Here is a 105,211-nt window from a genome sequence, read left to right as displayed (position 1 = left end):
TAGGAGAGGATTTTCTTTCACTTTAGAGAAGGAGAAGCGGGAGTTACCCTAGCCTGGCTCTACAGTTAGCTGTATACATGTTAATTCCTTGGCAAGGATGCTTTTGCCTATTATGTTAACCGAAGTCCTCAGCTTTTCAACCAGCAGTAACCTTTTCAAAGACAACTTCTATTCCAACCAGTAAGAAAAAGATAGGTGGGCAAAGATGACAAAGACAACCACTTCAAGGTCTTGGAATGCCAAGGGTGCCTTACGCAGGCTCCTGTTGAATCCAGCCACATTCAGCAACTGGAGCACTATGCTGCCCAATAGCGTAGCATATCTAGGACTAGTGATTTTATAAAAACCTGCAAGTCACACAGGCGCTTTGCAATTAAAGCTAAAAATATTGTGTATATAAACCTACATATCCCAATAGTTTAAGAAGGAAAGGCCACAAATGGGTTTGGTATGTAGCAGTGATTCAACTATGCTCTGAAAAGAAATCAGCTAAATGTTAGAGACACTAACTCAATATACACACATCTGCTTGATGTGCGGGAAGGGAATACATTAATTTCTAGGCATCATTGTGCCTCAGGGAGCTTTTAAAAGGACCAAACTAAAAGCAGTCTGCAATAAACGGGCATTACATTAAGTGGCAGAGCAGGAACTAAACGGAAGGAGAAGGTTAAAAATACTGAACAGAAAATGCTTCTCAGTCAGGCATTGAGGGATGACACCTTTCTGCCTGAGATGTCCTGAGGTGCGAGTTCTTAATTCTACTAGGTCCTTAGGATCATTTTGAGTTGCACAGTAGAGCTAGAAAGGTATATTTGGTCCCATGTCAACATCGGAAACATCATTTATTTAATCAGTACTCCTCTGTCGTGCCATAACATGGATTTTATGGTAAATCCTTCATAGATACCAAAATAAGACACTAAAGTATATAGAAACTTTAGCAATCTTAACAAGGGTGAGAATCAGACGAGGACAAGTCTATTACAAGAGGAAAACACAACTAATTCTCAAGAACAGAGGCCCGTGGGCTGCTGTTTTTCATGTTTTCTGATAACTTACAGACACTACGAATAAATCTCATTTACATTTTTTAAAAGCTAGGCTCCTGTTTCTGAACACATGAAAGGCAATGGTGGGTCACCTAGAAAAGTGGACCTTCCTTGTCCACCCTGGAACAAGGAAGGTATTAATACTGTGAATCCTGATCAATTTGTTTAAGGAAGGTGAATCAACAGGGTCTCCGCTGGCCACACCAGAGGCTGACTTCTGAGGGAATGATCTTCGGATCCAAGAAAATTAAAACTGTACTTGTACTTCCTTTGCTGTATCAGTGGCACTGCCTAAATAAATGCAGAAATAGAGATAACGCATCCAGGTTTCACGTCAGATCATACTGCTATAAGATCCAGTCCTAAACTGCCAAAATCACATTGTTCCTGGCTGGTTGCCATCCATCAGTAGAACTGCGAGGAGCAGTACCACTTCTGGAAAGCATCTGAAAATGGATCTCCTGTTTTCACAGCCAATAGCTGTGCAGCATCAGTCAGAGGTACCAAGCCAGGCAGTGGCTGCTGCTTCTGAGCTTTTGTACTCATCTACATCAGAACAAGCTAGGCACCAAATCGTATTCCCACAATGTTCCTGGGGGTGTTACCTCCTCTCCCTTATCAGCTTGCTCCATAACATGGGGGAAAACAAGTTCAGTGATTCCCAAATGGTTTACAAGGGAAATTTTGCAAGACGCCTGTGTGCTCTGCCTGTTCAATCACTAATGACCATTCATAAGACTGCTGCACAGGGTAAGGGGTGCTCGGCCACATCTGTCATCTGCATAGCAATTCCCATCTAAAATGAAGTGTTCCCTGGGTATCAGAAATCTGAGAAACATTTGTTGAGATCTTTTTTTTTCTATGGTGGTCAGCACACCAGGGCCCTATTCCTGGGTAATTCCTCAGGCACTATGCCAGTGCAAATAAATACACCATTCTGCCTGAGCAGGCTTCTAGTGGTGTTTGCATAGGTGCCAAGGGCTACTCAGAGTGCATGGATGTGGAAAATCAGGGCCTGAAGCTTAGAAACTAAATGTAACAAATGTCATTACATACACAAACACACCCACACTCTTTGGACAGTCTGCCTGTGAACTCTTTGACCACAGCCTTCAACAAGGAAAGCACCCTGAGATTTCATGCTGAGAATTGCATAGCTCTCACTTTGAGAATGCCACAGGAAAAATTTTAAGATCGACTTTTAAGAAAGGTTTGGGAGGTTTGTAGTTAGACTCTGCATGATTTGCTAGGAAGGCTGGACTCTGGTCAGTGGCCTTTGGCTTACATTTTTCCTGTCAGTTTTGCATCCCTTGGAAGAGCCTGCCTTTCTCTCTACTTTCTCCCTCCACGTTTCTGCTTAAAACGCAGCCACTACCATCAAAAGCTATATTCCACAATGATTAAAGTTAAGAAATTGAAAGATTAAAACATAAAAATTACTGAATTGGGTGGGACTCAGTGGGCACATGCAGTATTCAGGTAACTACTTTTACTGGCCTGCAGTAAGAGCAAACTTGTCAAAGGTTGCAAGGGATTTTAATGACATTTAATTAATTAATTTTAAATCTTTACTCAATGAAATAACATTTATTAGACTGACTAGCAATAGGGAGACGTTTGTCAGCACTGCTTAAGTTGGCAGACTCTCTGTTACTATACATAGCCAGAGAGGCAGAAAGTAAACATCTTATAGGATTAGCAGCTATGTTCATAGCTGAGATGAAATTTGGACATTTCATTAGTATAAGATTGATCCTGACATTTCATAAAGCCAAAATGCAAACAAAAAAATGTGTCTGATATAAATACAGTATGCAGCACTTACTCAGATAAAGTTCAAGAAGCGCAGCAGGTTTAGTGCCATGACAAAGGAAATACAGAAGGGTCATTTAAGGACCCAACTTCTGCTAAGCACTTAAGTGTATGCTTAATCTTGTGAGCATCAATCGGATACTTTGTACTTATTAAAAGCACACAATAATACTAATAATTAGAAAACGTGAAAAATTTCCATGGCTAGTTATTGTTAATGGTGGTAAGAATTACACCACCCTCACCAAGCAAAACAATATCACAACTGATTAAATTTTATGAAAGTTTTTATTTATTGTGCCATCCTCTTAGTTTAAGATATTCTGTAACAACCACAGCTTGACTGGTGAGACTTCAGAGACACATGACAATGTTACAATAGGAGATACTTCATTACCTTAGCTAGGCACTGCTATTTTTTTAAGCCTGCCGCACCACCACAGATTGAAAGCAAATATATGCCCCTCCACTATTCTCACATCATGATTATTCTACTTTTTCATGCTATTACATGCTTTCACCTGCTAAACGTAAATCAATTACGTTAACTTTTTTCAACAGTTTATTTTCTAGATAGTCTAATAAAAACTTTCTGTTGAAAATCTTCTTTTGCATGATGAAATGAGGTTTAAGTGAGGCTCATCTTTAAAGCTACACCTGCATGCTCACTGCTTTGTTCTAAACTGGGCATAGGTAAGAGCGAGCATGTTTCCCTAGTTTCTAGAAGTCTCCTTGAGTGTATTATCTCTTGAGGTTATACAACGGCTGCATGAGACTCAAGTTAGCAGTGCAACAGTACAACTGCAACAGGAACAATTCAAACCAATCATGCATTTCACATAGGAGACTGGGGATTTGTATTTTCTAGGAACTGCTAGCAAAATTGAGGCACTTTGAGAATGTTACTTAGCTTATGTTTCATTGCAAATTTGTTATTAGCAAGAATACCCAAGAAACACACACAAAAAATTTTTCCCTTCCTATAAACCCAGCTAATAGAATTTGTTTGCAGAAGTGAGAATTCATTGGATTAAACCTGTCATTAATGGCCTCTGCAGAGGAAGACTGCCCAGCCTTGCCATACCATCTAGTCCATTGCTTAACAATTTCTACTGTCAGAAGAGTTTTCCTCATGGCCTAACTTGAATACTTCGGCAGCTGAAGTCACTAGGTCTTGTGTTCACCTTGCTCAAGGTGAATTGATTCATTTCCACTTCTCTGCAGGGTAACTGTTTATATCTGTACATACATCCAGAGCTTATCATCATGCCTGTTTCACTCTTGCATCTCCCAGCCTGCCTTTCTTAAGCCAAAAAGCAAAACCTCTTTCATTTTTTCCTCACAGGTTGCCCCTTCTAGACTTCTGTTTATTTTCATTTAAGTTCTCTGGAGATAGCACTTCAGCTCCAGCCCTACCGCTGCTCAGTAGACTAGAGGGCTTTCTTTACATAGTTTGCCGTCAATGTTCCTGCTCATACACATCCAGCGTAAGCCTTGGCTTTTCTAAAACAACACGGCATTGCCCACTCATATACAGCTATTGCCAATCTGTAAGCCCCAGATCCTCTTCTAAAGATCTGCTCCTTAACCAGCTTCCCCCTTTCTCTCTTCCTACAACTGCTCATTCCTGCCTACTGTAGTATCTTAGCTTTATCCTTACTGAATTTAAAAGATCAGTTTACTGACAACATTTTGATCAGCTCAGATTATTGTTAAAAAGAGCTTTCTTCTAAAAAAAAAAAAAATTACTTCCCTTTTGTTAAGGACATTATCTTCCTAAAACTTCACTAAGCATCTGACAGCGCACTAGAAGCAAAGCACTACAAATTAGAGAGACATGATGAAAGCTTAGAGGCTATAATTGTTCAAAAAGAATAATTTCCTTTTCAAAGGTAAACATCAGCCTTGCAGACAAAGATAAGGCCAAGTGCACAATTAGATACGAAAGTCTGTGCTTCTGCTCATATCTCCTGATATCAAAGATTGCAGGAAAATTCAAAATGTTTTCTTAAAACGTAAAAAAGAAATGAACAGGAAAAAGTGTAGGAGACTAAGAGGAGTCATACCAGAACTGCCAGCAGCTTTTAGGAAAGCTGTTTTCCCCAATGCCGGAAGTCTTTGAAACGGGAGATAACCAGCCATGAACTACAGCAGCCATTCAAAGCAGAAATAATTTAAAATGTTTAGATTTTGTACTCTGGTCTTTTGAATGAAAGCATGCCAACCTCCATAATGTTATTTAATTAGAGGTCTTTGACAGCCTGTCTCTTGCAAGCAGAAAAGTATATTGTCAATATACACTGGGGAGAGAGAGAAACAGTAGCATTTTCACCTATGCAGTTTGAATGCAGGTTTGAACTATTATCAACCCAAAGCTACGCTAAACCTAAAACCACGTTTGAAATAAGGAGCGGGAGCCATTCTTTCTACCTTTGCTATTGCCAATTTTAAAGGCCAAAGTCTATGCTTTATATAGTGGAAACTTCTCTTTTACTAGAAAAGATACTCTGTGGACCAAAGAGAACCAGCCCGTCAGACAATGAGAAGTAATAGGAGACACCTGTGACAAAACTCTCCATTATTATTCATTTTATTACAATGGACTTCGCAGCTCTAACAGGAGAAACAGCCATTGAACTAAGTATGTGTAAGTTAGTTCACATGACTAACTAAGTATGTGAACTAAGTTTATGTGTAAAGCACATAAGAAGAGTTTCTACCTTTCCTGGATATTTAACAGCTTATAGATAGACAAGGCAAAAGGAAAGCAACTACCTTGCCAAAAGTTACAGAGGAGGGTACCGGCATGGCAGAGATAGAAATACAAGAGTTCTGACTCCTGATTAAGTGAATTACCCATGGGTGCTTGTGGTGTCCCAAACCTCGTAATCAAATTCGACATTCTTTGCTTTAACACTCCCACTGACTTTTTTCCCAGATGCAAGAAGGTGAACTCAGCATCAGATCATGAAAAGCACAGATGTAAACAGATTTGACCATTTACAGCAAGATGGTGCATTTAGACTCTTTTAGCATCTTTTTCCCTATCAAAATACTTGTACTTCTTACCTGCAGCTAGCTCTGACTTGCTTGCTGTCACTAGGCATTTTCAGTCATACCAAGCCTGATTCTTTCCACCATGATTTGGTGCATGCTGAGGTGCAAAAGAAGGAGATCTCAGGTCTCCATACAGTTACACAGGGGTACGTAAGCAAGCTCTGCCCTAGCAGACACTGGCCTGCCAGCACCAGTCAGCGTCTGACCTTCTGGTGGAGTCAGTCAGTCTCAATTTACTCTTCTTCCAGTCTAATGTGAACAATTTCACAGTAGACAAAAAAACCCTGCCCTCCACCTAATCTCTTATTATTTTCCCAAGTGGAGTCCATCTAGCTTACATCAAAGAATTGGTCTCGTTAAGCCATTGTTTTATAAGTCTGCTAGTATTTTTCCTGTCCATAATACAGAAGACACTGCTGATAGAAATATGTCAACAGGAAAACAAACAGGCAGCATTTGACATGCTATTAGTCCAAGTCTGGGTGGATAAATAAATCATAGATCAAATATTCATAAGGGGGGAAACACTGTTTATTTCCACTGGATTCATTACGCCCACAGCTCCCATACAGCACGATGACAAACACATCCCACAAAAAGGATGTCACAATGTACCCGAGAAAGGACTGTTGATGCGACGAGGACAATGTATTCTCTCCTTAGAAAGTGCTTCCGTCTCTTGGGAATATATCACACCGGTCATACAAAACGAAGCCAGCTAGAAGTGTCCAGCTATATCACTGTATAAGGCAGGGTAATTCATCAAGACTGAATCATTCCTAATCACTAGATGCTTCTCTGAAAGTAATTTGTGCTATAAGTGCAATAAATATTAAGTATTTCACCCCTTTCTTTAAAATATTGAAGCTCCCACACTATTCTTAGATGAAAAATATATTCTAATCTTATTCTGATCCTACATCAGGCCTACCCATTAGGGTATCCCACCATCTTCTAACTGAGAAAACATAAAATAACTTCATGACATTAAGTTGTGAGCCATCTACATGTATTTCAGCTCACAATGCTCTCCATAATAAATGATACTGATGTAGCAAAACTGAACCCAATTTATTTTGGTGACGTTTCCTAATTAAAAACATCAGTAAAGAAACCACCTTGGCAGTTGTTTCAGATGCAAGCTTAACTATAATCAAGGCCGGATGGTAAGGTTAGCTTCTCTCCTAAAAACAGTGCTATTGCAATCAGGTCACTCAAACTCTAAGGAATAAAACATATATAGATGTGGAGTCTTCAGGTACTAGAACTCTATAGCTTGTATCTTTAGTGGTGAAATGAGCCATCAAACAAGAATATACATTTTGAGTTAGAAGTTGCCACTAGACAGATGCCTGTGACCCTCTGGTGGCACCCACAGTGGGGAAAGATTAGAAAAAAAATCGAGAGCTTTTTTCTATTTCTTCAGAAGCAGTTACTTCAGAGGAAGCATCTCAGATAGGTAAAAATCTACCTTGATCTCTAGATAAATGCTGTGTGGAAGCACCCAGAGACAGAAGGTCACGTTGTTTAAAGCTCAAAGGTACCTCTGTGCCTAAAGTACCATTTTCCAAAAGCCACCTATAGTTTAGAGGACCAAGTATCATTAAAATACGTTTTCAGTCTGTTTCTTCAGAAAACACAGCCCAACCAAGTGCAGGGCACAAAGAGGGTGCAATAGAAGAGAAGAAAATCCCCGTAAACTCTGTTTTCATTGTGAAAATAAGCTGTCTGGAGGACCGAAGCACAGAACCGGTAAAAAAGCACAAGGCAGTCTTCCCCCACTGCTTTCTTAGAGCAAACAAAGACTGATGAGAAGCCAGGCAGCATTCACAGCACTGGTGGAAGGACAACTCTCATCTTGCTAAGGAGGCAACTGCAACTAGAGGCAGAGCAGCGCCATGACAGCCCTTTTGGCTTATAGGTATCTCCTCTTGCCAAACCACCAAGTAATTTTCAGTCAGCATTGCTATGGGAATAATGGAAGATGTCTGCCACCCAGTGCAACAAACCCTGTGTATTTTCTCTGCCGAAAGCCTCATTTATGCATGAGGAAGCTCATCTCATTTATATGGCACAGTAGCACATTGACTTAGTTATTGCAACTGCAAGTCGGTGGCAGCTCTCACAAGGCAGGTCTGTGTGTGTAGCCTTTTTTCCAAAAAAGGCAACTTCTATTCAGTTCTTTCATTATTCAGGGCTGGGTGAGGAAACATTGCCATGGTGCCATGTTTTGCTCTGGCCTCTTCTTACTTAGAAGCTTCTACTAGAACTAGACAATGTTCATCACCATACTCATTCCAACTCTGGTTTCTCATTAATTGATAAATGGTTCAAAAGCCAGTGCTGATTTTCTCTGAATCTCTCATCATCATGAGAGAGCATTTAATGAATAGTTTTAATTGAACACATTTGGCCCTGGGTTACAGCGCAGTCCTTCCACAGCTTTAGCCTTACTTACCACTCCTGCTATACGGTTGCAATCACATGGTGTGTCCCCGACTCCTTGACTGGATAAAAATATTTTTAAAAATTCCAAACCATCCCAAAAAAGGAGGGAATACAAACCACCAACCTAAACCGCAGCCTTCCAGGAAATATTAATGCTCTTCCAGGCAACATTAGTGCTAAAATCAAGGTAACTTTAGTTGCATAACTCTTTCAATGAATGTATGGCAACTAGCAATCTGAATTTCATTTGTTCCTACAGAATATAATAAACTGAACTAAGTTCTTTTAATGGCCGAAACACTTCCCAAATGGGTGCTTATTCCTCCCAGATTTAGTCAGCATTCAGTCTTAAGCCACAAAATCACTTAGATAGTATCGCTCCTCCTTTACCTTCACTCTCTCCATTTCTGTCTCTTCTCTGTACAGAACATTTAACACTGGAAGTAACACAGATACATTTGCATTTCAAATAATTACACTTACTAAAGGGAGGCAAAGAGACTGTATAGTCTCAATAAAAAGACCTGTATTCAAATCACATCTGTCCATCACAATAGTGTGTGAGAAACAAAACAAAAAAAATCAGTGAATCAAGAAATGCAGCAAAAGCTATGCCTAATGTTAAACAAATGAAAGTACCCTATTACCCCTTCCTTGGGCCATACTAGATAAGTTTCTGGAAGAAGCAGAGCAGCCAAGGCTTTCTCAGAAACAGATGAAATGAGATCTCCTCACTCCAGGAACAGGTCTACCTCATTTGTTTAAAAATCATTAAACAATCCTGAAACTCAACTGCATCCCTCTAGACACACGTTAAGGGTGGGGTTTTTTACATATTACAGGCAAATGCTCACCATTAGAAACAAATGTGTGCATTTTTCCTAAGAAAGTCCAAATAAAGTCATACTTCAAGTATGTTATCAAGGTCATTCCCTTGCTGCAATTCAGTGAAGGATGCATTCCCAACAGGAGACAACATAGTAGATTTTAACAAATTCAGCAAACTTCGAGAGAGATTCAAAGAATGGCTGCTTCATTCCTGCAAAAGGAACCAATTAAGGACCCAGTGCTAAAAGGCATTTTGAATGTATTGCTCTTGAATGAAACAATGTTTGAAAAAGGAAATGAATTTGTTTATGAGACACATTGTTGGCTTTGCTGAGTTTTACCACCACAGTTTTCCTCCAAGAGGAAATACATTATTAAACAAGAAGGAAGAAAGCCTCTATCAAACGTTAATGTCAGCAATGACATCGTAAGGCTCCTACCAGAGTTTTATTTGGCATTTTTAATTATAAACCCTCCAGAGCTGCCAAGTTCCAATTTACATCCAAATTCCTTCCAAAAGGTTGGGATTTTGACTTGAGCCTATTACATGTTCTTACCTGTTTTTTTTTAAACTTGGTTTCTTCAGGGCTTGGACTGGCCTTACATTAGACATTTTACAGAGCCTATCATAACAGGGCCCCAGATCCCACCGAAATACAAATAATAATTTATTCAGCACAGCAATCTGACCCTTCAATGTACATTTTTGGAAGCTGTGTTATCAGGTATATCTGCCAAGAAACAGGCCCCAGCAAACAGGTCCTACAACCTGTATACCAGAATCAGGTAATTACATTGTATGATAATGAACTAGCACAGTTAAGGAAGCATCAATACTGCCTTAGTGGTTCCTAAAAGTAAAAAAACTGAATTAGTGTGCCATCAGAGCAGTGTTATTATACCACAGAAACACAGCACGAAGCTTCCAGCACTTCTCTGTTCCTGGCTTCGTACTCATTCCAGTAAGACAACTGTGCCCTGCTGCTGCCTCTGCAGCTCTGACCCATTCTCTCCTTCTCCCCATAGGGGCTGCAGAGACTTACCTGACAGCGGGGACTGGAATCAAGTTTTGCTGAAATCAACTGAGAAGAGGGAAAAAAGAATGAGGGTAAGAGAAAACAGGGAAAAATATAAGATAAATAATATGGGAGTCAGTGGTCAATGATGAATTTATTGAGAAAGAATACTGAAGTGCTGTCGCTGCATTAAATGCTGCTTATGCCTCCTTACAGACACATAGATCAAGAGTTGCGGGGGCTGAAGCCCTTAGGAAAGGGAGATGTTGAAGGCAACTGCAGCAATTCTAGAACCAAAAGAAGCAGGAGAACTAGTAACTGACCTAGATGTAGTAAAATGTAAGTAGTTTTGCCTTCAGTAACCTTCTCCCTGGTGAAGTTATTGACCATACCGTGGAGCACCTCTCCTATGAGGAAAGGCTGAAAGACCTGGGGTTGTGCAGCCTGGAGAAGAGAAGGCTGCAGGGAGACCTTATTGCAGCCTTTCAATACTTAAAGGGGACCTACAAGAAAGACGGGGATAGTCTTTTTAGCAACGCCTGCTGCGACAGGACAAGGGGCAATGGTTTTAAACTAAAGGAGGGTAGATTTAGACTAAACAGAAGGAAAAAATTTTTCATTATGAGGGTGGTGAAACACTGGAACAGGTTGCCCAGAGAGGTAGTAGATGCCCCATCCTTGGAAACATTCAAGGCCAGGCTGGATGGAGCTCTGAGCAACCTGATCTAGTTGAAGATGTCCCTGCCCATTGCAGGGGGGTTGGACTAGATGACCTTTTAAAGGCCCCTTCCATCCCAAAGTATTCTATGATACCAACTTAATTTGGTTCTATCTTCTCTTTTCTCTTCTAGTCTTGTTAAGTCAGTGTATACTGACATAACTAAATACACAATATTTCTTCAAAGTAGAGTTTGCCTTCCAAATTTTACCTAGGGTCTCCTAGAGTAGAGCACAGCCCTCATAAAAAAAAAAAAAAAAGCAAGACGCTTCAGAGAAGTCCCACATTCAAACTCCTCTCATCATCTCAGTCCTCTCATCCTCAAACTCCCCCATAATTTATAGAGAAAGCTCCAGGGAGACCTTATAGCAGCCTTCTAGTACCTGAAGGGGACCTACAAGAAAGCTGGAGAGGGACTTTTACAAGGGCATGTAGTGATAGGACAAAGGCTTTAAACTGAAAGAGGGTAGATTTGGATTAGATATAAGGAAGTTGTTCTTCACTATGAGGGTGGTGAGGCACTGGAACAGGTTGCCCAGAGAAGCTGTAGATGCCCCATCCCTGGAAGTGTTCAAGGCCAGGTTGGATGGGGCTTTGAGCAGCCTGGTCTAGTGGAAGGTGTTGGAAGGGGTTGGAACCAGGTGATCTTTAAGGTCCCTTCCAACCCAAACCATCTTGTGATTCTATGATAATTTCTTCTGTACTTGCTAATTTATTGAAAGGGCTCCTGTGCTAACCAGAGTTCAGAGTCCAGAAAATATGCTAGCTTATTCCTTCTTGCAACCTAAATAAACAAATGAGCCCGTAGCTGCCAGCACATCCAAGTCCTCACCAAGGAGTGATACCTATCTCTCCCTGCCCCCCCCCCCCCCAGAAAAAATAAAAGAATAAAGGAGAAACCACATTTCCCAGCTTCCTCTGAAAGTTTTGAGTCTAACTCAACTCATCTGCATCAGATTGCCTTAGCTCAGAGCCCTCACTGGAAGGACTCTGAACTCCTGGCTGGAGTTGAACTCAAGGCAAACCACACTGATGTGTGGCCCAGCAGGAGTCTGAGCCCCTCATAAGAGGTACTGAATATATTTGACACTCCCTCCCCCAGAAAATCTGCAAACTGCTAATGAGATGCAGAAGCCAGGGATGAGACTGGCCCTTAGATTTCCTTCTGCAGTATGTATGGAAGCTCAGGCAGATCCTTGTCTGAACTTTGGAAATTTAAAAAAAACAACCAAACAAAACAACAGAGAACACTAGGATCACAAGAATGTATTAAGAAATAGCACTGCCTACATTAATAACATGCAGACTAATAATTAACAACAGCCTGCCATTAACAGCGAAATCTTTTTTGAGGAATTAGCAGTGAGCATGTAGAACAACTCATTGTCTCATGCTGCTCAGTAGCTCACACAGTGTATGCTAGTATAGCTTGATTTTCTGTAATAACGTGCTAGTTTGCTTTTGGTTTGACGTCCTTTCATACACGTTCAGCAAACTCTCCTTTGTGCAGGAACTTTCTGCATTGCACAGCTGCAGGACAGCACAACTGAGTGGAACATTATGTAATTAGGGCCTGACCCCATTTGCTTCCCCATCTCTACCTCCCTACCATGATAGATCTGCAGAATGTGGTGTGTCTTAGAAAGGTTCTGAGATGTCTCCCTGAATGCACAGAAAGAGGTTCAAGTGGTTTCCCTCTCGTGAAGACATTCAAAACCACACTGAAAAACCCTCCTACATTCATCTTTGTTTTTCTTCCAAAAAATAGTAAGGCATTTATTTTTATTATCCTTTCATTTTTGAGCCCTTATGGTTCACATTTTCAAGCTTATGAGCTAGAAATGTAACTTTTTATTCTTGAATGGAAGCTAGGTTTCTAATAGAATCACATGAATTCAGAAGGTGGGACTTTATAAAAATACCCTAAATATTGTGAGGTTTGGGCAAGCTGGCAGCCCTGGGCCCACCCACAAAGACGGAGGATCCCTGGGGAGCTGCAGTAGAGCGGCCCATCTGCACCAGGCCACACCACCCACCAGCCCTCCCCAGCTCTGTTCCAACTCGGTCTCGCTGCCAGGCCCTCCCTGGGGCTGGCATCCTCTCAGATTCTCTTTTGAAAGAGATTCCCTTCTGCGGGAGATCCTTTTCAGAGCACGCACTGCTGCTCCACCCTGTGCTCATTTTTCTGGGTTCCTCTCTATGGCCAGAACAGTGACTGTATTTCTATCATCCCAGTTCCTCCCCTTACACAGTGAAGGCAGGCCCAGGTCCCATCCCATTCCCACTGCACTGTCCTTAGTGTACGAATGGTGTCACTTAAAACAGGAGTGAATGGTGTCATTTGGGTTCCCATTCTGTACCCGAATCCTGAAAGAACAGTGGCCACAGTTCACCAGAGGCAAAAGCACAGATGAAGGGTAGGCGGGCGCATAGCACAATGTTCTGCCATGCTTGGAAATAAGCTATGTAGCAACTTACTTTGCCTTTCCAGTGCACAGTCATATTCTCTATGCCCAAATTTGAAAAATCCAAACTGCAGACACAGGGAAGGTAGGCAGAATACCCTTCTCCTGAGATTACATGGACTAATCAGTTAATAATGATCATCTGCGAAGAGGGGGTAAGAGACCACCAGTGGGACAGAGAACGGGGAGACTGTAAATGCAGCTGTTCACTAAGAAAGAAAAGGAGCATAGCTGTCGGCTCTTCTTAACAGGGTGTTCTCCTCATACCTCGTGAAGTGCAATGGGACTCCAGTCACCAACATGGAATCCCAGTGTTACCATACTTGCCACCATGGTCCCTCCTGGGAATGCTAAAAACTTTGTACTCTAATGTGTATCAGAAGAGCAATTATCCCAATATTAAGCTACCCAGGAGATGGATTTCAGGTAGAACAGAGACTGTATGGTTTGCAGATGTATCCTCAGTCTACAGAAAAGGTAAGAATTAACATTCAGAGGATCTGATTCTGCCCATGAACTACCAGATGACCTGTTCCATAGCATAATCTGAGCCACGGTTTATGTATCCCTTCTCCTCTCCCTCTAATCTGTTTCCACTGTAATCTTCTGTCCCTGTCTCTAACTGTGCATGAGCACAGGATGAAGTCCACTGTAGACTTGCTATTGCAACAGGGTTCTAGACTCTGCTATCAAGTCACAATATTCTCTCGGAAACAGCACAGAAATTGTTAATGACAGTACAGAGGTGAGTATATTCAACTTCCCCATCATACTTTCCCAACGAATGATAATTTTTGACCTTGACCACAAGGAATTATACACTGTCTCATCATAACTTGGACACCAAGAGAATGCAACATGCAGATCTTCAGAAAGCAAGAGAGTTTTTTTAATGTTAAGGATACATCTGAATACCCCATCTTTCCTTCAGAGTATAATGTCTCACAAAGAATCTCTCATGCTGATTAATCTTCTGGTATCACTAGTCTTTCAGTACATGAACAAAAAATGAAGTTTGGGCTGGGCAAAGTATCATAATATTTTTTAATTACATAATTTTATGTCTAGCCCTTTCTATGCTTATGCTTTACTGAGATACAAGCAAGGTACTTTGATTAAGAACAGTTTGAAAACTAAATAGTCCCAGCAAGGAGGGATGACTGCATGTTTACCTGCTGGTTACATCTCAGCTCATTTACTTGAAATGAACAAAGAAACAACCGATTCTTCAAATCTACATCTAACTTCAAAACCAGCATTTTCATTCCCCTTCCTTTTACGTCAAAGATTCTTGTCTGCTCAGGACAAGGAGCAATCAGGCAAAATTTGGTATTAGCTTTAGGAAACCTGCATGGAATTAGTAGGTCACAAAAGTTTCAATTCCTGGAAATGGCAGAGAGACAGAAGACATCTGGTGTGAGAGAGGGCTGGCTCTCAGAGGAATGTCAGAGGCACAGCCATGTTTCTAAGATCTAACATCAGCTCTTCCATTCGCTTGTGCCACAGCAAAATCTTAACTAAAACATTATCTTGACAACATTTCCTAAACTTTGATTGCTTGACTTTGCAGCCAGGACTGGATTTTAACATTGCCATTCATAGGTCTCAAATATATGCTTTAAATCGGTATATTTGCTGCATCATTAAGGAAGTTTGTGTCTTCCTTATTTTCAAAGCAGGTGTCTTTAATTTCTGGAGAAACCCACTGAGCTCTAGTCTTTTTAGAGGTCTACAGTATTTGACAGGTGTAAGAGAACAGGCACATAAGACCAGACCCAGCTTCCCTTAAACGACTTTTCTGAAGTTTCAGGTTCAGCAGGTCCAGAAATCCCAGCTGCTGTGCGTCCTGTTGCCTACACCCCAGAGCCTTCCCGTTAATCCCTGAAGCTGGAGTGAAGGAGAGCCAGCAGGTGGAGCTTTCGGGCAATCCAAAAAGACACTTTTTGCCTTTCCTTCCACAGCATTTACTTGAAAGTTGCTCTTACTGTATCCCCACAGCCAGCCACGCAAGGCTTCCTGCCAGAAAAGCAGAGCCGTTCAGAAACCAGAAGCCAAAGCACTGTAATTATTATCTCCCTAGACACTTAGTCCATAACCCTGATCTGCACAAATGCAACCCCATCCTGGCACCTGTTTTATCTGCTCTGCGGGACACATGGCAACAGACCTTGCTACAACATCCTCATCGGGGCAATACTGTCTCTGCCAATTTGTGTGCCTCCTTTTCTCCATTTCAATAGTCAGGCAAGGATATGTTCACTTTAATCTATGTACACCCAAAGTAGTAAGAGTCACGCAAGTATAAGTTCACTTTATACATGTACACTCAAAGCAATAATGCAAGTATTTTTTTCTCTGTCTTTTCATTCTTTACAAAACAAGGTTACTGCCTATGAAACCATTTGTGCTTATTCTGGGAATGCAGAAAAGGAATTAGAAGTTAAGTGAGTAACAACAGGGAAATCCTGTCTTGTACTACCCTTCAGTATTTCCATCTACATCAAATACATACACGAGTTTATCTGAAGTTGCTCTCACTGTGTACAGTTTGTCTCTGACTTCAAAGAACAGATATAGCTAGAAAAGTATTTTTTTCTTCACTCCATTCCATAGCCTCCCACTCCAGTACCGCTCCATTCGCTCGCGTTCAGGAACTGGGTGTCTCCAGGAGGAATTTACTGTACCCTACATTACTGGCCAACATTTTGGTTTTACGTACTTGTTTTCACACGCAAAGACACACTGCACTCCTAAAACATCAGCTGCTTTGTGTAATGCGGCTGTCACAGTGCAGCCTTCCCTTTCAATCCCTGAGCTGAAATGCAGCGATACATACAGGTACGTATGTGTGCGAGAGAGTGCGGACTGTGAAAACCTATGGTTTTCTGTGACGAATTATTTTAGATGCACAAATTAATATAGGGATAGCTAATTATAATTTTTTTTTCTCACGTAGGAAATGTGTCCCTTCTGCAGGGGTGTGCAGTTTGGTATCCCCTCCTCCGCTCTCCCGCAACACTCCCCAGAGCTCCTGCTGATTTGGAAACTCATAGCCAGCGTACTTACCGAGCTCAAGTGCCCACAGTCCCTACCACATTTAGGACCTAAAAGTTAACTTGTTTTACCTAGACTTGCTTTTTCCCAGGTCCACCTTCCTTCAATTCAGCTTCTTGCTTCTAACCTTTCAGCTTATCAGCATTGATTTATTTAATACAAAGTAGTGAGGTTACCTTAGATCAATTATACCTTTTTTTCTGTGCAATTTCCAATGCTTAATACATCTGCTACTGCTCAGCCGCAGGGACAACTTGTCCAGCTGGATCCTAAATTATTTCAATCCTTAATTCAATTGTATTTTTGCCACAGCCCAGCCAATGAGCATAATTCTTTTATGGCTAAGAAGCCTCTTTAGAAATAATCCAATAGCCCATATTAAAATACAGGTCATTGTGAAAACTGCCAAGTGCCTGACTTGTCATAACTTCAAAGACAGGCTCTGAGTCTCCTTCGGCATTGCTGATTCTTTTGGTGCTCGGAGGCTTAATTTTAAAACAATCAGCTCAACAAAAACAATTTACTTATAACTGTCCAAAGTTGTCAATGTTAGCTGGGAAGCTAATTTGCTACTTGGTGCTGCACTCAGATAAATGCTACAACTGAGGGCAACTGGAGGTTTCCAAGTACTAAATCGGTTCACAACTTTAAGTATTTACATGGACCTGTGGCTACAGAACTGCAAGGGCTTTGGATAGTAAAACCCATTCAAACCTATACATGAGGTGATCAGGTGAAAACAGCTGTAAGATGAATGTGTAAACTTACATAAGGCAAAACGTACACAAAAGTTCTTAAACTTTGAGAAGAAATTATTTTTGGCTCTTCAACTAATACCCGTGATGAGACTTGGATCCTTTTGAATGTTTATATTTTTACAGATTCACTTAGTTTTTAAAAGAAATAAAGAACCAGTTTTGTTCAGTGTTTTGGAGGAGACTATTTTCAGTTAGCTACTGTTTTTTTTTTCTCCTTCTGTCTCAAAGAGATGGAATCACAATATCAAAAGCTTAAGGAAATCAGTTGCCTTAGGACCACAGACGGACAGGTGGTCCTTTCTCTCCAGCTACCAGCAATGGAAAGCTAATTGCTTCTAGGTAGGTAAGGTGAATCTGACTTTTTTCTGTGCTTGTGCATGTTCAGCGTCTAGCACAACAGAACTCTGATTTGGATAGAACTGCAGTGTAAGCCTTGGGCAACAGTGGTGTGAGCTGCTGCTTGCACTCCTTCCCTTATTGAAAAGGCAACTGTATTGAGCATAATTCACTTGTTTCTGAGAACTCTTAGAAAAGCCAAAAATGACAAACAGAATTTAGATAAGTGAGGCTTTCATGTCAACGTCTCTTCTCCAGATCTCTGCATACCATTCTCACTGACAACAAAGGGAGTTCTGTTTCTATACCAAAGAAAATAATTTGGTCCCAAATGTTAATATTAGGCCTAGTAGAAAGCACCAACAGTGAATAATGTAAATGTTCTCACTGTTTCTTTGGGCGTTAGTGCAATCAGTGAAATCAGCTGGTTTGCATTTGGAAAAAGAATCAGTCCTATTGTGTCTTCTGGTATAGGTGCATGATGTCTCTTAAAATGAATGAGGCTACATGAAGATTGCCTTTGAATATGTTCAATAATCAGTGTGGTACATAATAAACTTAAGCTCAGGAGCCCACGTTAAGGTGCCTATTTCTAATTCAACAAGATATCAATGCTCATTCTCAGTCTTTTTTGCAGCCTGCACAATTGGACATATTTTACTTGCTGTACAAGCCAAGATATCGGTAAGAGACTGGCACCAAGAGAAAGGACAGGTCCTCCCAGCAAGCAAGGACAGATTGCTTCTGGGTTTTTGTTTAGTCTTTTCAACGGGAGGAAGATAATATCTAGCACCTTGCCATCAGCAGTGCGGTAAAAAAATGTAATCTTAGGATCATCTGAAATTCAACAGGGTCTCATATCATGATATATTTTGGGTCATCTCAGTCTAGACTTGGACATCGAGCAAGGTGTCTTGTTCGGGGTCTGCAGACAACAGAAATTACGAAGTATCTTACAAAAGCCTTGATTTAGGGACACGCATATAATCCTATGACCACATGGAGTTCCCAAGTTAAAACACTTTTCATTAATTCTACCCCTAGGCATATAAGCACAGGAGACTGCTACATGCAAAATGAGCTTCCCAAAGGAAACCAGATTAATGGTACCTTATTCTGATAACTGCCTTTTATAAAAGCAAGGAAAATGTGGTAGATATTAATCTATCATGACTTCAGAAAAGCAGCTGCTACAATGACACTTGTAATTGTTAGTCTGAGCAGAGGAGATGAAGATAAATAGAATTGTTAAGACAGGAAAGGAACTGACTAAAGAGGATGTAATACTATGTTGTGCTAAAGGATAATTACAGACTTGGGAGTCAGATTACCCATCCTGAAAGATCTGTTATTGGGAATGAGCTTATTAAATATTTGCATTAGTAATACACACCCAAAAGTTCGTGTTTGCTAATGAAATGTGGAGATGATAAAGTTGGCAGGCAATATTAAATCAGTGAAGAATGGGACTCACAAGAAAAAAAAGGAATCCTAGCATAACAGAAATGGGATGGAAGCGAACAGAATAAAATGTTAAACCTGGTCTTTAGAGATTAGAGAAAAAAGAATTTGTTCTGTAAATTACAGGATCATCATCTGGAAATGACAGAGCAGAATGACTCGGGTGTTTATAACCTGTCTGTGGACAAACATTTAGTACAGGTGTGAAAAAGACAAGTGAGATCCCCTTCTCATTCAAGTCTTGGTTGATAACCCTGGGAATTATTACTGTTTCACTAAATGTTGGTAAGACTTCAACTGACAGCTAGGCCATTGTTGTTCAGGAAAGGTTTATTCCAACTAGAAAAGAGAAAGATTACACGGACACACGACATGGTGAACCAAGAGGATGGACTACAGTGGACCTGAGTGTTCTGCTTCTCTTACTGTTCAAAGTAGGGACTAGGTCAGGGTATGCCCTTGCTCCCTTGTGGACCCTGTACCGCTATTCTCTTCTGCACAAGCCAAGATGAAGGGACAAGTATGGAGTGCACCTCATGCACAGTCAGACTGAAACTGGGAGGACTCCCAGTTTCACCCCACTTACATGCAGCTTTGCAAATTGCTCTCATACAACTATCTCTGGGATAGAATAAACCTGACGCTAAAGCAGCAGCCAGAGCTAGCGATTCAAAACAGGTAGCGAGGAAGAATATTGTTGAAGCTGAAACTTAACTAATTCTGGTATGAAATCTTCCAAAGTAGATTTATAATCTTTAAAAGATAGTAAGCGCTAGTAAGCTGGAAAGAGGCCAAAGTGAGGTGAAGAAGGTGTGCCTATAGAGAGGAAGCAGCATTCAAATCGTGAGGGATAAACCTCCTAGACTTCAACATCATCCTCTCCGCACACACACATATTTTATATGTGATAAAATGATAAAGATGCCACAGGATAGCTTGCTTGGGTGACACTGATAGGTCCCTTGAAGAAGGTCGCCTGATGCCAGGGGTAGCAGTTCCCAGGTGAAATGAGCTTGGGAGGTGTGTATTTGTGACAATCTCAAGCAACTTGGTAAGTAAGATACAAACGCTACTCCCATAAGAAACAGGGAGAGGCCTTGTCTCCCCCTAGAACTTGGCATTCTTGCATAAATGGAATATCAAAACATTGTGGAGTGCTTTTGTAATATTTGTTTTCAGTCTGAAGACAGTTTGTAGCATGACAGACACTGTCAAAATGCAGGGTTGGACCAACCCAAATGGGCCCTCCCAGTGAAAGAGATGCATTTCTTTGGGTCTAGGGAAGAGATACTATGACAACAGCCTGCTAACAATACAACACAAGGCTTTTAAATACTAAGTGAACACTGCGTTTGGAATAGCAATATGATTTTAGAGATACTGTGAAGCAAACCTGTCCAACCCACTTGTAATAGTCCAAGAAGCTGGAGCTGATATATCTACTGTCATCAAAAGGTGTCTGATACAGTCTACAGCGTGGTATCCTTTACCTGCTAACCTAAAAAGATGGGCACCCCTGCCACTGCCATGTTCCCATCACTGTGAAATTGTTTTAATATTGATTCAGTCAGAAGGCTGTTGTCTACTTTGTTCCCAGTTCCTACAGCAACTGGCTATTCCCCGAGTTTCTTTTATCACAGAATAACCAAACCTAACTTCATTCAGCTTATGCACTTCATTTGAAAAATGTTTGGTCTTTCAGTGCCGGTGAGCCCCAAGGCCAGAATGAGATCAGAATTTCTGTGGATGTACCAGGACGTGAAAATAAATAGTTGGTGTATATATCCCCTGCTCCTTTTTACTCTTTTTATTATATATTGGATTATAATAAGAAAGAGATGTCCTGGGTCTTCAAGTCCAAATCCCAGCTCTCGCAAGCAACTTCATCATACAGCCCTGCTCATAAAACAATATCCTAAAACCCAGGACTCTAGTTCCCACTGTATTTACTGCTTTGGATAGTTAGATTTCTTCTTCTCATTTTCCAACTAAATGTATCATTATTATTTTGTCCTTTGGTTTAAACGGTGGTGGTGGGTTTTTTCCTCGGTGACGTTTATCTCAATTTATTTATAAAGCAATCATATCCCCTCTCAGTCACTGTTTTGTTTGGCTCAACTGCCAAGCTCTTTCATCAAGTATATCAGACATAACATGAAGCAAGGCTCTTTCAGATGCACCAACTGTAAAGTGCAAGTTCCACCATATTTGAACACTGTTTGATAGAGCCCTTCTTAAAAGCTGGGTCACAGGAAGGAGAGTAGCCAGCTCCTGTAGTTCTGTAGCATCAGTGGCAGAGGGCTGTGCTGCCGAAGGTGGAGAATTCAAACACTTCTGCCAACAAGCACAATGAGCTTTCACACCAGCAGCAAACGGAGATCTGGAAGCACACACTAAATTGTTGGTCATTGGGTGTTTTTTTTTTTCTTCATGACACTAATGTGTGAGAGTGACAATCCCAGCTTACTGTTACAGCATACAGTATATTCTCCTATATGTTGCAAAGACAATGAGAGACAAGAATTTGAATAATTGATGACTAACCTAGCAACAACCTAGCTATTTTCTAAAGTAAACTATAGCCTATTTCCCAGTCAATGGAGGAGTATCACTAACAGCCTGCCATCTTGCCTTGCTACATTGAGGTTTCTAAATACAATATTCCCTTCTCTGACTTCAACTCTACCCGCTGTCAGGCTCCATTAGGCCTAACAAGATCCAGACAGATTCAAGATTAAGCAACTTTTTTATAAAATCCAATTGAGGACTTTCTTACCTTGAGGGTGCAGCCGATATTACATTAACCAGATTGCGCACACTTTCCATGCAAGAACTAAAGGCATATATATATATATGCACAGTGACTTAATTCTCTTAGGAAATACGCTGGGGCTTTCTAGAGTCCTCCCACCATAGACATCATGATCAAGCTCAGCTAATTGAGACCTTGTGGGGAAAAGGGTGTTCCTTAGCAAGGCCTTATTTTTCCAGAAGCAATATGTGAGTGCTGTTGTCTAGCGTAGGAAGTCTGTGCAGATTATTAAGGCAGTAATAGTCACGTGGAGAGAGGGGAACCAGGTTTAAAAAGCTCCTTACTGGCTAGGCTACAGCTTCAGCTCCCAGAGAGACCACAGTCCCACAGTGGTGGAACCAAGGAGGAATCCCCCTTCAGTCATCTTCTCCCTCCCCATAGGTACCAGGGAATGGGACAGAGACATCCCCAGTGCTACCTGGTGAGTCTGTCAGCAAGATGGCTTCAGGGCTCTGCAGCTGGGAGCGCAGGCTCTCCTTACGCCCGGAACAGAGCTTGTCCTTTATTTGCTATGGGAGAATGGGTGTGCAGGCTCACTGAAACGCAGGGGAGTGTGGGCATATGTGGGGGCACTGCATATAACACGGGTATGTATTTGATGCATGTGGTGGCAGCGACTGACGGATGGTATGAGGAGCAGGCAGCAGCGGAGCTGCGCATGACTGTAAAAATGTGGGTTGTACTGCATGGGCAAACAGCAAGTGTTTACAGGGTACTATGAAATGACTGTGCACAGGGGAAGTATTTGCAGCACGTATGGCATGAAGTGTCAAAACGAATAGAGAAAATGGTCTTATGTGGTGTATTCAGAGAAGACGAGAGCAGGAAATCACTGAGTAACCAAAAGAGAACATATGAACTGTGTGTTCTAAGCATACAATTGCTCTGAAACAGTATAGCCACTGCTCAAATTCTTCACCCAGATGAGGGCTTTAGGATCCAAATCACAGCTTGGATCTTGGACCTTGAACCAAGAGCTTTTTTGAAAGCAGAAAATCTGCAAATTGTCAATAGCTGTCTTACCAGCACCTTTGTAGTCTGTGGCCTAAAGAGAGGATGGTAAGACGCCAATATGTGAGCTTTAACTCTGAGCTGGGATTCTTTTTCACATTCCAAGTTTGCAGAAGAACCTGGTATTCCTTCCGAACTGCCTAGCAGCTCTTCACATCTTACAATTATAATACTGTATTATCAATCCTAGCAGAGCGAATAAGAACAGTAGGCTGTAACACCATCGAGAATCCTCTGCGATCTGACCTATTCTCACTGATGCCAGGCAGAAGGGAAGCTATTTAACACTGGGGAGGGGAAGCCAGTTTTCTGCCTTTTGTGCTCAAATTTTATTCCCTTAACAGACACTGAATGTAGAGTTACTGCTCACAGCTGTAACAGAAAGAGCCCCCGAAAACCCCTTTCTGCAGCTGCCTTTAGCCAACTTTTGGCACCAATCACTGTTGTTCTGCCAGCTAATTCTTTGCTCATTTTACACATAAAAGACTCAGGTCCCATTTGGAATAGTAGCAAATTAACGTTCATGTCCTGCAAATACCCCAACCTGACAACTGAATTCTACCAACCCCATACTTGCCAGGAAAGAAAAAGCCGGGCATCCATCAATCCTGGCATAGGAGTATTAGCAGTGTCCGGCTCCGCCATTCAACCTGCACCCCACCAGGTCCTGATGTCAAAAGCCAAATTCTACCGTTTAACTACAGCCACGCTAGCAGACAGGGGAGAGCTGCATCTGTACGGCAGTTCAGCCGGGAAGGAAGGGAAGCGGGCAATCCAAATTAGCTCTACCTGTTGCCTGCTAACCGCACTTTCAGCTTGCTTGACCGGGGACGCGCGTTTTGCCTGGCGGGAAGGAGCAGCGCCGAGCGCCCCGCAGCCTGCGGCAGGACAAGCCCCGGTTGCCCAGCTCTGAGGTGAAAGTGCCGCCGGCGGACAAGGCGCAGCGCTGGCGCTGGGGCCCGGCCGGCTCCGCTCTCCCTGGCTCCGCCGGCTGCCGGCGCGGGTCGGGAGGCTCCAGCTCGGTCTCCCCCGGCGGCCGGGGCAGGGGCGGCGTGCCCCAGGTGCGCCCGCGGCTCGGCAGGCGGCGGGCAGCGGCGCCGCGCCCGGCTGCCGGCCGCTCCCCCGCGGAGGAAGGGCGCGGGAAGCCCCGCTCCCCGGGGGCACCCCGGCGGGCGCGGGCGCCGCGGTCCCCCCTCTCCCGCCTCATTTGCATGGCTCTTATTACGGCCGTGCCTCGCTCCTGCCGCGCTGACACCGGCGGGCTGGAGCGCGGAGTCGCCTCCAGCGGGAAGTGCACTTCCGTTATCTGCGCTCCCACACCCCGCCTCGCCCGCTCCCCCTCCTCAGCTCGCTCTCTCTGGATGTTTAAGGCGAGGATGAACAAACAGATCCAGCCCGACCGCAAAGTGTCGGTGGTGGCCCCCTTGCCGGACCGCGCGGGGCCGCCGCCCCCGAGGAAGGACGTGGAGCTGATCCTGGTGAAGGAGCACAACGGGGTGCAGTACACCAGCAGCAGCCTCCTGCCCGCCGCCCCCGCGCCGCGCTACGGCGCCCAGGACAGGGAGACCTGGGGCAAGAAGATCGACTTCCTCCTCTCCGTCATCGGCTTCGCCGTGGACCTGGCCAACGTCTGGCGATTTCCCTACCTCTGCTACAAAAATGGAGGGGGTAAGAGCGCCGCTTGCGAGGTCTTTTTCCCCGGTCCCGCACCCCAAAGCCGCACCGCCGCAAGGGCGGCATCCCCTCCTTCTTCCCGGAGTTTCGGGGGGAAAGCCGAGAGCCGAGCCTTACCCCCCGCCGTGCCCGGGAGCGGTGCCGGATGGCGAAGGGAGGAGCGGCGGCACCGCCGCTCTGCCCCGGCGCTGCCCCGCTCCTCCCTTCGCCGCCCGGCCCCGCGCGTCCCGGCGAGCGGGGCACCCGCCGCGGCTCCGGGCCCCGGCAGCACACGGGGCGCCGCTCCCCGCCCGTCCTTCACGGTAAGGAGTGCTCGCACACCCCTCGGAGTTTAACTTAGTTTCGAGCACAGGCGAATGCGCCTTCTGCTGCCGCTTCAGCCTGCTTCACACTTTTTTCGTTCGCAAAAAATAGCATCAAGGAGAAAAAAATAAAACAAACCAAAAACACTCGAGCAGAAAAACGGCAGCTAGAAAAGTTAGCGCCGGACCGCTGAAGGGCTTCCTGGGGGCAGTTTTAACGTGGGATCAGGATTTCTGCCCTCCATTCCGCACTTCGGGGGTTCTCTCCCCTGCCCAAGTAGGTAGGAGACTTGTTACAAACAAAACCTCACCTCCTGCACAGTTTGGCTACGAGAGCAACAACAACAACAAAAAAAGACACACAACAATTACGGTTAGCTCAGATTGTCTGGCACATCTTCAGTAAGACCTTAACTCCATCATCCCCTTTCATCTCCCTGAAATACGCTGTGTTGTCAGTGACGACCACACCGTGATGGAGTAACACCATCTGCAAGCCGGGCAGGTGCCTGGGGTGCTTTCAAATCACACATAGGCAGAACAGACCCTGCCTAGCAGATGGAGGGCTGTTTGTGTGAAGGGCGAACGATACAGATAGAAGAACTGCTAGATAGAAAGCATGTTCTGTTAGTTATGTACATCTTGATAATGTGGTTGCCTGGTGATAAAGGCTGATGGTTCACACTTATAGCTTAAAATACTTGCTTCCTGTGAAAAGAGGACTGCAGGATGGGAAAATCCCCATCAATTAACATGGAATTACACCCATCCTTGGAACTTAATAGGATACTACAAAGGGTTAGTACTGAAACACGTGGTCGAGTTTGGTACCTCCAAAACTTCTGAGAGGAGTCAGAAAATCTCTCTGCTCGCCACCCAGACAGGCTGAAGAAAGGAGTTAGTACTGAAAAATAACCTCCATCCTTATTTCATTATGTCCAAAAATACTTGGAGCAAGTCATGCTACAGCAGCACAATGCGTCAGGAGCCCAGCAGGCTTCCACGGTGTCAGGTGGAGGTGTAGCAGCAGCATCACTCCTGCCACTCAGTACATATGCACCGTTGCCAGATCTCCAGGTCCTCTTGCAACTTTTAGGGAAAGAGAGATATTCTCCTGTCTCACATGGCACAAGGTGACACCCAGAGTGCTTCAACTCTTTTCTGTCCTACTGTGGGTCACTTAATTTCCTAACCTGCTTCCTTTATAATTTGCTGCTAGCTCAGGCACAGGAGCTAACAGTCTGCAACTCTCCTGCATTTTGTTTAGTGTCCATGTATTATCTTATATTGGTTCAGCTAGAGAAACCTGGGTCTTCATTAGCATCTTTTAATTCAAATACTTCCAAATTGCAGTGGAGAGACAGCTAACCTACTTCACAACTGCAAGAGGCACTGCTGTCCGTGAAAAGTTTGCACCAATTCTTCCATACCATCAAAGTGAAACAGACCTTTACACGCAAAGGCAGAGGGGCCCTATGCTATCAAAGTCTATAGAATGACCGAGAACTGCTTACTGATACAGATATTATAAACACTCGTTTATCCTGCTCTTCGACAGAGAACAAAGCGCAGTATAAAGCATCTCAATCAACACCTAGGATGTCACTCCCGAACACATACATAATATCACAACATCCTTTACTGGCACTTAAAAGACTTATTTTACCATAATATGAAAGATGGGGTAATCCTGATGGTCAAAAACCATCAACAATGGGCTTTTCCTAAGGAGGTGTTCTCATGGAGGACATCAGCTAGCTGAGCTGGACAAAGACACATCAGCTGTGCCTTAACAGGGGGACAAATGAATTTTTACAACTTGATTGTATTTGGCTTAATGAAGTTTAATCATATCCAGATATTGAGATTATTTTTCTTTTTCTATGCTGTTTGATAGAGTATGGCCATCAGCATATCAGTCATGACAGAATTTCCAGGATAGACTCTGCACTGAGAAATGGAGAATGGAAATAGAGCCAGGGACTGGTTAACAGCTCTCTTCCTTCTCTTTACAACAATTGTCTCTATGCTATCTTAAAAATTTTCCATCCATTGCCTCCCATGTTGGACATCTCTCTCTCTCTCTCAGTTTCATGTAGTAGAAACTCCTGTAAGAGATTCAGGCTCTAAAAGTAATAAGTTTCAAGCCAACTCGGTCCCTTTTGTCTGTCAAACTGCGTTTGGGAGCTTGTTTGCTCTATGGGTAAATTTTCCTAGAAGAGCAAAGAATAGGAGACAACGGGTAGAGCTATGGAATATTGTTGAATTTCTGAAATCACAGATATTCTTAAACATCTCTTTTTTACACACACACACACACAGACACACAGACACACACGTTACTGCAAGAGGGAACCTTTTTAGCACTAGAATAAGTTTTGCTACCTCAAAAGAATAATCCAGTGGGTTTCATATAATTGCTGCCTTATGTATCTCCATACAGAAGATGCAATAAGAATAAAGTACTAGTAGACATAGAGGAAATCTCATTTCATTATCTTAGCAGTTTTGCTGGACTGCTAAGCAAGCTAAAGAGAAAATCAGGTGGCGTTTCTATACTTGTATAGCATGCTCAGACTTGCTCTTTAAAAAAGTTTTACAAGATGGTCATAATAGGGTTATAGTTTGCCTTTTGATATTTTTAAGGAGCTACTAGGTAAAGGAAAAAAAAAACCAAAACAGATTAAATTTGAATTGGATGGCATGTATAAAGTAAACCAGCGGAAGGAAAAAGGTTTCCTTTCTTCTTCCTTGGTTTCTCTTTATTCTGAAAGCCTCAGCAATTTAACTAGAGCTGATAGTCAAATGTGGGTTACAAACTTGTGTATCTTCAACAGATTGATACAAAATAGGCAGTGAAAAGGAAGCACGTTGCAATGCCATAAGTAGTAAGGCACTAAGGTATTTTAACACTTGTTTTCAGCATAGCTTGTGCTATCTAGCAAAAAGAAATTCTGTTATCCTTCCAAAATCTACACCCACAAAGGTTCTACAAATGCTCTTAAATGTTGAACAACAGCGTCAAGGACATGGAAGTGGTAGAAAATGGCATCTCCCTTTACATCTGAAAAAAGTGGCGTGGGTCACGTGTGGACTGTTATGTTCCTAAGACTGGCTATGATTAATTTAAGATGCCAGCAGACACACTAAGGGCCTTTCCATGCTTGTAAAAATAGGTGGTTCTCAATAAAGCGTGAGAACTTACAAGAACTCAGAAGGAAAGTATAAATACACACTGTATTCCCTCATTCAAAGTTGAATTTTACAAGGACGTGGATGTGTATACAGCCCCACCTTCTTACTAGCCAAATCCTTGAGTTTCTTTCTTTGATAAACTCCAGGGAAATTTCCTGATTAAAAACTAGACATACAGGCTTTTGGGTTAGATCTTGAAATTCCACACATACAAAAATCCCGATAGTTTACTTCAGTGAGTCTTACTTACACAGGGCATACACCACCCAGTGGTAGTTATATAGACTTTTTTATGGTAGGTAATTTTGGAGACAGCACCGGTGGTGTTCACAAAAAACCTATTTGTATTTTAACAAGCTCTCAGTAAAAGCTAGAGAGTAAGAAGCATCCAGCAGCACTAAAATGCTGAATGAATAGCCAGAAACATCTGTGTTTTGGGAGTAGCCTGCTGAGAGACCCCAATGGGACTTCTGCACAAAGATAGATGGCAGAATGTAACCCTTCTGTGAACAACTGTGATTTTTGGAAACATTCTTCTGCTATAAAAAAAAAAATCCCCAATCTTTAGTAAGATCTAAAAAGCTAGAGTGTTTATTTTTTGTATCAGTTACCTACTTCCATAGGACTTGCCTGCCTTACAAGGGCAGAGACAGATCCAGTGGCTGTATTATAATACGAAATGAGCCACAGAAAGCTTTCAGGACAGTTTAGTATGAACAGACTGGATGAGATCTGGCCCTTACTGGCCTCTTGGAAGCAGGATATGCCCAGTACGTGCTCTAAACTACTTTATAAGATGACAGGGAGGCTCTGTACAGATGGTAAAATTCTGCAAGCGCGCTCCAGAAGGGGGAATTCTCAAACATCGCCTTGTCAGTTTGGCTGATCAATAAACACCACAACTCACATGTATTTGACTGCTCCTCACAGCGCAAAGGAAAAGCACTGTTTGCAGCAAATCAAATACTTTCTGTGCAGTCCATTTGTGAGAGTTTCAAGGAGCAGGGTATGTCACTGGAGAAATCATCAACTACGGTCATTTCCACTGGCTGTTCTCACAAGTGCTATATTCTCATTATAGCTCATTTCTGGCAAGAGCCTTTTTTTTTTTTTTTTTTTTTTTTTAAAAAAAGAGACTCCCTAGCTGTATGACTCTGTTGGTAAGTGATCAACATCAATGTACTCAAAACAAGGCTTTATAACACATCCAACCTTTTAAGTGCTTCCCAATTCTGTAAGAGGCTATGCTAAATTAAAGAATAAGAAGAGTATTAAAATTAGACTCTCATCAACTTAGGGAAAGATTTACCCTGATATTTGGATTACACCTAAAATTTTATTGGTGCCAAATGAAGTTGAGTAATGCCTAGTATGATTAACTGATGTGCTCACAGTGGGGGAGGATGATGCTCGGTCTTAGTTAACAAAGCTGTTGTAGTTTTTGTACAAGATACTTTTAGTATTATTGTTCATTTTTGTTTAATTTTCCTGCATAGCCATAGGCAAAATTAATATTTCCTATTGAAATTTGTGGAAAAAGATTTACCAACATAAAGTACTTTTTTTGTGAGCCAAAGTATTTGCAAGGTCAGTCACGTTCAGACTACTCATTAGGAAGCATGTAATTGTCGGATTAGTCACTGGAGACTTAGTGTATCATAAGAATCAGATTAAGCTTTTCATGAATTCACGAATAGCTGCAGACAAATATTTTAACAGTTCTCTAGCTATCATAATATACACTTTTAATCTCCTCTGAAGCATTATTTTTTTTTAAGTGTATTTAAGTATTTCTCGAATAAATTGTGTGCGTCCAAGAACAACTCGCCAGCAATCAATACACTTTAGAACAGAACCATCTTACAATTTATCCTAATGCTTCCTTTCCTATTAATACTTCCATAAACTTTAATCAGGACTGAGCAATCCACAGCACAGGTACCAAAGACAGCATACAACCAAATCCGAATATCCCCAAATAGGGCCAGCACAAAGGCAGGAGCCAAGAGCTGTCGCACATTGAGAATGACACCTGTGAAAGCATCACCTCCCACAGAGCTGTGAGACTGGCTAGCGCATCACTTCACTGAAAGCACGCTGTGGTGCTGACCAACAGCACCTTGCCTTTCTACTAGGCTCTGCCCCCTGCATTTTGCCAAGTCTCTGCCACCAAATTTAGTCACTATTTTGAGAAAGAATATAATCTGGCACTTTACTCTTCCAAGGTGGATGACCTTTGCCTTGTAATATCAGGGTTTACATTCCAGAATAGCATTGATGATGACAGTAATAAATCAACTTTTAAGTAATCTCACTGCAAAGCCTACACCAAGAGTTTGACTCATCAATCAATCAAAGCTTAGATGCAAATCTAGTGGTTCTGGTTTCCTAATAAGGGGTTTTCAATTCCCGTTAGCACATTGAACCAGTGACCTCAGATAGGTTAAACTGTTATATGCTCACCTCCACGCTGCGGCCATGAGCTTTGGGCTCCCAGGCATCGTGCGACACTGGGGACAATGTTCTGTTGTGTGGTGTGACAATACCTCCTACCCAGAGCTGGACTCAGTGGCCAGCTCACAATTGCTCTCTTCCCTTTCCCACATGACTTCATCACATCTCTTTCTTTCCCTGGATCAGCCACTAATCATCTGGTATATACAGAGCAAACGTTCACCTAGGCTCACCAGCACTGTAGCTCACAGGCCAGTTGCCAGCTGCTTCTCTGAAATGCCCTGTTCTCCTCTGCATGTCTTGCTGGCTCCGCAAAATAAATGTGTGCAGGGTTGTAAGGTACTATGTCATACACCTACTACATATGAAGCATTATGAATAGTTGATAAGGAAGAACTGAATCTTTCTCACCCAACTCTTTCATCAATTCTAAAATTCTAGTTGTTTCTGACTCTGGGGTGAGATACCATGAGATAGTGTATATGTGGTACCCTACATGGACTCTCAGCTAATACCTGGCTGAGTAGAAAAGTTACGTGTCCCTGAACAATTCTAGCAACCCTTGGATTGACAATTTTACAAAGGTTCTAGAGATACACAAGCATAGAAAGGTTCTAGACAAGATTCATAGTATTTAGCTTGACATTACACCTTAAGAGGACCATCCTGTGATTCATGCCAGGCAAGCATTCAGAACTGATCTAAAGGGTGCTTCAATCAATCACCAAAACTAGTTTTCCACCTTTGCTTCTCCACGTTACCAAGACAATAAAAAAGCTGGTGTGAACCAAATGAGCTGTTCTGACAAAAGCAAAGATACCTCTTTCTAAGCACGCTGATTGAACACATTTTGATTACCACTCAGAGGCACTTTATTCTAAAGTAAGAGGCAGAAAAGACATCAAGTAATAAATTTAGTTCTATTGTTTGGAAGGTTAAAATCTCTGTTTAAGGTCTTCCTCCCCCTGCCTTCATTCCTGTATGCCCTTCTCAATTCTGCCAAGAAACTGAAGCACCGAAATATCTCTAGAAAGCCATTCCAATAGTATATATATCCATTCTGGACAAGTAAATTCTGAAAGTCACATTAGGAAGCCTTCTACATTCATATTAACAGCTATTAAGACAGATACAGGAGTTTCTTATAGTTTTGGCTAGGTATCTCAGGTTTTGGACACTCATTCAAGCTGAAATAACAGGGACTTAAGCTTCAGCTATTTCTAGTCTGTTTTCTCACATCTTTTTAAGCTCTTTATTAAATTCACTGGGAGCAATGGAAAATAGAAAGGCCATATTAGGAGTGTAGCAGCCAACAGCCCTGCTTTACTGAAGAAACCAAAATATCTCTAAGGAGACTGAGACATGGTCTACGTGGTTTTGGGGCAGAATTTCCTTTTCATCTTCTGGCAAAATATCACAAACCTGTCTGTCAGTTCAGTGAATACATGAATACAGCTCCAGTGGTCTAAAGATGTTATTTCAAGACAGCTACCTTCCTCCCCATACTTACACCAACATGAAACAGAATGCTAATACAACTACTTACACATAAAATCAGAGGGAACATACAGCTTTAGTGAGCGTTTAGATATGCTGTGAGGGAAATGATGATTAAAATCAGTCCACAAATTACTGAACCTCTTGCTGTGAATTAAAACGGAAACAAACAGTTTAAAGAATTTTGAGCAGTTCTGAGGAGCAACATCAAATAGCTCATGCCTTCATTTCTGCTACGTCTAATGGGAAGCACATCAGCAACTCCCAGTTCTAAAGCCTTTGTTCCAGGTTAACCAATTCATTAAATAGTTAAGAACTGTAGTATGGCTCTCTAATATCAGTTTGCACTGTAAACTCCATAGCATTTACATATATTGTAATTATTAGATGATGTTGCACCTAACTGCTCTCAGCACTATTACAAAATAATAAAACATAACCAAATAAATTCTATACTTAGAGATATATTTATATTAAAATACTGTAAGTCAGGAGGCAAGAGACAAATTTAAATGGAGTGTCTTTGTAACACAGTTCTAGATCTTCCAGTACTACCTTGCTCTTAGTACTTCCCATTCTCTCTGTATATATCCTTCATACAGAATATACAAAACCATGATAATGGATTTGGGGGAGTCTTGCAACTGACTCTTGACTTCTTGGCTTGAAATGCGACAACAAGAAATTACTATTATTAAAGTTGAAATAAGTTGTATTCAGGACAACTCTACTGCCCCAATCCAGTTTCATTGAAGAGTATGTAAAGATTCCAGGAATGTCACACTGATTATAAACCTTCAGTTTCCCTTCCTCAGGGCATTTGGAGACAAAGGATTCATGTTAGTAGCCTATTACTCATGTCTTGACAACCTGTAATTCCCTCCTCCAACTACAACTCCTTAATATTCCCCTTTCCCTCTCCCTGCCTCTGAGTTAAGTCTTGAACCTTTCATGGCAAGATTTCATCCTAATTGTGTAGATCTTGCACACTGGTGCCAAGTCAGAACAGTTTCAAATGAAAGGCTTTACTGACAGTCAAAACTTGACCTCCTAAAGACAGATATCCGAGTCCTTCAGGAAATCAGCACCAAAAGTGTCTAATGCTGAATAATCTCTGGTCTCATGGAAATTCTGGAGAGATAACTGTGGTATAACTCAGCATCTTAACTTCTGTATAGAATCAACATACTTAATTTTAGCCATACAGATTTTGAAACCTTTAATCCATAAAGAAGGGGGAAGGAGGTGGGGGAATGGAAAGGAAACAGTTAAGTTCCTTGCCTTGTGACATATTATTCTTCACGAAGACCATAGGAAAGAACCTCTAAGCTACTTATCAAAGCTATCCTTTGTTTTATTTTCACTCTTCCTTCTCCTTTCCCCTATTCTCTATTTAAACAAGTTTTGCAATCTCTCTCCTGAAGCATGACAAAGGTGACAGCACAGTATACCACTTTGAGAACGAGGGTCTACCATGCAGAAACAGAAGCTGTCAGCAGGGAGGTCTGGCTCCATAAGCCACGTACTTCTTTACACTCACATTCATCCAAAGCACACTACCAACTTTCCAGTGCACGGAATTCCGTGATAACATATTACTAAACAAAACACGGACAGGATTGGGCAGGCAGTTGTCTTTTGCCAGTCCATAAATGTTTTTTACGACTAGAGTTCTGACTGCTGGTATGCAGTAAGACAAGCTGCCTTTATTATACAATAAGCCTTTTTATAGAAGATGGTAATTTTTCCAGTGCTCCTACTCTTTAAGACTTTATAAGCACAACCACTCACTTCCAAAAGCACAAGTGATTGCAGAAGCTGTGCTCTTAGTGCAGGTATTAACTGGTTGTTATTGTTTGGCTATTACTATTGTTTAAGAATATACGCTAATTTAAGTGTCCAAAATAGGATCCAACATTCCCAGACCAGTGGTGTTAGACTACACAAATATAGAGCCTTTCTTGGACTGCTTTGTTATAAACTACTCCCCTAGAACAACCCCAGCATCAGAAGAGCAGTACTGGTTTCATCCCACCCAGCTGAAGTACACAGGAGTTGTGATTTCAACAGCAGAAGAATATTACTCCTTTACAGTCTTTATTTCAGAGCTGGAAGAAAGTATTGCATGATTTCCAAGCACTGCAATTAGTGACAGCGTGAGTAAAAAGCCATGTCTTGCTACAGCACCCTTGTTAGTTTGAGAAACAGCTTTTGTGGCATTGATGTACGGGAAGGATTGTGGCTGGGTAATTGCATAGCATTCATCTTTACTGGTCTACAGAACTGTGGGAAGCAGCTGAATTTCTGGCCCACTGGCAGTGTGGAAGAATACACCCTATCTGATTGCCTCACTGACCGTATAAACAAGCTGTTACCATGGCCCTAGCGTATGTACTGAAAAAAGCAGCCAAGTATTGTGTATCTTATTTTTTGCTAGCTATTTATAATTTCTTCTGCACCTTCTGAACCATATGTACTGAATAGCACTCTTCACTGATTTAACTTTTATTTCTCTTTCTCTCTTGTGAAATCAAACACCTCTTGCAATGTCTATTCCGAAGCATGCCAAAAGTGACAACACATTACTTGCCCTTAAGATCTGTATCTCGAGGAAAAGTATGATACTGATTCCAGTCAAATTCCAGTTTAATAAAAAAAGGGGGAGAGAGACTGGACTTTTTCCGACACACCACTCTACAGAGTAGAATAACGGAAAACTTCTTTCAGACCACAAGGTGGAGCAGTAGATCCTTATAGATCTTACTAGATCCTAATCTGATAATTAATGTAACAGCAATCTACCGCATTTATAGAAAAAAAAAATTACTGGAGGACCTAACAGGGTGGCTCATGACTTTCAAATACAGAGCTGCGCAGTAATAGCAATGATTGTTCCCAAGCAGATCCTTCTTGGATTTCCTGATTCATTTAATTTATTAGGACACGATAGGAGTGGCAGCTTTTAGTGATGCCTAACTCACATCAAAGAGCTCACTTGTCAGCACGGCCACAGTGACAGCAAGGAGACAATCCATTGATAATAAGATGTTACCCGCTGAACCCACCATTTTTTTAAATGAGTGCAACATTAAAATGGCAATACAGTCTCTTCCCCCTAAAGAATGATACAGGAGGAAATAATTTCTCAAATACTAAGTTTAGGAGGTGGCTCTCTGCAGTCCTCTCAAAAAATTTACCTTTGGAAAACAAACAAGCTCCACAGTTGGTAGACTTTCACTACCATTCTACAATAAAGAGCCATGCCTTTTTTTTTTTTTTTCTTCAATGTTAATGTAACCCACCTTCCAGCAGGTCTTAGCGCCTTGCCTTCTTGGCAGAAGCATCATTATTTCACAACACCAGTAACAGAAAGCAAACAGTTTCAGTGAGCAAGAACAATTAAGTATATTGGACTATGATATTAGAAAGTTCAAGGCCAAGTATTATCAAAACATCAAGTTCACAGCTTAGAAGCTACTCAAAAGTATCTTTGCTACATGACTCTCTGTCAGCATGCAGGACTGTATCTGTCTACTGCTGTCCAATAAGGCTGATGCTAGAAGAAAGCTCAAAAGCTCGTGCCCCCAGCTGAGGGGTGATTATAGCTGTACATAGGCATCTTATAAATAAGATTTATCACAAAACTAAGGAATAGCTTGTGCTGTGCAATGCTTGTGTCTCCTCTCTAAAGAGAAATGCAGATGTGTCAATGAGATCATGAGGCAGGTGTTGGTGAGACGAGAGACACTCCAGGATTTTGTTTTGGGGAAGAGTTTGATCATTTGCTCCTTTCTGCAGTTTGTTTCTCAGTTATGTATGGCTCTACAGCCTTAGTTAAAATCAATAGATTTGTAAACCACAAGGGAGAAAGCCTGACCCAGCTGAAGTCAATGAGTGGTTTTTTTCCATTGACGTCACCAGAGCCAGGATTTCAACCCAAACAACAGACGTCTCTCTCTTAAGGACTCCTAAGTAGACAGAATTTCCAGACTAAGAATTATGTGAGAAGAAAAACAGAGTAAAGTAATAAAAAACTATTCAGACTAAACTGATATAGAAGACTTCCACTGACTAACTGATCTTCACTCAGTGCAATAGCTCAGTACTTTACCGAATAAGCAAAATGCCGGAACTTACAAAGATTATGGTCATTATTACACAAAATGAATTTACTCTGTGAGAGTTCGACTATGACCTCGGCATTCTCCTATGTAGGGCTCAAGGAATAAAAAAAGAGTGCTATTTTGAGAAGTGCTTTTTACTCTCACAGTTTCATAAAGACAAATGATTAGGCAAGAATCTCTTTCTAGCTCTCAAGGCTAAAGAGAAATGCTGGGAAAATACAAAGCAAGTAGAAGACTAAAAGCCAGCAGGCAAATAAAAGGATTGGACTAGAAGATCTTACATTTTAAGACATTTTAAATTATTCTGGGGCCTAACCCATGGTTTTTGAACTTTTGAAATTGGCGGTTGTAGGAATATAGCTGGCATCGGTTACTCTCTCTCCCTTGACTCTTCCCTAAAAGAAAGTGACAGAAAACAGCTACCAGGCTATTCCTGCATTGCAGATTAATCATTCGTTGACGCATACAGAGGCTGACAACAAAATCGGTGTCTCTATCCCTCAATTAAGACATTTGGAAATCTTCAAGATCACCTACATTTTTCCTTCTAACTACTGTTTTACAGTCATGAGGTATTATGTGTTTAAAAGCTATTTAGAAATTTAAAAAAAAAAAAAAAGCTGTGTGATAAGTTGAAAACGCCAAGCTCAGTCACACTGATTTATCATAAGGTCTGAGTAGTCAGTGAACAAAATTGCTCTACAATCTGCCCTAGCAAAAGTTTGCACTGTGATGAAACCAGAAGGATTTTGCTGCAAACTGTTAATAGGCCTCTGCTTCATCTTGGCAATGAGCTATGATGGGCCCTGAGGTCATTTTCACATTCTTCTATGGCATTTCAAGCTAGGAGGCCCTGTGCAGAATGGCAGTGATAAGGTATGTACTGGACAGCTTGGACTGAGGGGAAAATTTACTTCATTGCTTGAAGCCTATTAGGAAAATACTCCACTAAATAAGAACAAACATAAAGCTCAGGTTTCAAACTTAAGAAAAAACTTTTGTCTGATTAATTCCCACAGAAGAGGGAGAGCAGTCGGACAGAAAATGAAGGAAGGGTGTTGCTAGCCAGTTACAGCTAGATTGATGCAGCACTGTTGTGGTTTCCTCCTGGTCTAGCTGAGACTCAGTTTACCCTTTGGAGCAAGGGAACGTCAAGAGAGGTAGTTCTTATAGTCCTCCCGTTGCAGGGATACTACTGGAAAGTTTTGCTTTGTGCCCACATTGCCCAAATTCTCAGAGACCCCACCTGATGGCTCTGCATGGCATACAGAATATTACCAGCACTACCCTAGGCCAAATATGGATTTTTTTCCAAATGGCAAGGTTTTCAGTGAAGAATGCTGTGACAGTTTTTGTGAAATTCTTCTGCTCAGTGCTAATAGAAAGGTACAAAGTAAAAAAACCACAGCCATTTGGAAGCTACCCTCGCCCAGACCTTCCAAAATTTTAGCACAATCCAATAGCAACTATAATCTTTGATAAGAATACAGGGTTTTGCATTGTTATAGGCAATTATACAGTAATAGCCATCACTGTAATGGTAAATTTGCCAAAGCCATTGCTAACAGCATCACACATAGCCATTTTACAGGCTTAACAAGTTTACAAATAAATTAAATTGATGCAACATTTGTCTTGTGTAAGAAAATATTATTTATGGCTCGATAGCATACTACGCATTTCAAAATACGTGTGAAATCTGTACTTTGTAGTTTATATAGTACATCTAAGAAATATAGATGTACCAGAAAACTGTACATAAAGAATACTTCCCAGTAGTGCTAACAGAAAACATAGGTGGGTTTTAATAAAACATGGAGAATGGCTTTATAGCGTATGTAACTGTTTGCCTTCTACTTTAAAGCCCTGTATAAACATGCATTATATGTAGTTTCCAGTATAATTATTCTGCTTCCTTTAGTGGCATCAGAAAGAACATTCATCCTGAAGGCTTCATTTATAATGGCTGAGAGTAGTGGTTAGATTTACTAGAATTCTTATAGATAGGAACATATATAACTGTCTCATACTTCTGTGATAGAACATAACCCTTTATTGATAGGAAGAATTTAGAGGATTCTGTTGTACAAGAGTTTGTAAAGATTAAGATAGTACAGAAAGTATTACACTATTGCAAATAAATCTCTAATAAAGCCTAGAAGGAAAAGGAATGTTTTGCTTTGGTCATTGAGTCCAAAAATTGGAGTTACAACTTAAAATTGGATTAATCACTAAATGGTAAGGCAAGTTTTAAGTGTACCTCAGGGTGTTTATACTTGATTCTTTTCTAGCAGAATTTCAAGGCATTTACCTCCTATTGGTTTGTACATTAATCCTCTTGAAAGCTGCCTGGCACTTGTCTAGAGCTGATTTAAGATGTCTTAAGCACTTCGTTTTACCCTGGCACAGTTATGAACCTCATGCTGCCTAAAATGGGTACTGCGTCCTCTCCAGAGGGTGCTTAACTTTGGGGCTGTTTTTTATTTTGATAACCTGCAAAAGAAAAGCAGTCTTTAAGAGAAACACCCCCATCTCAGGTTGTGTTGTGAACCAGGAATTGCACTGTTACATGTACAAAACAAAGCACAATTGACCTGACTTGTCTCACTGTGTACACGAGCTACTACTGGGACTCTAATTAGCTCTGCCAGGGCAGTCGTATCACCTTGTATAGGGACCCAGTGTAGGGGGCATTAACTAGGAGGTGAGACTCCCCATGTGTACCCTGTACAATGTACACAGGACAGCGAGCAGCTTCCACAAGGGCAATCCTGAGAATGTTTGAAAGAGTAGAAAGACTAAAGCAAGAACTAATACTGCGTAAACGAGGGGCTGAAAGCCAGAGGATTCATCCCAGACTCTTTTCTAGTAAGGTGGAGGAACACCTCAGGGATATAAACTTGGCATTCCAGAAGCATCAAATGCGCAGCTCAGAAAGTGGGTACCATAACTTAATGGGGTACAAAAAGTGCCCGCATAACTCTTCAACCTGCCGATATATGGACCTGCTACACCAAGAAATACCTGTAAGGTGGGAATTTTAGGCAGAAAAGCAGGAATCACTATTACACTGTAATTCATTAGTTTAGTTCACTCAGTCTTTTCAGATTATAAAAAGAAGGCTGAAACACTCGATTGCAGCGTTTAAAAATCTTCACAGGAGGGAAATAGAAAGTATTGCAGGGTATTTTAATTTACTAGGGAAAGCACCGCCACAATCAAATGTCAGATATATTCAAATTAGAAATAATGATTTTTTTAATTATTATTTTTTATAACACCAAAGTTATTAACCTATGAAATAAACTACCAAAAAAAGCAAAGAATCTGCCTGGTATCTTCAAATCAGGACTGTATGTTTTCCTGTCTGAAACTCTGGTTTTATGTTAGACAGAAAGTTAGATCAAAGTATCTAACAATCCATTCTGGCATCACCATCAGATGGATCCGTGAATTTTGAAAACATTCATTTTAGTTTAGAGCTGAGACAAAACAAACACAAATGAACATACAAGTTCTCTGAGAAGGGAGAGAAAACTATGACCAACAGTCTGTATCTGAACCAAAGTGAAACTGTAGCTGCCAAAAATCTTCCTGGCACCAAGCAAGGACTTCCCTACACTTAACAGACAGCTAAAGCTGATGAAGAAGTATTTCCTTTCATGTACATGACTACATTCTGCACATCACAGAAAACAGTTTTTCAGTACACACATTTCAAGGAAAATTTATCACATGAGGTTATGTTATTATGGATTTTCTAGTGCTGGAATCCAGCAAAACCTGCTTATCTTGATCCACAAGCTCACAGCAAATAGCTTCTGATGTTTTCATTCAAAAATATTTTTAGCCATGGATGTTCTGCCACCAATAAATCGAGGTACATTTTGACAGACACTTGATTTTGTACATCTCAAGTACAGCCTCCACCTTACATGGGTGGTTTTGTTGATATGCAATTGCAGGTGAATATATCCTTGTGTCACCCCTAATAATTGCAAGGTTGGGGAAAAACACGAATAGAACACTCTTATTAATAACTAGTATTTATTCCTTTTAATGTAGTATCTCTCAAGCTTCCAGTCATGTCTATTGTGAAGCAGCAGCATTCTCCAGCTAGGCATCTGCACGCTGACCCAGCGGTCCAGTACTACGCACTTCCCCTGACCAGCACCTTCTGAAAAGCTTGTGAGCTAGAAAGTTCACCATTTTGTTCCCAACAGCGTTAGCTGTTCCAGAAAAGGATACTACCACTCCTACAAAACCTGTCCTATTCAACATTAGTAATATGGATTTCATAAATCACATAACAAAACTGTCTACAAGCTGGCTCCACATTCTAACTCACTTACTCTTTCATTTCTTGTTTACACCAGCCAGGTAGTTGAAAAAGGCACAAAAATCAACGAGATGGATTTGGGCAGGATTGTTAGCAGCTAGACCTTCACATTGTTACAAACTCCAGGTTATTTACTTACCAAATTACTGTCAAAACTCACCTTGATGCTAATTCATTTATTTAGAAGCAAAGGGGCCAGCTCCAATAGTACCTCTGCTGTAAGGAGGCATGATGTAAAAACAAAAGCTATCACTGCAACCTTGTAAAGCAGATTTTTGGACTCCCTATGGTCACACTCATGGCAGAAGATGGGAATGGCTTCATTTCCTAAGCTAGCAGCAATGAGAGTGTTGTGAAGGTCAGCAGCAGGAATCCCCCACAAAGCTCCAGAGCTCCCATTGCCACGCTGGCCATCTTGGACCAACCCAATTTATATCCTCTCAAACCCACCATGTCTCTTTATTTATCCTTTAATTTCCTATTGAACAACATAGGCCAGGGTTCTGTTCTGGTATGTTCCTGCAATTATCTTTAAGCTACACACTGTTGTAAATGTGATCATTTCATTAATTTATGTAAATAGGACCTTAGCCAATGACTTGGGTGTTATTTATGAATGAATCACGCTGCTCGGAGTGGCTGGGTATATTTAACTCTCATTAATTTGTTCAAAATAGCTACTAATGGGTTTGTTTAGCTCATTACCCTTGTAACAAAAAGCCAAAGAGATGACTGGGTTTGCATGGGAGGGCTTGGGTAGCCCTTTCTGTTACAACCCAGTGACCAGCTTATAAATACACTGCACTTCAAGTCACTTCAAGTGATTTCAAGGCAGTAGCAGGTTAACAGCTCAAGACAAAAAATGCAGGCTTCAGTTGGCATCAGCCCATGAACAGCATCAAACTATTTCTGGAAGCTATTTGTTTTCACTTTCTTTTGAGTGAAAGGAACGCTATTAAAATTGGAATTCTGGAAAAACTGAAGGCTCTGAGCCCAAATTGAGAGTAGAAATATAAATAGGTTCAAATCTAGCAACAGTTTGTTAGAGAGAATAGCTAAATATAAGGGCTTCAAAAGAAACATGTCACTCACCATGGTATAGTTCCACTGGTTTTATGATTCAGAAATACTTTCCACGAAAAAGGTTGCATACTTGCAGGATTTTATACGTGCAAAGTGCTGCTGAAGTTTTTATAGTATGTCATACAGAAAAATATTATTTTTGACTACTATAATCTATTGCTGGCTGGGCTCAACATCATCATACAGCTGCTGTTAAAATCATCATCATCCAGCAGGACTAGGGAAGTGATCGTCCCCCTGTGCTCGGCACTGGTGAGGCCGCACCTTGAGTACTGTGCTCAGTTTTTGGCCCCTCACTTCTAGAAGGACATTGAGGTGCTGGAGCATGTCCAGAGAAGGGCAACGAAGCTGGTGAAGGGTCTAGAGAACAGGTCATACGAGGAGCAGCCGAGGGAGCTGGGGTTGTTTAATCTGGCGAAGAGGAGGCTGAGGGGAGACCTTACCACTCTCTACAACTATCTGAAAGGAGGCTGTAGCGAGGCAGGGGTCAGTCTCTTCTCCCAAGTAACAGGAGACAGGACAAGAGGAAATGGCCTCGAGTTGAACCAGGGCAGGTTTAAGAAAACCAGGGCAGGAAATTAGGAAAAACTTCATCACTGAAAGGATAGTCAGGCACTGGAACAGGCTGCCCAGGGAAGTGGTTGAGTCCCCATCCCTGGAGGTATTTAAAAGACGGGTAGATGTGGTGCTTAGGGACATGGTTTAGTGGTGGACTTGGCAGCACTAGGTTAACGGTTGGACTTGATGATCTTAAAGGTCTTTTCCAACCTAAATGATTCTATGATTCCATCTTGGCTTCCACACTAAGGTTACATCATGCTCCTTTGTATCTCTGACTTCTCTTTGCTGTACCACACAAACCCCTATTGCTTTTAATCTCAGGTCAGTAAAGATCTACCCTTCCACCCCTTCTTCCCAGGAGTCAGCAGCAGCCTCAAGCTCTCCTCCTTCAGAGGTGCTCTCGGTGGCTGTGCAAGCGAGCCAGTAGCCAGTCTGCTGAAGAGCCAGAACTAACGTTCACGTACTAAGAAATGCCTGCCTTTCCCATTACCTAGTTCTTCTACCTATGGTGATCTTGTACAATCTATATTTCAAGATCTCTGCATCAGGGACTTCCTTTTTCATTCACAAGAGTCTGCACAGATTAGAGTTGCCACCCATTTTCCTCGTTGTCCAAGCAAACGTACTGCATTCTATCAACTGTTTGCTGATATTGTTTGAAGTAGTATTTATTCTGCATGAAAAAAACAAGCAGTGTTGATCAGATACAGAGATTAGCTTCTATTTCAATTCACCAATTTGTTTTTAGACTCTTTTCCTGCACAAATACTGGAAACACTCCTGTCTGAAAATATACTGCAATATTTGCTCAAAGTTTGTTGTTTTAGCAGACATCCCCGCCAGTTAACATTTTGACTAGAATAGCCATGGTAACAAATGCAGAAGGCTAACGAGCCCAAATAGTTCAAAGTTGTTTCAACTACCCTTGTCCTGGCCTGCTTCTTGTATGTGCATCAACAAATCCTTTTAGGATAACAGCAGTTGTTTTAAGTGATCTTTTTTCAGTCATTAGTAAATTAATGCTTCTTTCTTTCTGGTATTTAAAAGCGAGATGAGACCTTCTTGTAGGATTGAGAGGAGTATTTAGAGCTGTATTCCTCTTTGCTTCCCACCCCCTAGGATGTTGTGAATGCTGAAGAACAGAGGGAAGAGACACTCTTTGTGTGGATTCTGTTATATCATACCAAAATTAAGTTGTTTTGGCACTGAACACAGGAATGCAAAGCCTGTCTTGTATTTTGTCCCTCATTAATTAAATGTAATAGTTTTTTTTTTAAAAAACTTCTGTGTAAGTTTCCACTTGAAGGTTCACACAGATGGTTCTTGTAGAAGCTGAGGGTTTAACCTGATCTAGTTTTGCATAAGACACAAGGCTGTCTTAACTCCACGTATACACTGGTACCTTAAGGGATGTATGTTGATCTCATGAAATCTGTTAACAGAGGGATGTAGGAATTCACAACAGTCCAATGCCAACCTGTGGCTTTTGAGCCGCATGTGACTCAGTAGCAAGTCAAGTATGGCTCTTATGCCAAGGCTGTATTACAGATATTAATTACTTCAGATTTTTAGCTGTAAAGGGAAATTAGGAACCATTAGGGGTTGCTGAGACCAGTATTGCCTTGTGGGATGCAGCTGTGTGCTCAGCCCCATCCCGTCACACAGTGGGGAAGTAGAATCCCCTTGAGCGCTATCAGTACATTACTGCCAATGCAGCAATCCCACAGATTGCATTCCCTCAGCTTTCTGAGGTAGGTAGATCTTGGCAAGCTAGTCTGAAGCGTTAGCCAAACTGTGTGCTCCCTAAGAGTTCAGCTCTACAAATCTGACTGGCCCTTGGATTCATGCAATTAAAGCACAGCCATTTCTGTGGCCAGTGGCACAGGTGGCAGTGGCACGGCTGGTATCGTGCCACTCTTCCCAACACATTTTGGCTTCATAGACCAAGTAGGCACTAACAGCGAGGCTGCCCCTTCAGAGAAGTCTGGTACGATGCTCAAACTCATACCAGTGGGCCTAAAGCAAGAGGCCCTCCAGGATGCTGGTTTGCCTCCTCCCTGGCCCCCAGGATGTTAGAATCACACACGCACAGGACGGTATGAAGTCTCCTTCCAAACATCACCTCTTGTTCCTAAGATACTGTAGACAAACCAGTCCTATGATGGAGCCCCTATGCAATCACAGAGTGAGGCTGATAATATATTACACATAGGCTGTTTATAAGCATTTGCACATCGTGCTAGTTTGCAGCAAAGATGATGATATCATCATTCATCAAAACGACCATCATTTATTTTCCGCTGAAGTGCCCACGATCTCAGAAAGGGTTCAGTGAACACCACGAAGTTTGATTCTGGATATTGGCTAGGAAGAAAAGAGAAAATATCAGGATATTTACAAAATACCTGACTTTTTGGTATTTTCTTACCTAATCAGAAGCTGATGAACAAGAAGTTTCCAGAAGTCTCCAAGACATTAAGTCAACTTGATGTGACTAAGCACCCTTACTTTGATATTTATCTCAATTTCAAAATACTTCAATCATTTAGTTACCTGAAAAGTAACCCAGCTATGAAACCCTGCCGTACTGTGTAACTGCTCTTTGCTGAAAATTACACCACACCTTATTAATCCCTTGCGGGGGCAGGGCGGGGGAAGAAATAAAAGAAAGAAACCTCCTTTAACTAAAGCCTGGAATGACTCGCAGCCAAATAGATGACGCTTAAGCAAGCATGCCCAAGTACAGTACACTTCACAGTTCATCATGGTATTAGTCATACTTAGAAAATACGTATTTTAAACTAGCATTTCATATGCATGTCCAGTACACATATCCAGGATTAATTTTCTCAAACACAAATTTCCCTATTCAGTTTGTGGCATCACGTTTTCCGCAGTCTCTTGACATTAAAGTTAATCAAACCGCACTCTGTGCAAACTCCACACTTGCCAAATACAAGCTAGATTCATGAGTCAGCTCCACACACTAACACTGCCAAAGCAAGACAAGTATGGCACTTCAAAGGCTGTCACTTACAAGAAATCTGACAGTAAAACCACCTAAAATAATTTTTCTACATACTAGATCTAATGAAAGCAATATATAGTGTCCCAGATTTATTTAGCTGAGTATGTTTCAACATTGAACAGAGCTCAGAACCGCAGGGTATAAAGTATTTGTTGACTACAAATATTTTTTCCTCTACAGTATTCAAACATATGACAGTTCAACATGATAATCATAGAAAGCAGCTTATGAACAACACTACAATATTATTAAAACATGTATCACTGGTACTGTAGTAGCTTATGTGAATGCAGGTTGCATTCACACTACACTTCATATAAACATCATGAATAAGAAGACTCTTGCCACCGAAGTGATACAACCAATATATTTCAGCTTTTAGGATACCTTCTCAAAGCTTTAAGCTGCTATTTATTTCTGTTGATATACCTTGTCTCTCCGTTTCATTGTAAGATTTCAACTTCCAAATGCCTAAACTTATGACTTAAATACATTGTCCTTACCATTATGTTACAGCATGTTACTTTTAGGAGTAGATTTGTGATATGACTAACAGAACAGAGTTTGTTTTTCCATTCTTATTCTCCAGTATATACTCAAAATTCCCACTCTAAAGTCATGCTAGGCAGCTCACACTAGTAATATCTGCAAAAAGCAAACAGGAAAGGTAAAGGAGCAACCACTATTCAGACTTTTAAAAGCACGACTGTACTTTCTAAGTACTTTTTTAAGTACACAGTTCACTCTGCTTACTGGCATGTTTTAGATGGCTACAGTCATGCTTTTATAGTTTTATAGACTACACATACCTTCTGTAAGTTTACATATTTAGAAGCAGTGCAAAATTACTAAACCAGTACAGCAGATTCTAAAGGTTTGCAAAAGTTCCTACTACTTGCTATTGGAAGAAATAGACAGCTGCTGCTGTTTTTTCTGTCGCTGAACAATTTAACCATGATTTTCACAATCTAGTTTCTTTTTCATAGGCAACTCCTAAGGAGAGTAGTCAGTCATTCAGAATATGTAGTTACTCTGTCAGCTCCTTATTTATCAAAAAAATCTAATCATTCTTTACACAAATTTTACATTAATTGAACTGTTCTGGACCAAGTAAGCTATGCAATAAAATAAAAACTATACTTGACAGGTACCACAAAGCAGAGGACTGACAGAGCATCCAGTTATTAAACACAACACCAACTATAATTGTGTTATAATATCATATGTAGCCATGCATTGGGGGAGTCTTTGTTCTGTAAACTGCATCATATAAAATAGCAAAGAAATTTTCAGGTAGTTTCTACATTAGATGATCCTTTTGTATTTCCGTGGGCAATACTTTTTATGATAGTAGCACTGACACATCAGGATTTTTCCACAGGTGACAGTTTCTGTGGTATGACCTCACAGGAGAATCCTTAATCAAGTAAAGTTATGTATTCCAGGAAGGTGCCAGCAGCCCCAGCACTGTCCTGCTGCAATATAAAGACGCCGTACTTGAGCCCAGCAGTGAAACCAGAGCAGTCCTAGTACATATTCCACATTAATGGCGACGAGTATCACTAGGTTGGAGAAGGGGTGCATTCTTTAACACATTTCATAAGAATAAGGGAATTTATTATAGCAAAACCCAAAATATGCCATGGAAGCCCAAATTCTGTATGACTGACCAATAGTGATTCATTTTCAAGCCAGATGTTCCCGCAGCCACCTTACACAGTGTGATTTAAACCACACTTACAGGAACTTGCATGACATTTTTTTTCTGCTGTTGCTGGCCTCCACACTCCCTTTTGAATATACTACACTAAAAAAACAACATTTTTCATAGTCCCTTTCCCTTTCAGCTCTGCAAGTGTATTCAGCATAATTTCTTTTTCAGTTAGGGATTAATTTTCAGAGATATACTTTTTTCCCTTTGAATCCAAAAAGCAAAGGGGAAACATTAGCGGGAAATAGGAGCCATGCTCTACAGCTTTTTTCAGGGGTTCTGTCTCTGAGACCCTAAAAAAAATACAGGAAAGGGACAAGAGAACATGGGTTCTTCCTTCCTAATATTTTCTTTCTACTTCCCAAAGGCAGCGGCTTTGTCTTTAGCCAGCAAGCGACAAAGAAAGCAAAATGTAACCAAGACATAGACTACAATGTCTAATTATTCTCTTTCCAGGTGCTTTTCTCATTCCCTATATCCTCTTCCTAATCATTGCTGGAATGCCCCTGTTCTATATGGAATTAGCACTGGGACAGTATAACCGAGAAGGGGCTGCCACTGTATGGAAAATCTGTCCCGTTTTCAAAGGTAAGTGTCCCTCTGCTCACTTAAATAGCACCATGAGGGTGCCACACACTTGTGATCACAAACAAAGTAAAGGTCTCTCATCTTTCCGCAGACAGTGTGATATTTGCTGACCTTTCCGCAACCCTTGCAGTCAGAAGCCTTTTTGTTATCACAGGTGGAGCACAAAATGGGAAAAGCCACAGAAATCATCTTCAGGGTTATTGCTGAGGAGTGCAGCAGAGGGCAATGAGCACGGGCAGTTCAGCCCTGTCCTCGCTTTCCCTTGCATTATTGGGGAGTGGGAGGAACCGAGTATCTCTAGGTGGAGGGAGAGGCTGGCAATGCAAATACTTAGAAATACCAAATCCCATCCAGGTCAGTTCAGCCCCATCTCTCCCAGTGACTAACATAACCACTGACTCCATTCAGTTCATTGTGTGGAGCTTTCTCTGCAAAAGTCAGCATACCACAGTGGCCAGAACACTAAAATGGAGTTGTGAAGACTGTAGTTCAGCCGCTAGACTTGTAACATCACACGAGTTATCTGTGGCTCTGTACCTCAGTTTTCCTGCCTATGAAATGGGAGCAATGATTCTGATAGACTTTGTAAAGTGGTTTTCAAATCTAGCAATGAAAAGCACTTATTAAAACCTGAACATTATTATTACTATTGAGTGTTTTCCACTAGGGTTAACTCTCCAGCGTCACTGAATAAAAGGGTGTGAAGTGTTGTCTTGTGCACTGAGTCGCAATCATTCTGCAAGGAAGAAATAGCTGAGGTTAAGTGTTTGGATACTGATCAGGGTGTTTGGCATCGATCAGGGATAAAGGGATCTCCCTGAGTGAAAGAAGCCATATGCTTTCTGAACATGGAACAAGTATTTCTTAAGGAGCCTCAAGAATTTTCTTAAGCATTGCTTACCAGCAAAAATTGTAAGTTCCCTTATCTCTATACCAGATTATATCTAAAATCTTATGTAAAAGCCTTTTCAACACAGAGCTATCTGAAATGAAACCACTCAAGCTCAGCTGATCTTAGAAGCTTACAATTCAGATCATGTTCATCCTGTGACTGACGAAAGCTGAGGAGCTTAACAATAGCAATCCAAACTTGGCGGATCCGGTGCTTGGATATAGGTTACAGTGAGTAAATGTTAGTCATGTTTCTCAAAATACAGCTTTCCTCTTCACGGAGGCTAGTGCCGCAGAACAGGAAAACTGCAGGGTTTTTTCTTATCAGTCAAACCCAAAATCCACAGCAAAATTAGAGATACAATAAAAAATAAATAAGCGAGCTAATAAAATATGTGCCCCAAAATTTCAATTCATATAGATTTACCTAGCCCTTCTATAATCCCTTCACGGGAGACAAAATTCATCCCAGCACCTGGGAACCTGAAGACCCTTGCTCAATCAAAATTCCTGCTGGTATCAGTTAATACCATTGGATGGCAATGAGGATTTTCAAAACCTAACTGCAAATTTAGACCTTAAGGATCTCAAGGTGTTTGAGCCAAATACCACTGTGCTCAGAGGTACTCTATCTGTTGACTTCAGGATTGAAAAGATGATGAGAAAGGAAAACAGAACTTATTTCATGTATAGTCTTGTTGACATTCCAGCTGTGTTTGTAAGCTGACATTTTCAAGGTGGACTAAACATACATTACTGTTGATTTTTAAGTGTTCATATTACTAGGATATAGAATAGCATAAGTTATTTGATTCTCAAAAAGTAATAAGCATTGAGTTGTATTTGCACCTTAGCACTGGTATGAACTCAGTACTTTTAAAGTTTTGACCAAATCTTCTGACAACATGCAAACACATTTTACTGCTAATGCTTTTGAGTTGTTTCTGGGATAACTCAAATCTCTCACTCCAATGCAAAGTACACCGTCTACACAAATTTGTAACAGCTTCTCTAAATGAAAAGCCCTATAGTACTAATTTTAGCTATGAACATTATTGCTATGAACTCTAAGGACTCTACTGCTAATGAGATGCTGTCATAACGCATCCAATTAAAAATATACCCTGTAACCGTTGCAACACAGTCTGTTTTCATCTCTGCATTTTCCAGGGTCTATTTTAGAGTGTGGGTGGTGCAGCATTACTTTTAAGAAAAGCTAGACCTAGAAATCGGAGAGCAAATTCATTCCTGAACATTCGTATGCGTTCAGAGGAGTGACATTTAAGATACATTTGATACAGTATTTTTTAATCTTAAATATCTATCATTGTCCTCCTGAACTGGAAGAATTTCAGGAACAGTTTTTTTAAACTAATCCAGTTTCAGTGCAACATATATTATTCGTACTTAGTATTTTAACAGTCACATTAAGATTTAAGAATTATCCCCTTGGGTGATTCCCCACCCCACTCCATTCTATTGATCACAATGTATCACTAGAGTTTGAGTGTTAATGTAGTGGATTCATTTAAGCACCAAGGATTTGAAGATACAGTTTCATCTTTACTTTCGCAATCTTTTCCCCAATGTTAGGGATGAGCAAACTGGTCTATGTATTAAAAGCCTCCTGAAGAGCGAAGAGTAACTTTGGTATATGCAGCAGTCTTTGAACTGCCCACTCCTTCGGGGTCAGCATCTGTTCCTTATGCAAATTTTAAACCAAGTATTAATACTCAAAGTGTGTGCTACTTCCTTGCTTTCTCAAGAAATATGAAAGCCTAATAATCTCGAACTGCTAGGCCTCCAATGCAGTATCTCCAAAACACTAAACTGAAGTAGAGGTAAAGGTTTACACTTAGGAGCTGTGACGGTACAGTGATGACAGCCATAAAACAGCTGTAGCTGTACCTGTTATATATACAACTATGTATGTTATACATACAACTTTGGGGTAGGATTCAGAGAACAATGCTGTGCACAGAGTAAAGGAAGAATGATAGAAGCCAAGGTAAAGCAAGCTTCCTGAACAATTCTGGCAACAAACTTTCATTCTGCTCTGACATTAGTACCAAAGCTTCCTCCCAAACCATTGGATAACGTCCATTTTCATGAGGAGAACATGCACTCTCTGGGTCTCTCTCGCTAAAGGCAACCTCCAAGCACACTTCACAGCACGCAAAAATACAAAACAAATGTTCAAAGTCAAAAGAGAATGCTTACAGTGGGGATTCTGTAATCCTGGGGAGATAATGAAATAGTTTGAAGGTCCACACACAGTTTAGCCCCAAGCTTGATATTCACCGAGATTTACTGGCATGCCCAAGAACCGCTTGAGCCACTCACTGGAACAGCACAGACTGTTTCATGCATGTTTTGGACCTACTTACAAGCTGACAGAAGCCAATCTGGAGAGTAACAATGGGAAATAAACAGGAGAGGGATCAGTGTCTGTTCCAAACTAGCTCAGGGTGGGAATGTGAGGCATAGGGAAACTTCACTTAAGTCTTGAGCTTTACTTTTCCAAGAAAAGTTGCCAAGGACTCTGACATTATGAAGATGAAGCGAGTTTCACTCCTAACATGGGCTTGCAATCTTCTGCATTGGAAGCAAATCAGCAACAGAGTTGTACAATAGCAAATTTTGACATTGCACTGCTTAATTTCTTTTTCTGGCAAACATCTGGATTTGCTAAAAGCCAGTTATTTTCCAAAATCATTAATGTAATTTTTAGTTTTAAGGTCAGTGACACTGTGTCCACATGTGTGTATGTAAATGTCAAAAATTCCTTTTATTGGTCTGAAGATCTAAAATGAATTTGCAACCATGTATGGCTGACTTTAACTACAGTGTTTGCATATACTGTTGCACATAAAATGCAATGTATAATCTAGTTTTCCTTTGTCTTTAGGTGTAGGCTATGCGGTGATACTCATAGCTCTTTACGTGGGTTTCTACTACAACGTTATCATAGCTTGGTCTCTATATTATCTATTTTCATCATTCACATTTGAGCTTCCCTGGACAAACTGCGACAACAGTTGGAACAGCCCAAACTGTACAGATCCCAAACTCTTCAATGCATCAGTGCTTGGGAATGGTACCAAATACTCCAAGTACAAGCTCACTCCTGCAGCTGAATTTTATGAGTAAGTGTGGACTTGACTTTGCTATTTATACAAAATCCTATGTCTAAGAGTGTTTCCTCCGGAAGGTAAAATAGCTAGCATCCAGCCTCTAAAATAAGCATAAGACTAAGGTTAAGATGCAGTTGCAATGTTGATCTGTATTCCTGTGTGATTAAGACTCTTGCCTCTGCAAGCTTTGTTTTTTCCAGTACAAATGCAATACTTGCCACTGAGCAATATGGAATTGGACAAGACACAAATCCTCCCTCATGTTCCATTTTTATCTGCACCAACTTTGCCAGGGCAAGGAAACACAGGAATATTCCGACAAAGACAACTGCATGCCAAACTGAGCTGATTTTAAGGCTTTAAAATAATCATTTGTTCAACAGACTTGGCCTGTTTCTCCACTTGCAAAATATCTCAGAGCACACCTCTGTTTGCTCAGCTGCTTCAATAGTTCAATGAAGTGAGATGAAGTACTGAGCAGGGAGGAGAGCACCACCGTTGCAGAAAGACGGGCTTTTTCTAATTCCGAAGCAAAAAAGTATTCTGCGAAATGGGCCAAAACAGGCAAAGGCACACTCAAATCCAACACTTGGAATCAAAACGAAAAAGTTATATAAATTAACAACTGAACTATAAAACAAAGATATCAATCTGTGTATAAACAATTGCATGATGGACATCCAGGGGAAAATGGGATTTGCTTAGGATAAAGAAAGAAGGGTGGGCATCAGGCTAATTAAATCAGCTGTTGAATTAATCTGAATAATCAATTAATATTTCTGTGTGGGGAATGGAAGGATATCAGGGCACACACCTGCTGAGCAGCGAGTCCTACCCTGTAGAAACAAAGGGACACCACTGTTACTGTAAATAACCGTGTGTGTGTTACACCATGCCTGGTTACAGTAGGGGCCTTGAGGTCTGTGTTTATAGCTCCGAAACATTTGTGGCTGCTGTTTCTCCTCTGAGGACAGCACAGTGAAAGATCAGTAGTGATACACAAACTGTTGGCAGGGGTTTGGGTAAACTAAACTCAGTGCTTTGAAAACAATAAGGGGGGTTGAGTTCAAAGGAACTCACTACAATGGCAAATAATGGCAGCTAGGAAATCTACTGCCCTTACAAAGACAATATGTGATGTGTTCATAACTCAAATGTAAAGAGAGATCATTTATAGCTAAAGGCTATATACACATATAGTCAGTTAAAAGAACCTTTGAAGTGAACTGTAAGAAATTATACATTCAGCATCTTCAGACGAAGAACTGCATTATTACAGAACTTTCACGTGAACAGCATTTAAAAAAAAAGGTTTTCTTTATAAATTTCTTGTGCTTAAGCCTTTGTAAAGCAAAATACCATCCCTATATCTTTGCTTTGCTCCTTTATGACTTAAAGCAGTTCCTCACATTTTCTGTTATCACACCATGCCTGGGGTATGATTTTGAATTTGTAGCAGGTGAGCTAGTGGTAGAATCTGTTCACAATGTTTTGATTCAGTTCCACTGATCTGGGGAGCAGCTCACTTTGTGATTCTGTCTGTACACTGAAACTTGAAATATTAGGGTTCTTTCCTTACCATGAAATAGATTCAAGGTTCAGTTTTCAGAAGGTAAGAATAAAAAGGGAATTTGACATTTCGTTATGCTTTGATCCCTGAATTTTGGGGCAGTAATTAAGTCCCTAGGTCTTGTACATATTAGCAACTTGATTATATTGCAAAAATGAGAAGAATAACCACTCAAGTAACACAATCTATAACATCTGCTTCCCCAGCTGTAAAAACAGGGAATCACAAGGGGCACTATGTTCACTTATGCAGTATTTGGATTAGCTCACCAAGTCCAGCTGTAAAGCTCAGGTGCGGACCCAAACGTGCGCAAAATTGTAGTGTATTCAGATCCAACCTAATAAAGACAGCCCAATTCAGAAAGCAGTGTTTCTTCTCTTATATCAAATAACCTAACTCATTCCCATGGTCTTTTTACAACAGGGAGAGCTGAATCTTCTGATTGTAAAGTTTCATATTATATGGAACAGGGTCAGGAAATAGAAGCGATGATGTAATGTTAAACTTGCATCAGTATAATGAGTTTACAAAATGACGCACCATTTTTGGATACAGTATATTGTTAAGCAATAGTTCAAGTAAGGGTCTTGACTGGCTACATTCTCTCTGAAAACCCCTTCAAGTAAAGGCTGAATATTCCTTTAAGAATATTGGGTGTCCTTATATCATATTGCACTACCGCTTGAACAACTGCTGAACTTGACCCAAGTGTTTGTGTAGGCATCACACCCGATTCTTCCTGGTAGATAGCCATTAGTCACTTTTAATCAACAAATCTTTGCCAGAGGAGAACTACAGTTCCTGACAGAATAGTTTGTGTCAGGTCAGTCTATTCCTCACAGCTAGAAATCCTAAATTATCAACTGGATAGCTAATTGATCCTTCCTCAGTAATACTGTGGATGAGTAAGAGTTTTTAAGTAACAGCATCATCAACAGTTTCCAAATTCTATGATCATGTTTACTTTCTTAAGGTTTGTGCTGCTATCCAGTGTTGCCAGATATTAGCAATAACAGAAACAATTACTTTTTGGGCAATAGATTTAATATAGCAGATTTCAGATTTTGAATTTTGATCAATTATATAGAGAAACAAGGAAATAGAGCAGCTACTTCTATACCAGACGGAAATCAAACTATGCCACTCAAACTTCAGTGCGATATCTATGGAAGCCCAGCCTCCGCACTAACACAAGGTACGATAATTAGCATTATTAAAACAGAGATTGCAAACAGCAATAGCACTGGTGCCCACTGCAAAAATATCATAGAAAGGGAGTGATGTTGTCAGTGGAGGTTAAAATAAGTTCCACTGTTCTCCTCAGTACTACCAAGGCATAGGAGAAACCATCCAAGTTGGAGTATTCGGGGCCATGTTTTCAACCACAGTAACCAGCATAACAAGAACTTGGTGCTCTCTGTTACTGGGATGCACTGCAGCTTATGGAAAACTTAAGAATGCTGAATGCCCAAGCACTTAAGTCTTCAGCCTCGAGACTACGTGGGAAGTGGTACAGCTTGAACTTGATTCTCTAGGTTGTGTATTTACATCAAGAACATACACAAACTTTTGCCTTCTGGTGAATTGGAAGCAGGGAGACCAAAAACACCAGACGTCTATTTTGCAGTTGGAGAATGACTGAAAAGAGGTACTTCCAAAATAGGCCACAAGCAGAAAGCTGGTGTGGTTACCCTCAAGAGCTGCCAGAGCCAACTGTCTCTATCTCCACCAGCACAGGAATGAACTGTAGGAAGAGTTGGGAGTACCGTGATGTGGCAGCTCACCGAATACTTCAAGAAAGGCACCTCTAAGTTCAACAGAAATATGCTGATTCTCACAACTTATATTGAGTGAGAGAAGGGAAAACTTGCTAAGAATCTAGGCCAAATCTTTCAGCTGTCCAGTGTTTGGCAGGGAGGGAAAGCAGGGAGAAATCTCTAAGCCTCAGACTTGGAAGAAATCACTTCAAATTGCAATTTCCAAGCCAAGGCAGTGACAGGCGGACTTTGACAAACATATTTGGCTTTTGTTTTCAAGCCTTAAGAGTTGGGCAATAATTCAGGCTGAAGTGGTTCTACACTTAGGCTTTCTAAAGTGTTTCATTTTACTAAGCCCAGTTTCAGTCATTCAGGCTTAATTCAGGCCAAGGTGCCACTGACGTCAACTGGACGGTTGCTTACAACAGGAATACAGCGTGGAATGGGACCTCTACAATACCTCATTATAGATGGTTAAAATCAATTATAAACTATTTGTACACCGAAAACTTAGCAAAGCAAGCACTCCAAAATCTGATAACAACTGGTGCCCTACTGCTAGTAATAGTCAGTCATAAGAGAAATCCAGTTAGGAATAAAATGTGAATTCCACATTTCTTTGGAGACACATATAACTTTAATTACTTCCCTCTTCAGTGGTTTGGAATTAAACAAAAAAAAAAGGCAAAGGACCTTCTATCCTTTCAACATATATTAAAATAATTCATTATAGACATTTTTTTGGGAGAACACAAGTGCATCACTGCAAAAACAAGTTCCCCTATCTACTCCATATCACTCCTATTTAAATACTTCATCTGAAAACGGGCATACTTTATATTTGTTCTCTCCATTCTTGTGTCTGGGAAAAGTTTGTTACCATCTTGCTTTCATTTAGGCTGATAATTAAAAAATACCAGTTTGGAGGAACAAAAGCAGTAGTCTTCTCACGAGGTACTGCGCCTGTAAAAAATCATGATCTGTTGTAGGAACAAATCCTGGCAATTTTTTAAACAAAATAGTGAAATTGTCAACAAATGTATTGAGCTACGGCTATTTTCCTCTGATAGGAATTTTTTTCAGGACTGTAATCCATTCTTTCTGTGTAAGAAATAAAACACATTTTCGCAGGGAAATTTTCATGCCAGCTTCAGTAAAGGAAATTCACAGAATTCACAAGTCTGCCCAGATGTGAGTAATTACAGCTACCTAGGAACAAGGAATAAAGACAACGTTCAGTCACGGCAGTCTATGTCTATTGTATTTATGAACATAAATTTATGAGGACTGGGTGAACCAAGAATATCCTGAAAAAACCCTCACCCTGTACAGCAAAGGTAACTTTTATAGACCAATAGGTTTGTGCTTTGGGTACGAGTCTTCACAGGAAATATCACAGGCCAAAGGGTCCGCATAGTTCAGTGGCACGTCAAATGGAGTGATCAACACTATGTGCTCCAAAGGAAGATGGAGGAACCTATCCCCATAAAACAAGTGTTAAGCGACCTCTCCCAAAAGAGAGAAAACATCATTTCAAAAGTAAGCATAAGGAATTGTCCTGGTTTCAGCTGCTTTTAAATGCTTATAAAAACTGAATCAGACGACAAGAACTAATGAGAGTGGATAGCCCTATATTCTGCTAATCACATCTGGTAAGAAAAGACTCTGAGCTCATGCTAAACATGATCAGCAGTTCTCAATGATATACCACTTTCCTGGACAACAACCTCCACTGAATACATCTGAAGCTTCTTTAAGAGGTTTCTCCACAGAACATTCATACCTTATAAACTAATTTGAGAGTTTGTAAGCAACGAGAAATTAAGAACCTCTCTAGACATCTAGACTTACTCATCTTTTGCATCTTAATTGAAAGGAAAGTTGTCAGATGTTTCCGACAGGTTTCAAGTTGAGTAGCAGTCATCTGTTTACCTTCATAGAGATCACGCAATCAAAGACTAACAATAATTCTAGACAGCTTCTGTACCTTCACCCCTAGAAAATCCCCTGAATGTAACAGAACTCCTCCTCTGATTTCAGTGGGCTTAGAATCAGGCACATTATTTAATACTTTACGTGGGAAATTTACAGCCACATTGCTGAAATAGCAATAGGCAAGCTGCTTTACTAATCAATTCAATATTAACTGCACAGGAATATTTAGGGAGTGTTTGGGTGCATTGTTTATACCTCCATAGCCTGAGCCTCACATATTTGCATCCCTAGACATTGTACATTTACTTTTTGACTGCGTTGACTTTTTTGGACTCAGTAACTAAGTAACTCAATCTTTCTCCTTTTGACTCGGTGCACAGAAATTTCTGGTACAAATATTTATGTGCATAAAATAAAAACAGCTATTCCACAAATATTTACATGCACAGCTTTGAAATTTACTTTTCACATATGTTCACATCTTCACATTTGTTGACCATTTACTTACACAAAGAGAAAAGAAATTAAATGCAAGTACAGTGGAAGTCAATCCATATAAGTGTGTACAAATGTTCTTAGGTTTTGGACAGCTTTATGGAAATGATTCCTAAATCACAACACGCCCTTGTGTAGCAAGTCCAGAAGACTGGAAGAATGACCACTTTGCCAACTTAAATTTGCCAGGGGGCTTTATGAGATATTGCAAATGTCAAGAGCTGCACGTTATGCTGCACGCAATTGGCTTGCTTTGTGCTAACTCCTAGGCGGAATTCTAACTGCTTATGTTTACATACAGAATCCTAGGTAGTTTGGTAGTGGTACTAGGCTCTGGGCAATAATTACAGCAGCTGAGGTGAGTGCTGCAGCATGTCCCCCATATTACCTTGGATTTGAAATCCTGGCAAGCAGAAGCAGAGCCTTTCTCTGCGGAACATCTCCACCTGCACATATTGCTCAAGGCAAAGCCAATAAAGGTGTTGCACACAACGAAACACCCATTTATTTATATTCACCTGATTCACATCAGATGTTCTCTATGACACAGTACTGACACAGTATCACCACTAGTGTTTTATGTGTTGCTTCCCACAGGGGAAGTGTTTGCTCATCTGAAACTATCACATCTAGGCATTAATCCATGAAAAGGTTACAAACTTAACCTCACTGTGTAAAGGACCAAGCATTACAACAAATGTCAAACCATGAAGTGAGCATTCATTTGTTTAAACGTGTCAGCGGTCCTCAGTTTGTGGCACATGGGCCTATTCCTGTGGTTGACTTTTTTCTGGCAACTGTGTGTCTTTCCACATAGCTCTTTTGAACTCAGTAAAGCTTCATGAAAGCTCAACAGCTTCTTTGGAGGGTCTGGGGCTCTTCCTTCATGACCCTCCTGTCTAGGGCAGTGCATGGCCCAGTGAGAATGCTGACTGAAGCACCATTTAACTTGCTGACTAAGGGCTAGGGCAGCTAGGAGCACATGGGCTCTAAGTGTTTTGCTACCTATCCTCAAACAATAAACTTCTCAGGAGTTCAGTATTCATTAGATCTACAGAGGGGTGCAATTCAAGTGTTTCCATTCTATCTGCAAATCTCAATACAATGGGTTTAAAAGCAGATTTTGAAAATCTCTTTTTTCAGAGTGCTTTGCAGACTTGAATGTGCTGAAGTGTGGCACAAATAGCAAGGGAGGTCAGAATTTTTAAGTTAATGGGAGAATTAAGCTGGGTAAGGACTTAAGTGAGTTCAGATAAAAATTCTCAGTGAATGAAGAGTTTAGTCCTAGTGGCCACATCTAATTTCAAGAATATTGTGATTCAAAAAAAGAAATACCATTTCATTTAGTACAAATAATAAATATGCCAACCAGAGCGCCACTGGTAAATTGTCTTTCTGTAAGAGATTCAAAATGTAGCTTTAAGTCCATTACATGGCTCCATTCTCCAACACAAGAGGGAGCTGAAATATCTAGAGAAGCAGAAGAACCCAGACAACAAAGGTGTTGGCAAAAGACAATGCAATATCCAACAGAGCTGGAGTGACTACGTCCAGCTGAACCCAAGCTGGCTGCTGCAGAGCCCCTGGCATGCCTCTGAAGCCTGCCCAGCGCTCCAGGGTAGGGGAGAGGTACGTAGTGCGCATGTAGCACTGCACGTCAGATGTCTCGGCACCACTCTCCTATGTTCTTGGCTGTGGGAGAGCACTCTCCTAGAGCCAGGCTATCCTGCATTGCAGTGATGCCATACCCAGAGCTCTTTACAAAGCACCGAGAGGCACCCAAGCATCAGACAGCAGCTGTATGTATGGCAGAGCTGGGTCTGAACCAGGCTAACCCTGTCACACTTTGCTGACTTCATGTGGAGCCACTCTGCTATCTCTGCACTGCAGCCCTAGCCCCAGAATTACAGTGAGGAGACACTGGTGTTCAATCTGCATGGAGCCAACACAGGTCTGCAGGGTTTGCACCACAAGCTCTGCCCCACACAGCTGTGGATATACACCCAGTAGATGCAAAGTGCTGTGGAAACAGTACAGTGGAATTTAAGCAGTGCTGTACCTGAAGTAAAAATACCTGGAGCCTGGCAAACTCAGTGTAAAAAGAACTCCATCCACAGCTGCTTAAAGCAGATAACCTAACCTTCCATGGATAAAAGAACCAACTGTATTTTATACTCTGAAGGAAACTGGCAGCAATGACAACTGAACTATGGTTGCCCAAATATATAACACAAGAGATGCACGTAGGAGAGCCTTCTAATTGAGTACAATTACCATGCTTCAAATTGCCTTCTAAATTGAGTATGCAATTTAATTTCTATAGATTGCACACTGTACACACTGACAGTCCTTTTAGCATCTTCAATCTACAATTTGCATTAAGTTTTAAATCATAAAAAACTAGTCTAACTACCAGAATAGGGAACAGAGCTCAGGAGACCAGGACTATATCTATTTATATCTTAGCCAATTTGCTGATACTTACTCTATGCAAGCCATTTGGATTTGATCCCGTAAAAGTGACTACTAACTTTCAGAAGTACTTGGAAGTTCTTAAAAGTACTTAAGTTTTTATAAGTACTTAATATGTTAACTAACAAATGTATTTGTTGGTTAACATACTAATTTGCTGACAAGTTGATGACATTTTTGGAATCTGAACAAATCTGTTAAAACACATCTAAAAATTGTTTAGATGAATGACACCCTTCTATTGGTCACATCAGATTTAGGCAAATAACTTTTGCCTTTAATAAAAAAAGAAAGAATGAGCCTATAGAGCTGTGTAATCATATTTGGATTGAAACCTAAAATTATAATTGATTTGGGATTGGTAAAACAAGGCCTACTCCAAGACCTTTAACTTGATCTGCTTGTACAAAAACCTTCTAAATTTTCAAAATACAATCATGTAAATCTCCCTAGGGATGAATAATACAAAAGACTCCTTAGAAAGTCCTTAGAAAGAACCAGTCTGACAAAAAAGTCTAGGAGAATTCTACACCTAAAACTCTTACCTCCTGTTTTCTGGCTATGGTTTAAATATTTTGGAGTGAACAAGATACAGAGTAATTTTCAGATCACAACCCTTGGCATTTCTTTTTCCTTTGGTTTAGTTCCCTGTTTATACTCAAACACTCACCACTTCCATAAAGAGTATGTTCTGAATTGCTCAGAGTGGAGACAAAGCAAAGGTTTATAATATTCCTTATTTTATAGATGGGAACACTAAGACACAGAGAAGTATTTATTGGTTCCAACATTACCTATTATTAGAACGATGACTGGATCCTTCATTTACTGAGTCCCACTGAGCAGCTGCCCTCCTGCCTCCTGGATAATTTGTCTTTAGTAGGGTTTATGTACGAACACCGAACAGCTGGGCTTCCTGTTGGCTCTTTGCAATCTGACACCAAATTAAAGAGGACCCAAGTGCTGCACAAAGACAAAACAGAAGACAGAGGTACCAGCAAACGAATTGCTGTTTGCCTGTTTCAATGGAGGTGAACTATCTCCCTTTAGCTGAGTGCAGTGTGGAAGTAAGGCAAGAAGTGGTGCCAAAGTTATTGGGTAACTAGGGGAATCTTCGCAGCAGAGAGCACAGGGAAGGAGAGGACCAGAAGAAATCTCCCAAAGAGAGAAACCAGAATCTCTGAATGCAGCTTCAATCTGAAATCCCTTCACATTCCTGCCTCTCTTGCAGATAGGCAGAAAGACTCTTGGGACCCCTATTCCCAGTGATGTACAGTCTCAAAGTCATTGCAAATGTAATTCACACTCCCTTACATGGCAAGCAGTCTTAGCGTAAATCAGGCTCCTCTGCACAAATCCCTGATAAAAAAAAAAAGTTAATTTCTTATCTCTAGTGCATGTTCTTTGAATCTTGGTGCTGTACTAACTAAATATTGCTAGAGCTCTGACTAGAATATCAGAAAGCTTAAACAATTTATGAGCTCCTCTTGTATTTTGCTCAGCATAATATGATAGGTCCATCTTCTACTTTGTCAGCTCCATCTGTTAATGTTTATTCTCAATCTTTCCCCTATAACATTTTCTTCTCCTTTTTGCATGTATTTCTCATCTACTTTCATTCTTTTCTCAATAACAACAATCTGCAGGCAAAATACTAATTCTAGTTGTCTTACTGCCTCTGATTTTTCCTTTCTCTTTGACTCAGAGTTGTGAATTACACACATATTTTCTCCAAAAAATGACTGTTTTTCAAAGAACATTACAGAGCTACAGCCTTCAAACCAAGAAGATTTAGTCTATTTAATACTTTGGCTGCTTCTCTCCTCCATCTCTTCAGATGTCAGCACATCTTAACCTAAATCACAGTCTAGCCTAGGTCTTCTATGCTTTATGGTGCCGCTGGAACAGAAATGTAGCTTCTAATAGGTAAACATTCATGAACTACTTCCCAGCAACCCTCAAAAAGGGAACCTTTTGGAAAGCTTCTGACTTATCTTCAGAGGCTACAATGAAAAACAAATAAGAAAAAAGGAAAAGGAAGCAAAACGCGGCAGAATTACAGCTCAGAAACAGCAGCTGTCTATGAAGATTTCCTTGCTTAGCTGCCCAGTTACACAGCTGTTTTGACTGGTTACAAAAGTATTTTTCTCTTCCTATTTTATGATCCCTTACCCTGATTAAGGGAGCAGAACTCTTGGAATGGAGATTCTCCTGAAAATCCTGGGAATCCCACATTTGAAATGGCAGTTCTGGCAAGTGTTCCAAACAGTAAGACGCATTGCTGGCTGCTTCTTGGAAAGCAAACACACAAGGAAGCAGGCTTCTTCACAAATCCAGAAAAATATTTGGGCAAGAAGAATAAAAAGTTAAATGGGCACAAAGAATGCGAGTTCAGATTCAGGTTTTCTGAGTAGACATCTACACAACATAATCCAAAGGACTTTCTTTACAACATCCAGCTCTGGTAGCAATAGCAGTGTAACTCTGATAGCACAGATTGCCAAACCCCTCCCAAGATCCTGGACAAATGTTCTGATGAGAGGCCTGTGAAGCTTTTCCCAGCTACACTTATCACTGCCCAAGCTGGTAAATTTAGAATGGAATCAGGCATCCCTGCCCAGGTTTCACTTGCGCCTGTGGATCCTCTGGCAAGTTATACTTTATTAGCAGATATACAAGTAGCTTTCACACTCTAAGCAAAAGTTGAATGAGACCTTCCTATTTATTTACATTTAATTAAAGATGATAGGTTTTTAGATGAGATATCAAGAAGCCTGCCTCTATGTTTTACTGTTTCTACAGGTAACAGCTATACTGTTATATAGCTATATTCTTGTATAATAAGAGTTAAACTCACCTCATACTTTCTAAATAGAACATTCTTGAATATATGCCACAAACACATGGTCACTACCCTTTTACAGCCTCACTTGTTATTAGCCTTTAAATGCGACAGAAACAGATCAGCTGCCTAATTTAGGAGGATGCTTTCTACAAGTATCTTTTATGCAACCTGGGATAAATCATAGAAACAGTCCAAAAATACAGCATTTCTTATTAAACATGAGAAACTACAGAAGCAGAACTATCACAATCCTTAGTTGATCATATCTTGATGCTTTAGGAATCAAAAGGGAATTGTATGCAACTCTTTCCTATTACCAGATGGATCGTTCTAATGGTCCTTAATTTTCCCAGCATGTTTCTACAGTTTAAGTAGTACAGAGACATTTTTCAGTTTTCCCCATTTAAGTTGACACAGGTTTGCCCTATCTTAGAACTTATTCAACTATCTCACTCATCTCTGACTTGATAAGACAAGTGATTAAGTTAATTCTGAAGTACCATCTATCTACTAAGAGACTGTATGCAGACAGCCAATAAGGCTGGAATTATACTCCCCAGGATTTAGTCTCTACATGTCTGCAGTCATGCAGGGCAAATCACTCAGTACTTCAGTTTCTCTAAAATGTAGTTATCTTCATAAAACATGTCAAGGTCTTCCAGTGAAAAGGGCTTCTTTGATTTGATTTGTTTGTACTATCATGGTGATAAGAAAAGCCAACAGAAATCAACTTTCTATTTTACCCAAAAAGTGCATAGCAAATAAAAGGTGAGAGAGAAAGGGGAGGAGACAAGGAAGGTCATGACCATTTTATCTGGATGGCACTGAAACACTAAGAAATTGAATCCCTGAGCCAGCATCCTGTAGATCTGTATCAGAACCAGGAGTTAGCTCTGCAATTCTCCCCTAGTGCAGGGCTCCAGCCGCAATGCCATTCCTCTTTTCAAATACAGCGTTCAGTAAAGCAAAATATTTTTGCATTTTTTAGATTTGAAAAAGCAGCAAGAGACATTTCAATAGCATAGAACTGAGTTAAAGCAAGGGAGATCCACCATAAAAATCTCTCCCATATCACTGTGCCTTTTGCACACAATGTGTTTTGACAACTCTAACTGTAGATATCACCAGTCATGGGGACAAACACTCTTTTCTACACTTCAATCCATTTCACTGTATAGATCTCAAAAGAATTAGCCTACCCTGGTAAGCAACAGCATTTCCTCTGCTATCACTCCACTATCTCAGTGAACAACACAGAGCACTATAGCCAATTTAAATTTACCAACTGTTGCTTTTCCTATCCAACCACTTCTTTGCAGCCTCACAATAGCCTATTCAAAAAGAAATTGAAAGTAACTTTGGAACTGCCCAAGTCGCAGGAAGCCAGCAGTTTACTTATCTAGAATCACAAAATAATTAAGGTTGAAAGAGATGTCTGAAGGTCATCTAATACAACTCCTTACCCAAAGCAAGGCTACCTTCAAAAGTAAATCAGTCTGCTCAAGGCCTTTACTGGCCAAGTTTTAAAATCTCCAAGGATGGAGATTCTCTGGGCATCTGTTCCATATTCAAGCAAGAATCAACAAATGACATTTCCAAAATCCCCAAACACTTCCAGTGAAGGAGAGAAGAGAGTGCTATCATTATGGCACTATGATGCTAAATGGACACTGATGGGCCAGTGAGAACATAAAGGCATTGTGGGAAGAAGCACAATACATGGCTTCACCAAACGGGTTTCACTAACTGCTAGCGATGTCAGTAGGGCAGCTGCTACTGCAGTGCAGCATCCATTTCTGCTGCCCACAGGATGAGTTACGTAAAAACCTTTTTCCCCCAGTGACTTCGCTTTGTTTCTGTGTATCTGGTATGTAGGCGAGGAGTTCTGCACCTGCATGAAAGCCGTGGAATCCATGACCTTGGCTTGCCTCGCTGGCAACTTTCCCTCTGCCTCTTGGTGGTGGTAATCATTCTTTTCTTTAGTCTGTGGAAAGGCGTGAAGACTTCAGGAAAGGTAGAGCTAATATTGTCCTTCTATCTCAACTATGTTCTTTGTCTCCTTTAAGAAGTCTCCTATTTTTAGAAAGCAAGAGACTAAATCACTGCATCTGAGGGATCCTCGGGGACCAAAACATGTGAGAGGCCTTCATATATGTACAGTGGAAATACATAATCCAGATTCAGCCTTTATTTTATTTACAAGTTTTGCTTGTGTGATGTTCCAACTGGAAATTTTATTAGCATATTATTTTCAATTCGACATTAGTGGTCTCATCCAGGAAGTATTTTGAAAGACTTTAAATTGTCTTAAACATGCTTCCTATTCTTAGCCAAACGTACTAATGTTTCGATGGTTTAAGATGCTTTGGTTTTATTATATAAAATGCCAGGACAAGAGAAATATCGGATGAAAGTAATTTGAAATTGCTCTTTGACATCCCTCAGAAAAGACCTCAACAGAAATTTTAGGGTTGGATACATCTGAGAGCTTTTTGTACATTTTCATGAAAGTATCACCTAACATCAGGCAATGACTGCACTTGTTTAGTAAACTAATATATAGCCAAACAGCTAATCATCAGTCTAACACACACTGGTCGCATATAAGCACTCCAAGTCTTCTGTTTGTCAAAACTGTCTCCTGCTGGTATCTGTAAACATACATAGGTAAAGACTCATGATACATAACAGCATTTTCCCCCAAGATGTCCTATAAAGAGCTTCTCCATGGAACTGAATGGACAAAACCAAGAAAGTGCCAGCTGTATTTTTCACACATTCTTCAATCTTCTGTAACAGCTGATTAATCTTTGGGATCTCTGTTGTCTGCAGGTTGTTTGGATAACAGCCACTTTGCCTTACGTTGTATTATTTGTCTTGTTAATACACGGAATAACCCTGCCTGGTGCATACAATGGAATAAATGCATACCTGCACATAGATTTCAGAAGATTAAAAGAAGCCACAGTAAGTGTACTCTTCTGCTCTCATTCCCTTATTATTATTAAACCTGTTGCCTCTGTTATTAAACCGGAAAGTATTAGAGCTAATTTCTGAAATTATATAGCCATATTTCTGCTTTTGCATAAGCAGTAGTCCACTGTCCCTGATAGTCTAACTTTCCAACGCTCTCTGTAACAGGACTATCTCAGCTTGAACCCAAACTGTTCTGATCACAAAAAGAGCAGTTTCAGGTGTGGCAGTCCCTTAAAGTCCGTGCTTTGACTGTGCACCCTGTCAACTGTGGTATCCTTTATACATGAAAATTGAGTCATGCAAAAATGTAATTCTCAAAAGGCTAAGGATTCCCTCAAGAATCACTAGAGTAAACATTAACCTGGTAAACAAAAATCCTGGCCTATGAAAACCTTGCTAAACATACTAAGTCAGGACTAACTCACCTAATCATGGTCCTTTATAAAACTGAGATTTTCAATAGCATGATGTTCCTATCTTACTATTGAAACTAATGTACATTTCCCTGTATCATTCAACAACATTGCAAGACATTCTCATTAAATATATCCAAACCAACTCAGTTTGTGGAGCACCTTGGAACTAAGAATTATTTCATCCACTGTAAAGAAAATTCTACGAGTATAGTCGCTAACTCATGAAATCACCAGCATTTCAGGCCTACGAAGAACAATGATCTGGTGACTACAGACAGATCTTACCACTATGCTATTCTAAAAATATTGTAAATCATTTATAAGACAGTGGTATCTCTTTGGATCGGTCATGAGGCCGTTCAAATGGTTACAAAACTGAAAAGCAAGGACATAGTTCTACTAGAAGGAAACGAACTGTCTTAAAAATTTGCAGCTTTCAGAGATGTCTGCAATCTGTACATACTTGCACTGTATATTTCCTATGCATCCTATCTTGATTTTTCCTGAATAATTAAAAAGGCAGACAATGACCTTGTGTGTTAGACTATGGACCTATTTTATATACTCTTAGCAAAACAATCCTTCCTTAGTTTTGTAATACTAAATTTGGAAACTGGCATTTCTTCAACAACGGAAGTTATCACCAGAACCCAGACCCCATCTCACTCTATTTTGGAATAGTCAAACCGAACTTCAAATATGGGACTTTCATCCACCTTTGTCACCAAGGCGGTAGCCACCTCAGTAGTTCACGTTTATGCATACACATAAATACAAAGATGCAAGGATGAACAAAGGAGGTGCTTAAATTTTTCTTACGTATTTTAAGTGCTGTTTGGAAAAAAACATCACAAGTTCAAATAGACGTCTATGGAGCTGTGCCAGCTTGCATCAGTTCAGAAACTAGGCCTCCGTAATCATAGCTGCCTTCTGCTTTTGGAAGGATATTCTGTGCACTGCTCTTTCTTGGCTTAGTATTTCTGCAGCTGCTATTTGGATGAGCCTAAAGTTATTTGTTTCGAAGACTAAATTTTTCAGACAACAACAAAAAAAGTTGCTCTAGAATAATAAAAGGCTAAAGATCATTTATAAGGAGAAGTTTCACGAACTGCTTTGTTACATCAGCCTTTCTCCTGCTCGGAGACTGGGATACCTGCTGCTGCAATAAGCTTGTGTGTTTAATCTTTGTCCTCAGGCTCCAAAGAATAGAATCCCGCTTCAGTTCTATGTCAATGTGTCCCCGAACCTTTCTGATGTATGATTTTTCTCCCAAATGAAAAATCTAACAAAGAAACATCGTAAGTCACAAACCGTAATGACCTACAGAGGGCTCTGCCAATCCTTTTCTAAAAGACCTTAGAGCATCCTGATCAGTGTCAATGTCTGCCTCATTTTACAGGGCCACATACCGCACAGCACCGAGCAAGCCCTGAGACACCTCAGTTTTCAGGGATACTGAATCCACAAAGGGTGTCTCTATAAAAAGGAGAGAAACACATTCACCTGATAACCTCTTAACTAGACCAATGCCTAACTATGTTCCTTGCTGAAAGTCCAGAAGCTACAAAGATGTAATACTCCTCTCCACTGCACAAATGGATACATTAAACATCTGTGTAAAACAGCAGCTACAGTTCTGTTGTGCTAAAGGAATTGGTGTTAAATACAGAGTTAAATCAGATATGAGAAGACACTCGCTCTTTCATACACCTTAACAAGTTTCCTGAAGATGATATAACATCCGGGGGTGCACACAACATTTCCTCTCCACACAGCACAGTAATTCTTTAAATCTACATACACAAGAAAGAATATGCACAAAAGTTATAATGGCATAAACAACAGTGAAGAAAGCTGGAAAGACTGAGGACTGCCTCATATAAAATGTTTCTGTTTTTTCATTTTTAATGCATATAAAAACAATATCCTATCATAACATATATTAGACTATGCATCAATCAGAAGCCATTCAGCTGAAGTGAACAGAGAACGTGAGTGTAAACTGCAGAAGAACCAGCCCCACTGTCTGTTTCACATCCGGCTTTGTTATAACAAAGGGAATATTTTGCATTTAATCTTAGTTCTAAAGGAATCTCTGGTTTCTGCTCTTTTTTCGCCTCACCTTGATCTTCTCAATTTGTTTCCTAAGCAGCTACTATAAGCCAAGACTCTTACTGAACAGATACTTAAGCATATGCATAACTCCTTTGGTAGGCAGCAGGTGCTAACCTCTTATTTGAATCAATAGAACTTAAGCAGGTGCTTGAATAATAAGAAAGGGGAAGTATGATGAGTACAACTCCACTGGCAAGACACAAAAGAGCTAAAGAACCACTAAAAATAAGTGCCTTATGGTGGCAGCATGCAGATCTAGTTATAGTTTAAGCAAAATTTATTTAAAAAAAAAATTCAGGAACTTTGTTAACAACACAAATTATGGGAAGTTTTAAAAAACAAGAAAAACTATAGGAGGCTTTGCATCCCTGCTTCTGCACTCTTATCCACAGAAACGCTCTTCAGAGAGTACAACCCTATTTGATATCAACCTTTGCGTGGAGAGAGAACATTAAGATGTAATTGGGTATAGAAAAGCAATGAGCAAGGAATTAATTTTACAGGATTGTTTTGCTATTTAGTAAAAGAAATCAATGATACTTAAAAGCTCTGTATGAACTGCAGTTTGAGAAAAATCATATCCACCTATCCACTGGTTTGCAATAAACACATCATAGATTGTTCTTCGTGTTACCTTTCAAGTAATTAACTCTCAACAGTCCATAAAATTTAGTTTCTCTACAAATCCAGAGTTCAATAAATTGTTCAGTCCTCAGCAGGCAGTAGTGGAAAGCATTTATCATCTATGTTGAGAAAAAAATAGCGTAAGTCCTTCATGGCTGTAGCAAGGCGAGGGTCAGTCTCTTCTCCCAAGTAACAAGCGATAGGACAAGAGGAAATGGCCTCAAGTTGCGCCAGGGGAGGTTTACGTTGGATATTAGGAACAAATTCTTCACTGAAAGGGTAGTCGGGCACTGGAACAGGCTGCCCAGGGAAGTGGTTGAGTCCCCATCCCTGGAGGTATTTAAAAGATGGGTAGATGTAGTGCTTAGGGGCATGGTTTAGTGGTGGACTTGGCAGTGCTAGGTTAACAGTTGGATTCAATGATCTTAAAGGTCTTTTCCAACCTAAACGATTCTATGATTCTATGGTGTGTCATGTTAGGATGGGATAAGGCGCTATCTTTCTTTCCACTGGGCCAAATGTGGAAGTTTAGCATTAAAATCCCAATGCAGATGGAGCTCATAAGCTGCTTAGATCTGTTAGAAAGGCGCAGCTGAATAGATACATTGGATCCGATTTTGTAGAGATGGATGGAGGTAAAATGCAGTGCTTTTTGTAGTCTTGAGCACTTGACAGATTTAACCAAACACTGAAGATCTCATTTTGAGAAATGTTGAATATTATTCACTCCATTGATTTCATTACCCTTGTTGAAGATGCTTGTTTATTTAATTTCTGTAAAAAACAAATAAGTGAAGCCCTCATTAACCAGGGTAGACTATTTTCAGGCTTCTGATTCAGGAGACCAGCACTGTGGCATTGTTCCTGACTGCTGTCTGCACATCTTGAGTGGATGTTGGGCTGGAGGGTCACTTCAGAAAATTTTATAGCATTAAAAATATGTTTTCGCTACTGGACAATTCTTAAAATGACCAAACTGCATCTAAACTGAAATTTAATGACTATCACAGGAATAACTCCATCTCCAGCTAAGTGGGAAATGTGACAGATAACCTGCCTGGTTCTGTTCACAGCATGTCAGTCATGCTTCAGCTTCTGAAACAAGAAAGTATCATATGAAGTGTACTAACAGTCCCATGAAGAAAGCTCTCTTACAGCAAAGAAAATGTCCTGTAACTCTTGACCCATTAACTATTTTTAGTTTTCTGGTTGTACATTCCAAACTAACTTGGAACAAGAACTATTGGAAGTGTATTTCTATCACCCGGGAGAAAAATCATTTAATCATTTCAGTCCTCAGTAAAAGCTCAGAAGTACAGATCCAAGTGGTACACCCCACCGTGGTAGCAGTGTGCATGCACTGAGAACTTGCCCAGTACTTCAGCCCTTACCATTTCGGGTTAGGCCATTCCAGACCATGACTATGCTCCATGTGACATCTCATGAGGGCTGAGCAGCACTTATACTCCCATAAGCATGAATGCTGACGATTTTTCAAAAGCCAGTTGCCTTGTACACTCTTGCATTTCCCTGATGTATCTTTTGGGCTGAACTGACACTGACAATGTTGGTGTTATTATGCAGGTATGGATTGACGCAGCTACTCAGATATTTTACTCCTTAGGAGCCGGGTTTGGCGTTTTAATTGCATTTGCCAGTTACAATAAGTTTGACAACAACTGTTACAGGTAAGACAGCCTATTCTTTCATTACTGCTTCAGAATGATACCATTTTACTCTAACTGCAGCTGGAATAAGTACTAAACTATCTTCAGTCATTTATTAATGATGGTCAGTCTTGTGTGAACATAGCAACCAACCCAAACCTTGAAACAGTCTTCCTTACTGAAATTTTAGCAACGGGAACCTGCCAAGATCTCTGCTGTATAGCAAAACAGAATGGGATTAGGTTTGGACTTTAGACAGCTGTGTAAACTGCACTTGTGTTTGCCTTTCAAAAGTACCATTAAGAGCATCAGTGAACACAGGATGAAGTCTTATTGGTCCAGGATCTAAAAGCAGAAGGATTCCAGTTTCCAGAAGTGTTTCTGTGCTTTGGGATTATATTTCTAATATTTTATGTTGAGCTCCAATTTAGAATGCACTTTAAATCAAGTCAGTTTGTAAGTGTTTTGCTGAATTGCAGCCATGGAAATGAAACCAGAACTGCTCTGCACCTTCTGAGAACTTCCTACATTTAGAAGTTTTGTTAACATTCCATTTTGGAATGAAAACAAGCATCGCTTTAAAATTTCCCATGAAATATAAATTCAGAAAATACATGTATTATAAATACATTGTGAACTGAAGGATGGCAAAAAAATGTTAACATGGAAAGGTACAAGAAAATATATAGATTTGAACTGCCTTGAACAGATTAAAAGCCAAAATCATGGAATACTTCCACTGATTTCAGAGAGCTTTGTACTTAACCCAGAGCAACTTGAGGTTGCCAGCTGATTATTTGCAGTAGGTTTGAGAACCTGGTAATATTTGGTAATATTCTAACCCTTCAGTTAGAATGTTAGCCATAGCAGTCTTCCAAAATAACATTTATTGTCTTCTGCAAATAATTTTGCATTAATCTCATAGCAGCTCCCTATATAATTGTTTTTCTTCTGTATTCTAATTTTCCTCTGAAATGGAAAAAAAAACCCACTTGAAACTAAGAAAATACCACAGACTATATGTGAAATCATATTATTTAGTTCTTAGCTTACTATATTTGTTCAGTGTTGTTGCTTCGTAAGCCTTGCCGTTTCATAAGCCTTGCCTTCCCTGTAAGAGTAATGTGTAGTTTCATTAAATACTGTGTTTTAGTTCTAACCAGACAAGCAAACTTCAATTCAGTAGCATTTACAACACTTAAGAATATCCTTCTTTTGGTCAAATAACTCCATAATGTGCTGACATGTTTTGTTCAAAAGGCTTTCTTGAGACAGAACAAACTGAAAATAGTACTGTTTCCAAATGAAGGCCATGACTCAGCATTATACTACCCCATCTATGCTTCAACACACCTTCCTTGAGAGGAATAGTGTCAGTAATGTAAGGTAGGGTAACAATATTGAAAATCAGAGCCAGAAAATATGAGAATCTGTACTTAAATTATGATCTAGTTTTACATGCAAAATACTGAGAGCTCAACTCAGTTTGTAAGGAGATAAGCATCACATAATCCAGTTATTGACTAAGCAAAAAGAAGCATTATTCACCTGCATAAGAATGTTTTTGAATTGTGGGAAACAAGAAATACTGTTGCCATCTTATCAGTGACAAATACCTAGCAATTTTCTTCTTTAATGACTGAAAAGAATTTGAGTTTATGGGTCCAATCTGGTCTCTCTTGATCCTGCAGCCTTCCCTCAGGAAAACTTTAAGAATTGCAGGACATAAATTCTTCAATGTTATCAAAATAAAGTAATATAAGGAAGAGGATAAAGTCTGGTGTATGGCACCTATGTTTTTGGGTCGTGTAACCGATGAAAGGAAATCATATTTACTTTCTGCTTATTAAAGCACTGGTTGGCATTACTGATGTTCACAGAGCCATGTCCTCTGTTCTAAAGGTCATATGCAGCAAAGGATTACATACAAGACACAGCGCAGATTAGGCAGACATCTGAAGACGTATGGTCTACTTATCTTCAAGCTAGGTTTGGTAATAGGGGTTATTAATACCCAGGAAAACTCATACGTCTATCATAATACCATGGCAGACTGATTAAAAACCACAACTTTGTACAATCATTACTATATGATGCACACTGTATAATATTTAACCTTTAAACTAAATTCACTATTGTAACAATCTGATAAACAAGAGTTGTATTTTTTTTTTTTTTTTTCAGAAAAGCCTAGCTGACTTTATAGATGAAGGGACCTCATTACAGGTTAAGGATGGTTATCCAGTGCCATCTGAATGGCAGCACATTTTGCTAAAAATGCACTGAAAATATTCCTGAATATCTGCTCACATGAACTGGTGAACAGTAAGGCTCTTTCACTGCAGGCCACTCTTGCTATACTACAGCTACCAGCTAGGATGATGACATTACTCTTTAATATCTTAATATTTAATATAGCTTTGTTGATTTTTTTTGAACAGAACTCAGCTTTAAATCAAAATAGTAAAAAGAAGTACGTCATTTCCTAGCATAGTATGCTGATACGAGCTTTTGACCATCAGGATAATTGCACAATTAGCATTTTCACAAGAATCTTCCTATCACTATAAGACAATTTCCATCCAGTTCTTAAAGTGTTTTTTTTTTCACTGGGCTGTTCTTCTCTCCATCATTAGGGATGCTTTGCTGACTAGTACCATTAACTGTGTCACAAGCTTCATCTCAGGATTCGCAATTTTCTCCATATTGGGCTACATGGCTCATGAGCACAAAGTTAAAATTGAGGATGTAGCCACTGAAGGTAGGAAGTTAATTTTATACTAGTTTTACCACTTTTTGTCCACCATTTCTTTGCAAATGTGTTTATATTTGTTTCAAACAAGTATGTGAAAATCTCATGGAAGGGACCTGAATTAAATTACTTGGAAGTAAAACTCTGTGTGTATATGCCTTGTTGAAATGTGAACTCTAAATGGTATTGATTCATCTCACCTCTACTGAATTGAGGTTCCCCAACATCTTGCCCCTCACAAGTTCAGCCTGTGCAAAAAACAGGCATTTACCACTGCACAGTGTCTTGTGAAAATATTGCTGTTCAGTGCCATATGTTACTGTTTCGGATGGTTCTGGTAGGCTTAGCCGTAGAGTCCTTTCACGGGTAACAGGTCACCCATGATTTCAGTTCCTGTATCTCTCATCACATCAGAGAGTTCTCCTGCCAAACAGTAGAGTCCACATCCACAGGGTTCCTTCTCTACTACGTACTTGAAAAAGAGCTAGTAAGGTTGTGAATCCCATAAAAGATTATTAGAAGTGGAAAAGAATGGGATAGATTTTTTTAAAATACAAAACTGTCATGAGTACATTATTAAAGTATTTTGGATATATTTTTGGTATAATGCAAATTTTGTTTTAACAGCTACTCAGAGCGTGATGTGGACTGATGTAAAAGTCAACTTAGTCATAATTTATCTTATTAAAACAAACACTTTTATGAAGCCAAGAAACATCATTTAGTAATACTGCCTTTCCTCCCCCCCCCCCCCCCCCCTATTTCAGGAGCTGGTTTAGTTTTCATCCTGTATCCCGAGGCAATTTCAACTCTTTCAGGATCTACATTTTGGGCTGTGGTATTCTTCATCATGCTCCTTACTCTTGGCATCGACAGTTCTGTAAGTATTTTTTCCTTCCAGCCTTGACCTTTTTCCTTTACTGTTATATTCTGTAACTGGAGAGGTATCAACCTTAAACAGGGGCTTTATTACATTTCAAATAAACATTCTGTACATTCCCTGAATCTGTTTTCACAGTCACAGCCAACATACCAATAGTATTACTCCTGGCAGTATATTCAAAGACTCACAATACTTAAGAGGTTTAGGAAAAGATCAAATCTTTTACAAGCCAGCAAATAATTACTCACTGCTGCTTTTTTATGACCTTACAGAGGGGCTGTTCATCAACAATTATTACTATTTAAACATGACTGCTATGAACCATTACTACTACGAACCTGCAATAAGGTTTTGGAACCCTACTTGCAAAACACAAGACACAGTAACATTGAGTAGAGTGGTTTCTAGAAGAGCTTTTTACATGTACTGAAATTCATTAATCTGCTCAAGATATACAATGTCTGAATGTAGTCTGATTTTTTTTCTACAAGCAATGATACAGAATTTCCTGTAAATTTAGTCACAATTCAAAAATCACAGTAGAATATTTCCATAGTGGTTTCATTTTACTACTATCTTACTGTAAAATGTCTAGTCTAATGAGTATACTTGCTCTTTCCATAATGTGATGACTTTTACTGTACCATGATATTCAGGATCACAGAAACTTCAGCCCAGAAAATATCCCAAGTCCTCTAATAAGTTTTGTACTGCTTTGTTCTTGCCAAAGAGGCATCAAAGCATCCTGTTATATTTAGCTTAAAGGTTGATTAATTTCTGGGAAAAACAAACAAGGTCTTTAAGGAATGGTGAACCATGAACAAACATTCATCATTTTTAGTAGGGTAGGGGTTTCTTACTATTCTAAAGCATAGAAGTCTCTTTTTGTAGTTCTGAATGTACAGAGCTGATCTAGGAATTTCTTGCTGGAAATGGCAAAAAAATCCCAGCATTTCCATTGCTTACAACTTCAGAAAACTTTGTTCATTTTCAAGGATAAGAAAGGAAAAGAATGAACTGACGTGGAGGAGAGCAAAACTAAGAAAAATGAGGTTGCAGCAGGAAGCTTTGATAATCATTGGCAAAAAGCTGAATGAGATCTTGTGGAGTGAGGTCTGAGCTGTAAAGGCCAGATTCAGGTCTAAATGTTTCTGAGGTGTCTGGATTTTTGGATTCCAGCTCAGGTTCAATGAAGTTTGTCTTTATACACCAAGATCTGAATCCTTATTCAAAACATGAAGCATAGAAAGGAAGGGTTTAGCACAGTGGAAGGGCATGAATGACCCGTAGGAACAGGGCAGAATTACGAAGAAGAAAATACATGCTCAGAAGTGTTTAGATCCAAAACAGTTAACTTTGCAACAGCAGTAAATTTAAGGCAATGTAAAGAAACATTTGAGTGACAAAGACGCAGGGCTTTAGATTGCAGAACACACTTTTCCTATGAGTGAAGAAAGTTCTTTCTTGTGGAGCTAATTAAAATACTGATAAACTGTGGCCAAATTTAGCTGTTTCTTTCTAAAACGGGAGGGATTTGCTTGTTCATGTTTTGTTCAGGATTTTTCGCCATTTACCTAAGAAAACTCAGGTCATGCAGTATTTTTTACAGTGGTCTTCTCAACTTCCCCCCCACATTTGACTGATAAGTCCCTGAAGGGAAAATTAAAATTTTTAAAGGTAAAAAAAAAAAAGAAATTCTAATAACCCCAAAGCTAAAGAGAAAGAATTATATATAGTTTTATGTATATATAGTACGTATAGTTTTATTCATGCATATAAGCCTGCACTGGCACAGAAATACAGACATCTGTACAAAAATAGAACTGTCAAAATGTTTAAGCAAAGGGAAATCTGATCATGCAAATTTAAGCAAGAAACAATGAAAAGGACAGAAAATGGAACAAGTGTTTGCAAACATTTTTTGGAGTAGGTATCTAGCTTGGCATAAGGAATTACAAAGGGGAATAAATCATGATACGTTAAGGAGTGGTCCTTAGCCAAAATAACTCAAGCTGTCTCTTTTCCATTTTCAACTTCTCCAAGACCATTTAAGTGCCAGCACAGTAACAACTTCTGAGAACATAAAATATTAACCCATCTTAGCTACAGGGCACTCACTGATGACCCTCCAGACATTAGGAAATACAAGCCCACACCAGGTTTTGGGACATTTTACATGTGAAGATTAGTTACCTTAAAAAAAAAAAAGGTCCACTGCCCCCAGCAATTTGGCTCTAGACAGGACTCATTCAAGTTCTAGAGAGAGACTTCTCTGCTACTGATTTCAACCAGAAATGTTGGTTTCATTAAATTCTTATAGGAAAGGGACAGGCTACGTCAGCACCTGCTAACCAACTATTGTATCGCACCAAGCACTACAGGTCTTGCCATGATCTTTCAGCATCAGAAAAAGCATGGAATCCAGCCTCTCCAAAACATTAAATAAATTATTATGACAGGAGACTGGAATTCATTTTCACAACTTCTTGGTGGAGCGGGGGGAAATGCTTCATCGGTGGAAAGACATTAAAATTCATAACAACCTACATAACCCAGCAATTTCAATGAAAACTTGGGAAGTATCTTTCCTATATTGCAAAACAATGGCTATGTTCAGCCTTAATTGCTAGAAAACAAAGTAAAATTCTTTCATGTCGTCAACAAAAAAAAATTACGTCAAGATTCTTATGTAGTGATTCTTCCAGGTCTGTAAAGTTTTTTGTCAAACTGGATTTGGTTAATCAATGGCTCAACTGAATCTTTGTTCAGTACATTTCCCCTAGGTGCTTGTTGTGTCTGTCTTTATATTAGAAATCTCTTAAGGAGTTTAGTTACTTAAGCTACCAGCTTTTTCCCCATAGTATATTAAAATGTATATTTTTTTCCCAAAGTACTGTCTACTTACTATCCTGCTGAGTCAGCAAAGGGTCCACAGAGGATATGGCTATTGAGTCACCAACCGTGGCACCTGATGTCCAGTTTCCTGACTCAGTTCTCTACCACAAGAAAATAAATTATACCTCAGAACACCACTGATTTACAGCTGAAATGTCAGAAATCATACAGTGGTTAGGAATTAATTATACAAACTGCTTTACATTCTTTGATCTGTATTTAGAACAGTCAGTAACATTTAACCAAAGGTCTTGCCTTCCCTTCCTCAGATGGGCGGAATGGAGGCTGTCATTACTGGCTTGGCAGATGATTTCCAAATTCTGAAGCAGCATAGAAAACTCTTCACCTTCGGTGTTTCTTTTGGCACTTTCCTACTTGCCCTTTTTTGCATCACCAATGTAAGTACAACAAAAGTTGCCATCAACAAGGTACCTTAAAAGTGCAGCTAACCTCATCAGATAGAAATATGAATAGGCTCAGGTGACTACTTCTGTTATAATTTGTAATTCTTAAACAACTTTATGGTCAGAACATTACTTTTGGTTTTATCTATATGAAGTTTCTCTGCTTTTTTGCACAAGATCATTAGTTATCAACTGAACCTACAAGGCTTTGTTCCAAAGAACTGTCTGTGCTTGGTTTTGTTTTGTGTGTTTGGTTTTTGGTTTGTTTTGGTTTTTTGGGTTTTGGGGTTTTTTTGGTTTTGTTTTTTAAATCACATCAAATGAAACTGTTGAGTGCTTATTCCTGTGTGAGGAACCAAGGATTTCAAGTGACCAAACCTTTAGTCATCTGGCTATTCTTGTCTTGAAGCAAATAAGCAGCATTCACTTCTTGTGAAAGGAGTTTACAATAACGATCTCCTCTCCCAGATGCGTTTCTTAATGTTCCTTCATGTACCTAGATCTTATCTCTTACTCTTAACACCATAAAAAGCACCCAGATAACTTACCCTGAACATCTAGTAACGTGTATTTAGCACTACCATCATCCTGAATGATTTGCCTCACCAGGCTTTTGACTATTAATTAAAGGAGGAGAATCACAGTGTTCTAGGTTGGAGAAATTTTTTTACAAAAAAGCAAAAACCCCTGTAAGCGAAGATACCAGAAGCATCAGAAAACAACTGAAACTTGATGTAGTCACCATGAAAGTAGATGTGGTGAACCTCTCTCCTTCCCTAGAAATGGTTTCCAGGTCTATTATTAAGATTACTGAAACAGCATAAGTTTATCAACAACAAAGCTCTTTTTACACTAAAAGAGCACCCCAATATTTTTACTCTACTTTCCTCAATCTGGAAAACATTTGAGACACTAAAAATAGATACATCATTTAAAATACCTAGCCTTTTAATACCATGCTATCTCCATTATTACCTAAAGAACTGAACATACTCCTTCCTTATTCAAAGTTTCAACTGGAACAAAATTACCTGAAGTTCAAGATCAGAACAAACTCAGTGGTCAGGAACCTGAACAGGTGCCAACGGGTGCAATTCCACTGCCTTCAACTGAGCTAAAGCAGTTCAAGATTACAACCTAGCTCTAGCTTCTAAATCACAGAAGCATAGAATCATTAAGGTTGGAGAAGACCCTTAAGATCATCGAGTCCAACCGTTAACCTAGTGCCGCCAAGTCCACCACTAAACCATGTCCTCAAGCACCACATCTACCCATCTTTTAAATACCTCCAGGGATGGGGACTCAACCACTTCCCTGGGCAGCCTGTTCCAATGCCTAACTACCCTTTCGGTGAAGAAGTTTTTCCTAATATCCAACCTAAACTTCCCCTGGCACAGCTTGAGGCCGTAATAATGGCACCTGTTTAGACTTAAGACCACCCCACCAGCTGGAATGCATAAAACTGCCCAGACTTGTCCAAATGTGCTGGTTTACATAACTGAAGAACATTTCTAATGTGCACAAAACACGAAGAAAAACCCTTGTGATATCATCACATTAATCTGTTTGATTTTGTCCTCTGAAATGTTAAGGCTGTATTTTCAAAACATGTTTCTTACAAAACCATATTTGTCATTCACTTTACTAAGTTTGATAGCAAAGGCATTCATTTAGAGCAGGTGTAGAGCAAAACCAAGAGCAAACTCAAATGTCATTCAATAAACAACATTTTCTTTCTAACACAACAACCAAAGTTCATTCAGTTTCCGGACAAGTCCCCAAAGAATTAAAAACCTAGACAAGGCCTAAATACTGTTTTCTCTATTTTTGCAAATGTGCACAGCTGTTTCAGAAAACCATCTTTTTATAAGAAAGAAGAAAACTGATTGATTGCAGAGATTAAAATCACCTAGAGATCTAAATAGTACAAGTGCTATTTATACCATTGGTAAAAACACGCACAATAATTCTTTTGTTCCTCCCCTTCTGAAGAGGCATAGCCAGATTAAGTTTGGTTGTAAATAAAGATTTTAACAAAAATCTACTGCAACTGCAAACATTTCAGTTGTTTACAAAGAATATCCTGAAACACATTATTCAGGTTCATTTTGAAACAAGTAAACATACCATGGTCTTCCATTCCTCATTAGCCTGAACTAAATAAAACGAGCAGTAATTTACACAAATGCATACCACATTGTAAAATGAGGCAAAAAGTAGTCAAATTGCAGCTAAATAAATTATCAGTGAAACAAGACTTTAGTAAATGCGTTTACAGTTCTCAATCATGAACCACTGAAGAACAGAAATGTGCTGTTGTGAAGGAAGATGATCTGGTTTGCTCTCTCAACTGAGCGAAGGCTTGCTAACACCACAGCAAAGAAACTAAAGAGGGCAAAGCTGCTTCCATGCTGGGCTGGTAACAGAGACTTAGTGCTCCATTCCTGCCAATAATTTAGGAAGATCTTCATTAACTGCTGTAGACAGGCCCTGTCCTACAAGCTGCGGAAGCCAGTGCCTTCAACTTCCACTGAAAACACTCAAGTGCCAAGAGCACTCATTAATCATGCTCAGCTGAGGCTTGTTTCCCAGTTCAGTGAGGACAAAGGTGAAAGGAAGCCTCTTTAGAAGAGTTGCAAGTCCAATTCCACTATTTTGTATGCAAATATGAACCCATGTCTACAGCATCAGCCCCATATTAAAATACTTAGGTTAAGATAACGTTTCAAGTAAAGCATATTTCTGTTAACTAGATACTAAACTACTGAGATGATTCTATTTTTAACTTCGTTTTGTTCCATCTTTTAACTCCTCAATCCTAGGGAGGAATTTATGTGCTCACGCTCCTGGATACATTTGCAGCTGGGACTTCGATACTGTTTGCTGTTCTAATGGAGGCAATTGGAGTTTCCTGGTTTTATGGTAAGCACTTCCTTTTGCACCTGCAAAATCTTTTCTAAAATTCCTAGCGCTCATGACAGGCTTACACATTGTTTTAAGGGAAAACAGCACAGTCTTGTACACATGAAACCATGACACGCCAGGTTTCATACAGTGATTTTTCATCTGATTTATGAATAGTGACAGGAATGCAGATGTTCGGTGGGCCAAACTTTGAAACCCTGCACAATGCCAAAGAAAACTGCCTTGTGAAGAAGGCTGCAGTGGGATGGAAATGTTGCTACTTTTGCCAGTATTTTGCAGCTGTTAACATAGCTGATGACTTGCAGTAGCAGGTTTATACCTGGTAGTTTCAAAGCAAGTAGGTTAGTCTAAATACAGGCTCACCTGTTCCTCCTTTCCACGATTTCCCCAGAGCCAATCTCAAGCTCCCCCCATGCAATACAAATAAAGGTAGTTTGTCTTTAGAGAGTTACAATTATTCCTATATTAGTCCCTTTTGTTTGAGACAATATTCTACTTCATTGTAAAACACTAGTGGTTCAAAGTTTATCTTATTTCACAGCATGGTATGGAATACCCAACATCCTAGATAACATAAATAATACCATTTCTAGTATTTCATACTAATTTATGCCACAAAAAGGGTGCAGTAATTTGCTTTATCCTCAATATGGCAAGCTTTAGGAGTACTCAGTTGATCTCTGGCACTAGGCTAGAATCACTGTGTGTCAATCAGAGTGATGTGCTACAGTACCCTGAAAAAAAATATGGCTCACCATTTAAGTCAGGTCTCAGAAGATGTGCCTGCTTATTAAATAACTTCCCTGGCCTTATTTGGTCTTTAATATATGTCTAAATATGTCTAAATGTCTTTAATATATGTCTAATATGTCTTAATATGTCTAAAATAACATAAATAAAAAGCAACACACTTGATACACAAGCTTCATAAGAAAGAAGAAAAACATTTTTTTCTTTCCCACTGTATAAATGACCACAATGATGGCATATAGCCACTTCACTGCTCTAAACCCATATGAATGCACTTGGATAACCTTAACTGGGAAAAAACAACAAATTGAAGTTGTGCTTTCCACCACAACACTGACTTCAGCAACATAGCAGGACACTGAGTCTGCCTGAGCTCAGTCCTTAGCCTCCAGGAACTTTACACTCTTGTAAAGCGTCCTGCATTGTCTAATTTCATGAAGGAAAAAAAAAAACAAAAACAACAAAACAATCCTCTGCTATAAGTGATGAAGTTGACTACTACTACTCTCCAAGAAGTGAAACAAAAAGGTTAAACTGAATATTGCTTACAGTAGAAATATTTTACTATTAGATTATACATACAGCCTGCTAAACCTCCGATTATAAAGTTTTGAGACAGTATCTGGTCTGCGGGTGTTCTCCCCATCCCTAATTCAGCATTTAATAGATGAGGTGTTTTTAAATATCTGAAGTCAGCATTTCAAACGTTTCTCTTTTCCCCTACACCCCCAACCTAGAGGAGTATTTTTTATGTTCTAGCACTGACCCAGAGTTCAAAATTTCCCCTATCATATAGGAAGGTAGGGGCAATTCATAGCCTCAAGCTTATTCACTGTAAAAGATGCCGCCTCTGGAAGAGCAGAAAGTACAAAGTGCTCTTAAATCACCAAATCAAGCAGAAAAAAACAAGTCATCATTTAATCTGAATTAGGCATATCTTGCTAAAGAAACAGTGAAAGTGATTTTTCCTTTCTTTTAGGAAGAATGTTATCATCTTTATCTTGTTAACATCTTTAGTATGTTATCATGCTTTATCTTGTCACAGACAGGGTTAGTAAAACTATAAGGACCCCAAAAAGAATCTCATTTTCTCCAAGTAAAGCAATAGGATTCTGCATCTTAGGTTTTATACAAGTCATCTCACCACAACAGTCCAAACTATCAGTTATATCTGAAATTGCTTGCTGCTAGATTAATCAAGTTTCTCAAGCTCTTGTTTTTCTTCCTCATCTCCTCTTAATTCTCATGTCATACTTCCTGGTTGGTCACAACTCTTCATTATTACCAGGTTTCAGTGTCATAGCAGCCTGCAAATCGTCTTCCCATTGAAGTTTGTATTGAACTAGCTGCCCTGATTCCCAAAAACATTGTTCTTCCCCTGAAAGTCATCTTCATTTCTATTCAGAGATAGTGTTTATAGTTAACGTATGATTCAAAAGGTTCTTCGACATTATAATTCTTCCTGCCATTTACCTCCCTCAGTCACTTATTTATCTATCCACGCTGTGCCACCATATTCTTCTAGTCAAGCAAACTCTCGCTTGCAGTTAAAAACTGTTGATGAGTGAATGAGGTGAAAGAATGGCATTCATGCATAAAGCTGTTAAATCCACTAAAGAAATAGTTTTTAGCTCTAATGTACTAATTCTGTCACCCAACATCAGCATGGAGCTAACAGCTCATATGCTGTTCTCTCTCAAAATAGTGGAGGCACTAGATTTCACAGACAACCACCTGTAATCCCTGTAAAAAAGCTGAATGCAGAAGAGTGATCATCGCTTAGCTTGGAAGCAGAGGCGTAAAAATATTCTTCAGTTAGTAAGGGCAAGTTATTATCTGCTTCTATTAAAATAGGATTTACTGCACTTTACAACATCTAGGCTTTGTATGTGGTTCACAGACTAAGCCAAGGTTAGTCAAATTTTGTTTATTTGTTGCACCTTCTGTCTTTCATCATCCTTTCCTTTCTCCCTCTTGCCTCCCCATAACCAGGAAAATATCTACTGATTTGTCTTAAGCAGCTGACAGATGTTTTTACTGACACAGCATGACCTGTTGCTTTATAAAGAACTTATTATAGCCCCAGGTGCTATTTAAACTGATTAAATCTGGCATGGTCTTGTCTACCTCTTTTTTTCTGATAGACCCCAGTTGCCTTAATGACCCAGCTGAATATTAAGCCAGCCTGAAGGCAAGCATTGACATTTTGGCACAGACCAAAAAGGTGGAAATTTAGTTCAAATTATACCTATGACCACTTACTGTGAAGTTTCTTCTTGCAAAGGCCACCTGTATGTGTAAGAGAAGGGAGAGCTAGTTTGTTTTACTATGCCAATGCATTTTAGATATAACTGCTAGCTTGTTACCATTTTTCTTTTTGTGCAACCCTGATATCATCCCTCTGATGAATACTCTAAGAAAAGCCAGACACCTCTCCCACTGACACAAAACTGCTCTTCGGTTTCACTTGCGGGAAAATCTCTACTCAGATTTTAATGCAAACATCTCCCTGAACGACTAGAATAAGCTCAGTATGAGCTAGCAATGATCCTCATCCTCACCTGTAATCTCATTGCTTTCATTTACTTAAATCATTTCCAAAAAAGATCCCTTAGACTGAAATTTCAGACCAAAAGGTGCATTTATTTGAAAAAAAAATTAAGGTCGACTTTGATTTTGCAAAAGGGAAAGAAATTAACCAAGTACTGACTGCTGGAACTCCTCTTTGCTGACAGATGCTTTTGTATGGATGCATGCCTGGCATGACAGACAAAGTATGAATGCACACATTTCCATAGAATGGAAATACAAATGAAGCAAACCAACTTGGAGACCTTACTGCACTGCCATGGTGCGGAAATGTTTCCTACTGTTCTGCTTGCTTTTTACACTAGCACAGCTGCCCTTCTTTGGGAACGGTACTGGTATGGCTTACTCCCTTTACTGCCACCAGGTGAGGGTCACCACCAATGAATACCAGTATTGCTCCAGAGTTAGAATAGAGACTCAGGAACAAAAAGGGATAGTTGTTACTTCACTACATGGCTGATCAACAGATACCTTGTTCTGCGCTCTGTAGGATTTGCAAATGAACACCACTCAATGGCTTTTACATTCTTTTTATCTCTTCTTTCTCACGTTCCCAATGCCAATGATTGCTGAACTGTGTGGAAAAACAGTGTCTTCCCTCATCTTCTCCTGGTCAAGGGCTTGTATGACTGGGGTTCTGCATTTGATAGATACATGCTTGTTAGGACAGAAGCAGGGGGCAGGTGTCATCTTTATGTGCAGAAGAGCAACTCAAATGTAGTGAATGGATGACAGGATGGCTGAGTCCTTGTGGGTCAGGGCAGAGGCCAGCAAGGGCCACATTGTGGGGAATATTGTTACAGAGCACCTGATCAGGGTCAGGAAGTCAAAGAGGCCTTCTTTAGACGACTTAAAAGAAGCATCCAGATCAGACCGCGGTTCTTAGAGAAGAAGGTATCAGAAGCAACCTCTTAGCATAGATGCTAGGTGGACACTCTTTTGGATCTGCTACTTGCACTCAAAGATGAGCTGCTTGAGGATGTGCGCAGCAGGCTAAATGAGTCAGAAGAGTGACCTGACAGCACACTGGCTCTAACAGGGCCAACAGCATACTGAGCTGTAACAGAAGCAGAACCAGAAGATTAAGGAAGTGATTATTCTCTTCCTTGGCACTTGTTAGACTGCACCTGGAATACTGTGTCCTGTTTTTCACCCTCAGTAAAAGAAGGTGGTATTAAACTGGAGAGAGTCCAGTGGTTGGCCACCAAGACGTTCAGGAGCTGGAGCACATGCCCTGTGAAGAAAGTCAGAGAACTGAGCTTATTTAGCCTGGAGAAGGCTTAGGGAGGACCTGATAGCGGCCTTCCAATACCTACAAAGAAGGTATCAAGAAAGAGAGTCAGGCTTTTCACTGAGGTGCACAATGGGAGGACAGAGGACCACGATCAAATTGAAAGGAGGAAAATAATTTTTCTATATAAGGATAATTAAACATTGGAACAGTTTGCCCAGAGAGTGCTTGCTGACTCTGTTCTTGGAGGTTTGCAACACCCAACTGGATAAAGCCACAAGAAAGCAGTTCTGAATTGTGCTGACCTTGATTTGACCAAGAGGCCGAACTAGAGACCTCCCAAGAACTCCTCCAACAGGAATAATTTGATGGTTCTGTGGTTTACTGTAATTCCTAAGGGCCAAAATATAGGATGGATCAATGAAGCAGTTTCACTACAACTCTTCATTTGCATACAAACTGTGTGAGCTCATACACTGCTACGTACATCCACAGAAGTAAAACTCAATATGGGAAAAAAAACAGTGAAGGAACGTTCACAGGGAAAGGGAATTAAGTGCAAAATAACTTGAAGATTGATTCAATATACCTTTTTTCTTACTACCATGTTATTTCAGTGTAGTTCCTTTGATTTCTTGGATTCATTTAAATCATATGTATGGCATTAAAGGCATTATTACTCATTTTTACTTTTCAAATAAAAAAAAAAACCTTCCAAGCATATAAAAGAATACTATACATCACAGAGTTAAACAAGACAGGAGGGGAAAACAACATATACAAAGATTGCTTGTAGGGATCCAAATGATTGTTGCAGTTATGATACTACTTTCTGGAAACATGGCCACAAATTATTTCAGCTACAGCCACTGAGCAGTTTCACCTCAGGGCCAGGACCTGCTCAAGGGCTTCTGTGCAAGTGAGTGGCTCTGAAGCCATTGGCTGAGCCTGTACAGCAAAATGACTTACAAAGCTCCAGCAGACAGCAGGTGCAGGAGGTACCAGTAACATGGAGACTTTAATTCTATCTGAACTCTGATCTCTGCATCACTTGAGATTAAAGAAGGTTGTCCCAATGTAAGTAAAGTAACTTGCATTTATAGTCAAATGTACTTTCCACTTTCTTCCCAATCTGTTCTTTTTTGCATATTGATTTAATTCCCTTGACAACACAATATTATGCACACAGAGAATGGGCCAAATTTTCTGTGCTGTTTAATAGACCATTACAGTGGAGACATTCTGAGGCAGCTGCAGTGTTTATTAGTTCAGAAATTACACTGAAATTCTCTTTGGGCTCGGTGTATTTAACCAGAATCTGATGATAAATTGTATCTCTTACTTGTTTCTCACTGGAAAAGCAAGGAGATTATTTCCATATTCAACAAGAGGTCTCCAGCAAGTAATCTAGAGTTTTGTTTGTGGTACACCAGTTCCTTCCTGTAACTGAATGAAACACCCACAGTTTCAGTTTATCCTACAGAATCACAAAAAAACTGGGTAAATGCTTTCGAGAACTGGAAAAAATGAAGCCCTACAGGTACCAGCATCTGTACCTCCAGCTATGTTCTACTTTACAGGCTGATTCTTAGAACAATTATTTGAAGACATATAGTATTGAAAAAAACACGCTGTTGAAAAAGCACTCTGAGAGCATGGACTACTGATCCCCCATTTTCAGTAGAAATTCAACACAAAGCACTATTTGAGCTCTGGGTACATCCGTCTGAACATCTATGAATAAAATTTTTGGAGATATCTAGTCCTGGTCTTTGACCTTCTGCACAATGATAAATTTCACTCAGTATTCATAGCAGTTGAAATTCAGTCACTTTAAAGTTCACAGAAGGCACTGCAAATAGAATTAGATTAAATTTAAAGAGCATTTGCAGATCCTTTTGGCTACTTTGCTTCACCTGTAGATAATATTGGGGAGGGTGGAAATCAAAGAGAAGTTTACACTCAAATGTCCAGACCTTGTAAATACATTACATCCCAGAAAGGACTAACTCAAACTGTCCTAATTATTTATATAGATCCAGATGAAGAGAAACAATTATGGTAAACTATACATCCTCTTTAATGAACAAATATGCATGGCAAAAAGCAGCATTTCTGCTGTTAACCTAATAGGCTTCAGGATTAAAAGTAAACTTCCTGAACACATCAAGTATAATAAATTACAGACTAGTAGCCTGACATGACATTGCACTAAAGAGAACTACTTCTCTGTGAGCCAGTGTCTCTAAGGTGAAAAGTCAGAGATTGTTTACTTTTTAAAGAAAACTGGGAAGGACATTTTTCCCCCATTTTTATATCAGTGATAATCATCCCATTCTAAAATACAGTGTGGAAAATAGCATGGGCTTAGATTCAACTTTTGCAAGATACCTCATACTGGTAAGTCCAACCAGAATAGAATCAATAAGAAAAACTGGGAAGAAGCTGCCATTCAAATGGACATTTTACAGTCACTATAAAATGCATCTTTGCTTTGCATAGTAAATTATAGTAGATTACTTAATGCAAAAAAGTGTTTCAATACACACTGAAGATGGAAAATGTCCTACTGAAGACTAGAGTATTTCCAGAAAGTCCAAAGCATGAGAGTTAACATGAATTAATATTGCTAGAGTTAAAAAAAAAAAAATAGATTTCTTACATACAGACAGTTTAATACCCTTGTAGACTACTCAAAATGTTTAGGTAGACCAGGCTAGTGCCACTCACAGAAAGCACATTATACGTGTGCAGTCCTTCCTACGTGTTATGAATTCTGTGTCTGAATACCTTACTTAAATGTGTAAAACCCATAAGGAATTAAAAGGCACTGACTGAAATGCCATTTCTTCCTTATTCACTGTTACGGAATTTGACATGTCCTGAGGAACCCAGGACAGCAGATTTTTTTTGTTTTCACCTTGGTCTGCGCAGCATGACCTATTCTGATTTTGAAGTCACTGTCTAGATAGTGATTCTGAAGGGGAGTCAACAAGGTCAGAGGATCTTCCTTTCTGCATTGGCTGTGGGAAGAGATTTCTACCGCAACTATTTACACTGGTTTTACAGCTATTAATGCTTCAACTGACATAAGTACTAAATACACACAAATGTATCAACACACACATACAAAATCTCAGACTAGATGGATTCAAGGAACATCACAGACTGAGAACTGGGTATTTGCAGCTCTTCTCCCCTCTGGCCATTATGTCACTTGCTAAACACTTTGTTCTGGTGCCTCTATTTCTCTGCACTGCAGTGCAGTGAATCCCACTGCAGGTAGCTAACGTCTGAGTAATTTTGAATGGAATACTGTCATATAGTTTTCCTGACAATAGAAATCTTGTACACATTACTTCTTGCATACTAATATACAAAGTCTTATACTGAAATTTTGTATGTTACTATCAAGGTTTTGATAATAATCAAGCAATCGAGCCATCCATGTTTCTAAACCCATATTCTATATTCCTGGTACAATTAGCAGGACTTATTTATCTTTGATTTATGTCTACATTTAATGATTTTCATGTTATCCAATGCTGTCTTAATTACTGCAGCAGGTAAAATTTCTGACTATTCTTGGGTTTTACTCACATGAACAGATCATGTATCTTCTAAGGTACCTACAACAGCTACATTACTAGATATTTAAATGCATACAGAGATAATTTTAGAAAATACTAGTTGGTATTATGATGTTAAAAACCACACAGGATACTGTAAAAAAGGCCACCTGTTTCTAGCTAATGTAGTTTTGCACATACTTATACTGAACAGAAAAAGCATCTACCCAGTTCCTTGGAAAGGTGATAAAGGGTGAAATTACATTTGTCATAGATAAAACGAATATTCTGTGGTATTTAGTGAAACACTGAAAAATAAGTATGTCATTAAGTGGAACAAATAAGTCTCCTTTGATAAATTAAGAATCGTATGAATCTACCTCATTATCAGTAAGCGGTTTGTGTAAGGGTTTGGGTTCTCCTTCAGTGTACTCATAATAGTATGTAGTAATTAGGTTACAATAGTCCACAACTATTAAAAAAAAAAGTGTGTCCCATTCACAAGTTAAATTCTAGGTATTTGTGAAATGCCACTTTTCAATAGTAATGCTGTTTGCAACAGACCTTAAGTGCTCACAGGCATTTAAGTCTTGGATACAGGGATGTGAAAGACATCTATTCGTTGAAAGAAGATCACTGTTGTTTTATGTCTTATAATTTGGCAGTAATTATTTTCTGAAAAAAGCAGATGGTTTTGGGTACGCCAGCATCTCATCAGTTTAGATTTACGCCAGTCTGATGTTCTCATCCCTTCTAGGTGTGGACAGATTCAGTGAAGATATCCAACAAATGATGGGCTTCAAGCCAGGCCTCTACTGGAGATTGTGCTGGAAATTTGTTAGCCCTGCTTTTTTATTGGTAAGTGTTGAGAATTATTTCATCATGGTATGTTGCTTCCTAGAATATACAATAGGTACCAAGAGCAAGACACTCACTGCTATGCCTGATGTTGTCAGGATGAATAGAAGACAGTCCAATTTAATTCTTTTTTCTCCTCAATGGCATTGGTTATATTTTGTATAATACATTTCAGTGGTGAAAGAGAAGCTAAACGTGGCTGTGGTCATCTTCTGTTCCTTCACTTTAGCAGGATTTAAAGAAAGCAGCTTTTCTTAGAGAACACTGAATACTTAGGCAGTATCCTCCCTGTCCCCCCAGCATCTATGCATATTAAACATAAATCATCCTATTGGGAAAATAAACTAACCGGGAATAAGAGATTGTGTGAGCAAGAATTTATTTTTCATTGGATGATACCAAGATCCCTGAATTGTGGAATGACACCTTAGAATAGCTAATATGCAACTACACCCAGTAATTAGCTATGTGAAACACTGAAGAGATGTATTAAATATACTTTGTAAGCTGCTTGATGTGAAAAACAAGTGCTTTATTACATTTGGGGGAAAAAAAAATCCTAGAGTGAATTTGGTTGCTTTGTATAAAGGATAGATTCAGAACTAAACTACTGTTTTATATTGGGATCTTTTCCTACGTATATTTGTCAATCAAAAGGTCAGGATGAATCATATGGAAATTTGCCCTCACTATGATTTTAGGAGACTATTAATTGCATTAAAGCTGTGCATTCTTAAATCAGTACTGGTATTCCAAAGATACACTGGGTAGGCTTTTATGACAGTCTTCAGGTCTGCTTTTTTTTTTTTAATATAAAAGCTTCTGGCCCCAATTCATCAGTAAGCATCGACCAAGCATGTACTAATTACCCTTTTAAACACTGTTCTATAAAGAAGCTTGTATGCAACTATACCCTGGAGCACTTCAAACAGGCTGACTCAAGCAGAATGCAAAAATGCACCAAGCGTCCTTAGGTTTTGCACATTAGGAGACTGCTGAAAATTTAAATTTTATAAAGAGCAGAGTTCTAGCAAGCTAGCTAGGGAAAGCTGAAGTGATGGTCAGTCTAACCTTCAGGTAGCTTAAGATTTCATGGTGAAATGGCCCTAGCACCTTTCTACCGAAGCCTATAAACATAAGGGTCAGAATGAATCTGTAGGTAATGCATCTTTCAGCCATCACAATGGACAGATTTTTTTTCCAGCTGAAAGTGCTAAACTTGGAACATATCAACTTAAATATTGGGTACCAATGTATTTTAAAACCCATGGGAATGATATTACACTGGGTAGGGGACATTGGGCAGTTTTGTTACAACTGTACATTTTCTCAGTTTTCTAAAAGGCAACATGGACATTACAATCTTGATTTATACGGGGAAAGTAAATATAATTTACCTTCTTACAGCCTATCTTTTGAGTTCATTATTCAGTACATTAAGAAGATAAAGCAAATTACATTAAATTGACCAAAATGGTTTAACTTCGTAATTTGTAACCGAAAACTATATAGATGGTCACTAGCATGAAAAAAGGTAGTCCACCATTAGCCTACACAATTTAAATCTACAAACTCTAGAAAATTGGCCACTTGATCTAAGAAACAGTATTTTTATACCACCTGTATGAAGCATACAAACTGCCTCACCAGAACAGACTGAGACCATAAGCATAGTAAATACAAATTAAAAAAAAAAAAAATCAGAAATAGCTTCTTTGATATATATAATTTAGGATAATTTGGAAAAGGCTACAAAATTGTTAGACTTCAGTATAATTCTTGCTCTAACAATCCCATGGGTGCTTAGTGCAAGGTGGCCCCTGTTTGGGACTGTATTGTATTACAGCAGTTCCTAATGATAAATACAATTCTCTAAGATAAAGGTACGTTGGGGTTGGTCAGGTATCTGGTATTAGGAAATATCTCCTTGAAGCTTTTTCTCCATACTGTCTGCAGCTAAGTACATCATCCCAAGAAAAACCTCAAAATTGAATTAGTATTTTTCTAACCAGATTTTACACTGTCAGCTTCCTTTAACCCACACCATTACTCTCCTTGTGCAGCCTTTGAAACCCTAGGCTCAAAATACTCTAATTTGAAATTGTTATATGGAGCAGAATGTGTAGGCCCAGAGAACCAAATCAAGGAACTCTGCATATTACACAACCCATATGGATTTAACAGGAGGGAAATAAGGTGGTGCTCCACTCTTTCCTTTTTGCATCTAGTACTGGACAGGGTAACATCAGCAGAAAAAAAAAACACACCAAAAAACAAACAAACAAAAAAACCAACAAAAAACCAAGCCACACCCAATAACTTCGTTTTCCAGGCCTTAAGGCTGCTTGACCTTTCTTCAGTAAACGTATCATGCTAGAGTTTGCATCATGCTTCTCACTGAAAAATGGGTACAAAACTTCTAAATGAAGCCTAATGCCTCTGGGAAAGAAAGAAGGGAAAAACAATAGATCCTGCAGAGTTTTTTCTTGACTACAGAATCCCTTATTTATACCTGTAACATTAGTTTAAATGAGGCAGTAGCAGACAACCACCTGATCTTCCCACCAAAATATCAAATAATCTGTGTCCAGAGTAGCTGAAATGAACTGTTAATACTGGTAAATGCATCGAGAACTTTAACAATTTAAGCGGTAAGAGGCACAAAGTAAATAGGATGAAGGTAAATGGTAAAGCTGGCTTGAAATATACCTTAGAGTGGCTGCCTAATAAAACACATGAAATCCGTTTTCCACTAAGTTTCTTCATCTCAGAAGTGTGGTTCATTTTATTCTTTCTTTCCTAGTTTGTCGTGATAGTCAGCATAATAAATTTCAAACCTCTGACCTACGATGACTACACCTTCCCACTCTGGGCAAATCGCATTGGCTGGGGAATAGCATTATCTTCAATGATACTTGTGCCTGCCTATATTATCTATAAATTTATGAATGTGCGTGGGACCTTTAAAGAAGTAAGTGGAACACTAATAAAATGTCATGAAATGTTGCTATGAAATTATATGGCTGGATCTAAGTTGGCAGTTTGTTTCTCTTACTCCCGAAACTTATTACTTATGAGTGACCTTTTGGATCCAACCGTCAGATGGATTGGAGTTTTGAGGTAGGATTACTGCATGCTGTTTGAGTTTCTAGGTAGAAATTAGCTTTCCAAAAAGCACCATAATAATTCTGAAAAATTATTTTTGATGCATGTAATTAATCCAATTGATGAGATTATTTTTTCCTTATTGACAAAAAAAAATATACAAATTATGGTATCTTCATATTCAGCACTGAGGTATGGTCTTCACACAGCTCCACCTAAACAGAGTTCAGTGCAAGGGTATGCTTTATCACTCTACACTCTAACTGTAAACTGTTACATGTACAAAGTTAATTTAGACCTCTCCTATCTTAGCATTGTTAAGAGTCTCTAAGTACATATCCACATGCTGGGAGGGTGTGATGTGCCCTCAAAGTAGGCCTGTGTTCAGGATGGCCTTTGTTCATTTAACGAGCATCCAGAAAGGGCAGAAGAAATACTTTATTGGGTCACAGCAATAGCTCCATTTAGCCCAGTATTCTGTCTTGAACAGCAGCCACTTCGTATTTGATTTCTTCTGTCATATACGTATCCTTATCCTCTATTTACTGGAATTATTTCAACACTCTGCAAGGCTAAAATTAATGCAGATCTTTCTATTGTGTGTTTATCACTAACATCAGAATGCTTGAAGAAACTCAATATTCGAGGTAGACCAAGGTGCTGAAATAGATCTGGAAATCAAGAAACAATTCTGATATAGGCACCACTTATGGTCTCATCTAGCCTATTGCTTTTTAACTACTTCAGTAAAAGCATTTTGCACTACCTATACTCACTTCATGCATAGTATGCCTGGTCTGTGCACTGAATAAAGTGGAAACTGAGGAAGAAATCATTTGTGACCACCTTATTCTAATGATTTGCGTAACAGCAAGAAGTTTAACATTGCAACCTTAATAGTGTTGTTTTAACTTCATTTATATGTTTAATATTAATATATTAAACCTATTTAAAGTAACCTGTTTCTATGGGAAAAAATGTATTCATATTTCCTTACAGTTCACCCCCCTGTACTTTTCTTTATTTATCAGTTCAAAATGGCACAGGATCAAGGTTCACTGATCACATTAATTTTACCATCACTGTCATAGTAAATTATCTATAGTCTTAAAACATCTAATGGTGCTCAGAAGTAAGACTCCTCACCACTGTACACATGAATTTTTGTCCTGTCACATGTCATAATTGTATAACCTAATCTAGACTATCTGACTTATACCTAGTTCTATTGCTCTCCTTTCCTACAGCTAGAGTTACACAATGGTGTAGCAAGATACTGACGCTCTTGGGCAAATCACTGAACCACCACCACACAGAGAATTAAGCAGAAAATAGGATCTCACCCTTTACCTAGATAGGGCACATTTCCCTCGCATTCACCTGGCAGGCCCAAAGGGATAAATGCCGTGTTTCTGAAACATTACAGTCACCTCGATGTTCACCTCAGAAAGGCACCCCCCAAAGCGGGAACTCCTCTTCACCTGCCCTGTTTTCATCAGCTCCAACATCTCAATGTTGTGCACAATTTCTCGCTCTCATTTCCAGCAATTCTATGAGGCCTTTGTTTTCTTCCATTCCTGGGGATTTACAAACCCATTTTCTAGCAGCGTCTAAGTGTCAAAGAATAATTTGTACTGGCCCAACAGGCTTTTGCCAGCTTGCACAAGTTTACTGATACTGGGATGAAGAAGCCTGTGGCCAAAAACACATTTGCTCATTCATTTTGTAGTGTTAGCAAGTTCTGGTTTATCTTTTACAGCTCCAGTAGACAGCAACTCTTCAGTCTCCTCATGAGAAATATAGCAAAAGGCTAGTAAATTACATCCAAATAACTTAAGATACGATGCCTTAAATTATGGCTCTTAAAAGTACGGGGAAAGGTATGCTCTCAGTCTAATGGGAACTCCTTAAGTTGGTTGAAAGTTCATGATAAACCAGAATCTACCTGTGATCCCAAATGGCACAGTATAGGGTAGACAAGGGAGATGAGCTGGGAAATAGTACCTCCTTCCTCTCCCACTGGGACTAACCAACCTCATTACAGCACTAACAGAAAAGTGTGAATTTAGGGGATGTAGGGCCTGTGATACCAACTTGTTCCTGATGTTCTTTTCCATATGCACTTGCTAAATATTTGGACTTAGTATTTGCATAAACTTTCTACTCTTGCTTCTTATATTAAAGGCTAATACCAAGGGGCTTATAATAAGCTTGTTCTCTCAGTGACTAAGTTAAAGGCACATGATGCAGTGATATTAAAGATTTAAGTTACCGCTTTAAATAAAGTTCATGCTACTTCCCCATTATAGATTGGGGATTACAGACATAATCCCATTTCATATGGCTGACTTTTTCTTCTTCTTCCCATCTGGTTTAGAGACTAGCTTACTGCATCACACCTGAAAATGAGCACCAACTCGTGGCCCAAGGAAATGTCAGGCAGTTTAAGGTTTGTACTCCTTTCACCATGCTTCCTCTCCTGATACCAACCCTTTCCTCTCTTTAGCAACAACTACAGGTTTGCACCAATCTCCTCATAGTGGATACCTTTGCAGGTCTGTGGTTCTGTTTTTCTGCCAGCATGACAAGATACAGGAGGCTCAGTACCATATGCGTCAACTCTGTTGGAAGGCTTTTGGCACCTTCCTTCCTCGACTAAGCAGAACCCACAATTTTACAGATCACTTGAATACAGTATTTTAGGTTGTATCTGAATACAGTGAGATTTCAGCAAGAGATGAAGGGATTTCCAAACTATCATGTGCATTTGAACAGGTCACAGCCTCTCCCTCAGTTATTGCAGAGCAATCTGAAGTCGTATTTCCTAAACTCCAATCGTGTACCACAACACATGGTAAACAGCAAAACAAATATCCAGTGTCAGAGCTTAGACATAATGGCCGTGATGATATAATGTGCTAGGTTATATGGAATAGGCTTTCCCCACGGGCCTAGAGTTGATTGAAAACACTGCTGGAGACTTCTTAAGCAGCCATGAAAAATACGCTATAGGATTCCAAACACTGCTTTCCTTTTAGCAAATAAATTGAGCTTATTGAAATAAAGTCCTTTTTGTAGAAGATAAAAAGGATGCAAATATGAGGCTTGTTACACTTCATCAGCATTCATGCCGGACCACTTTCTGTCTTCAAAGTTGAAAGCAACTAGAATTATGCACATCACCTCAAAACATGACCCAGATTTTATAGTGGTGGTTTGTATGTTTGTACTGAAAAAAGAAATTTGCCTTTTGCTTACTCTGAAAAACACTGTTTGAAGTATAATTTTGAATTTTAAAGGAAATAATCCAAGTGTAGATTTATGGGATGCAGAATGGAAGCAGGAAGAAAAGGTTTCCTGTTTTATGATGACAATTTATTTGATGTGGCCAAGAATATGTAGTAGCACAGCACCTCTTCCTGCCTTCTCTTTCCCCTATTCCTGCCCTCAGTTGTCTGAATATTTAATGTCCAGCTGTAAATAACAACTTGATTTTTCCAGAGGCAGATGTTCCTGTGCAAATGGGCTATAACAGCCATTCCTACACAGTACCAGTCTTCTGAACCCAAATCTATAATGGCAAAAAGGAAGCAAATGAATTTCACTTAAATTAGAAAAGACTGTCCTCAGAAGTAAATTCCTAATGACACTTCAAATCACGTAAAACACTAGGGCACATTAATTTGTTGCTGTCTTCAATGAACAGCTAGGAACAGCTAAAGCATAGTGATTTGTTCATGATGTTTAAGTTTGTAAACAAAACACTGACTACCATAACCAAACAAGTACAAAAATTATCTTCTCATATATGTTCGGCAGTCCTGAATTTTAAAACTGAACTGAGAGATGACTAAATAGCCTTTATATTCAGCACATTCCTCACTGCAAACAGAAATCCACAGAAATTTAGTTATAATCTATCCACTATTGTGAAACCTCTTTGTAACTCTAGATTTGTCAACTAATGTATTTAAAACATCTCTCACAATCATCATTTGAATCAATAATGTTATTAAACAACTACTTTTGTTCCCTTACAGCTTCAGCACTGGCTAACAATATGACAACCAACAGGTTAAGGAAAAAGCCAATATGTTAAGCTAAACTGGGAATACAGAAAAGTCAAGTTCAAAGCTCCCTCGATTATGCTTGGACCAGGCTGGCTCAGAGCTTATCTACTGACTCTTTGAGGGAAGACATCTGCTCTCTGTTCTCAATGCCTCCCTTCTATTACTTGGCTTCAAACAATCTTTAAAGACTCTGTTTAATTTTTCTTATGTCCTTTGGTGCCATGAGATCCCTACATGACCAAAACTTGTGAGTTTTGCTATTGGCAGAAGTGGAAGAGGGGGGAGCAGAGAAAAAAAAGCAATCAACATAAGTTAAATGCTCTTTTATCGTGAAGAAGTGAATTAAACTTTTCTGACAGTAATAATTACTTCAGATATTCATGCCGTGACCTATTTTAAATGAACAACACCTGAACATTCTTAGATCTAAGGAAAGAGTACATCTCAATTATGAGGAAAGAGCAACTTTAACTATGTACTAATGTCATTAGCTTTCTTGCCATACTATCCTTTGGGATATGAGTTTGCATCCTTCTGAAGTGAAGACTCAGTGCTTCATTTTCAGTGGTTTGTTATTAAGTTTCTTCTCTTGGTGAAGAAGGTTGTCTCTGCTGTCTGTATATGTCCATGCCATTTTCTGTCCAGTTAATTATACAAGCTGAAGAGCAGCAGGAACGGAATTCCTGTTACAGCTAAGTACAGAATACAGTTTAATACCACACTGTACTTAATGAAAAATATATTCCCTTATATCAATAATTAAAATGACTTTATCATATGATCCATACTCCACAGACTTTTTCAGCTGAGTATGAAAGTTATGTGCAAATAGAGAGACTTTCATCTTTTTTTGCTGTATTTTGTTCCAAACAAAGAATGTAAAATACATAAGAAGAGAGAATGATTTTTAGAATTACATAATCTACCCAGAGGCACCAAAATACCAAACTTGGGCTTTATTCGCCTGCTGTGAACATGCGACTATTATAATCTAACCTGGATTCACCTACCAAACCACAGTAAAATTGTGTTAAATAATTTAGAAGGATATTTTAGACATGCTCAGCTCTCTAAGCCTATTCCAGCTCTTCTCTCTGGTAGCATTATGCAAAGCAGAAGATACAGAACAAACTCTGCATTTGGGTGCTGTTCTTATTCTGTGGTCACTTATCACTGTAGTATCTTCCCAGTGATCACTAGATTTGGTAGCTTTCAGTTATTTCTTATACTTATTTATCACTAGATCTATAGTAATTTTCAGAGGCAGTAGCTTCTCAGCTGAATCCAGCCCAGAGTTTACCTCTGGACCTTACCTCTGAATTTTTTTGCCTTTATACATTCAATTCAGCTTGTCTTTTAAATGTATATAGTGCTTCCTCTTTTTAAAAAGACCATTTAAAAGGATGGGGCTTTTTTATTTATAATACAATTTTTGTTGAGCTTTTTTTTTCCTTTTTTAAAATAGCCCAGTTTAAAAGTCCCAAGTGATTTTGGCCTTTTCCATTTAACATGGATTTCTGTTCAAAATAATGTCAGGGGAATTTCTCTCCTTCTTTATCCTGTTCCTCCAACATAATCAATACTTTGGAACGTATCAAGTATTGTCCTTTTCTGAAAGAGTCTCTGTGACAAATAGTAGTTTTATTTAAACAGGGTTTTAAACCCAAAGGATACTTTCTTCTAATTATAAAGAAAGTCATATTTTCTGGTCCAACTGATGGCTGATAGCTGTTTAAACCCTGTTATTAAATATATTTCAATAATAAAGGATTTTCAAATGTTGCAGTTCTATTTCTGTAATTACACAGGAGGCCAAACAGTGAAAGTATGTTGAGGGCTTCAAAAAAGCCATCCCACCAACTTCATAGTTAATCCCATTTTTATTGTTTGCTCAACTACATGAGAAACTTCTCATTGTTATAAAGCTTACTTTTCAATAATACAGCTGCTTCAGTCACTGGCTTGGCATGGCTCAAAAGCTTCTTAGCATAGATATAATTACCAAGTTTTGAAACTGCTGGGGGCTCTTTAACACGGAGCTTTAATAGCTTGTCACATTATACATTGTTTGGTTCGCTCATGATTGGAAATGCTGACAACCTGCATCAGTGTTCACTTGTGACACACCCCATTATCACCATCCGTATAGCAAAACCCATGCAGGAAAAGTTACATTTCATCACCACTCGGCTCTGAAATAGGAGCAAAGCTATCTTAACATGGGAGTGAAATCAGCTTTACCCAGCATGTTAGGGTTTGATTGTATTTTTAATACCAACTCCCAAGGCAATTACCTACTATGTTATTTTTATTTCTATTACTGCATAATTTCTTAGGCTTAGTGTAGTATTTATAGCTCAGGACTCCACTGCACTTATTGCCATCTTGTTCTGAGATTTTATAGGCAGAGAACTTGCAATCTATACAGAAGACAACAGGCAAATCAGAGAAAGCAGGAATCTTATTACATGGAAGACCCCGAATGAAAAAGAAAGATACTACACATTGCATGACTGCACAGCTAGGCTTCAAGTTCAAGATGTTGCCCAAAGGAGTTCTCCCCAAAAATAATATGGCTTCTGTCCCAGAGATGAAGAACAATGTCTTCAATTCCCCACAGAATAAGATACTCAACTACCTCATGCCTCTTGGACAATAAATGATGCCCTTAGACACAAACTAGCATCCATTCAAATGACAAATACCTTTGTGAAGACCAGGTTATATTCTTTTCCTTGACTTGGTGATACGGTACAGACAGTCCAATAAGAAGTCTCAGCTCTGGCATCCAGCTCCTCTTAGGCACCTCCTTTGAGCTGCCTAATACATTTTCAATATGGAAAATACCAAATGCCACCAAAATACTCATCTCCCTTCAGTTCAACCACTTGCAGTTTAAAAAAAATAATCACCCAGTCAGGTCCTTATCACCCATGGGGTTTAACTGCAAGTCTTCCTTTAACTCAGTCTTGAATTTTCAGCCAAGCAGGTCTCACTTCCCCTCAGCTATACCTGCTGGGGGAACAGACCCACTCTGGGAACTGGTGTTCTCCCAGATATCCCCGTGGGATGGCAAGTATATGCTGATGGAGTAGGCAGCTCACTTCCAAAAGAAGAAAATTTTTGATACAAGCTTATTCAAGAGGCGGTATCATCTGCTTGCTAGTTATGTTGGCTGTTTTGGTAACAAGCCAGTGGGAAGAACTGAGTGAAGCAATTAAATAGCTCATTTGACAGTTCTAGAAAATATTTTCCTGAAAGTCTTTTTGTAATCTGATAAAGGAAGCAGCTGTCATACATTAGCATCTCTCTTCTGACTTTCCTTCCTGTCAGTGAAAAAGACCTGCCTGTGATCCATATTTTTACATCAAGCCACAGAAAGTTAGTTAGCACCAAGGAAAGAGATCATCCATTTTCTTTGTACTCTTCCTGCTGTCATTCAGCAGAATAATTCTCCATGTACTTGGTACTGTTCTAAAGCTACCTAACAAAAACTCCAGAGATTTAGATTTCTGGTAGAAACAGTGGGTCTTTCATGGGCAACAGTCCAAAAAGCACTAGTACTACTTAGTGTTTGGCCCCTGAGGCACACACCCTGGCAACACTTGAAAGACATCTTACCATAGTGAGGGATTTTGCAGGAAATCCAGGATCAAACATGATATTTTAAATATAGAATGTAGGAGAAATACTTGGCTGTTACTGTTGTACATGTTCCCTAACTGCACGTGCAATGTATGTTGTATGTAATTTTCCCAGAGGAAATTCCATATAATTGGTCATTTCTTCTCAGCAAAATACCATCTAAATGCTATTATTTAAAAAGGTCAAACCCAAACATTTTGTATATACATCCACTTCTTATGCTATTGTTTTGACACAAATGAAGTTTATTTTGTACTGTTAGGTTGTAGGAGGCCACATAGAAAGTTCTTTTGCTTTTAATGTCTCTTTTGCAGTTCTTCCGATTCATACAGCATGAAGTAGTGGATACTTGCTTTTATGGGAGCAGTAGCTTTCGTTCATATCCTGGACTAAGTTTCATGAGGCATTGGCAAACATTTAAGAATTTCTTTCCTAAGAACCAAATTTAATCCGTAGATCAGCACTTTCAAGAGATGAGACTTACTAATGTTTTATTTGCAGTGCCCCATTAAAACATTTTAAAATGCGCGTGAAGGACTCGGACAGAAGCCAGTTTCCACAGCTTAATAAATGACCGTATATAATTTACCTGCAGAAATTATGTGTGCGCTCTGAGCCTCTCAGAGCAGTAAAATGGGATATGTTTGTTCTAATACACTTTATTTTCTCAGGGCTAAGAATATTTATGGTCCACAGATATGCTCATGTGCAAGAACTACACCTCCTTAATTTAAAGGCCAATATGATGTTTCTGATTAGACCCTTGAACAACTTTGGAGTCTTGGCTATAGTACAGGGAGACAGATCTTCTGGAAACACTTCCAGAAAGTATGCTCCACAGGAAAACATTTCTTCAGTCTACCTTCCTCTGATTCATACCCATGTTCCTGTTGGTGACTGTGGGCTGACCTAGCTAATCAGTGGAAAGTTAAACTATTAGAATATGAAGCTAAAATCTTTATTATAATACACTACAGAAGCCAGAAACAGGACCTTGAAGTGACCTTACTAGATTCATATCTATATACAAGCTGAAAGTAGCATATGGACTATGTTAAGCAAAGCTGGCCAGCAGTCACCATACAGGACTGAATCTGTGAGCTGCTTGGACACCTGAATTATTACAGATCTTCATTTACTAAACTAATATTATCTGGTACATGAGAAAGCCAGCCACATTCTGGCTTCCTTTAGGAAAAAGGTACACTAGGACAGGATACTGCAAAACAGTCGGGAAATCTTTTCAGAACTTAATTTACAGAAGTTAAGCCTCCAGTTAAGCCCTGTTACATCTGTGACCTAGCATCACTGAGTTTCAGAGAGGATCATACATAGGGAATAGTTGTATCTCAAACATCCATGTTTGAGTGATTCTGTGCTGTGGAAAATTGTTTTTTGTTCAGCCATTTCAGTCTGTTTTAACTCAGACTTCAGTGGCAACATTTCACCAAGCACTTGCCCCCCTCTAATCCATATTCTCAAAGGACAGTTTTTGCTGACAATCTGCCAAGACCACTCAGACTGACCGAACAGGCATGCACGTGTTCCTTAGCTGTGATTAGATGTACAATTATTTCGTTTTGCCTGCTTAAGCTTAACTGCGGAATGACAAGACTTACAAGCCACACCATGCAGAGAGAAACTTCTCCTAGGCCAAAAAATTTCAGATTTTTGCACATTGTACCTAATAAAAAATAAATCAATATAGGACCAAGATCCTCAGCTGGTGAGTAATTTGTGCAGTGATACTGTTCACTGCCTGAGACTGAATTTAGATGCATCTACATGCATCAGAGACTACTATAGAGAGCTAGGTGGCAGATAAAGACATTTCAACCAGCAGAAAAACCTAAGTGTAATATAGCTGCTTTTAAGTACAGAATTTGATTAGTTTTCCTTTGCCATTTAGAAAGAGAATATGTTTAGACAAATTGCAATCTCTCTATGACTGACCTAGCAGAAGCATGCAGAAACAGAAGACAGCCAGAAGACTCTAAATAACACAGATACCATGATCGTATTCAGTGAAACTGTCCTCCTTAGAAGAACACATAGGTGTCTAGATGCAAGTGGTTGATATGGAGCCAAGGAGGGGAGAAATATGGAGCCAAGGAGGGGAGAAACTGAGAGACTTAAGTCTCAGTCCAGCAGTGCAGCCGCCATGTAAGTTAACCATTACTGCCATTAGTTTTCACGTTGAGAACAGTGGGCCTTTATTGCCTAAGCACTGACAGCAAGATGGGGCCACCTGTGTGCTTTGCCTTCCTCCTTTCTAAAGGTGGTTCTTTAGCTGCCATACTAAACAAAAGTTGCTTAATTTGTTTAATAAGGGAACAGAATAAATCCAGTGAACTAAGAAAATTACTAAGCCTTAAACTGGCTCTCTTTTAAAGGTGTCGTGTTGTTTCTAGGTCACTGGCAAGAAGCCTCAAACTTGCAGGTGACCTGCATTTGTAATTTATGTTGCACTCTCTCTGAGCCTCTCTGCAAGACTTAGCTTTTGTTTGCTGTGGGTAGTATCAGTTACAAAGGGAGAAACTCCAAATAGTACATTTTGAAAATAATTTCTAATAGGTCTGATGGAGATTTGCCTTACACATAAAAGCTTTATAGTGAGAATTTACTTGGTTTACACCAGTTTTACTTAATTTTTAATGTCTTTTTATAGCGGTGACTAGACTTTACCTTAGATAAAGGTACCTCTGTATAGGAAATATTTTAATATTTTTACCAGTTTTTTTAATTTTCATAGAATATAAGTGTATATTGTAAGGCGAGAAATTCAACTTTGATGTAACAAGGTTATCACACAAGACCTATTTCTCCATTATAAGATTTTGTAGTCAGCCAGTCTAGTTCAATAATATGTTGGCCTTTGATTATAAATGTAAAAATGTGATAATGGAGAATAAAGCATTATCTACAGCTAAATGCACATTGTAGCACAATATTCTCCATTTCTGCCTTAATCTCATAAAAGGAAGTCATGTGTTTTTAATTTATATTCTAAAAAACCAAAAAAATCCAGAGCATACTTTGGCTGCAATTTTGTGTTGTTAGACAATTTAACGTTAAATCAAATGTGTTAGTGTCCCGTAGGTCTACTTCCAAAGCAAGAGATCACATTGCAGTTTTCAGGAATAAGTTCTCATAGGAGTTCAAAACTTGCCACTAGTAAAAATACTCTCCAAAGCACCCCAGTGACCAAAAGCATCCAAACACAGCCACCACATTTCCATGCCTGATTCCATTAATTGTGCAATCTGCAGGTCCATTTGCCTTTTTTTGTAAGTCTTTGGTTATCTGGGGGGAAATGGCATTTCAATTTTTTTTTTTTTAAAGGGAGACACCTACATGCCCATGTGTGTAATTAGAAACAACTACATTTCTTATAAATATGGATATGGATGTGTGTGATGTGTGCTGGTTACCTATACTTAAAATGCTGATAAAGATGGTGAATGTAAAGTATTTGTCCTCATTCCTCTGTCTTTCTGTGATCAGTGTAAATAAGAACTGTTTTAAGCTGTGCATTAATGTAACAGATTATTCCAATATTGTGTATAAAATTATTTAAATAAAATCTGACAATTATGCACATAAAAAGAGTATAAAGAAAAGTCTTATGTACCAAGAATTTACTTATGACAGTCAATTAAAAGCTGAAATAAAAGTTTTGCTTGTTGTCAATACTATTCCCAGCTAAAGCTTCACAGTGACAGCCGGTCCTTGGCTCTGCAGCCACCTCCCCAGTGGTGGCACGCTTGCCTCCCAGGGACAGGCATTTCTGGAGCAGGACTGCCTGACAGCAGTGCAGAAAGGGCGTCTAGAAGCCAGTCTTGAGCTGACCCTAAAGACTAGCAGACCACTAAAAACAAAAGCCCAAAAGCAGGAACCCTATACAGCTCTCAACCTTCATGAGACAGTTCACATCTTTTTGGTGTCCATCGGATGCAGTGAACAGATTAATTTCTGCATTTGAACTCTTTTCAGGAATGTAATTACTGTAATGCAATGAAGTTTTCACAACCACACATTGAAAGGAAATAACTAAGACATTTTAGGAACATGAATCAAAATGCATAGCACAAAAGCTGTAATTCCCTAAGGCTACAGTGTTTTCCTTTTTACAAGCAATACTTTTTGTCTTGTTAACTTTGCCATACATAGTAATAGAGTAATAGCCGTAAAAGCATTATTCTTTATTTATGGATCAGCCAGGAAAAGGCTACTATTATCTGACATGAAGGAAGAATAGATAACCATGATTTTTTTACTAAAACTTAAACCATTTTCTTATATTTCCACATGGAACATCACAAAATGATGTGAAGCACTATTTCCAAAGGTACTTTTTGTTAAGCAATCTCAATTATCTACATACAAATTTCATAGTTGGCCTGTACAGAGACCAGTCTACTTCCCTCAGCGCCTTTTTTAAATCAGATCTCAATGTTATTAAGGTTCAATTGTTTATATTCCTCTACTGCCTTCAAGCAAATAAGAAAAACATAGTTTAAATTATTTTTAATACATCTGAAAAACTGAATAATGAAATTTCTGTATGTCAGTTTTTAAGAACATGAAACACTTAAAACCACAAATTAGTATCAAAATAATTCAAAGTTAATAAATTTCAAAATATTTTAAGTGTTTCACAGAAATTTCTTTTAATCTATTTTGTTGTTCAAAAAAAAGCCTGTTTACAAAATTTTCATTTTTCACTACTCTTCATTCTTCCATTTGCCATTTTTACCAAGCTTCAGTCAATTGGTAAATCTTTTAGACTCAGCATTAGCATATTATTATGAAAGTAAAACTAGGCAGGGCTTTACTTCAAATAATGGAGGAAATTTGCCCTCCTAGAAGTATTATAAAAACCAGGTGTCCTGTCTGCTTTTGGATAACTACATCATCTCTTCTGATATTCCCCTAATTCACTCTAAAAGCAGGAACTTAAGTTACATCCTTTTTCAACACCCAAAACAGAAGAGGCAGATCAGGTACTGATGCTGTTAATGGTAAAAAAAAAACTGCTTCAGCATCTCTGATTCTTCAGCATCTCAGACTCAAGTAAACATGAAATTTTAATTTGCCCTCTTACCTAAGCTAATATTTATAACCTAAGTTAATCTAAAATGCAGAAGGACAACAAAAAAATTGTCTTTGAAAAGAAAATTGAAGACTGGGGAAAAGTCAGAATACGTCTGATTCTTTTTTTTTTTATTATAACACAAATCAACAATGCTGCCAA

At 39.5% G+C, this 105,211-nt stretch overlaps 1 protein-coding gene across 1 annotated transcript; it reads left to right on the top strand.

The window, feature by feature from the left end:
* The first annotated feature begins 24,039 nt into the window (after positions 1-24,039).
* SLC6A2 (solute carrier family 6 member 2) lies at positions 24,040-103,465 on the top strand. Its single transcript, XM_009469218.2, has 14 exons — positions 24,040-24,496; positions 47,253-47,384; positions 51,184-51,421; positions 64,359-64,497; positions 65,316-65,450; positions 70,199-70,302; positions 72,918-73,042; positions 73,801-73,913; positions 77,081-77,209; positions 80,038-80,137; positions 89,037-89,137; positions 91,941-92,108; positions 94,620-94,691; positions 96,283-103,465. Exons 1-14 carry the CDS (start codon positions 24,040-24,042, stop codon positions 96,304-96,306), a joined length of 2,037 nt encoding a protein of 678 aa, XP_009467493.2. The 3' UTR covers positions 96,307-103,465.
* The last annotated feature ends 1,746 nt before the right edge of the window (positions 103,466-105,211 follow it).

Source organism: Nipponia nippon, unplaced genomic scaffold (assembly GCF_047370975.1).
Source record: "Nipponia nippon isolate SJK-2023a ecotype South Korea unplaced genomic scaffold, ASM4737097v1 scaffold_7, whole genome shotgun sequence".
Lineage (NCBI taxonomy): Eukaryota > Metazoa > Chordata > Aves > Pelecaniformes > Threskiornithidae > Nipponia > Nipponia nippon.
This window is presented reverse-complemented; position numbering and strand designations above follow the sequence as displayed.

What these genes read in the sequence shown, in the direction of transcription:
- SLC6A2 (XM_009469218.2), top strand. Translation starts at nt 24,040, where the DNA reads ATGGCTCTTATTACGGCCGTGCCTCGCTCCTGCCGCGCTGACACCGGC. An exon ending in CCTGCAGCTGAATTTTATGA is followed by an intron (nt 51,422 to 64,358) that starts GTAAGTGTGGAC and finishes TCTGGTATGTAG; the next exon opens with GCGAGGAGTTCTGCACCTGC. An exon ending in TGGAGTTTCCTGGTTTTATG is followed by an intron (nt 80,138 to 89,036) that starts GTAAGCACTTCC and finishes CATCCCTTCTAG; the next exon opens with GTGTGGACAGATTCAGTGAA.